This window comes from Lacerta agilis, chromosome 14, assembly GCF_009819535.1.
Source record: "Lacerta agilis isolate rLacAgi1 chromosome 14, rLacAgi1.pri, whole genome shotgun sequence".
Taxonomy (NCBI): domain Eukaryota; kingdom Metazoa; phylum Chordata; class Lepidosauria; order Squamata; family Lacertidae; genus Lacerta; species Lacerta agilis.
The window spans coordinates 21,075,542-21,216,792 of record NC_046325.1 but is presented as its reverse complement, the minus strand read 5'-3'; the positions used below and the strand labels follow the sequence as shown (position 1 = coordinate 21,216,792).

General features: G+C 47.2%; 5 protein-coding genes across 11 annotated transcripts in view; 4 read left to right on the top strand and 1 right to left on the bottom strand.

Moving 5' to 3' along the window:
* The window catches only part of ARHGEF40 (Rho guanine nucleotide exchange factor 40), a 38,908-nt gene extending 5,322 nt beyond the window's left edge, over positions 1-33,586 (top strand). The window contains exons 2-20 of one of the 3 annotated variants that reach the window (XM_033169960.1): positions 5,947-6,144; positions 6,891-8,676; positions 13,692-13,812; positions 14,811-14,916; positions 16,261-16,359; positions 17,550-17,666; positions 18,131-18,229; positions 19,600-19,727; positions 20,695-20,812; positions 21,659-22,260; positions 23,598-23,844; positions 24,382-24,468; positions 25,498-25,722; positions 26,034-26,195; positions 27,081-27,243; positions 28,370-28,522; positions 28,615-28,721; positions 29,246-29,299; positions 30,045-33,586. In XM_033169960.1, the coding sequence (XP_033025851.1) occupies positions 5,947-6,144; positions 6,891-8,676; positions 13,692-13,812; positions 14,811-14,916; positions 16,261-16,359; positions 17,550-17,666; positions 18,131-18,229; positions 19,600-19,727; positions 20,695-20,812; positions 21,659-22,260; positions 23,598-23,844; positions 24,382-24,468; positions 25,498-25,722; positions 26,034-26,195; positions 27,081-27,243; positions 28,370-28,522; positions 28,615-28,721; positions 29,246-29,284 (4,557 nt within the window). In that variant the 3' untranslated portion in view covers positions 29,285-29,299; positions 30,045-33,586. Of the gene's footprint in view, positions 1-5,946; positions 6,145-6,890; positions 8,677-13,691; positions 13,813-14,810; positions 14,917-16,260; positions 16,360-17,549; positions 17,667-18,130; positions 18,230-19,599; positions 19,728-20,694; positions 20,813-21,658; positions 22,261-23,597; positions 23,845-24,381; positions 24,469-25,497; positions 25,723-26,033; positions 26,196-27,080; positions 27,244-28,369; positions 28,523-28,614; positions 28,722-29,245; positions 29,300-30,044 lie in introns of those variants that run through there. The other 2 variants (XM_033169959.1, XR_004427870.1) reach the window with 2 other exon arrangements.
* Positions 33,587-35,597: 2,011 nt separating this feature from the next.
* Positions 35,598-54,452, top strand: ZNF219 (zinc finger protein 219). The gene is made up of 5 exons (XM_033168114.1): positions 35,598-35,756; positions 44,815-44,923; positions 46,439-47,828; positions 50,760-50,879; positions 52,266-54,452. Exons 2-5 carry the CDS (start codon positions 44,918-44,920, stop codon positions 53,087-53,089), a joined length of 2,340 nt encoding a protein of 779 aa, XP_033024005.1. The 5' UTR covers positions 35,598-35,756; positions 44,815-44,917; the 3' UTR covers positions 53,090-54,452.
* A 16,611-nt stretch (positions 54,453-71,063) lies between these two features.
* Positions 71,064-73,967, top strand: LOC117058578 (tubulin polymerization-promoting protein family member 2-like). The gene is made up of 3 exons (XM_033169819.1): positions 71,064-71,333; positions 73,045-73,195; positions 73,703-73,967. The coding sequence occupies exons 1-3, from the start codon at positions 71,164-71,166 to the stop codon at positions 73,886-73,888; spliced, it is 507 nt and encodes a 168-aa protein (XP_033025710.1). The 5' UTR covers positions 71,064-71,163; the 3' UTR covers positions 73,889-73,967.
* A 1,779-nt stretch (positions 73,968-75,746) lies between these two features.
* LOC117059382 (tubulin polymerization-promoting protein family member 2-like) lies at positions 75,747-81,462 on the top strand. Its single transcript, XM_033171071.1, has 4 exons — positions 75,747-75,854; positions 78,576-78,753; positions 79,589-79,742; positions 81,198-81,462. Exons 2-4 carry the CDS (start codon positions 78,581-78,583, stop codon positions 81,378-81,380), a joined length of 510 nt encoding a protein of 169 aa, XP_033026962.1. The 5' UTR covers positions 75,747-75,854; positions 78,576-78,580; the 3' UTR covers positions 81,381-81,462.
* A 5,067-nt stretch (positions 81,463-86,529) lies between these two features.
* Positions 86,530-130,107, bottom strand: NDRG2 (NDRG family member 2). 5 transcript variants are annotated; one of them, XM_033170864.1, is made up of 17 exons: positions 129,959-130,107; positions 120,048-120,130; positions 117,866-117,910; positions 111,239-111,344; positions 108,488-108,608; positions 108,320-108,382; positions 106,412-106,472; positions 105,407-105,493; positions 103,957-104,013; positions 100,849-100,952; positions 97,104-97,148; positions 92,958-93,009; positions 92,372-92,419; positions 91,375-91,410; positions 90,317-90,368; positions 89,724-89,757; positions 86,530-88,536 (listed from the first exon to the last, which is right to left on the bottom strand). In XM_033170864.1, the coding sequence occupies exons 2-17, from the start codon at positions 120,123-120,125 to the stop codon at positions 88,338-88,340; spliced, it is 1,188 nt and encodes a 395-aa protein (XP_033026755.1). In that variant the 5' UTR covers positions 120,126-120,130; positions 129,959-130,107; the 3' UTR covers positions 86,530-88,337. The 5 variants fall into 5 exon arrangements, with proteins under 5 accessions (XP_033026755.1, XP_033026750.1, XP_033026751.1 ...); XM_033170859.1 differs by lacking the exon at positions 89,724-89,757; XM_033170860.1 differs by lacking the exon at positions 89,724-89,757 and having other exon boundaries at positions 129,955-130,093.
* Between the last annotated feature and the right edge of the window lie 11,144 nt (positions 130,108-141,251).

The window sequence follows — 141,251 nt, the reverse complement described above, 5'->3', positions numbered from 1 at the left end:
TTGCCTCTTCCTGTCGGGGATGTAGAACTTCTCCCTCAAGCTTGGCTGGCTCCGAGTCTCTACTTTCCTGCCTCTCTTCCAGAAAGTGGCAAAAAGCTCCTGGGGGGGGGGGGCGAAGGAGGAATGCAAAACAGACATACTTTCCACTATTCTACAAAGTACTGTGTGGCTAAAAATTTGAACTAAGGCCTGGTGAGGGCTAGTCCCTGAAAAGTAGCCAGGTTGCCAATTTGAGCCTGCCTTGTGGGAAGAGGGCTGGGGCCGGCCCTATTATGAGACGCGCTGAGTCACTTGTCTCAGGTGTCAGATTGAAGGGTGGCAGTGGAATGAATGCCACCCCCACTGCCTTGCTAAGCCACCCCCCCCCCCAACCCTGGCTGCTAGAATGAGTTTGCCCCCTTGCCAGCCGCTGCTTGAGCTCTCGTTTCCAGCAGCTGCCCTGGCTAGACGTTTTGACACCATGCTGTGAGACTTGGGACACCTTCGCTGCTGTGCTTGCAGTAAGTAGCAGTTACCCGTGTTGTTGGGTGCAGTTACCCGTGTTGTTGAGGGGTGGCCCTGCCTTGCTTCAGGTGGCAAAATGGCTTGGGCTGGTCCTGGTTGTGGGGCACCTGCTTTGCATGTAAAACAAGGATGTAGTACCTTGGCCTTGGGGATATGAATGCCACCGCCTGGTTCTCTTTACCATGCCCTTGGGACTCTGTCACTAGCCCTCTTGAGTGCTTTGGCCTGCTTGGAATGTGTCCTTGAGTGTCCTTCTGCTGCTTGCCAGAATGGAGGCTTGTATGTGCATTGGGTGTGTTTAGAAGGAAACCGCTTGACTTCGGTGTGGCTGGAATGCAACCTGCTGTGCAAAGGTAAGAGTCACATGCATCTCTCTGCTTAAGTTTGCTTCTACCTCTCACATGTGCCTGGAAGGTTTGTTTGTTTGTTTGTTTGATATCCCACCTGCCTTCCAAAGAGCTCAAGGTAGCATTCTTGGCTCTTCCTCTCCCCTCACAACAACCATGCAAGATAGGTTAGGCTGAGAGAGTGACAGGCCCAAGGCCACCAAGTGAGCTTCATGGCTGAGTGGGGATTTGAACCCAGGTCTCCCAGGCTGTGGTCCAGTACTCTAACCACTACACAATTCTGCCTGTGAGCTTCCTCGCACCAGTGAAAGGTTCCAGGTTCAATCTTTGCTGTCTTCTGTTAAATGATGTTGAATAGTAGGCAGGAAAAGTTCTCCATTGGGAATCCACCACCACACAAGGGCAACAAGTTTACTGGGTGATTTGGGATGCTGGTTTCAGAGGCGGATTTAAGGGAGCGTGACTGGTTTGGTCACACTGGGTGCAGAGCCTCAGGGGTGGCACAGCTATGATGTAGAACGGAAGGCAAGAGGCACTCAATTTTGGCAGTGCACAGGGCACCACTGGAGAGCCAGAGGTTCCTCACTGTTGTCCCAAAGGGTGAAGGCAGCAATAGTACGCAGGATCTGGAGTGGATGGAAATTGAATGGAAAGGAGTAGAGATGTTAATGGATCTGCAGCGGGATGTGTTTCACAAAAGAACAGAAGACAAATTCCTCACTACTTAGGCCAAAGAGGAAAAACACATGGAGAATATCCTTTAAGCTCAATGATTTCATAGATTGGCTAATTATACTCACTAGAGCAGAAGCAAGGGCAGTTACATGATAAGAGAAGGATCTGATTCAAAGTTAAGAGATCAAAATTATTATCACCAGGAAATTAATTCTTTATAGCTTTCTTCGTTTTGACTCTTTGGGAACAGATGCCTTGGCAAGTTACTTATGCAACAGAGGTGAAACTGGGATCCCAATCAATCCAGGAAAGGAAAAGGCAGGTTACAGTGGGACTGAAGATGCTATGGAAGTAGAAGCTTGAAGGGTATAGTTGGCCAGGTAGACTGTTCCCCCAGCAGCCAGGTAGCTGGCCCCAATGCCCTGATGGTCATTATTGTGTGGTTGCAAAGAGAGAGGACAAAATTCCCCCCTGGAGATGCCTTTTGTCTATCTCCAACAAAATGAGCATACCCCACCTGAAGACATTCATGTTTTGCTTAAACTATTCCACCTGCTGATAACCACAAAGATGGGATTGCATCATCATCATCATCATCATCATTATTATTATTATTATTATTAGTTTATACAGTATACTCCTTTCTGAAGTGGTATGTGGCTTTTTCCAGGGAGCCTCTGTTGGCCACCACATCTTTCTGGTTCTCGGGCATCATCCTGACACAATCCCCTCTCCTGACATGCACACCAGTTCATGTTACCTCCTGGCACTTCCCTTACAGGCCCCAGAGGTGACCAGTGGTGCCTTCCTTGATGTGTCATGGAAGGAGAACTCCTGAAGTATCTCTTGGTGGAAGTGGTGATGAAACGTGTGAGGATAAGGGTAGCCAGATGACACTTCTCTGACATCCGGTTTTGCAGGTGGAAGTTTGCTGTATTGATGACAAGTACTGGCACATGGGTGGAAGGATCTAGACTTGGTGCTTAAAGCAGGATCTAGTTTGGCTTAAAGCAGGAGTGGGGAACCTTTTAAAGCCCACAGGCCATGTACTTTTCCAGGCAACCTTCTGGGGGAACCCAGTGGTGGGTGTAGCTAGAGGCAAAACATGAGTGAAACAACAGATGTTACTCTTGTCTTTGTACCATAGGCCACATTCAAGTCATGCAAAGCTCGGAGGTTTCTAAGGCAAGCAAGAGGCCTTGTCACAGTTCAAGGACACAGTCCAGTCGGCCTAAAGCTCTCCAGGAGAGGGTGGAGAGAGAGTCCTAAGGAGTGGACAGAGATGCTTAATGGCTCCCCAAGCCTGAGGTTCCTCACCACTAAGCTAAAGCATAGAGGGTCACACATTGACCCATCTTGTTTCCAAAGCATCCTGTCCATATACCACTTCATACGGTGTATATGAGGTGGAAGAATTGCTGGTGGTGTTGAGGAAAGCAGAGTATTCCATCAGTGGGACATTAGGTGTGCTTTCAAAAGTTCGCCCTCTGGTGCCATTAAAGTTATCCTGCCTAGCAGGTAAGCAGGTGCAAGAATGTGGGGAGAGGCAGGAGAACAAAGAAGCACAAGAAAAATATTAGGGAGTGCTGGCAGAAGACGTGTGTTTCTAGGAGAGTCGTAGCTCCACAAGGGGGGCTCTTAAAGAAAGAGCAGGGTAGAGTGAAAAGGCAGGTAAATCTAACACTCTCGGCACACAGCCAGGGAGATGTATATAGTGCCCAGCTGGACTATATACTTCAACCTGGTCTTCCTCCCCACCCCCACCCCTTAAATAAGATTCAGTGTTTCTTCCTTTGCTTGGTGGAAGAGTCAGCAAGAGGGGAGAACAGTGAGCTGAGACGAGATGCAGCAGCTGTGATGGGGGGGACAAGGGAGAAAGGTGTGCGAGGGGGTAAAAAGCGGGAAAGCTGAGGGTGGAGAGATGCAGATGCTGTCGCAGTGCTTCTTCTTCTCTGGGCCCCTCTCTGGCAGGTGACATCACCGTTCTGGCACCGAAAGAAGGAGGAAAAAGCACCAAATCCTGTTTTCCCTACCATTGTGTAATCTGAGGCAGCCTCTTCTATATCTGGGATTAGGAGAACTGATTTTTTAGACACAGTAGCACACCCTCTCCTTTTTAGAATGTAAAATAAAGCCCTGTTTACGCAAAACACATGAATATGTGCTCTTGCATTTGGTCCGTCCCCCCGCCCCACTGTAGGCAGCTACACCCAACAGATGGTTGCTTGCACAAAGGAAACCTTAAAGTGCAGCCCTGATTCACTGTCGTTGCAGATGTGCTGCTCTATATCCACGTAACACTGTAATAGGTTTCAAGGCACTCCAACTTCTTCATCAGTTGTATGTGAGCACTGAGCTTTTCACTGTGAGGTTTTTATAAGCCACCCTGCAGATCTGGCCCTACCATTAGGGAGAATAAGGTTACTGCAGCAGATGCTGAGGGCAATTCTCTCTGTGTGTCATGCACAGCTCCCCATATTTCCTAAGGGAGCCTGGTGTCCTCGGGCACGTTGTCCCTTTGCTATTGCAGAAAACCAGATTCATATGCCAGTCCAGTCAGTTTCTGTACAAGGAATTTTAGGAGGCGGGGGTCTGTATCTTGTCCACCTCAGGCAGCAAAATGTTTTGGGCAGAAAACTGCGTGGTCTGTAAACCATCTGAAGAAACGCGGAAATAAAAAGAACAAAATGTCTCAAAATATTGTGGCGTTTTAAAGACGAAGGGCTGCATCCAAACCTACGTACTATTTAGAGTAGGCTCATTGAAATGAATGAATGTGACTCAGGTCATTAATTTCAATGGGTCTGTTTGAGTATGACTAACACATTGGATACAACCCTAACAAATGTCTCATGACATAAGCTTTTGGGTGTGCTACAAGACTCTTAATTGTTTTTGCTGTGACAGAGTAACACGGTTACCCCTTTGGAAATAAATACAAGAGCTAGTGGTACAAATAAGTCAATTCTAAAGGGTTGTAATGGTCACCGTCTGCTTCATTCCACTTCTGAATAGACATGGAAGGGATTAAAAACCAAAAAGGAAATTTTTAGCACTTTAACAACTAACAAGTTTGTCCATGGCATAAGCTTTCGTAGACTTCGGTGCACTTCAAGAAAACTTGCTTCATAATAAATTAAGCTGCCTAGGTGCCAAAAGACTCTGTTGTTTTCTAATGCAGAAGACTAACACGACTACCCGTCTGTAAATGTACAGGACTGCACAAAGGGGAAGGCTCGCAGTTCAGTGATAAGAGCATCTGCTTTGCACACCAAAGGTCTCCGCTTCAGTCCCCGGCCTCTCTAGGCAAAGCTGGGATTCAGTCACCTTCTCAAAAACCCCGGAGGGGCGCTACCAGTCAGTGCAGGTAATACTCAGCTAGATAGGCCAGTGCCTTGCTTGGTATAGGGTAGCTTCTAGCATGTGCCCCGTAAATCAAGCCCACAACCACCTGATTATGCAGTTTTGGGGATTTTTGAAAACAAAGCAAAATTAATAAATAAATTGCAATAGGTTTGCAAAGTCGTTTGATCTGGATTCTGAAACCAATGCACGAAAGCACTGCACCCGTAGCAATTTAAAAGAAACACACACACACACACACACACACACGGTTATCAGGTTTGTATCTGATTCAATGTGCTTGCAAGTGGTACGAAAAGGGCTCTTGCGACTCGTGATTAGGTGCATTTGGAAGGTCTGGCACAATGGCTGCCTCTTGCTGTTGGCCCCTTTCCCTCGCAGCCTCTTTCTCTCTCCCCCCCCCACCCCCATTTCCTTTGCTGGGTGGAGCTGCGGAAGGAATGAGCTCACAACTGCTAATGTATTCCAGATGGAACCTCGGCTGCTCTGTTCTCAGACTTTGGCACCTTCCCAGACTCTCTCTTCCCCGCTGCCCCCTCATGCCCCCTGTTCTTTTTACACGCTGCCAATCTCTGTGTGCTGCGCAGGCGGCGGCGGCAGCTCCACTTGCTGCCCTGTCCCATTTGGCTTGCCGCTAGGGGGCAGTGGTCTGGTGTGAGGCTTCAGCCAATGCTTGTTGCAGGTAGCCACGACTGCTGCATCTCTTCTGTGAGTTTGCTAAGAAAGGCAAATAAAAATGTGGTGTTGTTTTTTAATGGACAAGATCAAGTACAAGGGGCCCTTGGCAGCGGTGCAGCAAGTCCCGTGTCATGCAAAACAGCAAAGGGCTTGGCGTTTGTGCTGAAAAGGCACCGGCACAACTGGTTGGATCAATCAGTGGTGGAGTTCGTCCTGGAGTATTTAATGGTCTGGGAATTGGCATAGATTCCCTGGTGATTGCATGGGCATTAAAGAGCCAGGGAGCTGGCGAGGGGGCAGAAAGGGAAGGTGCAGGGGGAGGCTACTGTTGGGTGCTGTTCTCCCCTCTATGCTCTCTCTCTCTTTGATGTGTTTGCAGGAACCTGAGCCGGTTGAAGAATGCGTCCAGAGTACGCTGGCTGCCTTGTACCCCCCCTTCGAAGCCACTGCCCCCACCCTGCTGAGCCAGGTCTTCGAGGTGCTGGAGCGGACGTACCAGCACGACGCCCTGCGCTACACCCTCGACTTCCTTGTTCCTGCCAAGCACATCCTGGCTCGCATCCAGAGTGAAGCCTGTGTGAGCTCCTGCATCGGTTTGGCTCTGTTCCTCCGGAGTATACCTCTGAGTGGGAAATCTAGCTCAGCACAGGGGCAGTATAAAAGCAATCTGTTCTGACGCTGGAATCCCATTACAGACCTGTAGAACCACACCTGGTGGACTTCCCCTTCTGCGCTTGAGCTCGCTCCAAGAGTCAGGCTGAGTCATATTAACTCCAGCATCCCCCTTGCTCCAGACAATAAGTTCCAAACACATCAACCTTGTACCCCCATTTGAGTGTTGGCAGATATGGGTGGGTGGCAGTTTAGAGAAGGAGTATACATTTTCTTCAGCTTTAGGGCCCTTTGAAATGTTAAGCTGTGCACTGGGCTTCTTCTCTCTCCCCTCCCCTCCCCATCAGCTGTGTGGATTCAATGATGGTGCCATGCAAATGCAGGAACTGTGTGCATCATGAAAATCTCAGCTTTGGTGCAGAAACCAAGTTTTTAGCCTGTAAAATGCTGGAGGGATTCTTATAAATCCTTCGACTGGTGAAATGCCAGCTGCCAGAGGAGTGTGGGACAGGATTTCTCATGATCAGGGAGTGCCTCTTTGCCCCTCTGCGAGGTCGGCAGAAGCAAAATAGATGGTGCAAGATAAACAAATTTGCAGTGTATTCATTGTCACGGCACTTAGCATTTCTTGATGCACAATTTTCTTTTCTCCCAAGGCAGTGCTGCATATATAATTCTGTGTCTCTCTTTCTTGCTTTCCCACTGTTGCAGGCTCAGTATAGTGGCTTTGTGTTCTGCCACGAGGGTTGGCCACTGTGCCTCCGTGAGAAGGTCCTAGTGCAGCTGGGCTCTCTGCCCTGGCAGCACCTCTGCCCTGGCGATTTCTACCTGCAAGTGGTGCCTCACCGGGAGTGCTCTCCGCGTCTGGTGCTGAAATGTCTGTCCCCAGAGGGACGTGGCGTCCAGGAGCTGCCCGTGTCCTCTGACTCCTACCCATTCCTTTTCACCGTCGAGTGGCTCAATGGCATCAACAAGGAACGCCGAGCGGGGCGCCTGGAGCGTTGCCTCCTGGCTGCTGGAGAGAAGGTGCTGAGCCTGCCCTGGCCGGAACTGGTCTATCCCCAGTTTGTGCACAAGGACGGGTTCATTGTGGGCCAGCGGTGCCCTGCGGATTTGCCTCCTGAGGTCCTGGGGGCCCGGAGCCCTGGAGACGGGCGCCATTCCGGCGGCGAGAACCGGGAGTCCGAGGGGGAATACGTTCACCTCCTGGAGGTCAGCCCCACCCTGCACCAAGCCCCCAGGATCCCACAGCCTTGTGGTACCCAAATCCAGACAATGCCTACTCGCAAGGGGCACAATAAGAGCAGGAGCCGGCGCCATCGGGCCTGGCTCCACCACAAGTCTGGGTGTGGGGAGAACTTTGCCTTGCGCCAGGCCTGCAAAACCCAGGAGGCGGAGAGGTGCAGCCGAGAAAGCAGCGCTCGGGGGGATAGGGTTGAGCAGCAGAGAGGAAATCCTAGCCTAGTCCTGGGTCTAGCATCAGAAGCCTCTCAGGAAGTGGTGAGCTTGAGTCCTGGGCAACTAGAGCAAAACCAGAGCCCCTCTGGAACTGAGGCACGGGCGGCCATTTTTGGTGTTGGTGCTACTGCTGCTGCCGCCACTGAGGACACAGGACCAGGGAAATCGGAAGTGCCAGGAACTGTCCACCACGATCCTTCTCGTTCCAAGGAGGACAGCAATGAGAACCACTCTCCGGCTGCAGCCACACCAAAACGCACCGCCAAGGGAAACCGCAGGAAGAAAAAGGGGGCCGGGAGAGGAGGCGGCGGACGAATTAGACAGGGGGGCGATTTGGCTAGCAAAGAAGCAGCAGCTTCTACTGATATAAAAGAGCCCAGGAAAGAGGAAATTTCTGTTGGTACAAGGGAACAGGATTCGAGGAATGCAGAAGCCGTAATTAGCACCCAAGAGCAAGCAGCTAGCATCGAGGACTGCTGTGTCAGCATCGCAGTTTGCAACAGCACCCAGGAGAGAAGTAGCGTCCCAGGGGATCGAAGCCTTGTCGCTGGAGAGGAGGTTGTCAGTGCCAGTGAGTTGGCTGCTGGCACTGGAGAATGTACTGTTGACACCAGGGAGCCAGAGGGTGATGCAGAAAAGTGCTCTCTTTCTGTCGGTGATGGTGGCATTGGCACCAGTGGAAGGGGCATTGGCAGAGAAGGCCCGAGCCTTATTGCCGAAGATCCAGCTGCTTCTGCTGAGGCTGACGGACCTGCAGTTGGCAGAGAGGAGCAGAGCATCAGCCTCCCAGGGCAAGGGTTCGATGGTACTGAAGGGCCTTGTGTGGGAGAACAGGGCCTCCCCATGAGGACCGAAGAAGCGGCGTTGATCCCCTTGCCAAAGAAGAAGGAGCCAAGTGCTGATGGCAGAGAGGGAGCCCTAAGTACTGCAGCTGAGCAGAGTGCAGAGGAAGCACAGAATTCCCCTCACCTTGCTGCAGTTCATCTCGGGCAGGCTGTAGACTGGGCGCTTGTGCTATCGGGTGTCTTTGCTCTAACAGGTAAGCGACAAAGCAAGGCTATCTTGGGTTCTGATAGTTATCTTTTCAGGATTTGAAACTGCCTTGTTCTGTCCTTTTTGTGACCCTTAGGATGTGCAGAAAACCTTGTCTCCCCCCCCCCTATGCTTCTGTATTCACAACAGCGTGGGAATACTGTGTCGGGATTATATTCATTTAAAAAATGGGGAAACTGAGGCTTGGGTTAGCTTATCCACTCGCACTACAATTGAAAGCTGGTTTTAAGTCGGTTGAGGCATCTCCCCAGGCAATGCTGCTTTTGCATGAGGAAGTCATAGCTGTTGCAAAGAATCCCACAAACTCACTGGGTAAGGGTAGGAAAGCCATCAACTATCAGCTTTTGCCTACTCCCATTTGTCCTACAGGTAAAATAAAACTGCTTTGTCTTACAGGGCTGTTGCAAATATTATTGTGTATAAATCACCATCTACGTGTTAAATGTAATTATGGATTGTGAGGATCCACCTGTTGGATTGTGAGGATCCACCTGTTGGATTATGGATTGTGAGGATCCACCTGTTGCTTGTGACATCTCTGTGGCGAGTCACATGGATCCCCCCCTGCTTCTACCTTTTCTATTTTAAGAAATGGCTTGCCACTATGGATAGGCTTTTCCCTTTTTGTTATCATTTTTCTCCTTTGGAGGCTGTGCACTCCCAAGTTGTTGGAGCGCATTTCTGTCCCTGGAATGTTTGTTTGTTCCTTCTGTCTCTCCTCTGCCCTTCTCCACTTCGCAGGGATGGGGAAGTAGTGCCAGAGATGCTGGATGAGGCTAGTGCTAAGAGAAAACCATAAACAGGTACAAAATTGGTTCAGAGCTGCCCTTAACCCAGAGGTGCAATCAGGTGAGGAAAGGCCACCTGGGGATGTAGATTTTGGTTGCCATTGAAAATGGTGGAGTGGGAGGCAGGCAGGTCAGGCCCACAGGGCACAATCTACCAACTGGTCCTCCTAGCTGAAATTAGTAGGAGCTGTGCGAGAGCCCATTATGCAGCTTCTTTTAATTTCAGTGGGGTGTGTGCAGAAGAATTCTCCAGTGGATCTGCCCCATATTAATCAGAGTGCAGAACAGTGGAAGTGCCCTTTGGATTTTCTACCTTAGGAACTTGGGATGGGATTCCAACAGCAAGTCTGGAATTCTGTGTGCACTGCATGAGAGCAAATCCCATTAAATGCAGTACTGCTTAACTTCCCAGTAAATATGCATAGGCTTGGGAAGCATGGGTTGGAATGGAGGTACTCTGAGGAGTGGAAATCCCAAGGAGCCATTGCATGCTGCAGCCTTTGTCTGACTCTGCGAAAGATCTCTGCAAAACGAGTTTCCTTGGGCTTCCCAAACAGACTGTCCTTTCGCCCACATTTTGCCATCTTCCTCAACATCACAAGGTCTGAGCAAAACAAACCTCCTCACATGCCACATCACAGCAGTTTGCAAAAACCACTCCCTAACCCAAAGCCACAAGACACGACCCAAAATAACACCAGAGCCTGATCACGTTACCAGAGGCCTGTGGCTTGCAAAATGGGAGGCAGACCTCCCTGAGGGCAGTCACTAAAGGGAAGCGTAAACAAAGGCAGGACAGAATGGAAGGGAAAAACTGGAATGTTACAGGGGAGGACAAAGGGAGGAGCTGCTTCAAAAAGGCATAATATTAGTGGTACTCTTTAGGATCCCTCTATGTTTAACAAACTGGTCATCAGAAGTAACAATGTGGTTAAGTGCCATTATTTTCTTTGAATTTGCCTCATCCTTTCCCCTCTCCCAGTTTAGCTTTTTGGTGTGCCAGTGAGGTGATAAGAGGGGGATCAGAGGACCCTCCACACACATAAAGAACATGGGGCGGAGGCTATGTGGGTTAGCTTCACACTCTGTTTACCATGCCATCCATATATGTTTATAGCATGTTGAAAGGAACTCTCTATGTGCACTGCTATACTTGCATAGAACTTTTCCAAGCAAGGGAGAACTCTATTTGAGGTATTCCTAGGCTTCCTTCTGAACACACTCTGAATGAGTTGGGGGTGGGGGGCATGGCCACTTGGTACATCAGCGGAAGTGGGCCGAGACCCCCCCCATCTTTTTCCAGGGTGTGGGTGTGGGGGTTATTTCAACTATCCGAAGAACAGCTCTATCAGAACAGTCCAGAGCAGCAATTAGTCATTCATCCCATGTTCAGCAGCAGCCAACCAGATGGCTTTGGGAGCTCACAAGCAGGGTGTGCTAGGAAATCTCTCTCTCTCTCTCTCTCTCTCTCTCTCTCTCTCTCTCTCTCCCTAAATCTGTTCCCAGCATCTGGTATTCAGAGCTAAACTACTCCACTAGCATGGTAGTTCCATTTCACTTTCGTGGCTAATAACCTTTGATTGACCTGTTTCCCCCTGCATTTATCGTTCTAATCCATTTTAAGAGCCATCTAAACTGAAGTTTGGGGAAATGCTGTTTCCTTTCAACTGATGTGGTAGAGACCTTTGGGGCTGGATCCAAAGGTTCTTGCTTCCTCTGTTGGAAAGCTTCTTCCTTCGATAGAAGAACATCCATTGGCAGAAGTCTCGGAGGAAGCAAAGGACGAGAACTTTGGGATCTGATTCCTGCCCTTTCCCACAGCACATCAACTTAGTGATGACAATGTGTTCTTCCGTGCAACACAACAGTGCTTTGAAAAAGACCTGTGGGGCAAACTTACATTTGTATAGGGCAGGGATGGAGAACCCTTGGCACTCTAGGTTGCTGAACTGCAACTCCCATCAGTCCCAGCGAGCATGGCCAAAGATCAGGGATGATGGGAGTTGTAATCCAGCAACATCTGGAGGGTGGCATGTGTTCCCCATTTGTGGTGTAGGGCAACATATCCCTGCACACAATACAGAAGCAGGGGAAGTGGAAGAATTTCCATTACAATGACAGTGTATCACCATCTGGGTGTGTGTTTATAAGAACAGGTAATTTTTTTAAAAAAAGTAACTTGCTTGGCAAGATTTTCCTAAAAGAAAACAATGAAAGGTGGGTGGGGAGTGTCTTTTAAACAGCCTTAATTTTGTCAGTTATGAATGATACAACTCCCATATCTGTAAAGCAATTGCAAGTCATACAAGTGGAGCACTTAACACTATTTCTGAGCAAACACCAGACCTTCCAAGTGTCCCTATTTTCCAGGGACAGTCCCTGATTTACAGAAGCTGTCCCAGTTTCTGAATTGATCCCAGAATGTCCCACTTTTCCTTAGGATAACCTATTTTCATCAGAGAAATGTTGGAGGGTATGGAGTTATCTGACCCCTGAGCCGTCTGAAGGCAGTCCTGTATAGAGGTTTTTTTAAAAAAAATGTTTAATGTTTTATTTTGTTTTTATATATGTTGGAAGTTGCCCATAGTGGCTGGAGCAACCCAGTCAGATGGGTGGGGTATAAATAGTAAAATTATTATTATGGAATAGGGCATCCCTATTTTCATTGGAGAAATGTTGCAGGGTATGGAACATTCAGGGTCTAGGTATATGCAGATATCCCTTCTTCCCCTCTACCCAAAAAGAACAATGCATACTATGGCTTTGATGGATCTTTAGTTGACTTATGGAAGCTCATAGAAATAGTTTTCTGTCCCCTCCTCTTACCTGCAGCCACCTGCATTCCTCACAAAGGCTTCAGTGTGTGTGTGTGTGTGTGTGTGTGCTCCCTCTTGAGAAGGGAGGGAGGAATGGGGAAACTTTCTCTATGTGAACTTCTTTAAGTCAAATTATCTTAGGATTCAAGCTCTATTCTTACAATGTTTGGGAGGGGGGCTGAGCCTCCATTTAGGCTTTTTGGAGGGTTTTATGTGGCTCTACTGTGAAGGCAGGAATTAGAAACTTTCCTTCTGTGAACTTGCTAACTTATCTTAGGATCCAGCCCTTTGTGCTGCGTGTTTGCTCCTATGGAGCAAATAAATTATAGGAACTGGTAGGAAATGGATTCCCCCCCCCCCCAAAAAAAAATCATTCGGAAATTATGGCTTTTTTTCCAACCCCAAAAGGCAACATAACCCTGGGAAGATGACACAGTAACTATTTTATGGAGCATGAGCTCAGGGGTTCTTCCTGTAATAGTCTATTTTTAAAAAACGTTTTGTGTTGGTTTGGTAAATAGGCATGGTTTGCATATGGCAATGGCAAAAATCTGCCCTCTTTAATCTTGTATTATCTCTACTTTAGCATGCAAGCATAGCAAACTTCTTCATTGATATAGTTGCATCTGGGCTTTTCCACACACTTAACATGTAGCAAAAACAAGGTTTGCAACCATCTGTATACTTGGCAAAGTGCTGCAGCCAATTTTGCTTCTCTGAGGGAAGCATGTGTTTTGTCTCATTCACAGGCTGCGTTTTGAGATGTACACTTAAACCTTAAGGTGTACACTTTAGAACTGCAATGTGTGAGCAATTTAATTATATGGTGGGGATTTGAGTGGCATCTAAGCTCAGTGTGATTTCAGAGGAGGGAACAAGGATTAACTGTGAGTCAGGACTAAACTGGATCAGACACCCTTGGCTGTTCCACAGCCTTATGGCAAGTAAGGGAAACCAGTGGCCTGTGAGCCAGATCTGGCCCACAGATCCTTTCTAACCAGCCCTTAGAAAGAACATTTCACAAGCCTCATCCCCCTCAGCTCTTCTTCACTGTGATGCCTGCCATCATTTTGTTCAATTGGCATCAAAAGGGTTCAGGAACCATCAGAACTTATGCTTCCCCATATCCTCAAATGCTTGCTAAGGTCTTCATTTAAAATTGTGCACCTTTCTTGACAGGTTCTTGAAGCTGCAACCCTCTTTTTTACTGCTATTTGCTGTTTTCCAGTAGCTAAGCAGCTGGGGATGGGTTGCATCGCAAGAAAAGGAAGTTTGGAGTCAATGAAATTTGGATTTTAAGTGGCTAACCTGCTCGTTTGTTTGAATCAGGACCGGGAGCTTTCCCAGGTTCCAGGACAAATATACCTCATGTTTTTCTTCTGATTCTCTCTCCACAGGAGGAATGGACAGGTCAGGACGGCCCTTGCTAATTGTGGTGCCTCAGCCTCTTCGGGATGAGCTGCCACCAGGACAAACTGATCTAGTCAATACCATGAGATACCTGTACTCCCTTCTCAGGTAAACTTCTACCTCAAGACACAGCTCCTCCCAAGGTGACCCGGCAGGAGATAAAGTGTGTCGGCTTGAGTAGGCTAAACAGCTGTGCTAATAAAGGTGTAAATAGTCTTTGAGTGAGGCTGTTTGTCAGGATGTCTTTCCAAAGAAAAATAAAATAAATTCATCAAGAAAGGTGGAAAATTCAGTAAATTCTCCTCAGCATAAAATAGCAAGCCGATGGAAACCGCTTTGGAAAGCCATTAGCAGTCAAATTGGCTTAAATTTGTAACTTAAAGTTGCTTTGACACATGATGCTAAAAAGTGCCTTTGAGGCACTGTTTGCACCAAGTGTGAGTGTTTTCATGAGCTAGTGTGGCATCATGGTTAAGGGCATGAGCAGTGAGGTGGAAAAAAACCCCTCAGTTCATATCTTGCCATGAATTCCTTTCACGGCTTCAAGCTAGGGATGGGGAACCTGTGGCCTTCCTGTTGCTCTTTGACTCCTGGCTCCCGTCAGCCCCAGCTTGCATTCAGAGGACCTCGGGTTCCCCATTGCTGCTTTAAATAAGCCACTAGATCCCACCGCCCTCTCCTCATCTGTAATGTGGAGATAATAATGCTGGCCTACCTTATAAGGCCCAGTAAACTGTGCTGATATAATGTATGTGGAGCGCTTCGAACACCATGATGTTAATTATTACCATTCAGTGCACAGTTGCTGTCAGTTCTCTACTTCTTAATTTGGAATTGTTAACAACAAAGAATTTCCTCCTGTGGCTTGTGTGTACTAATGATAGTACACAGAAATATATATATATACACACAGAAATTTCTTCAGTTTTCTCATCTGTACAACTGTGGCCTAGAGTGGGGTTATTTGTGAGGATAATGTAAGCCTTATGCTTCCATGAAGCCCTTCACAAGTGAAATATGCTGACCAGCTTTCGTACACTGACTTTGCTGCCGCTTTGATTACTTTGCAGCTCCATTTCTCCCTTTTCTCTCCACAATTGTCCCAGGCAAGAGCTGAAGGCCCGTGGGTTGACAGTATTGTTGGACCTGAGCCAGGTGGATGACTGGGCCCTCCAGGCCCCTGTGCTGCTGCCGGCCATTAGGACATTCCAGGTATCTTCCTGACTCGACTGTAGGAGCTCTGGATCTGTGTCCTCGTGTTTTCCGCTCCTGTTCCTCAGTAGGCGGCCTGTGGGTTTTACTGATGCAGCAATTATTTATTATGGCAATATCTTCAGAATGTATAGAGGGCGGGGAAGGGCAGGAGAAGGTGCTCACTGTCACAGCCTTCCATATTTAGGATAGGTATGTATAATGGCATAATAACAGTAATGATCATAGCTATGATTACGATTATGTAATGAAAAGTGATCACTAGCTCTTCTGCCCTGGACATCGAAATGGTACTGGATTAAAACAACAACAAAGCTTTCCACCCTTTCCCGAATATAATAATTAATTAAATTTCTATCCAACCCAGAGGAGGGCAGCAATATGGTAGGCAGCAATATGGTAAAGCTTTGGCTTTTCTCCAGTTCACAGGTTTTCCATTTTGGTGTCTGAGAGCCACTACTAAGAAGAGCCCCCCCCCCCCAGTGTGTGTGTGTGTGTGTGTGTATTTCTGTTTTACAATTTAAAATACTCATTTTTATATCCTTAAAATGTCAGTGACTTGCCTTCTTCTCTTTCCATGGTTCAATTTACATATCATAAATCCCTGCATATTTTACAGAAGCTATACCATTCACTATTCCATTATTACATCCATTATGACTTATTTACACTGTTGTATTTATCTTAATGCTGTCAGCGTTTTCAGCTGTACACAGTTATTTCTCATATATTCATTAAAACGTTTTCCAATCTTCTCTAAATGTATGTTCTTGTACTCAAGTCTGCAAGCTGCACATATTCTGTCAACTTAAGCTGCCAATCTTCTTTGGTTTCCATCTTGGAGCTAACAAAACATGGGCTGCAGCAGTGGCATACATAAATAACCTATTTTCGACACTTAAGAAGCCCTTTCTATGACCCCTTGTTGCCTCTTGCATACCACAGAACATTGCAGTCCTTGTGGCTATGCCCTATGCCCAGATAAAGGCCCTCTCCTCTTCCCTAATCCACAACTTTGTCTCCCCCTGCCTGTTTGATAAATAATAATAATATTTTTTTATTTATACCCCACCCTTCCCGATTTAAAAACTGGGCTCAGGGTGGCTAACAGCAAATATAAAACATTGATTAAAAACGACTTAAAATACAGCTTAAAAACAGCATAAAATACAACATAAATGTAGCATCCATGTCAATAAAATTCAAAAAATTCAGGGTCTTTTTTGGGGGAACCCCCCCCCCCATGGTGTACCTCATAACTACCTCTTATCTTTTCTTCCCACCTACTCTATGGAAACCTTATGCAAATACGCCTCCATAAAGCAAAATCCTTTATCTTTTTAGGAGAGTTCTCCAGCCCCCATCCGTCAGCTGCTGGTGATATTGCCACCCGATGACCGTTTTGTACCCCATGAAGAGGAGCTGGTTTTGGAACCTGCTGCGGTAAGTTCTCCCGAGGGGCAGTATTTATTATTATTTATATACCAGTTTTCCTCCAAGGAGCTCAAGGTAGTGTACATAGTTCTCTCTCGTCCCATTTTACCATCACAACGACCCTGTAAGGTAGCTTATGCTGAAAGTCTGTGACTGGCCCAAGGTCACCCAGAGAACTTCATGGCTAAGAGGGGGGTTCACTTATTGATTGCATTTCTGAGTCATCTTTCTTCTCAAGGGATCCCAGTGCAATGTACGATAAAAAGTACTTCCAATAAATAAAATGTAACAGATAGCCAAATATGATTAAAAAATACCAGAACCATTAAAACCCCAAAACCCCTACCTGTGGTTGTTAGGTATTGAAGCAACTTTACTCGTTTTGTAAAAGCCTAGGTAAGCAGAAGCATCTTTGGCTACTGCCTCAATGTATAAAGCAAGGAGAAAAAAATGTACCGCATTCTAGTGTTGGGGTGTCACCACAGAGAAGGCCCTGTTGCATGCCCCTGTACCAGGAATGCTCATGGGAACCATGAGCAGAGCCTCTCCTGCCCCATCCAAAACCTGTGAACTTGAGGAACAAGTTGGATGTTATTGGATTTGAATCCAGGCCTCCCAGGCCCCAGCCAGCACTCTGTATGCAGAATAAAAATAGTGGAATATAAACATGACAAAATACTGCAGAAAGAACACTGAAAGAGACAAAATGATTTGTACTTTGTCGTACATAACTGTACTTCAAGGTGTGTGTGGTAATTAGAAGAAGAAGAAGAAGAAGAAGAAGAAGAAGAAGAAGAAGAAGAAGAAGAGTTTGGATTTGATATCCTGCTTTATCACTACCCTAAGGAGTCTCAAAGCGGCTAACATTCTCCTTTCCCTTCCTCCCCCACAACAAACACTCTGTGAGGTGAGTGGGGCTGAGAGACTTCAAAGAAGTGTGACTAGCCCAAGGTCACCCAGCAGCTGCATGTGGAGGAGTGGAGACACGAACCCGGTTCCCCAGATTATGAGTCTACCGCTCTTAACCACTACACCACATTGGCTAAGGACTGCCCCTCTACTCTCTAATGTCAGTTCGGGCCTAACTTGGACCTAGGGTTTGCGACTGGAGCAGAAGATTGGTTGTGAAGGGACTGGGGTTAGGCACTGATGCAAGGATGTGGGGTTGCCTTTGACCTAATAGACTTCTTTGCCCACAGGAGGTCAGAGTTCTCTCTCTTCCTGAACTGCCACATTATGTGGCTTTGGACCAGCTGACCCCGATGCTAGGAGGGACCCTGAACTACTCACCATGCAAATGGGTTGAGGAACACCAGGTAAGAGAGATTAACAAGGAAATGGACTTTGTGCACTTCTGCACATGGTTCACCCATGGAACCAAGGCAGCCTCCCTGCAGCCCTGCACAGAATCCCCCTGCCTTTCCTTCCTAGCGGTATATGGTTAATGTCACAGGCGCTGGCTCCCTGGGTGCCATAGCACCCACAAAATTTCCCATGAAGGAGCTGGGCACCCACAAATTTCGGTGCTGTGTCCATAGGTAGCCTTTTCCTTACTGGTTTTCAGCATATCCTTGAACCTTCTCACCCCACTTTAGCTGCATCCAGATTTGTGTTAACTTGGGCCTCGTGTGGGCCCACAGGCCACGAACCACAAATGATAATGGGCTACTGTGACTCCTCCTCTCACAAGGCATTTTCTCTGGGTGACCTTCATGTATATTCCAGCTCGGCACTTCTGTGGTACTTATCTTCCTCTGCCCCACCTCTTCTTTCTGCACAGGCTCTTGAGCAACTGCAGTCTCTCTGTCGTAGTGTCCTACAGGCTGTGTGCGAGGCCAGTGCCCACCTTGAAGCAGTGGGAACAGCGTCAAGTCAAGAGGTAAACTCATGTGGTGATTCTCCAGAGACTATGAGGGTGCAGAAGCATAGCAAGTAATTGGTTTGTTTTTATGATGTGTGATACTTGTATTTAAGGACTTGTACGTTTCTCTGGTTCGCTTGTGGTTTTATAGTTGTTACGACTTATGGTCTTAAATAAGATACAGACATGTCTACTCAGAAGTAAGCCCAATTGAGTACAACGGGACTTACTCCCAGGTAAGTGTGCATAGGAATGCAACCTTACTTATTGTGAAAGCATCAGCATAACCATTCCGTTGGGTACACTAAGCTGGGACTGAACTTTGGTTCAGTTGGCCTCAGGCCTGCATGTACAGGTAATTCACGTATTCTGCATTAGTCCTAGAAAGAATCATATAGTGTGAAGAAACTCCAGCTTGCCATGCTAAAAAAGACCAGAATCTTTTTGCAGATACTCCCTTGTGTACTGCTGCAGTAATAAGGGTAAAAAAATTAAGACAGTGACTTGATAAACCTACATCTCGGTTGTACCACTTCAGAGTGCAGGCCGCTTAGTTTTCTGTGGAGGGTTGGGGTAACTGACCAAGTTTTCTAGTGGTCAGGAAGTGAGGTTTCACCACTTTGTGTATCTCTTTGCTCTTCCCTTTGATGAGCAGAGGCTGTAAAAATTATTGAAAGTAAGGTGAATATATGCAAATTTGCTTGATAATTTGCCCATTGTAGAATCCAGTTCTTTTGCTGCAGAATTTGGGTTACTGAGGATCTGAATGGTTTTGTTTTGTTTTCGTTTTTAAAGCACAGAATGTGCATGGCTTTAGTTATTTTTTTCCAGTACAGTCAAACCTCGGTTGTAGAACGTAATCTGTTCTGGAAGCCCGTTTGGCTTCCGAAATGTTCGACAACTGAGGCACAGCTTCCGATTGGTTGCAGGAGCTTCGTGCACTCAGCAGAAGCCGCATCGGACATTTGGCTTCTAAAAAACGTTCGAAAACCGGAGCATTTACTTCCGGGTTTTTGGCGTTTGGGAGCCGAAATGTTCCGAAATGGAGGTGTTCGGGATTTGACTGTTATCTCTAACTTCTCCGTTAACAAATCAGCATGAATGCTCAATAAAGACTGGATTCAATCTAATGTATTAGCTTGGTGCAAACGTATCAGGATGAAGTCTGAATAAACATGTTGCGTGGAGGAGGCCTAAGTCAGGGCTGGTTGTGTTGCTGTGCTGTTTTGTTGTATGCTAGTTATTATGATAGTCATGTCAGTGCTGGTATGCAGCGTTACCACGTTGCCATAGTTTCTTTTCTGTCGTCGAAGTCAGGATTCCCATTCCACTATCCCCCAACCCATTCCTTTTGCCTTGTCCTAACTGCTAGGTTCTCACCTCTGTAGGAACTGTCGGCCCAGATCACCTTGCACCAAGAGACCATGCAGAAGCTCCTCTCAGAGCCGCGCCTGCTGGAGCTCCAGCGCCGTGGGGGGGCCTTGCTGGCACGGCTGCCCCCCCTGGGGCCCTGCAGGTGAGGATCAGGGCTGCGGGGCATCTTAGCAGAAAGTTCCCTTTGTCCCCTGTTCCCATTTGTTCTGTAGAAGAGTTATGTAAAAGAACAACAGCACTTGTGGATGGCTTTTAAAACTATTGTATAATACACTTCACTGCTGTTCGATTAACCTTCCTGCGTGTTGGAGTAATCCTGCAGTTATGTGCTTGCGTATCTGGAGGGGATGCTTAATTGGTGTGTGCGTGGGTGGCAGGGAAGGTAGCTTAGCAGCTTGATTTCCATTGCCTGTGTGTGTGTGTAATCAATATTGTGTGATCTGCATCATTAGAAACAGCAAGACATAGCTGATTCCCATTTTAAGCATGAAGTTGTTGTACTTGGCTGTCTCTCTCACTGTATGTTATGCTGCGCAATGGCATCTGTTTTGCACTATGACACCCCACCTTCCATGGCAGCCATTTTGTGACTGGTGCAACCCCCCCAGCACTCCCTCAACATTTGAAATGTGCCCACTGGGTCAAAAACAGCCCCTGATATATGTAACGTGTAGCTTGTTCCTAAGATCCCTGAGACACAAGGTGGGGGTGGGAAGGCAGCAACATTTTAGCTGATCTGGAGCAGTAAAAAGACTTGCAGCAGCAAATGCAGGAGCCATTGGCCTGTGAAAGCTAATTCCTGTCCCTCTCCACCCAGGGAGAATGTCCCATGTAAAGAATTTTCAACAGATTTTTATCCAAACTTTCCTCGAACCCTCTTTTTGTACTCGTTGGCATCTCCCATTGAAGTAGAGAGAACCTTCTGTTACATAAAGCAAAAGAGCCGAGCGGGAGGGGATTGTTCCCTAGAATGGCCATAAGTGGGTCACAATCAGTTTGGCCTTCACTGGCGTCAACCTGGCCCACACCAGTTTCTTCCTTCCTCGCTTCATGCAGCAGCTTCATACCGCAAGGCTCAGAGTGACTGTGTGTGTCCTTTGCCCCTATAGCACAGAGGCTGTGGCTGCCACCAGGCTCTACCAAGAAGTGGATGAGGCCCTTCATAGGCTGGTCCAGCTCAGCAACCAGCGCCTGGAGGTGCTGCAACAGGAACGGGAAAATGCACAGGTAATTCCTAAAGTCCCTCATTATGTGTTCGGGGCTTTGGCAGACTACCCTGATATCAGGGTCACTGGGACTACCCTGATATCCCTAACCATTGGCCAAGTTGGGCCTTACCTCTGAAGCTCATTATTACTGTTCCTAGAACTGAACTATAAAAATCAAGCTGGAGGGATTCTGCAGAGGACGGATGGGAGAGATGCTAGGCCTAAAAACATAAAAATAAAATTTGACAATGCACCTACAAACACTCAAGTCTGAAGCATGAGTCTTGATCCTGCTGGGAATTGTTGAAAGGGATGAGAGGAGCTTCACAGATCATTGCTTTAAAGGGCTCAGTTTTCCTGAGGCAGGTGATGGAAGAAGGGAATAAATGTAGGAAGCATATCTGAAAGGGCTCTGAGGAGGCATTATGGCGAAAGAAATGCTGGGGTTGCAGAAACAGGATAGGTATATTAATTGTGGTAGTGGTAGAGGTGTGGAGAGACTGTAGAGATGCTGTGATAATAAAATCTCATGTTCAGAATTTCACCTCTCCTTGTGCAGAAGCTAAAGACTTTGGGCCTTTAAAGTGGCAACCCACTGCCCTACCAATGATAATATTTCCACTTTGCACAGAGTATCCAAGAAGATCAGGTGCAGCTGGAGAGATTTCTGAGTTTGTTTGCCCTGTCACCTCCACATTTTGCGGGCGCGGAATGGGAGTGCCATGCTCAGGAGCTCCCAAAGATCCTAAATTACAGTGGAATTTGTACACTGGCTATATAAGAAACAGTGAGGTCAACAGAGAGCAGCCTCCTGGGTTTGGCCAAGCTTTTGCTACTTCTCTCTTTCTCTCCCGCTTCTACACAGGTTCAGGAACAAGCTCTGGAAAAGAAGGCCCATCTTGAATCTACTGGCAATTGTGTGGAAGAGAAAAGGGAAGCAAAGAGGCCTGTTGAAGGGTTGGCTGAGGGGGCATCACTGGAGAGGACACTGCTGCAGAGCCCCAAGTCCCCAGGGAGGATGCAGCCCGTGCCAGAAGCTGGCGGTGCCCCACGGCCCCGTGCCTGCAGCATCAGTGCCTCCTCCTCACCCAAGCATGGCTGGGGCCTGGGGTCCAGATTTGGCTCCTCTTGCAGCCTGACCTCCCTCTTCCAGCCGCACCCCAGCCCCAAGGCCTCCCCTTGCTGTTCTCCCACTCGAAGCAGCGTCCTGGAGAGCGGCAAGAAGAGGCAGGGCCTTCCCAGCAGCCCCAAATCATCTCTGTCCCCTGTCTCCCAGCTGGCTTTGCGGGCCTTGAGTGACCCTGGCCGCCCCAGTGTGCATATCCGCGGCCTGGAGGTGAGCAGCCGCGAGCTGGCAGATAGGAGCTGTTCTCCCCGTGAACATGTGCTGCTGAGCCGTAGCGGGACCCACGTTGCAGAAGCACCTTGGGGGGCCACACCTCGCACGGAAAGAAGGCGCTGCCTTGGGTGAGTAGGGGAAGGGTACATGTGGGCGGTTTTCCATCCATGGTCTTTACTCTTGTGCTACCCCAGGGGTATGGTTGGGGCTGAGAAGATAGTAGTCTGAACCTGTCAAACTTAGATTTGCAAGCAGGCCCAGCTCAAGAAAATCTAAATGGCACCCCGCCCCCCTTTTCCCGTGAGTTAATGTGTGGTATGGTCAAGCTTTTCTTCGTAAGTGTATTAAAATGCACAGAGAAGCTGCTTGTGCGCTAGGCCTCATGTGTCTGCCATTTGATCTGCCATCTCCCTCTGTGACACCCAAATCTTCTCCCCAGGAAGATCATATTTTTTAGAGTTTCCAATACAACAGAATCACATGAAACATTCCAAATGACATTCCAAATTATTTATCCAATTATCATTAAAAAATGAAAAGTTTCAAATCTACCGAATTGTTGTTTTAATTTTATTTAGAGGCTTCCCATGCTTCAAATTCCGGAGGTATCTTATCTTAGCTATTGTCCTTTGTTTTCGCGTTCCAATATTTTCACAGCCTCTGATATATTCCGACAAGCAAGATAAATCAAAGCAAACAGTATCTCTGTTTGGATTTAAGTCCATGTTTCACCACCATACAGTCCCTTGCCCCTTGACGATCTGACTCCAAAAGCCAAATCACGGACATTCGCCATCTTCTTTTTTATATTCCAAACATCTTTTTCCACATTTATTATACACCCGTCTGCATCCACTTACATCTTTTAGGAGAATTAGCCAGTCATTATTGAAGATTCATATATTAAAGAGTTTTTAATGCATTTTAATGCATTATTTTAATGGGCTTTTAAAAAATGTATCTATGTGGATGTTTGTTTGTTTATTTTGTTTGTAAGTTGCTTTGAGTTGCCTTTGGCAAAGAAAAAGCGACTAATAAATTTAATAAAATAACAACAACAACACTACTTAATCTGTTAGCACTATATCATCAGCTGTATTGCACCACCAGCACCCCACAAACATTGTTCACTTCACAGGACCCACCTACCCCATATTGTTTAGGGAGGGCTGAGTGGCTTGGTACTGGTATTGTGTTTTATTTATTTTCTGTCTGTATGTGTGTATATGTAGAAATATATGTTGTGCTTTTATCATTTCTATGCAGAGAGTTTGATAAATAACTGGTGTGTGTGTGTGTGTACAGTGTATCACACACTGCTTATTTACCAAAAACTCTAAGCGGTGTACGTAAAAAGCATACAATGGATAAGATCCATTTAACTCAATCCTAGTAGACATGGGCCTTGTATCAGAGCCAGGGGTGTGTGATTGTTTTCTTTTCCAACCTCCCCCTTTCTCCTCAGGGTCCAACAGCAACTTCTGGCTGAGCTGCTGGAGTGTGAGCGGGAGTATTTGACCGCCCTTGCCCAGCCCCTCTCTCTCTCCCAAGAACCTGGGGGACAGGCCTGGCCGGCTGAACTGAGGTGCTTGGGCAGTGCTCTCCGTGCCCTGCGGGACCAATTGCTGGCTTTCCACACCAACTACTTCCTTGGCGAGTTAGAGGGGTGCATGAACCACCCGTCACGTGCTGGGGGCTGCTTCCTGCGACATGTGAGTGCCCCCCCCCAACTAATATCATTTTGTTCTTGCACACTGGTGTTGTTCCCTTACAGAAAAACCCTTCTTCCCTTTGTGCCTGCTGCAGAAGGTCTGTCTCTTTTGATGAATGAAAACAACCTTAAAAACCAAACTAGCTGCTGCTCCTGTTTTTTTTTTTGTTTTTTTTTTTACCATTCTGGCACATAGGAATGTAGCAGCTGAAGCCTTTCCTGGCACAGAGATAAAATGACGGGGAATTTAATTGCCCAATTAATGACTATTGGACCTCTGTTGAAAGAAGCAACAACAGGGCCAGTGGAAAAGAAGGAGAGATAATAACCCTGTCCTTTGAGCTCGCCTCTGGGGCATATTTTCCCATTAAAGGAAATGGGGGTGGGTTGGGGAAGAGAAGGAATAATCCCCCTCACATGAGCTAGATTTCACATTGTTTCATTGCAGCAGCCTGATGTCTGCCCTCCTGCTCAGTTGGATGAATGAGGGATTTCTCTCTCTCTCTCTCTCTCTCTCTCTCTCTCTCTTCTTCTGCAGGGAGAGAAGCTTCAACTTTATGCCACGTATGCCAAAGAGCACCATAAATTCCAGGCTGCCCTGGCTTTGCTTCGAACCACCAGCAAGGTAAGATCCGTGGCCGCAGGGGACCGAGTTTTAACTTTGACCTTTGTGTGGTTGGGTTGCTTATAGAATAGCTTTCTCTTATAATAGATTCTTTTGACCCACTTATTGGAAATCCTTCCATGGCACTAATCTTTAGCAGGAGTTTGATGTTCAACTAGGCAGCCATCTGATTTGTGAGGAGCTTGGCCTTTGTATGTGGGTGTTTTGAAAACTTTGTGCACCTTTCAGTCTCTCTCTCGGTGAGACAGTTATCAAGGCTGGAGTCAGATGCAGGTCAGAGCAAAGAGACAGAGTCAGTCTTCAGTGAAGTTAACTCTTTATTCAAGGAAATGCCATACAACTCAGCAACACTTCCCCGCAAGTCTTGCACCTATAGAGCAGTTTCCAGGACTAAAGGTCCCAGTGTTCCACCCCCTCCTAGGGCTCCTCCTCATAGCTGTCAACTTTCCCCCTTTTTAAAGGGAAACCCCCTTATTCCGAATAGGATTCCTCGCAAGAAAAGGGAAAAGTTGACAGCTATGCTCCTCCTCTACCAGATGTTTCCCAAGCAGTCTCAAAATGTGTCTGTGCACCTCTGGTCTCTGTTATGCCCGTACCATTATCCTGCGAGTTCTTGGAGACCAGGGGGGAGGGAAGTTTGTCACAGCTGGAGAGGGAGACTCCTGGGATGCTTCAGCCTTGGAGTCTGAACTGCTCCCTGTCACAGGTTCCTCCTGTTCACTAAACCCTGTTGCCCTTTCAGCATCCAGCCTCTCTTCCCAAGCTTCCCCCTTTGACCTCTCCTCAGCGTCCCACCACCAGTCCCCAGGCTTTGAGCCTTCCTCCTCTGGGATCTCCCCTGGGGGCACCCTGCTTGGTGCCTCCCACCACCCCTCATCGTCCAGCCCGACAACAGGAGTCTAGGGTATTGTGGCAGGTGGGTGAAGGAAGGGCAAGAGATTGAGTGCCTTGAGTTCCATCACTTCTGCAGAAGATCTAGTTGCCCTGCTCCCAGCTCAGCTGCCTTTTCTCTCCCCTTCCTCCGTGCAGAAGAGCCCGGCAGAGCTGCGCGAGGACGGGCAAACGGCGCACACGTTGCGTGTGCCCCTGGAGCAGCTGGAGCGGTATCGGCGCTTCCTGGGTGAGCTGCTGCGCGAATGTGAGCTGGAGCGGGGGCCTGACCGCCAAGCCCTGCAGGAGGCCCAGCAGCTGCTGGAGGCCCAGGAGCAGCGAGGCAGGGACCTGCTGGCCGCAGAGCAGATCCGGGGCTGCGAGGTGAGCGCATGGGCGCTCCCCTGGCATGCAGCGCTGCATCCTCCCTGCTGCTTCCCTGTGCATGCGCTGCTCCCTCCCCTACTGCCTGTCCCTCACTCAAACCAGGTATCCCCGTCTTCTGGTGCTTGCCCATGGCCAAGTTTTGCCCTTGCTGCACTGTGGTGTCTCTGTGCAGGACACTGAGTGGGAACACACACGAGGAAACTGGACAAGTGACACTTTTGACCACTTCTGCGATTGGGGCGGTTGGGCGGGGGGGGGGGAGGGACCTCAGCCAGATGACCCTGACCAGCCTTCCTGTTTCCTTGCAGATGAAACTATCGGAACAAGGGCCGCTGCTGCAGCGTGGCGAGCTCACCGTGGTGTGTGGGCGCCGTAAGTGCCAGCGGCATGTCTTCCTCTTTGAGCGGCTGCTGCTCTTCACCAAGTGCAAGGGACCGGAGGGCGGCTACGTCTGCAAACAGGCCTTGCAGGTGCGCAAGTGTGTCTACGATGAAGAGCTCCTTTCCTTGAGTCGTGAGCTGCATGGTTTGGGAAGGAGGGCGCTGGCACACAAGGCAGGCTCCTGCAGCATAAACTGATGGAATAATGGTTACTTGGAAAGGAACTGCTGGACCTGTTTGGTGGAATATACATCCCCACCCCTGATTTGCATCGGGCACAAAGCGGGAAGGAACTGCCAATGCAACAGTGAATGGGATTAAAATTCAAGAAAGCTAAATTTAGCAAAGACAGGTGTTCGGCATTACATAATACACCAAGACCAAGCCTGGATTATTAACCATGGTTTGTCTGAAGCAAGATAAGCCAGAAGTTTGGGTTCAGACAACATGCCAAGCCTAACCATTGTTTAGCTCACAGCAGTGCAGCGGGACTAGAGGAGCACAGCAGTAGCTGTTTGCCTTCTGGAAACCCATATGCTGCTGCTATTATTATTATTATTATTATTATTATTATTATTATTATTACACTGCTGCTGCTATTATTATTATTATTATTATTATTATTATTATTATTATTATTATTATTACTACTTCTACTTTATTTATATGCCACCCATCTGACTGGGTTGCCCCAGTCACTGTAAATTATAAAACCACAGTAAAACACCATTAAAAGCTTCCCTATACTGGGCTGCTGGTGGATGTCTTCTAAAAGTGGGATAGTTGATTATTTCCTTGACGTCTGACAGGAGGGCATTCCACAGGGCGGGCACAACTGCCCTCTGTACTCAAAAAGTCACGGTTTGGCTTAATGTTATGTCTGAACCAGATCAGTCTTGAACATAGACTTCCTACTTCTTGTTGCAGGTGGCCCTATCCTAACTTTTCATCACCCTCTCTCTTTTTCTTCCACAGACAGCATCCATGGGGTTGACAGAGAGTGTGGGGCCTAGTGGGCTACGCTTTGAGCTATGGTTTGGACGTGGACCAGGCCGACAGGCCTACACACTGCAGGCAGCCTCTGCTGAAGTTAAGCATCAATGGACAAATGTTATAGCCCAACTGCTATGGAGACAGGGTATGTGGATACCTGAGACACTGCCCCAGCAGGATGAGAATTGCATCAGGGCAATGTTTGTGCAGACAGTTACTTCACTTTAACAAGCTCTTAATCTTCTTCCTCACTTTCTTCCTCTCTCAGTGAAAATAGTTAAAGAGCCAAGAGCACAGACTGCCCTCCAAAGAGGAATGGTTATTTATTTTATTATGAAATGTTGCCTGCCTTCCTGTAGTTAGAATGATCAGAGTAGCTTACAATAAAAAAGGGTTAAAGCACACAGAGAATAATACATTCTCAACATCTAAATTAGCTAAAGGCAAGAAATGTAGCAATATAGCACAGAATAAAACAGTCCAGCAAGAATTAACAGCACTAGACATCTGGGGAAATTAAAAGGTCTCTACGTGCTGCCAGAATGACATTGGCATGAGCAGCAGAAAAGCTTCTCTAGGGTGGGAATTTCAAAACCAAGGATGCCACCACTGGAAAAAGCCCTTTCCCTGACAGCCACTTGCTGTGCCTCAGATGGCAGGGGAGCCCTCAGAAGAGTCTCTGGTGGAGATCTTGGTGTACAGATGGACACATGTAGACAGGTGGTCTCGTGGGCACTTCAGTTAATATTCCTGAGCAAACTAGGGAGAAGTGGAGAAGGGTCCTGCCCAGGTATCGGAGTAGGGCCTGCCCCACTCCTCTGAGGTGCTTCTCTCATTTACTTTATGAAAAGGAACAAAAGGATCATTGATGACTGGTGGATTGTGCCACTAATTCCCTGGGCTGGTTATCAGGCGGCAGACAGGTGGGTGTGGGGAGGCTGAGATTCATGGGGCAGTGCCCTACTTGCGATAATGAGCCAGCCTCTGCTGGAAGAAAACTTAGGTATCAACACATAACCTCACTGAACACTATCCTCTCTTTGTGGAGAAAAAAAAAAGGAAAATAAACTCCTGTGCATAATATGTGTGTGAATAGTATGAAAGTAGGGCATAGCCCTTTGAATATTCCATGCTATACCTAATGCTTAGCATAGAGAAAGGCCAGAAAGATGTTTCTTTTTGGTGAGATGGGAGAATGCTGAGGGTACTGATAGCACTTGGAGCAGTTTTTAAGAAGAATGCCTTGGATGTTTTTCTTTCCCCTTCTTCAGCTGCTCATCCGTCTGTCTCGATGAGCATATCCTCCTGCCCTGCCCAGCGCCTGGCCCCTCTCGGCCTTGGGCCTGGGGCGCCTCCTGGGCTGTCGTTACCCGGCCACTTTGAGGAAGAGGAATGGGACCTGGATGTCAAGCCCATCCCAAGGGGTGAGTTCACACTGCTGTTCTCCCTGCCTTCTCATAGAGCGTTGCTGCTCAAATCTGCACTCACCCCTACCTTTCTCTGCTGCTCCCCTTAGCCGAGACGTCTGAGTCCGATGGACCCTCCCCAAGCCACCAAGAGCTACCTAGGCAAGGAAGAGGATCATTGCCCGGCAGCAGCACTGCTCTGGGGCACCCCCAGTCGGTGAGTGTACACAACACCCAAAAGCTCTTTGGCGAGGGTGTCTGTTATCATGGGTCCATGTATACAATCGAGAGAATCATGTGGTAAAGCCCTTCCTGGAGTGCACCGGTTCAGGCTGCCAGCAGGGAAACAGCAGCATGTTCAAATGGTTCCCCTTATCCAAACAAAATGAGCGCACCCAGGAAAAGAGTTCAGCCCCATTTATGCTAACTTCCTATAGAAATAAGGTATCCACTTGATCCTGCCAATTGTATAAATAGGCACTAAGTTTGGGAAGCATCTTATGTGAAAGAGCGCCAGTGGGGCTCTGCCAAATCTCTCCTTGCTGTGAAAAGGGTCAGGGCCATGCTGTTCTGGGTTAGGTGCTGGTAACCCAGTGGCTGTGTGCGCCTGGACAGAAGTCTTGTGTGCTTTTGTGTGTGTGTTAGTGCAATCCACCTGTCCCCCCCCTTGCCCCCTCCCTTCCCCACCAGGATTCACCACGCCATCCCTGATGGCTTTCATATGTTTTCTTTATTTGCCAGAGCTCTGGCGTTGCCGACGAACCAGTGACCCCACTCTGAGGCCATGGCGGCCAGGTACAGAGCCCCTGCCAAACTTCTCTGCCTTTGTGCAACCCCCTCCCACCTCTTTACCTAACTACTGTCACCTTTTTCCCAAAGTGCAGCACATGGCACTCCCCCATGTCTTTCTCTGAGCCTGCATTTCCAGGGACACCTACTTGCTCAAGTTCACTCCATCCCTGTTACATGTATGACCGCACTGTCCAGGTTTATCTGTGTTTCACCATCCTGCAGCTTCTCTTTCTCTTGTGTGCTGTTCTCACTGGCTATCCAGTTGTCTTAATGCTACTACAATTGTTTTAAATTAATCTAATCTCTACAGAGCTGGCATAATGTAATGGCTAACAGTGTGAACTGGCAAGTCACTGATTTAAACTTTGCCTCAAGCATGGACTTACTGGGTGACTGCCGTTTATTAGCCTCATCCTCCCACCTGTGAGAATTGGGGGAAATAATATTGACCTACCTTGCAGGGTTGTAACAAACCTGGAGATAATCTAGGTGAAGTGCTTTAAATACTTAAAAAAGCAAGCTACAAAATACTAAGTTTTATTTTTACAGGGAAGTAGGGCTTTTATACTGTCCCTATCAGAGCATATAATGCATTATATTTAACTAGACCAGGATGGGTTGCAGAGAATCATGTATAAATTTGGCTCATGAGGACTAGAAACTTGACAAGTATTGGGTAGCCAGAAAAACTAAGAGGCTTGGTGTCTTTCTTTGTATCTAGACACTCACCCATCTGTTTCTTTTGCAGCATTGGGTGTGGAGTCTACACCGGAAGCTGTTCTCCCCAGGCAGCCGTGGAAGGCAGGACTCAAACCCCAGGAACTCTGGGAACAGAACTGTCTGAGCTCCACCAAACCTTGGAGAAGGGGCATGAATGGGCACTAATGTCAAGCAGTCCTATGACCTGCTCCTAACAAGACTCCTGATGGCTGTCCCATTCACTCCCCTCTACTATCATCCCACAGGAACAGCCAGCCATGGGCTGCAGTCTACCTTGAGATGGCTCTGCCCTATCCCTGGCAGTACCCATCCAGTGCCTTTTCCACCATTTTTTTGGGCTGCAAAATACTGGAGATTCTTGACCAAGCTGATGTGGTTGGTAGTGAAATAGTTGTGTATTAGGCAAGGAAGGCCAAACAAATGAGCTCTGGGCTGACCCAAACTAAAGTGCAGACTAGGAGGAAACTCAGTGGAGTCACTGATCGAGTGGGGTGGTTTCCAGACAGTGTTGAACTACTCATTTGCCTGGTGCCCTACCTCTGATCACAGCTTCAGTCTCTTGCCCAATTGGTATTCTGATCATTTTGATGGGAGATGGAAGGAAGAATCTGGGCTGCACTTGCTAGGCAACTACAGTATGCACTCCCCAAACCATGTCCAGGTTAGCCCAAGAGGAAAAGGAGAAGAAAGATGGGTCTGGATTGCATGGTGAATTACTGTAGGACACAAAACCACCTTCATCCAGAGAGGGAGTTCAGAGGCAGGCCCAGCCAAGAGGAAAGGCATGATACAGCAATATACATAATGTTATGGAGGTTCACATAATACAGCTCTTCTAGTACCACTTTAGATTGCAGATGGGTAGCGTGTTTGCATACCCCCACATAAAGAAAACTAGTATGCCAAGAAGGGTTCTAACTTAATTCATCTCCCTGGTGTGCTGTTTTATTAAAATATGTAAAGAGTTTTGACAAGTAAGAATACTTGGTCAAGTTTACTTCCCCACACTCATGTTTGCAGTCTGAGGACAGAATCCAAAGAGGGCTGTATCATGATTCTGCTACACCTGGGGAAGTTTCCCCCCTCCCTTGGTTGTTTTTGTTTGTTTTTGAGATAAGTCTCTGCACACAGTAATGCTACCACGTTGTTATGAATACAGTAAGCCTACAACTTATGTGGGGGTTACATTCCAGGGATCGCATTTAAAGCCAAAGTCATGTATAGTCAAAACACACTTGAGTGCAATGGTGGGTGGAATTGCCAAAGTCATTTTTCCTAGATGCCTACCCTCTTTCCGCCTCCCTTAAAAACAACAACAAAATATTATTACCAAGTGTGTGAAGCTGAATGCGCACAAGTTAAATGTGGTTAAGTTGCAGGCTTACTGTATGAGGAAAAAGTAAAGTGCAAAAAAACACAGGAGCTGTGAGTGTTTTGCCTCTCTTTTGGATTACAGTACTTGTTGGAGGTCTGCAAACACCCTTCTGCAATGTCTGTGACATTTTAGAATCTGAACTGTAGGAACTGATCTCTAACAAATGGTGCTATATTTTGTTAGGTAGCTGAATATGTGATTTTGCTCATTCAGACTCTTCTGTTGGATACAAATAGCCTACCTTTGGTCTGATTTTGGTAACTTGAGTTGCTCAGCAAACTTACTCTCTTTGGCAGGTCTTGTGCTGGATTTAAACCTGTGGCCTCTCATAGAAATCACACACACTCCTCCTGCCCACATGAAAAAGGGTTAGTAAACTCACTTGGGTGTATAGAGACTAAGTTAGTGGCACTTAGTTCCCGTTGAAATCAGCAGGAGTCGTAACCAACTTTTCACGTTGATTTCAACAGTGACTTGAGTGCAAAACCACCCTGTGAGCTTCAGATGAAGGGCAGTATAGAAATTTAATAAATAATAATTATGATACTAAGGTAGCCTCAATCCAACTAACTGTGTGTGGACTATACTGCTTCAAAAACAAACATTAATAGGGAAGCAGAAAAAAAAATGCAAAAGATAAGCAGTAATAATGGAAGACATGTTTGTAATGTCAAAATGGTGCACAGGCCAGGCAAAGTTCTTGAGATTTGTAAGGAAACATAGGAATTCTTTCACACAGAACACTGAAAGCGGCTGCTAACTACCACCTCTTCTCTCAACCTTTTCAAATACTGGCCCACCAATCCTCATCAGCCCCATGTATGTCAAGAGCACTGATATATATGCCTTTGTCCAACTTGCCACTATAGAGCTGTGGCTCTAAAACCCCCTCCCTCCAGTTGGATTGGAATAAATGTCTCCATTTACAACCACTTTTTGATGAGGCTGGTGCTAGCTTGTGCTTTGACCTAACCACTAAAGTAAAATATAATGCAGAAAAGCAGCTTCAAATGTGCAAAACAGGCAGAAATGAGACTAGTTCTTGAAAAAGAGTATGTACGGTAGTAAATCTGTGTCTGGGTGTACCACTTGACCAACTAGACATGATGGTCCATGTGTTTAAACACGGAACTGCTCCTGTTATGTATGAAAAAGGTGTACATGTTAAGTTTAACCGCAAATTGGTCAATGGGTACAAATTGCAGAACCCTCCCCTGACTGTGGTTTATCTCCCTGAATGCTTGGCAATCCTAACCCATTCAATCCTTTTGCTGTTGAAAACATGCGCTTCTCACGTTACTGGGCAGCTTCATGTTTGTACACGGCACTGTCATCATCATATGTAGCATCTCGATTCACATGCCTGCTATTCCACGCTAACATTCCCTGGACACAGAAAACTTGACATGACAGGAAGAAGGGTAGGCATTCTCAGAAACTAGTTCTCAAAGCACAGGGAATTGTATTTGGATGAACATTTAGTCACATGAGCACCTGCCTGCACCAGAGTGAAGCAGTACAATCCATACATAAGTTTAGCATACTTGCTATATGTGAAGTCTAGCTACTGTAAACTGATGTGGGTTCAAAATTCAGGGTATCATGGTAGGGGACTGTTTTCACAATTAGAAGCATTTTGTGTGTGTGTTCAAAATCAGAGCTCCAGCCCTGAGTTTTGCGGCATCTGCAACTCTTTACCTGTGCTAGCCTCAAATTACCAACATTGTTTTTAGTGTTATGAAATGGAAAAGGTGAGGAAGGGCCAACAGTAAGTTGGAGTTGAGGTTGGTCCTGGGGAAGGTAGAAGCCCAAGTAAAGTAGAAAGTACGGGTACTGCAAGTGTTCCCATTAAAAGGGTTCTCCAAATGGCTGCTCTGCTGGCTGGGAAGATATGGTGTTCTAGCTATGCTGGTTCAAAGAAGTAAAAATTGTGCAAGCTGCACAGATTGGTTCTTCAGGCACAGGTGTTCACGGGAAAATTAAAATATGATGGGAACAAACTAATTTTTAACCCATTTGAAGAGTAATTTTTAGCTACTGCTGCCCATGAACCTAAGCCATGTAAGGTACTAAGCAAACCCCTTGGGTGTCTGTAAATTAATGGTTACCTTTGCCAAACATGTAATCTTGTCAAAATAATCAGTCGGGTTTGTCTAACAAGACCTTATTTTATATAAAAAGCATGCTGAACTGTATTAGTCATTTCTGTTCTTCCGTTGCAGTGGCTATCCTATTAATTCCTTTCCCACTACTTTTAACTTGGGTTTTCTGCCAGCTTAAGGCGGAACATATTTATCTCTAGGCATATTTCACTTGCCCTTGAGGGGCTTAATATTGGTTCAACATCTTACTCCCACCATTCTCTATTTTTTCCTTGATTTGGAGGTTATTCCGGAGAAAATGCTTTCTTCAACCAACTCCTTTAAAAGCAATGACTTCTTGCTTAAGGTTGCAGATATATGCGCACGGGCGCGTATATCTCACTGAATGAAGTCAATAGAACTGAGGAAGGAGGGTTAGATTGTTTGTGCATTTACACCCCTGTGTGCTTAGTGAGGTTCTTCTCCCCATGCCCCCTCCCCACGGGTCCATTTCACCATACTGCCATTTACCCTTTAGCCTGCCCTAGCTGGAGCCTCCCCCCACCCATACCCTGATAAGGGGAGGGAAACAATGCCAGGCTGAAACAGCCCCCTCCCCCATCTGCTTTCCTGTCCTTTAAGTATTTGGCATGTGTGCTCCCGTTCCCACTCTCTCTGAGGCCTACACAGGAGGTGGATAAAAACCTGACCTGTAGTTGCTAGGCAACCAGAATGTTCCTGTTCCTACCCGCTTTCCCTGAACTGACCTGAGCGGCTAAACAGTGAGAGGCCCATCTAGCAGGCCTCATGCCTGAGACCAATATTCCAGGCGTGTGCCTATCTGCAAATGCAGCCTGACAGAGCCCGGCTCTTCCTCTCCTTGTCAGTGCCCATAGACCTTGCTTTTTCCCTCTATGCTTTAGTGGTGGAGAGAGGCTAGCATTTTGCCCTTCCCTCTCTCCTCGCATCACCACAATCCAACAAAGCAGGCGATGCCACTGGACACATGCCCTCACCACAAAATGGCTAACAGTGCCAGGATCTTGACTCTTAACAGCTAGCTGTACATCCGTAAAAGCTTCTAATCTAGACAGCACCTTCCTCTGCCATGGCACTACTGTATAGATAGGGACAGGCTCTGCCAAGCTGGCCATGCCAACCCAGCATCCCCTTTCTTATCATGGCATCACAGAACAAAGCTAGGCTGTGTCTAGCTAGTGCCAGGCCAGTGTGCTACTCCCCACCCACCCCTGCAAATGACACTCCATCAACCAAAAAGAGCAGACTGCGTCAGGCTTCCCGCCCACCCACCAGTGTACAGCAGAGCAGACAATACTTGTCTGTGCCAAGATGGTGCCCTGCTCTCCCCCCTCCCTGCCTCAGCAGAGCAGCATCCTGCCACCACAACACAGTGGCTCTTAATCTACTTCCATTAAGGCCCCTGTGTGCTTGGCTCTGCCACAGGCAGCAAATTCTTGACTATCACTGACCCCCCCCCCCCGCCCGTCAAACATCGCCCACAGAGCAGGCTGTGCCCCTCCGCAGGCCACTGTGATGCACAGGCAACTTGGGTTGTGCCAGGGCAGTGCCACCCATCCTCGTGGATTAATCTTTCTAGGGGCTTAATGGGGTAGGTTTCATCCCACACTGTTCCCTTCCCGCAGCCACCCCTCCCCCCCCGCGTTGAGACAGTGCCCCTTCTTCCTACTTATTCCCTGCCACCATGGCAAGGGAGATCCAGATTGCCCTTCCCTTCGCAGTGCCGGGGCAACGCTTGCTTCCACTCCTGTGGCGATTTTCGTTCCGTTTTGCAATTCACGGCCTAGCAGAGCGCAGAGAGGCAGCAGTGGCAACCCTAGCCCCAGCGTGCCTCTTTCCCCCGTATCTCTCTCTCTCCAAAAGAGTGCCCCCCTCCCTCGGGGAAGGGCTGCCCCCCTCCCTCGGGGAAGGGCTGCCCCCTCCGCGCCCGGCCGAGCGAGAGCGCACAATGGAGCCGGGCAATCCCTCGCCGCGCAAGGCTCAGAAATGCAAATCGCCGCCGCTGCCTGCGGCTCCGTACAATGGAAGGGAGGGAGGAAGGGAGCGAGAGAGAGAGAGGGAGGGAGGAAGGAAGGAAGGGAGAGAGAGTGAGAGAGTGAGAGAGAGAGGGAAGGCGAAGAGGAGAGAAGAGGAGAGGGGGGAGCCCCACTGGCGGGGAGGCTGCTCGCCCCGGCCCAGCCCCGACGACGCGGCGGGTCCCCGGAGCGCCCCCCTCCTCCTCCGCGCCGCCTCGCCGTGCGCCTTGGTGAGTAGCTGCGCCGCGCCGCGCCGTCCGCCCGCCCACCGTGCGCCCCCCTCCCCAGAAAACCCGCCCGACCACTCGGCTCTCCTCTCTCCCCCCCCCCACCCCCGGGGCTCCCAGAGCAGGTGCATGGCAGCAGGGGAAGGGAGGCCCGGGCTCCGATCTTCGTCGCGGGGTGGGGGGCAAGTCACCCGGCCGCGGGGCTGCAACCGGGCCAAGCTGCGGAGTTGCGCACCGCCTCGGCGGCGCACGGAAACCGCCCGGCCTCGGCCTCAGGCTTCGTTATCCCCGAATGACCCGGTCGATTTCCTCCATGTCTTTCTAATAGATCCTTCTCTCCCCACCCCCAACCCCAGCCCCACTATTCCTCGTCGTCTCTCCCACCCCCACCCCCGCAACTCCCCAGCCACGTGACTGTGATTGCAAATTAGAAGGGGGGATTCTGCTTCAGAAATCGGAGTAGGGGGAAATGTGGCGCGGGGGGGGGGTCGGGGGGTGGGCCCGTTGGGGCCATTTGGGATGAAGTCGCTTCTGCGGGAGGAAGGGAAGGGGGGGTTCCTATAGCAGGTGGCTCGGAGCCATGAGGGGTGACGGGGTGCGGTGCGGTGGGGCGGGAGTGTATCGCGCCTGGTGCTGCAGCGACTAGGGCCAGAGGGCCATGCTCTCATTCCATCTCTAGGGCATCCCCCTCTCCCCCTCCCCGCCCCACATACTTTGTAAGGGTTGTTCCGAGCTGTCCCACAATCCCACATTTCTGTACCCTTTCAGTGGCACTAAATGGAATGCGCACGCGGGGGGGGGGGCTGTCCTCCGATGTAATGACCCAAGATTATTAAGTTATGACTCTCAGAAGCTTGAAACTTAAGTGGGGAGAGGGGTGTCTAAAGGGGAATGACTCGGTAGCCCATAATCACTGGAACAGCCCCCTTTACTCATCCTAACCCCCACCCCCACCCCATTGGAATGTGCACTGGAGCATTTGCTCAGGCAGCTGCTCCCTTTGTTCAGGGTGTGTGGGGCGGGAAGGGGGGGGTCAGCACTGTGTCTTGCTGGGACAGTCACTCTCTTGTCTCTTCTCACACGCCAAAGCGGGGCTGTGGTGTGACTGAGTGAGGGGACTGGCCTGCTCCCATGGATATATTTCCCCCTCTCCTCCCCCCCCCATACTCCATCGTGGCCTCGAAGTTGGCGGGAGTTGGCTTGAGGCCTGGCAGCCGCCATCCCTATTCCTGGGACACGGGGGAACCTTGAAAAGCTGCCCCATTTTTCCTTAGGGTGCCTTCCCCTAAGAAGCAGCCATCTTGTTTGTTTCTGAATAAGACTAAATGGGCACCCAACACACACACACCACCCGTTAGGTACAGTTGCACTGCATTATCATGTACCTCTCCCTCTCCATATTATGCACAAACAAGCAAGACAGGACTGTCTGCCTCCCTAACACTGAGTAGGCCCAAAAGACTTCATGGTGTGTGTGTGTTTAAAAAAAAAAAAAAAGATTAGTCATTTGGGTACTGCTATAGGCCCAGCATGGCAAGGTGCCAAAATGAATCAGCTATCTTTTATGCAGGCTTATGAATACCACCAGCCTTGGATTGCTGCAAGAGAACAAGGCCTCCTGCTTGATTTTGGCAATACCTAGGGGAAGAACAGGCCCGTAATATTCTCTCTGCAAGCTAGACCCACTATTATAAGCAACAGAATGTTCTATAATAAAGGTGTCAGGATAGTACCTGGTGTGCTGTTCCAAAATCACGGTTTAGTGTTAGAACCTGTTTTTATATGCCTCCGGGCACAATCATGTGTAAGAGACACTCTGCACATCGTCCAAGGCACTCTGTTATTAGTTCTTAATAACAAAGAAAAGAGTGCCTCAGACAATGTGCAGAGTGTCTCTTACACTAGCCACAGCAAGCTACCCTCAGCTCTCCCTCCCTGCCACCACATGAGAATACAGGGCAGACCTGCCTTATCAGAGGCTGACTTACAAACAAGATTAAGGCCTGCCGGTTGGGCAACTGTCCCCTCTTTTGAAGAGTGTTTGCAAGGTAATAATTAGTCAGTATGGTAAACTATAAGACTGCATGCCTTTCAAGATGGCAAGCTTTCAGGTTGCACAGAACTCTTGCAGACAATAATAAAAAGTTGGGCAAGTTTGAGAAATGTTTCTATGCTTCTCATATGATTGCTGCCTTACTCAGCCTATGTCAACCATTTTAGGGCTTGTTCATACAAGGCTATGTTATCCCGAGTTTGTTACTCTGAAATAATATTGCCTACACAAGCAAAGAATTCCAGGGAGTCTCTGCTCACTCTTGCTTACTGTCTCAGTTCATTCAAAGGTTGCTAAATTTGCTCTGAGGCACACTGAACTCCACCTAGCAGCAATCACAACCCTATTTTAGTTTACATGACCTGTTAGCCCAGGACGACATGGGAGTCAAAGAGTCTCTGATTTTGCCGCAGGTTGTCAAATCTCATTTCAGTTCCTTCAACTCCTGATTCACCCCTTGAACCCGTAACAGGCCAGTGTTTATGGAGAGTTGAAGGGTTGCTATCCTTGAGTAATGAGGACCTTTCTCCAGCACAGCCTTAAACTGTTAAAAATAGTCATGCTATTCCCCACCCGTCCCAGAAACCCTGGGAACTGTAGTTCTGTTAGGAATGCTAGGGCTCTCTAACAGAAGTCTGTAAGACTACAATTCCCACAATTCCTGGAGGTTGAGAGCTTTGACAGCTAAACTGGTATAAAACAAATAGGAATTTGCAGCCGCGTAGAGGTCCCCTAAGAAGCTTTAAGGATACCATGGTTCCTTTGGGATAAGAATTGCCATCTGTGTTACAGAGAGTGTAAAAGCTGTGAAAGATACATACATACACAGTCGCCATCAGAAGTGAAGAGCATTCCCAGAGAACCTGAGGGCAGAGCCTATGGCTTATTTTTATGTAAAATGTGTAGCCTTTATAAGGATTCTAGAAATATTACTATGGTTATTAGTACTACCTCTGCTACTAATGATGGTGATGGTTGCAGGATTAAGGAAGAAGTGCTGTTCACATGCATAATCTTTATGATGCTGTATGAATGCTGTGGTTAAATTTTATTTGTTAAAGGTAATCTCCTTTTTTTTCTACCAGGTGCCATGGCACATGTCTTTAGCTGTGAATTATTTCTATAAACAGCAGGTGTGTTGACAAAACTGTTCCTGGGCTCTATCACTCCAGATTGTAGGTGGCAAGACTGAATGTCCATCCATAGGAAAATATTTCTTTCAGCAAGGGAACTAGATATGAAGAGCTCAAGCCAAACCTCCCTGATCTGCTGGCTTTTGTAGGCGCAGGAAGCATTCAACCACGTGCACAGGAAGCCAGTTCTGTGAAAGGTATTGCCTTTCCAGTGTGACTATCAACTCCAGACAGACGTTTCTCATAGTTGCTCTCTTTTCTTCTGTGAGGTCTGTTGCCCTTCCGGAGGGGAGGAGGGGTGTCATATGATAACTATGAATTCACAGCTCTGATTCACACATGCCGAACCTACAGCGAATGTCATCTAAGGTTTCTGCCCCCCTCCCCTTCACCAAAGCCGACTGTTTTGAATCTGCACGCCTTGGACCACCTTGCTTCTTGTCATAGTCCTTTTTTGCTGGCTTCTGCACAAATCAAAGCTGCTTCCTTTTCTAAGAAGGTGCTTGCAAGCTGTAAAATTGCATTTGGACATTTTCCTTAGAACACTGGGTTTTTAAGGCACACACACTTAAAAATGATGTACTTGGGACTTGCTACCTCTTCACACGATTTAACCAACCTATTTCCATAAATCAGTGTGATTAACGAGGTGGTTTTTCATTTTTATGGTTGAAGTGAAGATTCCAGTTCCTGCTTGTAATTGTGAATACAGAAGCAAGAGGTGGTTGTTCATTTCAGATTAATTAACGCAGGATCCTATCTTATGATTCTGCTGGTGTTTTGTTACCTAGAACTGGGAGGATAAGAGCCAGCTGGGATGCATCAATTGTGCTTAGTTCATCAGAGGTCCTTACAGCCTTGAGTGTTTGTACAGTGTTCTAGGAGTGATGTAACCTAAAGCAGAGGTGAGGAACCCCTTTTTAAGAGTGTGGGTCACAATATCAATTTGGTGGGCCCTGACCAAAGAACACAGCACAAAGGCACTTTGGCTCACAGGCAAAGGATTGTTATTTATTACACACAGAAAATCGGCCTCTTCAAACACTCCCCCCCCACCATCAAATGAGGGGAAGAGCAAGAGAGTGCTGCACCTTCTGTTGTGTCACCATGTCTATGGCCCTTCAGGTGTTGGGAGCTGAACCCTCCAATGGGGAGAGCCTGTTGAACCTGTGTAGGCTCCTTGTGTGATTGGGAGTCCCTGGAAGATCAGAAAACTGGATTCTGCGGGGAAGCAACACAAATAGAGCAGGCTCCCTGCTGCGGAGGTTCCGCCCCTCAACATGAGGAGGGCGGCAAGAACAATGACATCATGGAGGGGGCTTGGCCAGGGAGCACCCTCTCTGTCCCATCCCTGCTCTTCTAAGGGACAGTGGAGTCAGGTGAGCTGCTAACCCAGTTTGCGCAGGGATTGTTTCACCACACCAGCCCCGCATCCCATTGAAGGCTACTGCTTTGGGGAAAGAGAAAGGTCATATCCCAAGCCGCTCACTGTGTAATGAAGATCCCAGATCAAACCTACTACCAGCTCCAACCCCTTTATAATAAAATTAGCCCTGAAGCCCAGCTCTAATTCCAAATCAGACTGGATGGGTCAGATCCTAAATACACTGTAAGATTTATGTCACTATAATAGCTAGGGTTTCTCCTAAAACTCGGAGTTGTGAGTTGGGTGAGGGTCCCAAAGATGCTTTTTTTTTAAAGAGATCCCTCACTCCCCTCACTAAACTACAGGCTTTGGGGATGAGGGAATGGGAGAATTGATGTGGTGTAGTGGTTAAAGGGTTAGGCTTGTGGAGACCTGGGTTCAAATCTTCATTCAGTTGTGAAACTTACTGCTTAACTCTGGGCTATGTACCATTTCTCAGCCAATAGGGCTCGTTGTATTCGTAAAAAGGCAGGTACTCTCTGCCTGTGAACTTCTTTGATGTTGGGGAGGAGAGCAACAAAAGTGCAATAAAAATAAAATAAAATGACTTGTTAAGCCAACTGTTGCATGAATGCACTTGTAAGTCCCCCCCTCTCCCTCCCTCCCCCCCCCCTCTCTCTCTGCTCCTGAATTAGGGTTGTGGGATCTGTAGGAGCAGGGCATGCCTGAAAACTGTGTAGAGGGCCCATTGCAGAGCAAGGGAATAAGTCCGGTAGTAGGAAGAGCCAGCCACTCATCCTGTTTCCTGGATTCCTAACATGATATGTACAGTCATCACATTGATGACTTGGCTGCCTGAATGCATCCATACATACTGAGCTTGGTAAAATATTTTAAATAGCTGGGCCCTGGCAGAGCCAATTTTTCAAGGATTTTGTCAGTCTTCTCTTTTCCTTTTCCAAGGAGGAAACTATTACAGGGATACAAATACAGAACCTCCATCACCAGCTAACCTTACTCCACTATCACTGCCATCACTTGCTGCAATCTACAGGAAGGGGTGGGGGGCCGTAGGCCTCAGGGCCAAATGTGGCCCTCCAAATGTCAGTCTGGCCCTTTGGGACTCTTCCCCCCCGAACCACTTCCCCTCTCCCCAGGCCATGCCTGACACAGCCCTGCTTCACACCCTCCTTGAGTGACTGTGACTGGAATGTGTCCTTGAACTCTGAGGTTGCAAAGAGGAGAATGAGAGCCCGAGGAAGGTCCCCTACTCCTGAGACGAGGTCACAACCAGACCTGAAGGCCCACACGTAGGCCCGGTGTCAGGAGGCGGCATTGCCGGGCACTCACAAAGCCCACACCCCAGCAGGGAACCCACTGGCAGCCCCCAGAGCGCCCTGGTTTAGCACTGATGCTGCTGCTAACCATTGCTGCCTGTTCAGCTTTTCAGTTGCTGTGTGGATTGAAGGAAGAAGGCAAGCAAAGGGGAGATGAACCCACACAGGAAACAGTCCCAGTAAGGACATCTTGCCCAGTGACCCTTCAAAGTCTGATGTAGGCCAGAGTGAGAAAAACTGAAGGAAGGCTGAATTTCAACGCAACTCCTTCCAGTGGTTCCCGATACTTTTGGGAGGCAACCCTCTGAAAGTAACCATATTTTTTCTCCCCTTTTCTCCAGATATCGTATTCTGGGGGAGGGGGGAGAGAAATGGGATAGGAGGGCTGTGCTTGTTTGCATCTGCTTCAGGACAAAGGAGGTTTGAAAGAATCCATATATTGTGGGGTGTTTTTTGCCATAAATTATAGCTTGAGTTCCACATGCATAGAATTGTAGAAGATGACAGCCTTGCCTCAGGCAGAGTGGGAGCGAAGTTTGGGTAAACATGTTGATCAGACCACACCTGCTTATGGTATTGGGGCATATCACATGTCTGTATCTTGGTGTGCAGTTCCCTGGCATTTGTCTTCTGCCTCATCAGGATTTCAGACTTGAGGTAAAATAAAGCTATTAAACTATGGAGCTTCTTGTCATTAAAAAAAGGTGGCAACCAGCACTGTGTCAGTTCCTCTAGCCCCACCCAGTTTTGCTTGATCTTTCTCCTCAACTTCTGGCATTGTCTTCTCACATCTCTCTCTCTGCTCCTCTCTCCCTTAGAGCTGTGCTTCCTAGCCCCCAGTTTCCCTTCCTTCAGCCACTCTGTCTTGTATTCCCCCACCCTGCAAGAGCTTTTCACCCCTACTGGCCTTTGTGCAAAATGTTTCTCACAGCCAAAGTTTAATTGCCCTCACAGAAGCGGACACCCTTGGACACTTGAATGTTTGTGAACATTCCCTGACATCACAGTAGGTGAACTAATGGTTGTCGGGAAAGGAGTAGGGTGCAGAGCAGAGCACAGCCGTTTTGGTTTTTTCCTGACTCTTATGTACATGATCCCAATTCATTCCTTTTGAGCTGGAATATCTTGAAATGGTGCTCGCAGAAGCCTGAAGAACGCCCTATAGAGTTATGCATTTATGTTTCTATTTCAATGACTGCAGAGCCAAGTGTTTCTGTTTTTATTAGCTTCTGTGGAAGCGTAGGTTTTCTGTTATTCAGAGCCGTGGGTGCATGTTCTGCTGAACTCTGCAAAAACAATGGGATGTTTTACGTGCAAGCACTTGTACTGTGAAGCATTGAGAGACATTTCATGGTATGGGAGTTGTTAACACACACTTTGCCTGTTTGTATCCCACCCCTTCCTCCAATGAGCTCTCCACAGTCAGCATAGAAGTTGAGGGTGTGGGGCCCAGAAGGAGAGGCTGTACGGGAGGTCTCAGAGGGATGCACCCAGCCTGTGAGCTGGAGACTCCACTGAGGTCATCATTGAGCCAAACCAAGCGCCCCTACCTTTACCCCACAAATTTTCCTTTGGATGATTCATTGGGGTAAGTTTTGACGGATTCGGCAGGCACTCAGATCAGGAAATAAATTTCCCCCAGGGATGTTTTGCCCTTCCCTGCATTCTTGTCAGACTTTGTACAAACTCTGCAGTGAAAGAAGATGCAGTTGAGGCATTTCCCACACTTCTCCTGCCACTCACTCTTTTGGCTTGCAGGGTGGTGAAATAATTTCCTGCTGCAGAAGGTGGGAAAAGAGAGGTTGGGCAGGGCCAAGGGCGGGGCAGCAGTGAAGAGAAGCCATGGCTACGCCCTTTTTTCTGCTTCAGAGGCACCAAGCTGCGTAGCAGGCAAAAATCTCCATTGCAACCTGGCAGTGTATTATCTGGCTTGGCTTTCTTCCTTTCTTCATCTTACTGCTGGACCAGTCCTGCTTTAGCATCCCCAGGAATGCTGGTCTGAGACACAACATGGGCAAAATTCTTGCAAGGTTCCAAAGGCTCTGTTCCATAGAGATAGAATAAGGACCACTGTGCTGTTAGGTCAAGGTTTACAACTTTCTCACCTTACTCTCTGGTTCCTAAAACAGGTTAAATCATCCAACTTAAATCATGCCCATTGCGTATGGAAATTAGGGGGGAATACATATTCAAGCTCATGTCCAGCTGGGAACAAATCTCTCTGCACTTGAACCCCTTCCCCTGATGTTTGGGGTCTCTTATGTGGGTTAAACCACAGAGCCTAGGGGTTGCTGATCAGAAGGTCGGCGGTTCGAATCCCTGCGACAGGGTGAGCTCCCGTTGCTCGGTCCCAGCTCCTGCCCACATAGCAGTTCGAAAGCACCCCAAAAAGTGCAAGTAGATAAATAGGTACCGCTCTGGTGGGAAGGTAAACGGCGTTTCCGTGCGCTGTTCTGGTTCGCCAGAAGCAGCTTTGTCATGCTGGCCACATGACCCGGAAGCTGTACGCCAGCTCCCTCTGCCAGTAAAGCGAGATGAACACCGCAACCCCAGAGTCGTCCACGACTGAACCTAACAGTCAGGGGTCCCTTTACCTTCACCTATGTCAGGATTGGGGAGCATGATGGGGTCTTCCCAACTTTGTGGGCTAAAACTCCCATCTGCCCATTGGTCATGCTGGCTGCGGTCAATGGGAGTTGGGAGTCCCAACTTGCAGGGTTCCCTTCCCTGCTCTACGTATTCAGTGGTGAGCAAAATGCACCCTGGGCAAATCCAGGGGTACTTTAGTCCTAAACTGTATAAGTTCCAGGGTTAAGCCTTGGCAGCAAAAATGTGCCAAGATTGCTCTCTGGATGTGGCACAGATTAAGTCCTTGTCAATGAAAAAATAATGGTATTCGTCAAATAGTGAGCACTTCAAAATGGCAACTGCGCAGAAGGCCTGAGCTTTTCTTGTTGAAATTCTTTTTTTAGTAGGAACATGAGAAGCTGCCTGATATACCATGTCCCACCCAGCTCAGAATTGGCTGGCAGCTGCTTTCCAGGGTTTCATACAAGGGAGTGTTTCCTATGCCTATCTGGATATGTTGAGGATTAAACCTGGGACCGCCTGCATGCAAATCAGATGTTTGACCTCTGAGCTAAAGCCCTTCCGTTTCTCCCCTTTCCTGCAGCTCATGCTCCTGCCTACCTGCCTACCAGGTGTGAGATGTCAGGTCACATCCTACGTGCTGCCCTTTCACCAATCAACGACTGAAGCATGTGATCAGGACCATCATGGAGGTAAGCCAGAAGACCAGGGTTAGGTGTGGCTGCCTAGGAGAGGGACTTAAATGCCCTTGCATATCAGCCACACCTCTCGGCTAGAGATGGGTAAGCTCTCCCAGGCTTAGTTTGGAAAGTAGGATCTTCTTTCTCCAATCTCCCCCACCCCCTGCCCCTTCAAATGGGAAGATCTTGCATAATTCTTTTCCCAAGCTGAAAGTCAAAGCCTGGAAAAATTACTTCCATTCACCCTCTAATGGATGTAATGGAATGACATGACTTAATTACTTTTAATGGGGGAGGTACTACACACACACACACACACACACACACACACACATTGTTGCATTGTCCCCCCCCCCCACCTTTGATACAAATCCTTCCCAGGCAGGCTACATTCAAATCAAAATATAGCAATGAAATTACAGCCAAATAGTATCCTAGCATAGCAGTTCACCAGGATCCATCCCAAAGGGCAGCTGGTGTCATTTGGTACTATGTTTTCTTTTTGTTTGGGGTGGGGAAGCACAGACCATCTGGGACAGGAGAAGCCTCCAATGCCTCCTTCATCTGCTTTCTTACGGGTTTCCCATGGACAACTATGAGAGGAGGACACAGCAGGACACTTTATGTTCTTACACCTGCCTCGTAAGCTCTTGTTCCTTCCCACAGGGCAGTTGGTGTCAATTGGCATGGGGGTGGGACATATTCCAGTTGGAGCAGGAACAGGAGAATGGGCAAAAACTGAAAGGAGGAGGAAGCTCATCTCCTGTCAAAGTCTTTTGGAATGTAATGAAGCCACATTTTTTCCATCGCATTCAAGAGGGAAAACCTGTTCCCTGCTGGAGCAGAGGAAGCCAGCAATTGGGGTAAAATCTGGAGAAAGATTCTGGAGTTGTAAAAGTCATTTCTCCTTTGGTGTCTATGGACCATTCAAGGTTCTTTTACTAGCCTAGCTCTGGAGAAGGTTGCCTTTATCTCTAGTCCCAGCAATGGGTCTTACTGCTCTTTCCCCTTGTTGGGTTCCCAGCGAAGCTCCCTCAGCATGACATCCCTTTGCAGCAAACCTATAGATTGGCTTTCAGCCTATTGTTTTGCAACCTCCACTGTGGCAAAGGATTAGGTTTGGGCACCTAATCCCTGCTGGAAGAGATGCTTGATTCACCCCTTGCCTGCTTAAGTACAAGCAGAGCTTGGCCTTCATATGAGGGAATACCACGTGGCTGTGTTATCAGCTGCTAGTTTGCAGGCTGCTTTTGTAGCAACATAGATGGCCTTGTCTGCTTCCCCTAGGAGCTTGCATGGAGAAGCAGTAGCAGGGAAGGGTGTGTGCAGGCTGCCTGGCTGGCCAGGGCTGCTCTGCATAAAGATTTAGCTTTATTCGCTCCTTCCTCCAGCAGTGAGCTGTTTAGTTACACTGGAACAGCAGTGGTGTGAAAGAGGATTTTTTTTTTTTTTTGCAGGGTGTGTGTGTTTGTGTGTAATTCCATGCTGACGCTCCCACTGCCTTTCTCCTCCTTCTCGTTCCTGCAGGGTGCAGATTACCAGTTGCCTTCTGCCCACTCAGCCAGTGTGACCCTCTCTTCCCCATCCTCCTCCTCCTCTTCGTGTGATGGAGCAGATACCCTGGCTTTCAATGGGGAGCTGGACCTGCAACGCTACTCCAATGGGCCGGGAGGACCCGGGGGCGAGGCCCGCCCTTACCCGTGCCCCATCTGCGGCAAGCGGTTCCGCTTCAACAGCATCCTGGCCCTGCACACGCGCATCCACACCAGCTCCTCCCCTCTCACCTGCCCCTACTGCGGCCACCGGGCAGGGCAGCGTGCCAGCCTGCGCCTCCACTTGCGCTCCCACTGCCCCGAGGCCCGTGCCCGCCTCAGCCACCAGAGCCGCCTGCTGCTTGAGCTGGAGGAGCGGGCGCTTTTGCGGGGGCAAGAGGAGAAGGAGGAGGAGGAAGAGGAGGAGGATGAGGAGGAGGAAGAAGAAGAAGAACAAGCTGCCCCTGCTCCACCTCCACCCCTGCCCACCTTCCGCTGCCCCTTCTGCAAGGGCAAGTTCCGCACTGCCGGCGAGCGGGACCGCCACCTCCGCATCCTCCACCAGCCCTACAAGTGTGGACAGTGCTCCTTTGCCGCCGCCCAGGAGGTGGAACTCCAGTGGCACAACCAGCAAGCCCATGGGCTCCCGGCTGCTCGGCCGCCCACCCCTCCTGCCCCTGTCCCCGCCGCAGCTGCCCCACCTGCCCCTCCGGCCCCTGCCCCTGCCGCTCCCTCAGCTGCCGCACCCACTGAGTTCCGCTGCCAGGTTTGCGGCCAGGCCTTCACCCAGTCCTGGTTCCTCAAGGGTCACATGCGGAAGCACAAAGACTCCTTCGACCACAAGTGCCAGGTGTGTGGGCGTGGCTTCAAGGAGCCGTGGTTCCTCAAGAACCACATGAAGGTTCATCTCAGCAAGCTAGGCCTCCAGAGCGAACAGAGAGGGCCCGGCCCAGGCCGGTCCGCCCAGAGCTTGCTCGTCGGCTGCGAGGCCCTCTACCCTTCCCTCCTCTCCCCTCGGCCCACGGATAAGGCCAGCACGGGCAATTTCTTGGGCTATGGCGATGCCAGCTGCGCCGAGCGGCTGCAGGCCACGGCTCGGGCGGTGGAGAGTGGCCAGCAGTGGAGGGAGCGCTCTTACGCAGGAGGTTCCAAGCTGGCGAGAGAGGACCCAGGAGGGAGCCACCGCTGCCCAGATTGCACCCGTACCTTCGGCACATTCCAACAGATGGCCTTGCACCGACAGAGCCACCTGTCCCGAGAGAGGGAGTGGAGCAAGGGGCAGTCGCTGGGCTCTCACCTTCTCGCAGGACACTGGCTCCCCACAAATGTCAGAGCCTCCACAGCAGCCAACACCAGTCCGTCTCTGCTGACCCAGGAGGAAAAGGGCAAGTATGGACAAGCAGAGCATAGCTGCTTTGGGATTTGGCGGTTGTTGTTTTTTTGTGGGGGTTACCAAAGTGGGTCTCACATGTCACAAAGCAACCTCAGATTCTAGAGCAGCCCGTGTTTTTGAGCTTCTTCCTCTAAGCAAAATAAAAAAATGAGGATGTGGGTGGGTTACATTCCATAGCTAGGCTGGTTTTAGCTGAAAACTGCATTCCCCCCTTTGTTTTATAAAAGGATATGTGTGAGGGGTGGAGGAAGAGATTAAGGGATATGTCCAGTTGACGGATATGAATAAAGGTCAGGAATAAACTAATAGAATTGTATCGGTAGGCCAGACCCAGCACAGGAAGCAACATACTGGATGGAAAATGCTTAACAAAGCCATATGTTTAAAATAATGGTGTTTAGCAGCGGCCTGTGTGGTGGGACATGGTTGCCACTATTGGGTAGCATCCAAGGCAGAAGCGGGGCAAGACCCATGTACTTAGGATGTCCACCTCTCCTCCAGGCCCTCTAACAAAACTGCACAGGAGGCTGATGATGCCATTGGATATCAGAGCGCATCCCACCAAATAGGCTGCTACTAAATTATTTAAAACATTTAAGTAGCTAGCCTAAAGGGATAACCAACATGGAGTCGACCAGTTGCTTTTGGACACCAGTTCCCAGTGGTCAGGGGTGATAGGAACTGTATTCCTTAAATATCTACAGGAGACCATTTTGGCCTAAACAACGGAGTGCTTATAATATAAAATACAAAATAAATCAACTAACAAAAGCCTTGTAAAGATACCATGCCTGGAATTCTGGGAAGGGCAAGAAGCCTGGCATGCAGTTATCTACAAATTTTACCTCAGAATGAGCAAGAGTTCCGTGAGACCCAAACAGTAGCTCTCAGTATTCAAAATATTACTTGGTGTGACTGAAACATTTCCCCACTGCTCTACACAGTTTTGCATGATTGTACGGTGTCTCGCCTCTGCCTCCCAGTTAAAACAAGTTTGGGCAAGGGGATGTTGGTGTCATGAGACCTTGTAGCTTTCTGCATAAGCACCTACATGCACCCACACCCAGATTGTGCACGAGGAAAATTCAAACTGTGTCTTGAAGGAAATAAACTGCATTGATGCAAATAAATGCTTCCTCAAGTGGTTTCACAACATTCCTTCAAAGCACATATCTGCACAACAAACGCATATCTGTTTTATATTGTTCCACTGTTCTGGAAGCCATACTGTTTTGCTGTTTGCCCAGTAAACCTGGGGAACTGTGGTAATTGTTCTGAGAACTTTTCTGGAACCTTTAACTCCTCCCTCCACAGAACAGCAGTTCCTAGCAATTCCTGATTAGAGAAAAGGGCTTTTAAGCCATTTTAAGCCTATGATGTAGAAATGTCCTAATTCTCAAGTCTGCCACATTGTTTAGCTCTTAAAAAAAAATGTAAGGCTTGAATCACATGCTGTGTCACTGCCATGAGGTGATTTTACCATGTCATTTTTGTATGGTGGATGTGTTGCTTAAATATGCCCTCAGGTGGCGAAAGCTGGGATTTACCACACTGGTTAGAATACCGGTAATTGGAAACTAGGCTTTCAGGTTATTATGTTTAGTGTAGTAAATTCTATCTTATTCCACCCAAGGGTGCATTAAAACATGTTCACCATTCCAAAACAAATCATGGCCTCATTTTGTGCTTTGTATGTATTTGTGTGTGCATTTCTTCTTCCCCACAAGACCAACATGAACCAACAGCCAGACAGCTAACTTGGGCCCCAATACTGACAAGTACCCAATATTTCCATCATTCTTACTTTCAGCTACCCACAAATATTATTTCTCCTGTCCTTTGGCAGAGACTTTTACAGGAAAGAGAAGGGAAGGAAGCATGGTGAGGTTGCCTAGCAACTTGGAATGAAACAACTAGCAAATTTGCTTTCCACCCCTCGCTTCTTCTGCATAGGAATAGATATAAAGGTCATGTTCACATTTCATGCAAAAGTTTGAGCTAAACCATAGTTTGGAGTGATGTGAATGAGCTGAAGTGAGCCTCAGGGTCTTGTGGCCGCACTCTCCCTCTCCTGCTCTTCCGTTAGGATGAGTTTGAAAGCTTTTGCTTAGCCACAGCTTGTTATGTCATCTAAACTGACAAACGATAGTTTGTTTGAAGCAAGCCAATGTGAAACCATGTTGCTGACCAAATGGTTTTTATTTTAGACTTGGTGTGTGAGGGTGCAGTATCAATTTTTCCAGTCAATTTTAATTTAATTTTAATTAATGTTTGTGTGTGTGCGCGCACACACACCATATGACTAAGAAAAAAGAAGCAGAAAAGCTGACAGCAGTCAGATGTTAATATAACAAACAGAATATCTCTTTAAAAAACCAAACCAACCTATCAAAGTCAACCTCTGTTGTCACAAATGATTCTTCCTCTCTTTCCATTTCTAAAAACATAAAAAAACACCACATATCACTGCACGGTGTGTGTGTTATGTTTGTGAACAGTTGCAATAATATTTTTTATTCTAAAGCATTCCGTGTAATCTTTACCCAAGGCAGACAATCTTCTGTCATAGGTGTTTATTTTCAATTCACAACCCACCCACCCCCGTTTAGAGCAGTCATCATTTTTTTGCAGCTACTATGTTGGGCTACATTTTGAAAAAAAAAGGTGACAAATTAGGTACAGATCCAGTCCTAGCAATGTAGTTGTCATGGTTTTCTTCGAAGGGGTCGTCTGTGTTGGGGTGAAAAAGTGAGACACCTGTGGCACTTGTGGATGTGAGGGGGGACGGACTATGTTTCTATAGCTCTAAAGAAGAGTAAAGCAGGCAGAGAATCCATATGTAAACCATACAGAGAAGGGTCAAGAAACCTTGCAGTCCCCTCGTACTAAAAATCTCTTTCCCTCTTTGCTGTGTTTTCCCCAGACATGCAGGGGCAGTCGCGCCTGGACGGCTCCCGGCGGGGCACCGGGAAAGATTGTCCGTTCTGTGGGAAGTCCTTCAGATCCTCCCACCATCTAAAGGTGCACCTCCGCGTCCATACAGGTAAGATCAAGATGCGGCAACTGTGGGGTAGGGTTTGCCTAAACTGGTGGAAATGAGCAATAAGGCTGGTACTTGTTAGGTTCCCCCCCCCCTTCAGTTCTGTATCTTGCAGAGGCATACCACACGGGTGGAACCTAATACCATCTGAGGCAGCTCAGACCTCTGTACAGTCATACCTTGGTTGACGAATGCCTTGCAAGTCAAACCTTTTGGCTCCCGAACACCGCAAACCTGGAAGTGAGTGTTCTGGTTTGCAAACGTTCTTTGGAACCCGAATGTCCGACAGGGCTTCCGCGGCTTCCAGTTGACTGCAGGAGCTTCCTGCAGCCAATTGGAAGCTGCGCCTTCCTGCAGCCAATTGGAAGCCGCACCTTGACGGATTCCGTTCGACTTCCGAGGTGCAACTGTACTGCCTGTTCCTTTGCTTTCACCAGACATGCAAAGCAGTGGCACAAGTGGAGACATGGAGCAGCATTCTCTGCTGATCTCAGTTTTGTGCATTGGACCCAGAGGGAGGAAACAAGTGAACAGGCAGAGGTGACAGTGGCAAAGAGGTGGGCCCAGTCAGGGCTTCTTGGGCACTTCAAAACTGGAACCATAAGCTTCACTGAGTTCTGTTTATTTATCTATAAGACATATAGGCTGCCTTTCCTTTCCGTATGGAAACTCAAAACTGGTTACAAAAAAGCCAGCGCAAACAAATATATATTATGTATAAAACCACCAATTAAAATGCTGAACTAGATTAGTAGGCTGATAAAATGTTTTTTGGGGCTAACAACTTGGGGGGAGGCATTTTAATTATTTATTACCGGTTGCTCACATAGTTGTTGTCTCCATTTTATTTCTCCAACAATCTTGCGGGGCAGGTTAGGCTAAGAGACAGTGGCTGGTCCGTGAGAGATTCCTTGCATGGGATTGAAAACACTCACCACATCAGACCGACTTACTTGCAAGGATGTTTCATATTTTGTCTGTTGGTTCCTTGTGAGGCTCTCCACCTTAGAGAGGAAATGCAAAGTTGTGGTGCCACAACCAAAAGGCCCTGCTCTGCCTATTCATTGATTTAACCTCCACAACAGGTAGAACTTGAAGTGGGGCCTTCCCCCTGTGTCTTAAACACTGGTTGAATAGTAAGATTCCGATCTGAAGATCACACTGTAGATGGTTGATGCTTTTCGTAAAACCCTGCAAGGTTGCCTTTATTTCCGTTTTATAGTTTGGGGGAACTGAGAGAGAATGATTCACCCAAAGTCCCTCGGTTAGTTTGCCTCAGAGGTGGAGCTTGAACCAAGGGCTGCCAGGTCCAAAGTCAACTGCCTAGGAAACAAGAAGCAACACTTGTTCACTGCCTTTCCAACTTGCCTCTACCATTTCTCCTTGCAGGCGAGCGCCCGTACAAATGCCCTCACTGTGACTATGCCGGCACGCAGTCTGGCTCTCTCAAGTACCACTTGCAGCGCCATCATCGGGAGCAGAAGAGCGCTGCGGCTGCAGCAGCTGCTGCGGCAGGAACGCTGGAACGATGCCACATCCCCCTCGCTCCCACCGCAGTCCCTGCCTTTCCCGCCACGCAGCTTGCAAAGAGCCATGGGCCCTTCCTGTCTCTCGGGAGCTTGGGCGGAGCTCGGTCCCGCCCATCCCGCCGCAAGCCGCTGCTCAACGGGAAGACCGACTTCCAGCCCCTGGACCTGTCGCTGCGCCCGGCTTTGGCAGGAGGAGCCCTCCACCGCTGCCAGTTCTGCCCCTTCGCCACCTCGGCTCCTGAGCTCATGGAATTACATCTCCAAGTCCACCACAGCCGGAAAGCCCGAACCCGCCGCTGCTCTCACACTGCCCCTAAACCCCGGGGGGTGGCAGAGGAGGAGCTGCCCGAACCCCAGAGCCCCCAGCTGAAAGCACCCGAGTCTCTAAGTCCAAAGGGGGAGATGACCAAACCTCAGAACCTCTGGCATTCGGAAAACCAGGGAGAACTTCCCAGGCCTGAGTTGCCCCTCGGGAAGAGGACGCCCGATCGAGCAATAGTTGCCAGCCTCTCTCCTGGAGCTGCACCAGCTAACCAAGATTGGGAGAGCCTGTCGCAAGACTCTGAAGAGCCAAGAGCTGAGGAGGAATTGCCTGGGCCCAAAGTCCAAAAGGGCCCACACCAGGAGACATCTAAGACAGGCCAAGGCCTCATGGAATTGCAGCTGGAGCCAGTGCAGGCCTGAGTACGTCTACTCTGCATATATAAACCAGTTTTGAGCCTGTTTAACTGTCATGGTGGCTCTCAAGCAAGGGACTCTGGGAACTGTAGCTCCTTTCTATGAAGCTGCAATCTCTAATAAAGAATTCTCAAGCACCCTACAAATCTACGCTTCCCAGAGTTCACGGGGAGGGTCTTGGATAGCCCCTAGCTTAGTGGTAGAGCCCATGCTTTGCATGCATTAAGGTTCCAGGTTCAGTCCCTCGTATCTAGCCAAAAGAGGCAGGGCTCGGAAAGGCCGCTGCCAGAGACCTTGAACGGACATGGCCAATTAAAGCAGAAAACATGGGGCTCGATGGATCAATAAATAGTTCTCCGCAATAAAAGGCAGCTTCACAAGACAGTTGAACCAGTTTCAGACCTGTTTACATTTGTAGTATAGACATGCAGAGACCAGAAGAGGCAGCTAGTAAGATGCCACTCCACAAATGACAGGGTCGTGCACCCATCTGTTGAGAGGTGTCGAAATAGAAGGTAGTAGAGTTGTCTTTTTGGAAACAGGTTTCTGTGTCTTTAACAGCAGCGAGGCAGGCAGAAATTCAAGAGGCACAGATCTTCTCTGTCACGGCGCTGTTAACGATACAGAAGACCTGTCAGGAAAAGTGCCAACCTTGGGATGCAGAAGGGAGAAGCTGTGATAATGGCTGGGGTGTGGAATTGGTTAAGGGGCAGCGATGCTGTTAAAAGTCTTTCTTAGTCAAACAGGGTTTTGGGGTGAGGTGGCTGGAGTCTATTGGATTCCAATGCCTTGTTCTCGCCTCAGTTCTGGGCTTGATGCTGCTTCCTATTGGTGCCACTGTCTGAGAAATTGGGCCCATTCAGGACCTCATTGTTGGCACAAATATGGGGTTGATAGGCCCAGTAGGGAACAAGACACCTGTGGTGTATACCATTTTTGTAATAAGGGGAGCATTTCTGCGGGCGCAGCTTTCCCGCTCCGTGGTGCTGCTGCTACGGCGGGAGAAGCTGGCCCTTTCAAAATCCCCCCTTTAATGACACAGGAGCCCTGTCTCCATTAGCCTGTTTACCCTGTTGAGTGCCACAGAGGCAGGGCAGGCCGCACCAGCCACTCTTGGCCTAAGGGGACTTCAAGCACCTGTGTTGGGGCCTTGTCTCCATAGCAACCAGGTGCTACAGTCTCTTGTGTGCGTAGCAAGCAAGCAACCCAGTGCCAGTATGTTATCTCCGTAGTGACCCAGGAACAGAGCCCTGTTTCTGTAGTGAACTGGCATGTCGGGGAGCTTGACAACTTCTAGAGTTTTCTATTTTTTTATTGTTTTTCTTGTAGAAAATTTGAAACTGGAAATAAAAATTAAAATGAGAAACAACTAACGCTTCATTCAGTGCTTGTGTGAGTGTGATCAGTGTTCTCAATGCAATCCCTGTCAACAGATTTAAAAGCTGCTGCTTCACGTACCTTTTTTAAGCCCCTAGAACAACTGCAGCACTGCCGTAAGCTGACTGTCCTTATTTTCTGTTTCTGAACATCTGAGATCTGGAAACTAATTCCTAAAATTGTATGTTCCTGGGTTTGAGCTGAACTAAATCATATTAAAGGATCTCATGGCGCCTTGAAGACTTAACAATTTTACTATAGCATAAACTTTCTTGGGTGGCTTGATTCCTGTAAGTTTAGAGGAGGAACAGAGCCACCAAATAATACGGTAGTAGTTTCTACATCTTCAATATATTTCCAAGCTATGCAGAAGTATATTTGTATGCATTTTTAAAAAATAGCCTGGCAAAAGATCTGTGGTCGGTGCTCTCCAGGACCTACAGAATGAAGGTGTCAGCTTAAAAACAGCAACAACCAAATGCTAGAGGTGTCAGGGTTTTTTATATAAAAGAAGAAAGAAGGTGGGAAGAGGATTAATCTGCTTGAATAAATAAAAATATACAATAGTCTGGAGCAAGGAGTGAGGGTGGGGGATGCATGCAATGAATTTTTTTTAAAAAAAATAATACACTGGGCTCCTTATGACCTGTTTATTGAGCATAAATTCTGATTTGCTTGAACAAAGCATATGAGGAGGTTATGGTGATGTCCGATCTTTATTTATTGTGCATTTGTTCTTATTTGTTTGCAGGGAAGTGCAAGAATAAGCATCCTCATTTGTTTGTGCTCATTTACATGCCTTCCTGTCACTCATTTGTCCCCATTCTCACACTTTTTAGTGCACGTCACTGACAGTCTCCTAACCACATTTTGTGTGTCTCATGTATTATTATTATTGTTATTATTATTATTATTATTATTATTACTACTACTACAGTATTATATCAGAGCTACAGAGCACTGTAATCCACTAACTCCGCAAACCTAAATTTCCAGTATGCAATTGAATCCCTTGTCCTCGGAAGCACATGAAAATGGTCAGCGGCCTTTCCTCCCCTCAAGGCCTGCCAAGTATGATGAAGCGTGAGAGAAGATTCCTTTGAGATTTATGGAGTAAATGCCTCATAAAATACATTATTTAAGCATCATACAATTCAAACAAACGATTACGTTTAAAATCCAGCACACACAAAAGCCAAATTCAAAACTTCCTCAAATGCCCAATGGCGATACAAGATATATCTTGCGGGATTGTTGTATTTTTTTTCTTTTTTAGAATAATGGTATGTCAGTACTGCTGGGGCGCTGGTGGCGCTGTGGTCTAAACCACAGAGCCTAGGGCTTGCTGATCAGAAGGTTGGCGGTTTGATGGGGTGAGCTACTGTTGCTCGGTCCCTGCTCCTGCCAACCTAGCAGTTCGAAAGCACATCAAGTGCAAGTAGATAAATAGGTACCGCTCCGGCGGGAAGGTAAACAGCATTTTTGTGTGCTGCTCTGGTTCGCCACATGACCTGGAAGCTGTACGCCGGTCCCTCGGCCAGTAAAGCAAGATGAGCGCCACAACCCCAGAGTCGTCCACGACTGGACCTAACGGTCAGGGGTCCCTTTACCTTTATGTCAGTACATGTATTATTTACAGCCTTGAGTAATTCCCAGGACAATGGGGATTTTCTCCTGGAAATAATAATTGAAAGGTGTGCGCCTAAGTCCTAACAGCTTAACCTTGACCATACACATGCCTACAGGGTGTGGCAGAAACTGCTGACTCAAATCAGCTATGTGGGCCTCAATGAAGAAGAAAAATAGAGCACACGAAAACAAACCTTTTATTGGGAATAACATGTTCAAAATGCAGAAACTGACTGTGGACTCCATGTTTTGAGAAAAAGACTATGAAATAATTTTTATTGGTTTTACAAAATAAACCACACATTTATCACATTTAAATTTTAAAATCAAACAAGATTCTTCCAAATCTTAGGATTTCCCTCCTCCCCTCTGTGGGTCCTTTATACTGTATATCTAAAAAACTGCATATTAGAGTTCATCAGCACTATAGTCCTCCAAAATACCCAAAGTCTTTGTAACATTGCAGAAGTTACTGAAAGCCTGCCAAAGAGCTCAAGTGATTACAGTACAGTGTTCTTTTAAATACAGTTCCCAGTTCAAAATATCCACTCAGCCTTGGACTCACTCAGTAGTCTTAGGAAAGTCATCACAATCCCTCTGTGCCTTAACTTCTCACGTGCAAATGGGGATAATAATTTTTGCCTACCTTACAGGGTTGCTGTAAGGAGCACTGCAACGGCGAGTGCAAAGTACACCCCTCCCCCAAAAGTGCAAAGGAAATGCGAAAAAATAGTGTTATAATAAAGGAAGAAATAAACTGCGGGCACGCACTGCTTGAATGCAAAAACGACAGCTCTGCATAGGTACGCCCTATATTGCATGCAAACAATGGAAACCTGGTGTTCAATTAATCCGCTCCCTTTCCCTGGGGGGCGGTGTTGCGGACCAGCATCCGGGGACCCCCAGCGACCCGGCTTGGGGGGCGGAGGGATGCCGCCTACGTCACGGAGATTCCTGGTCGCGTCACGCCGGGGGCGTGGCCTCAGGCCGTTTAAACTGCAGCGCGGCCATGAAGCGGCCTCTTTTCGGCTAAAGAAGCGAGAAAAGAGAAGGGGGCCTCGGGCTTGATTCAAGCAGAGCGTGCGAGAGAGGAGGAGGTTGGGAAGCAGGAACTTGGTCCGCCCGTCACCCATTTCGACAGAACATGTGAGGAGTTACAGGTGGGTAGCCGTGTTGGTCTGCCATAGTGAGGAGTGTTTATTATATTCTGCTGGGAGCCGCCCAGAGTGGCTGGGGAAACCCAACCGGATGGGCGGGCTATTTTTTATTTTATTTTATTTTATTTTATTTTATTTTACATCATCTTCAAGGTAGAGACGGGGACATGATCATCCCCCCGGGGGGGGGGAGGCTCTTTTTGGTTGGGATCTGATGATTTGCGTCAACTGGTAGCGTAGTTTTTGTTCTGGGGAAGGGGGAGGCGACGCTTAGGGTTTTTCTCTCTTTTAAGCTCTTACTTCCGTGGTGCACAAATTTATAGGGCTGCTCATATTTATTCATTGGCACATATTTTTTTTTTAAAAAAAGATCTGATAGGCGTGAGGGATAGCTGCGCCTCCCTGGCAGCCATGAGGTTGGGTTAGGAGACCACAGGGTCACACACATGATTCTTGGGACTGTCCACTATACACGTGTGCTTTATTCTAGAGCCATGCATGCAAGATCAATCCGCCTGAAATACTTTGTGTACTCCCATCGCCTTGATTAAAAATATACCGGTAACAGAGTAGCTGAAGTTGTTTCAGACACAACCTTCCTTTCGTGCAGTGCATCTTTCTTAATGCCACGTTCGCTTTTCTCTGCTTTTGTTACTCTGAATTTTGGATTTGTTTAGTCGCGTCCGACTCCTCGTGACCCCATGGACCAGAGCACGCCAGGCACCCCTGTCCTCCACTGCCTCCCGCAGCCTGGCCAGACCCATGTTGGTAACTTCGAGAACACTGTCCAACCATCTTGTCCTCTGTCCTCCCCTTCTTGTGCCCTCCATCTTTCCCAGCATCAGGGTATTTTCCAGAGTCTTCTCTTCTCATGAGGTGACCAAAGTATTGGAGCCTCAGCATCAGGATCTGCCCTTTCCGTGAGCACTCAGGCCTGATTGGACTAAGGGGCCATAAATCAGGAGATTACCAGGCCTTTATATCCTTCAATTGCCTTTCTGTGCTTTTGTTTGGGCGGCATAAAGAAGGTTTTCCCTTCACAGTCTAGGGCAAACTGGAGATTATAATCTAAGGCAGATGGTGTTTAATTACAAACGGGGATAATAAACATGAAGCAGGGATGTGTGATTGCATGGAAGGCCCACCTTTCTCACCTTGGTGGCAATGTCTAAATTTCCCTTCGTTTCTTGGAAAAGGTGTAATTAGGCTCATTGGCTTTTTGTGATGGGTGAAATATTCGTTGTGGCGATCACACAAAGAATCATTGTTGAAGGAAAAGGTGGCTTTTTTTGTCCTGCCTGCTCATGTTCTTCCACAGGAAGATTTTCAGTTGTAGAGAACAAAAAGTTTTCGCTGTGGGGACAGCCAGCAGCCAAAGAAAGGCCTTATTTCAGCCAAGATGTAACTTGCAAAAATGCTGGGCTTTTTAAAGAGGGTTTGTTGTAGTTGTTATATTTTTACACCTTCTGAACAACAGTATCAACAGACCACTCACCTCTTTCTCACCCTTTTATTGAAACAGGAAGTTGTAGCTTTGATCTAATAAGCGATCTTTACCTGTTCATATTGATTATATTTATGCATCTGCTTATTTTTATGCAAAAGAAAAGGAACTTCTGTTGAAGTTTTGAGAGTACATTCAAATTCAGGTGGCAATCCTACACATACATGGGAGTAAGACTGAATTTAATAATTCCAGGTAGACATATGTAGGATTAGCAGTCAAAGCCTTGCCATATTGCACTGGCCAAGGCAGATGGTGGGGGAACATTTTCCATCTTCTTTTGCTATGCCAGTTCCAGGCTGGCCTTGCCTAGCTTCCTTGCGGAGGAATCTTGGGGCTTAATTAAGATGCATCATCAAGCAGGGGTGCCATTTTGCGCGTCTGCACATGCGCGAACCGCCGAACCCAGAAGTAACCCGTTCTGGTACTTCTGAGTTCAGCGCGTTCGTAACCTGCAGCAAGTGCAACACAAGGTATGACTGTATAAGGGCTTACACGCATGGCTCTGGGTCCTCCTCCAAACTCCTGTGTTTGTGGGGAGCACCCTGTTGCAACAGCTTTTAATAAAGATCAGGCTTAACTAGCTGCCTTGCTTTCTGGTCTGGTCTCTGTCATTTTACTAGCCAGTAAGGCCTTCCAATTGTGCTCTACCTGAGGTCCGGGCTCCCTCCCGGAGAAGGACCCCTTTTAACTCTTATAACAGTCAACAACAAAATATTTTTTTTATATGTAATTTTATTGTGAGGCAAGGAAATTAACTTTTAAGAACTTTTAAAAAGTATTATATTTGTTAACAATCTTTGGTAAGGTTTATGTAAGTGCAAATGATTCACTAAACAGCTCTTTTTATTTTTCTCATGGAATGCCATGCTAATCCCGAACAGCTGCAATTTCTTTTGAAAATGGAAGAGCTTCACCTAACCGATGAATAAAAAAACAAGCATAGTAGCTGAAGTATTTTAAAGAATTTAAAAAAAATAAATTTAAAAAGGAAGAATTTTTTTAAAAAGTAATTTCATGGTTCCTACAGTGACCTACAGGGGTCACCAGTGATGTTTGCCATTGATGACTGCTTTCCCTCTTGTTTAGAAATGCCTGTAGTTATGGCAGTTTACCAGTAGGATAATAATAATACAGTACAGTGGTACCTCAGGCTGCGCACTCAATTCATTCTGGGTGCCGTTTGCACCCCAAACAGTGCGCAACCCGGGTAGCGCTTTTGTGCATGCGGCAGTGGAATTTGCTACCAAGGAGTGTGGTGGAGTCTCCTTCTTTGGAGGTCTTTAAGCAGAGGCTTGACAGCCATCTGTCAGGAATGCTTTGATGGTGTTTCCTGCTTGGCAGGGGGTTGGACTGGATGGCCCTTGTGGTCTCTTCCAACTCTATGATTCTATGATCTCTTAACCCAAACATCTCTCTCCCATTTAACTGTATGTATAGCCTCCATATAATCTGGAGTATTAGATTGTTCTGCCCTCCAGACAGCTGTACTGGTTTAGCTGCAGTTGATGTAATTTGCGCCTTGGCCAGTAGGGGGCATTTGGACCTAATGTGTTCCTCTTTGTTGCAGTTGTAGCAAATGATTTTTTTTGTCACTGCCTTGTCACAGCCTGTTTCCCTGACAGGAAAACTTTCTGGTTTATCTTTCTTCTCACCAGATTTCCAAGGTTTGTACTTCTGAGGAGATTTTGTATATGGTATTTCACTAAAATCAACCTCCAGTTCATCTAAAACTTCAGCAGCTTGAGAGACAGAGCGTAACTTTTTGTCTCTCAAAAACCAACGTAAATTGGCGGGAACTTGCTTAAAGAATTGTTCTAAGCAAATTAACTCCCTGAGTTCATCAAAATTCTGTACTCCACTTCCCTGGATCTATCTATCCAGTAATCTATCTAACCTGCTGGCTAATTGTGAGAAGGTTTCCTTAGGATTGCGTTTTACCTCACGGAACGCTCTTCGGCTCTGTTCTCCCGTTAACCCACATCTCACTTTTACCCTTTGTTTAAATTTTTCATAGCTAGATAGTTCATCTTCTCTCAAATTGGGAGTAGATTTCACTTAGTATCCCACATATTTGTGGTCTCAGATACATCATCCAGTTGTCTTTTTTATTTTAAACTCAGTACACACTCTTTCAAAACTAAAAAAGAAATGCTTCTACATCGTCTCCTTTCACAAATTTTGGAAAACGTTTGAGATTAACTGAGGTAATATCACTAGTGGTTTGACTCTGAGGTAATTCTGATCTCCCATGAATTTCCTCAAGCCTCAGTCTACCTAGCTGAATTTTTTTCCATGGCCAATCTTTCAAATTCTAATTTTAATTTCTCAGACTGAATTCTCTCTTCAGTAGCAGCCCTCTCAGCTTCTACTTTATATTTCTCAGACTGCATTCTCTCTTCAGTAGCAGCCCTCTCTTTTTCTTTCTCAGCTTCTACTTTAGCTAATAGCATTCTTTCCTCTGAAGCTATTTGCTCCTTCTCTGCCTCAACTCTGGCCATCTCCAATTTAATTTTCAGCATCTCTAACTCTGCATTAGGGTTCTCTCTTGGTTCCACCTCTTCAGCTCTCTCATCACCTTTAGCTTCCCTAGCTTTCCTTAGATGAGCCATTTTTCTGTCAGAAAAATAAAGTCGTCTGATTCCCAACTAAACAGGCGTGTGGGTGATGAATTCGAATCACGACGCTGCCACCAATTAATTGCAACGAACCTCCCTGTCACACTCCCCTCCCCTGTTACTAAGTTTATTTCTTTTTATTCTTTAATTGCTCAGGTGTTCTGGGTCAGACTAATTAGCCCCCCCCCACTGTCCCTCAGAGGTCCGTCAATGAAGTTAACTCCCTGGTAGATACAAAACGGGAGTATCTTGGTAACCGGAGTGTATTTGTCCAGCTGCCGCGGCCTTTTATAATCCTTGCTCTGGGCTTCAGGGGTTAAACACCTTTTTGCCTACAGCCTCAGGGTCTCTCTCTCTAGATCCCTCACTGTATCAGTCTGCTAAACCCTTTTAGCAACTCAGTGGCATTACTGGATTTCAAGCACATATAAAAACATAATGATATGACAAAGGGAATAGACTTCCCTTCTGATCTTGCTAACTTATGACACCAAAATAATTTTTTTAAAGGTAGGCTGCCAAGTACAAAGATATTCTTGTCTTCATAATAGTCAAATAGTAGACTTTCATTTGGCAATGTCTGGTGGCTGATCAGTAGACCAGCATGCTAACTTTAAATTACCCCCTTCTAATGCCCCCTGAAATCTCGTCAACAGACATAATCTGCCCCCAGTGGCCTGCCTACAGTGAGAAAGAGAGGTTGAACCAACAAAAGGTGAGTTTGTCCAGGGTGGTTGTCTACCAGCTCCATTTGGTATGCTGGCTGAGACCCTTCCTGCCTGCACACTGTCTCACTGTAGTGGTACAGTACATGCACTTGTTATCTCCCGCTTGGACTACTGCAGTGTGGTCTGCACAGGGCTACCTTTGAAGGTGACTTTGAAACTACAACTAATCCAAAGAATGGGAAAGATTTATAATGTATTTAAGAGACCACCGTAAGCAAATGAAAACGCTAGCAGGACTTTAATAACGTAACAAATACTTTGGACAATAGGGATGGTGAAATAATATGCAGTTGAAAATGTTGACAATAGGATCCGTGGAAGGGATGGAGGGAAGTAATGAGATTCAGAGGAATCTCTAAATTTGAGTATGTATTTGATGTTGTTATAATTTTACATTTGTAAAATCAAATAAAAATTATTTATGAAACTACACTTAATCCAGAATGTGGCTGTCAGACTGGTGACTGGCAGCAGCCACTGGGACCATAAAACACTGGTCCTGAAAGACCTATATTAGCTTCTAATACATTTCTAAGCAGAATTCAAAGTGTTGGCACTGACCTGAAGGAGCATCTCCACCCCCATTGTTCAGCCTGGACACTGATGTCCAGCTCCGAGGGCCTTCTGGCTGTTCCCTCACTGTGAGAAGTGAGGTTACAGAGAACCAGGCAGAGAGCCTTCTTGGTAGTGGTGCCCGCCCTGTGGAACGGCATCCCATCAGATGTCAAGGAGATAAAGAACTACACAACTTTTAGAAGACATTTGAAGGCAGCCCTGTATAAGGAGGTTTATACATGGTTTAATGTTTTGTGTTTTATGCTTTTATATTTGTTGGAAGCCACCCAGAGTGGCTGGGGCACAAATATTTATTTATTTATTTATTTATTTATTTATTTCAGGGGTAAAGAGACTACGCAAGGCCAAAGCCAATTAGAAGCAAGCAGTCCAAATCTATTAGTCCTCATTCCTTGGTAGGCAGATTCAAATTTTTGTGAAACTCAAAGCCAATCACTAATCAGAAGAACTATTCCAAGGCCTTGTGGGAAGGAGTTCTGATGGCCCTCTGACCTTGCCCGACACCTGCATATACATTTTAGGAGTACAACAGCTAACAGTTCCCAGTTGGCGATGAATCAACACACCCAATCCAAGAAGTCCTTCAACTGTGAGAATTGCGGGAAGAGCTTCCGGTGGCCTTCCGACCGTGCTAGACATGAACCCGCTTGCCATAGGAGATTAAGGACAGGCAAGAGCACCCAGTCCCAGAAGTCCTACGCCTGTGAGAATTGCGGGAAGAGCTTCCAGTGGCCTTCCGACCGTGCTACACATGAACCCGCTTGCCGTAGGAGATTAAGGACAGACAAGGGCACCCAGTCCCAGAAGTCCTACGTCTGTGAGACGTGTGGGGAAAACATCCAGTCATCTATTAACCTTGCTCATCATAAATGCTCTTGCAGTGGAGGAAAGATAAAGACTGACCAGAACACTCCCCCCAAGGCATCCCACATCTGTGGTCTATGTGGGAAGAAGTTCCGGTGGCCTTCAGACCTTGCTAGGCATGAACCCGCTTGCCGCAGAAGAACATTAAGGGCAGGCAAGAGGCCCTACCTCTGTGGTCTATGTGGGAAGAAGTTCCGGTGGCCTTCAGACCTTGGTAGACATGAACTTGCTTGCTGCAAGAGAACATTAAGGACAGGCAAGAGCACCCAGTCCCAGAAGTCCTACACCTGTGAGAAGTGTGGGAAAAACATTCAGTCAATTACTAAACTTGCTTATCTTAAATGCTCTCGCTGTGGAGAAAAGGTTAAGACTGACCAGAACAGCCCCTCCAAGGCATCCTACATCTGTGGTCTGTGTGGAAGGAACTTTCGGTGGCCTTCAGACCTTGCTAGACATGAACCCGGTTGCCGCAGAAGAACATTAAGGACAGGCAAGAGGTCCTACCTCTGTGGTCTATGTGGAAAGAACTTCCAGCGGCGTTCAGACCTTGCTAGACATAAACCCCCTTGCCGTAGGAGAAAGTTAAGGACAAGCAAGAAGTCCTACGCCTGTGAGAAGTGTGAGAAAAACGTCCAGGCAATTACTAAACTTGTTCATTATATACGCTCTTGCTGTGGAGAAAAGGTTAAGACTGACCAGAACAGCCCCTCCAAGGCATCCTACATCTGTGGTCTTTGTGGAAGGAACTTCCGACGGCCTTCAGACCTTGCTAGACATGAACTCGCTTGCCGCAGAAGAACATTAAGGACAGGCAAGAGGTCCTACCTCTGTGGTCTATATGGGAAAAACTTCCAGTGGCATTCAGACCATGCTGACCAGAACAGCCCCTCCAAGGCATCCCACATCTGTAGTGTATGTGGGAAGAATTTCCAGTGGCCTTCGGACCTTACTCGACATGTGAACACACACTCTGGAAAGACGTTAACAGAGCAGAGCACAGCCTCTGAGGACCTTGACATTTGTGATCACACTGGGGAAGACTTTAACAGTCTTGCCCAACATAAACTCAGTCAGATTGAAGCACCGAGGCACAACAGCATCAGTATCCATAAACACTTTCTTTGTGACTGGTGTGGGCAAAGCTTTCCATGGCTTTCTGACCTCACTCAACATTTGTTTGCTCACTCTGGACAGCAACTTTATGGCTGTGACATTTCCCACATGCAACTGATAAAGAACAATGAATCACATCAGGAGAACAATGAGGAGGAGGAGGAAGGCCAGGGTAATTGTGAGGAAGATGTCCCTGTGGAGAGCATCCCTGGAGAGTATCTGCAACGCCTTTCCCCACTAGGTTCTGGGGAACCTTGCAAACCTTTTGCCTGTCAGAAAGCTTGTGAGTGTGGTGAATGCCATTTTAGAGCACACAGTGACCCTGAAGTGCTTCCACCAAACATTGTGTTGGAAATTGGGGTCAATGGCTTGGCCCATCCCCTATTCCAAATGCAGCCTTTTGAGAGTGGGTACTGTGGGACTGATGACGACAACGTCAACCCACAACCCACCGAGCTGTCTCCCTTCCGTGTTGACATCAAACCCACCGCTGAGTTGACCCCCATTTTGAGTTCCCGTGAGGCAGTCTCTGTGGAGTGCATAGTCCCAAGCACTTCAAGCGGACTACAGAGGAAGGCTTCGACTGAAAGCATCACCAGTTCTACTGGGCAACCACAAGCCGTGGCCAATCAACACCCTAAGGTGCCCCGATTCCTGAGCACACCAAGCTAGATAGAGTGAGCTTCCTCACCAGTGGAAGGGGACAAGCTTGTCCTGAGTCCCCAAAGCGGTTCAGCACGACTTCATACCTGTCAAAGCACCTGCCCACCCACCAGGCGAGGAAGCCATACAAATGTTCCACCTGCGGTAAGGTCTTTGCCCAGCGTTCGTATCTGGCCAGGCACCAGAAGGTGCACACAGTGAGCTTTGAGCATGAATGCCTCATTTGCGGCAGCTTCTTCACGCAGTCTTCGTACCCCAAGAAGCACATGCGCAGGCACAGATGGTCGGGCCAGCCCAAATCTTAGGTGGCAGGCGATCGTTAAAGGGCAGCAAATTGACAGTTAATTAGTACAGCTTTACAGCTGTGGCAGGCCCCCTTTTGGATGCACCAGAACGTTTCAGGCCTTCTCCTTCTAAGTATGTGCATTATCTTTTTTGTGTGTGCAGTGTGCTAACACTCCCCCTTCGCTGTTGGCGCATTGTGATTGGCTGAGTGGGTCACAAAAACACATGTACTGAGCTTGATTGGGTCGTAATAAATCAGATCTAAGTTAGGGGATGTTCAGAAACCCACGGTGTTTTAGGAGTTAATGGGCACCCCAGTTTGAGTGGCAGATACCCCTTGGGAGGCAGGACCTTCCGCTCTTTAAAAGGAGGGAGCAGCCATTAGAGAGAGGGGAGAGGTGACTGGAAGAAGGAGGGTGTGGGGCCAGGTTAGTTTGGTTAGGATCGTTGAAGATGTGTATATGTTGCTGAAAGTTTACACTGTTTTGAAACTAAGCTTATGAACCATTACTGAAACCGTTATGTTCTGTAAGTAATAAAGACCTCTTATTGTTGAGCTAAGAAAATATCGTCGTTCATTTGGTCCAGCGAGTTATATAGGCTCTTGAGGAGGTGAACTCAGGGAAAGGACAAAACTAACCTGAAGGGTGATAGTTTGTGTCTTGGAGTTCCCTCAGGAGGGGCTAGTGGGCGGAAACCCTGGTATTGCCACAGAGTTGCTAAGAGGGCTTAGCTAACTGATATAGTGAGGGGATCTAATAAAGAGAGACCCCAAACTGTAGGCAAAGGAGAGGTTAACCCCTGAAGCCCTGAGCAGAGGATATAACCGGCCACGGCTGCTGGACAGGAAAACTCCCATTACTAAGGGATCCCCAGATTATAGATAAAAGGGGATTGAAATAACAGACGGACCTCAGAGGGACAGGTGGGGTGCATGGTAATTTGACCCAGAACACCTGATTAAAAATTCACTTAGTAACGAGGGGAGAGTCTGAAGTGGAGGTTCGTCGCAGCTGAGGGCCAATAGATAGCTCCTTGTTTTCATGGCACTGAAGCTCCCCTGGGGGACATTAGAGAAACCTCAGACTCATGCCCAGTATGTTGGATTCCTTTACTCTGCCTCCATCAAACTAGGGATGAGATGGAACAGAGGCAAGCAAGCAGCCACTTTCAGGAAGTCTACTTTGAGGACTGCTTAAGTTAATTGACTTCAGATTAATTGCATACCACAAAAAACTGAGGATGCCTTTGTGAGGATTCTGAAGGCAGGAGACATGTTATTTACTTTAGGTGTGAGATAACTTGACAGTATAAAGATTTATTATGGACTATCAGAAGGAAAGATCAAGTTGATTAGTGCCCACTGCATTCCATCTTGGTATGGGGAATGTTCTATGTCATACGGACATGTCACCACCTGAGAGAGAGCCAGAGAGCCAGAGCCTGAGAGCCAGTGTGGTGTAGTGGTTAAGAGCGGTAGACTCGTAATCTGAGGAACCGGGTTCGCGTCCCCGCTCCTCCACATGCAGCTGCTGGGTGACCTTGGGCTAGTCACACTTCTTTGAAGTCTCTCAGCCCCACTCACCTCACAGAGTGTTTGTTGTGGGGGAGGAAGGGAAAGGAGAATGTTAGCCGCTTTGAGACTCCTTCGGGTAGTGAAAAGCGGGATATCAAATCCAAACTCCTTCTTCTTCTTCTTCTTCTTCTTCTTCTTCTTCTTCTTCTTCTTCTTCTTCTTCTTCTTAAATTCCTTTTATTTCTTTATTTTTAAGGGCTAAAACGGGGGTGGCGCTGTGGTCTAAACCACTGATCCTAGGGCTTGCCAATTGGAAGGTCGGCGGTTTGAATCCCCGCGACGGGGTGAGCTCCCTGTTGTTCGGTTCCAGCTCCTGCCCACCTAGCAGTTCGAAAGCACCTCAAAGTGCAAGTAGATAAATAGGTACCGCTACGGCGGGAAGGTAAATGGCGTTTCCGTGTGCTGCTCTGGTTTCGCCAGAAGCGGCTTAGTCATGCTGGCCACATGACCCGGAAGCTGTCTGTGGACAAACGCCGGCTCCCTTGGCCTATAGAGTGAGATGAGCGCTGCAACTCCAGAGTTGTCCACAACTGAACCTAACGGTCAGGGGTCCCTTTACCTTTAAAACAATAAAGCTCATCAATACAAAACAAGTGTCATAATTTTAAAAAGTGCCATCTCTGGTGCTCCAGTTTCAGCAAGTTGTCTCCTTCCTCTGTTCATAACCTGGTACCCAAAACTACAGGGTGAAGAAGATGATGTCACCACTGGCATCATAGACAAGTCATAATCGTCAGCTTAAAATATATGCTTCAACCTTCTGGTTTGTTGAAACAGAGCAGCCCTTCCCCTCCCAGGCAATACATAAACTGAACAGACAGGGCCTTGACCATCTGCAAGCCCAGGTAAACCCAGCTTCTGGCTATGGTTGGAGGGAAAGTGCTCAACTTTCTGGTTTCTATGTTCTATGGATGCAGGAATTTTTTTTTCTTTTTTTAAAATGAAAGTGAAAATTCAGGGGAAAGACCTGAAAAATCCTCGTGGGGATTGGGCTCCAGTGCAATGGCTCTGAGGCAAGTGATGATCCAAAGTTTAAAGGGACACTTTGGGATCAAGAGCTTTCTGGGTTTACCCTGCAGAAAGCGACGGACATACAAATGGATCTTGGAGAAGAGAACCTACGCAAGTGATGCTGACACAAAACCCCACACATATTAAGTACCGGTAAAATAGAAACACTGCCACCCGGGCCCCACCCCCACTCACCTCTCCCCCCCCCTTTTCTTGCAATGTCTCAACAAATGAAACTGATCTGTAAAAAATGTTACTTGAAAAAGAGAGAGAGAGAGAGAGAGAGACATTGCACATACTTTTGTAAACCAAGAAAATCTTTAATAAAAATATATTTTAAAAAAGATAGGTATGCCCTTCCCCTTCCCTTTCTAACTTTACTTTTGACTCACTTCCTCTAAATTTTTGGGAACAGGGATTATTTTACACTTTAGATCAAGGTGTGCTTGTGTTGTGAGATTTGCTGCCTGCTTATATTGTAACTTTGCTGTCCAAAGCAGCACCCATTTATTGTGTCGGTTTCATTTTGTGTAATAAACCAATTCTCCTTCCTCTGGCGTGAGAACTTCTTGTGGGTATAAGGTTAAGGGTAAACACCTTAATAACAAGCACATGTAGTAAATAGCAAAAGATCCCCAAAGTCTCTTGGCTTAATATTAAGTGTGCCCATAAGACAACATGGGTTCTGGACACAGATGCAGGTGTTAAATGCACCTCTTGTAGCACATGGACTTCAGTCCATTGAATATGTGTATTATGCTGAGCTAGAGTTAGATGCAAACATAGTATTTTTTGGAGGGCTGGGGGTATTGCAAGCAGTGAGGTCAAAGTGAAATGGAATGCAGAAAAATACAGACGGTGACTTACATAATTAAATGTGGTCAATAAAACATAGCAGTTGTGAATGTTTTGTGAATGACCACAATTAATTGTGCAGTTATTACTGGACTTTTCTGCATTTCATTTCCTTTTATTTTGCTTACAGTTCCTCCCCACTATCATGTGCATATATAATCCTGGTGCATCTGGTGAAGTAGACTTCAGTCATGAGACCAGAAGAAGCCCCTTGCTGGATCAGGCCAAAGGCCCAGTTAGTCCAGCACTTTCTCATAGTGACCAGCCAGATTCCTGTGGGAAGCCTGCGAGCAGGACCAGAGCATGACAGTGTTACACCTCCCCCCCCCCACCAATTTGAGCTAGTGTTTAAAGGCCTAATGCCACATGAAAGCTTATTCCATAATTGTTGGCATCTGACTATCTTGGGAGGCAATGGAGGAGTCCACTTTTGGGGATTATGTCAAACCATTGGAGCACCTGCTGTGGTTGTAGAGACCAATACTGGAAAGACATGTTCAGTCCCTCCAAGTGTCCCTATTTTCCAGGGACGTCCTTGATTTAGAGAAGCTCTGTCCCTATTTCTGATTTGATCCTGGAATGTCCCACTTTAATGATGATGATGATTAGCTCCACTCTTGGCGGCTTTCAACAGAACATTAAAAACAGAATAAAACTTCCTACATTAAAAACTTCCCTGAACAGGGCTGTCTTCAGATGTCTTCGGAAAGTTGTTTATTTCCTTGACATCTGACGGGAGGGCATTCCACAGGGCGGGCACCACCACCGATAAGGCCCTCTGCCTGGTCTTCTCTATTTTCATTGGAGAAATGTTGGAGGGTATGGAGTTATCCAACCCCTGAGGCAATCCTGTATAGGGAAGTTTTTGAATGTTTTACTTTTGCTTTTATATATGTTGGAAGCTGCTCAGAGTGGCTGGGGCAAGCCAGTAAAATATGCGGGGTATAAATAGTAAAATTATAATTATGAAATGGGATGTCCCAATTTTCATTGGAGAAATGTTGGGGGGGGGATGCATGTTTTATTGCAGCTGGGGGAGATTGAGGCATCCAGTTCTGCTGCAGGTGCCCCATAGCATTCTTCTCTCTGCGCTCCTCCATGTGGTTATTCCTCCTCTGGTCACTGCTATGAATACATGACCTGACTGTCTACATGGCGTGAAAACTGATGCCGTAATACATCTTGGTTGTAATATATGCAGGTGTGCTTAACTAAAACAGCCCTGCCAATAACTGCTGATACTCAACAGAGAGAGGCCAAATTTAAGCCTTATCTAGCATTGTGGGATCTTCCTGCTCAAGCATCTTTCACAGATATATTCAACTATCTGGAGGAAAGGGGCTGTCTCAGAAGATGGGAGCAGACTTGCTCTCTGTTGCTGCAGAAGGCAGAGGGTGGGCATCTTTTCAAGGTAGCCGATTCTAGCTGAGCATTAGAAGAAACTTCCTAATAGCATGAGCTACTGTATAGTGCTGCAGACAACGTGGAAGGTGGCAAGCTGTCCTTCAAGTAGAGACTGCGCGGCCATCTGTCAGGGAAGCTGTAGTTGCAAGATGTCTAACTGAACGTGGGACTGGAGTAGATGATCTCCAAGATGCCTTCTGACTTTAAAATTCTGTGAACTCGGGTTTGGGAACACAGTTTTAGTTGGTTTGGGCTGGCTGCGTCATGAGATGCATTTTACCACATGCTCACAAGAAATGTGAGGGAGTCGGACTGTGGTAACCTGCACTAGGTAGCTAGGTGCAACAATTTACCAGATAGCATAAAATATTTCCACACCAAGTAACCATTTGTGGAATGGTTGTCTTTATTTACCTATAAAGCTGTGCAGGTGTAACAAAGTGTGTCCCCTAATTGTGAGACCATCTGCTAATATGTTGAATCAGTTTGGGATTCCTAAACAGTCAAATAATTGTTTGTTTTTTAAACAGGAAGTGAGAATTCTGGGTCACTTCCATTATTTATTACCTGTGGCTCCCATTACCTTTGTATAATACAAGGACCTTCAGTCCGATATTGAGAAGGTATAGTTCTTCCACCAGCAATATAGAGCCAGCAATAAGTGTGGACCTCTAAACACCCCACTGTCTTCAACCCCCTTCCTCTGCAGTTGTTGGGAACATGTCGGAGCTGGAAAAAACTTTCCGCAGATTTGCCGTGTACGGGGAAACGAACAGTAGCGGCAATGAAATAACGGGCAAGAACTTCTCCAAGATGTTGAAGGAGTGTGGTGTGATGGACGGGAAGCTTGTTACCAGCACTGACGTGGACATTGTCTTCAACAAAGTCAAGTGAGCCGTGGGGTGGGAGAGGCAGTGTCTGGTGAGGAATGCTGAGACCACATGGCAAGGCCACTATATTAAGTGGTCACTGCAAGGCTCTGGCCCAGAAATTGCACTTTCTTGGGCACCTAGCCTTTAAACTCTGCAAGTAAAAAGTCAGTGTATTAAACCTTAGGACAGGAGTCCCCAAACTTTTTAAACGGGGGGCCGGTTCACTGTCCCTCAAACACTGTTGGGGGCTGGACTATAATTTGAAACAAATATGAACGAATTCCTATGCACACTGCACATATTTTATTTATAGTGCATAAAACCAATGAGACCAATCCTTCCCTTTTATGTTGCCTAAAAAGCAGGGGCGTACCCAGGGGTTGGCCCCAGTAAAAGGCGCAGACCCATGGGAGTGCAAAAATTGCACCTCTATTCTGGCTCATCTCCTCTGGCAAGGATGCAAGGGACCGATAACATCTCCTTGCCAAGGGCGCAAGGGAGCCTAGGTATGCCTCTGCTGCTGATAAGTCAACTCTACCGGGTAGCATAGCAGCTGGACTCATTGCTCCTCTCTCACATCAGCCTTTTCTTCTGCCTTGTCCCATACTTAACTGACTTGTACATGGTGAACCCAAAAGTTCTCATGTGTTCTGGAGGAAAATCCTTTCCCCTTAGATTCCTCTTTGCCAGGAGACCGAGCATGTGGCGAGGCTTCTGCGGCTTCTGATTGGCTGCAGGACCTTCCTGCAGCCAATCGGAAGCCGCGGAAGCCTTGCCATGCGCTGAGGTAAATCTGGCATGGCAAGTTGTTTCTGTTGAAAAGAATGCGCATGTGTGTGTGAATGTTCTTTTCAAGGAAACTCGCTGCGCCGGGTTTACCTCAGTGCTGAGGTGGGCCGGATTTACAAGTCTGGCAGGCTGGATCTGGCTTGTGGGCCGTAGTCTGGGGACCCCTGCCTTAGGAGGTAACCCCCCCCCAAAAAAAGAACCCCAGCCCATTGAAGATTGAGCACACTCAGAGGCCACAAAACACTGTGTCTCTTTGGAAAAGGGTGGAATTCCTTGTGTAGAGGAAATAATGGAATGGAGTATCCTAGAAAAAGGCATGGCTAGCTTGCTGGAACCCTGAACAGGAGCACTCTTAATCCAATCCAAATCTTTATTACGCATATAGACCAGCATATAGGAGCACTCTATGCTGCAACATTTTGTCGCTGGGCCCACTTGTTCCTCCACAGTCTGATATGGCAAAGAATGTGCAGTGTGGTTTGAGTAGTTCTAGGTTAAAATCTCACCTCAGGCATAATCAAATCACTCTGCTTTCAGCCTCATCCCTACTACTGCAATATGGGGGATGAGAATAATGAGCCGGTGAGAGGATTACTGAAGTAATCTCCTGTGCAAAACACCTTGCACACTTGAAATGTACTATATGAAATTATTAGGCCATTTCACACAGAACCCAGTAATGGCAATATTTTCACCCTCCATTCTGATTTGTGGTACGAAGAAACTGTTTTGAGCAGAGCTGAGGCAGCCTTCTCAGCCACAAAGCACCTAAGGGTCTTCGACTCTTTAACTCGCCTCGCCAGGGTTATTGTGAAGATGAAATGAGATAAGGCACTGCTCCAAGGGCCTTAGATAAAGGGTGGGGGCACAAATGTAGTTGAACAAATCAAATAGCCGCAGAGGCTAGGAGCTAACAGCGTTCTCCCTCTGCAACCTTAAGGACCAAAGGGGCCCGCAACATGAACTACATTGAGTTCCAGCAAGCCATTAAGGAGCTGAGTGGAAAGCGCTTCCAGGGAAAGTCCCCAGAAGAGGCTTTATTGGCCGCATACTATCTGATGGAGGGCAAAGAACCAGGCAGCACGGGAACAGTGAGTGTGGCTCTCCTATGAAATGGGAGGCAACCACTTTTTAAAAAATAAATAAATAAATAAATAAATAAATAAAGCATTTAAATTAATTAAATCATTCAGGGAATATATATACTCTGCATTTCTGTGGGAGGGCAGGGGAAATGTACAGAATGTAGTACTGAGAATCCCAGCTTTATTTTTTATTTTTTTTTAAGAAAAGTTTCCAGTCCTTATGGCTGGGAATATATGGTCAAAAACTGAAATGATTTGGGCCTTGCAAATTTGACATTTTTCTTTGCTGCAGATTTTGAATAGCTTGTACCTGTTTTTATTTTTGCGCAGCGCATGCCATCCCGCTTTTGGTGCCCTACACAAATGCAAATTATCTCTGAGGGACAAGGCAACGAACACATCCACGCATTCCCCCACCTCATTATTTTGCATTTTTAAGCATCAGCTCAGCGCTAACCCCTCCTTCCAAGCACCACCACAGCACCACTGACTTTCCACTTGCTTGTGTTGCAGAAATCGACCGCGGCTAGTGTTGTGGAGAGGCTGACAGACACCAGCAAATACACAGGCTCCCACAAGGAACGGTTCGATGAAACTGGCAAGGGCAAAGGGCTGGCTGGACGTACGGACCCGGTTGAAAGCCCCACCGGCTATGTCGCTAACTACAAGGGGGCTGGAACCTACGACAAGTACCACTAGATGTGGGGCACAGCCTTCTGAAAACCCTGCCTGTTCCCACTGCCTTGGAAGGGGAGGGCAATAAACATCTGCTCTGATACGTTGCTCATCCCTGGGTGTGTTTTTGGCTGTGTCCAGGTCTAATTTCATGCAGGTGGCAAGAAGTGAAAAAACTGGAATGGAGGAAGGGGTGTCAGAAAGAGAGGGGGGGGAAGGGGGAAGGCCTGCAAGGTAACACCCCCAAGTTAGGAGTAGAGAACTTCTAGGGCGCTGGCCAATGTTGGCCACAATCAACGGGCCCGGATTAAACCCACTTGGAGGCCCAGGGCTATGAGACCCCGGGAGTCCCAAAACTTAGTAACATCTGCTCATGAGAAACAAAAGCTTGTTCTCTTCTTTATCTACTCAGTGAAATTAGAATGCTGCCAAAATGTTAGCATTGATAAGAAGATTGTTTCCTTAGATGCTTCCCACTTTTTTCTTGTTGGAATTGTCTGCGTTAGGGCCTTCAAAATTTCATCTTTAAGAAACTCCCATCTATCTTGGACTCCTCTCTCTCACCCAGTAGCTCCTTCAGCTTTTTGAAAGTGGCCTTCTTAAAGTCCAGAGTGCATGTCCGACTTCACTCGGCTTTCCCTTGCCTCTGTAACCTGAAACCCAGGATGACATGATCACTTCCTCCCAAGTTTCTGAATACTTCCACTTCTCCGATCAGCTCCTCCCTGTTGGTGAGTACCAGGTCCAAGATAGATGATCTGCTTGTTGCTTTTTCCCCCATCTTCTGGGAATTGTTAGCAAGGCAATGCAAATCCAGCACTCCCTGTCAGGGGGGGCCAATTTGGCCAATGATGCCATTTCCCCCAAAACATTCCCACTAGCAAAGCAAGACCACCCACCTATCGATCTCCTGGTGTCATCATGATCACAGATGATTAATATGTGGGTGGCTGTACCCAGTTATCAAATTTGGCCCACAGGGTGGGAGGATATTAAGACCTGTCCCCCTAGGCCAAAACGTTTACCATCCCATCATTTTCTCGTCTTTAAACCCAACATGGTATATTGTTTGATTTCTTTTATATTGACCTACACTTCACATATTGCTTTGAGATTCCTTTATACTGTATTCAATTTTTATGTCATATGCAGAGCAATCTCCATTTATGTGGGGGTTCTGTTTCCGGAAGACACACTCAAGGGATTCCCTTCTTCTGCTCCCACCTCACCCCCTTTCAGCGCCAAAAAGGCACATGTGTTGGCAGGAGAGCGTGTGCTGATGGCATGCAAGTGGGGAAGATACCTGTGTTGATTTTGAGATCTTGTTTGTTTGAGATTTGGTCCGCATTTTTCACATTGTTTTGACATGCTTTTGTAAAGTACTGGACCTCCACATTGTATAATGTTCTGAAACTGCTGTGCAGAAAATATAAATCATATGTAACAATCTGAAATTATTTAGAATATAAAATGATTAAGGAATTTTCTAAAGGAAATAAAATAATAACAAACAAAGAAAGAAAGAAACAGACAGACAGAAAAACAAACAAACAAACAAACAAACAAACAAACAAACCAATAGCCGTTGCTCTAAAATGTACCCGAATTTCAAGAGTCTGTAAACCAGGTTGTGAATCTCTGTGCAACCTGCAACTCTCTGGGTGCCATTTCGATTTCAAGTATGTACAAGAACAGATATGTGAAATACCTTCCTTTCTGGTCACGCCTCACTGTATTTCTCGTTCCAAAATACTGTGGTGTTGGGCCAGAGCTGATAAGATGATCCGGAAGCTAGACGGCTTTCCTTTTACATGGAAAAACAACCAACACCCTGCCAATCTGCAATACAGAGCAAACTATGATGTCATAGAGAATTTGACACAGTCACAATGACCACGACAACTTATACCATCAAGCCAGTGGTGCTTCTGGCTCAGAGCAGGCTACCCTTCCTAGGAGGAACAGGGCAGGGGCAGAACATCTAACTCAGGTAAGCCCAACCTCAAATTAGAGGAGGAGTGGAGAAAATGTGGACTTCTAGAAGCTGTTGGTATACAACTCCCACCACCCTTCATTCATCATTAGCTATTCTGACTGGAACTGATGGGCATTGGTGGCCAACAATATCCACAGAGCCACAGGTTCTCTATCCTTGATCTGTATAGATGATTTCATTTGTTTTGTTTCGATCCTGCCCTTCTTCCTAGAGATCCACCGTTCCATGTTGTCATCTTATATGTAGAAGTGCTGAGCTGTTGGTTCCAGGGTCATCATAACTAGACATAACTTCTGGGTCCTGGCCCTACCCCACTATCAATTTTTGAAGAAGACTGACTATTCAAAAAACATTGCTTTCTGGAATATTAAGGCATTTTGGGAAATGGAGGTGGGAAATTAGGCAGGGCATAAAAGAAAACATTGTCTCTCAACCTCTGCTATTTCCCCAGCCCAGTTCAGCAGAATGTTGTGCTCAGTATAGATGCTCCTTACCCTATCCAAACCTGGCTATATTACTCAGTGTCTGCTTAAATATATGTAATAATCGATAACCCTTACAGTGATTGATTGATTGATTGATTGATTGATGTGTGTGTGTGTGAGAGAGAGAGAGAGAGAGAGTTTGGGAGGCTTAATATGGGAAAGGGCTGAATGCTTATTTGCACTGATAAGAAAGTGAAAACATTGTGATGTTACATACCTTAAGTCAATGTGATGTAGTATCAGACCAGAACTGGGGGCACCCAGGTTCAAATCCAGTGGCGAACGGAGCCACTTGGGTGCCCGGGGCGGCAAACACACAGGCACCCCCCCCCCGGGGGCAGGGCATCGCTCTACAGCACGCATGTGTCCTTACGCATGCATCGTGTATCATGACGCCATGCTGCACGCGTCGGGATGAACAGCGCATGTGCGGGATGCCACATATGCACAGTCCGTCCGTGCTGGTGGGCCGACACGCTCTTTTCTTCTCCTCCTTTCCTGCTGGTCCCTGGTTGGGCAGAGCCGTGGGGGCGAGGGGCGGGCCAGCAAGGCGTCACGCTTGTAGCTGGCATGACGCCCCTCCCTGGCCCACCCCCGCGGCTCTGCCCAACCAGGGCCCAGCAGGAAGGGAGGAGAAGAAGCGAGTGAGCAAGCCAGCCACAGTGCCACCGCACCGAGTGAGTTTTTTTGCTGTACGGCGGGGCTTGGCCGGTCGGGGCTTGGCAGGACCCCGAGTGTCTCCACCTCCAGGGTGGAACCCGGGGCGGACCGCCCCCAACACCCCGCCTTTGCTCCGCCCCTGTTCAAATCCTTTCTCACCTGTGAAACTCACTAGGTGACTTAGAACAGCCACTCTCCCTCAGCCTGACCTACCTTAATGAGGATTGAACGGAGAAGGGAGAACAGTGTATACTTCTTTTTGGAGGACAGTGAGGATATACATGCAATAAATACATAATACACATAAATAATATATATTTCTTGCGATGGCTAAAGGCTGGTGGCTAAAAGTGTTGGGTGACCTATGTCCTTAAAACTGTACCAGCTTAATGTGGGATAAGTCAGCCTCAGATAGTCAATATGCTTAACTCAAATTAATGGAGGAAGGGGTTAAGACCATAGAGTAAGCTGTCCTGCCAGGCTTAGTTAGTGCCGCCTTGGGAGGAAGGGTTACCAAAACCTTTGTTCTCTTTCTTTCCACCATTGATGCTTCATGCTTAGACCCTGTGGCTTTACCAAGCCATCTCTGTGTTTCTATACAAATAATTTTGAAACATTTACCCTTTTGTAACCTAAGTCAGTGTTTTTCAACCTTTTTTGGGCAAAGGCACACTTGTTTCATGAAAAAAATCACGAGGCACACCACCATTAGAAAATGTTAAAAAATTTAACTCTGTGTCTATATTGACTATATATAAAGTAATTTTTCAATTTTTCCCACGGCACACCAGGCAACATCTTGCGGCACACTAGTGTGCCGCGGAACAGTGGTTGAAAAACACTGACCTAAGTTAAACAGCCTGTCTTTTTTTTGCTGCTGTATGGGAAAGCACATTAATCTGACTTTTGAAAGGTTTGTAAGTAAACCACTTTTAGCTTACCAGATGCGTGGTCTCTTTCTACGTTGAGGGAAGTAGGGAGCTTTGGAAGCAACTTACAAGGGGATATTTTAAATGTCTAATGGCCTGTATTTCCACATTTTACCTTGCTGCATGTTTTGTGGTTTTAAGTCTCTGCTTGGGTTCTCTCACCAAAGAGTACTTGTCCCAAACCTGGATCTAGGCATACAGAGAATTCTTTTTATTTTACCTTGTATTTCTCCCTTTAAAAATGTACACTAAAGTCATGTGTAGGGACTGAGTTGGGGGGGGGGGGCAAAAGGCTTTACAAATGTGTTTTATCATATCAAGGCAAGTGCCGGAGGGTGCTACTTCGAGTTTCAGTTGTTGGGAGGGCAAGGGTGAAAGGCCAACCCTTGTATACAAGCAGTACATTTCAACAGCATTTGTACCTCATAATATATCTCAGAAAAAGGAATTGATAGACCTGTGTGTGCATGAGAGGGGGAGATTTCGCTCCAAAATGTTTACCATAAAACAATGATGCCATCACTACAACACTGCTCACCCTCTGCCTCTTTTAATAGCTCAAAGAGGGCTTTCGAGATAGTTTTGCTGGAGGGAACCAGAAAGCCCACGCCCCTTTTCATTCCCATTTCCCAATATTGCAGGAGGCATGGCAACTGAGCTGGAAAAGGCCTTCCACAGATATGCTGTGTATGGAGACACAGCTGCCACTGGAAACGACATGACGGGCAAGAACTTCTCCAAGATGTTGAAGGAGTGTGGCGTGATGGATGGGAAGCTCGTTACCAGCACTGATGTGGACATCCTCTTCAACAAAGTCAAGTGAGCTGAGGGTGTGAGGGCTGGGTGGATTTGCATTTGGGCAGGCCTTTTGGGCCAACCCCATAGCTAAGGGTTGTCCTGGTCCAAGCCCTGTGTCCTCTCTTCTGTGCAGCAGCTCAACAATCCTGCAAGCAAAATCAGTTCTGTATGCCCTGAGGGAGATAACAGCACTTGCATTTCCCTTCAGTAAGATCATAAGAACCTGCTGAATCAGGCCAGTGACCCACCTAGTCCACCATTCTGTTCTCACAGTGGCTGACCAGATGCTTATGGGAACCCAAAATCAGGCTCTGAATTTGGCAGGAAACCCGTAGGGTTAACCCTACTCAGAGCTGACACGCTGAAATTAATGAATCTAAGTTAGCCAGGCCCAATAACTCCAATGAGTCTATTCTGAGTAGGACTGACATTGGATACATCCCATAAGCAATCCTGCACAGCTGAGGCTAGATCTACACAGGAAGCAAAATGAGATGGCAGAGTCCTGAGCTGGACAGATCTTTGAATGCTTCTTTGTTTTGTTTTGTTTTGTTTTGTTTTGAAATTCCTATGAAAGTAGAAAATGAGCACATAAGGAAAACTGCAAGCCTGTAACTTTCCTCATGGATTTACTGGTTTCTACATTCAGGGAACTGGGTGGTTTTTTTGTCCCCCCCCCAAAAAAAAACTTGGGATGCCATTAAAAATGGTTTCTCCCACCTGTGATGTAAAGTGGTGCAAATCCACACCAGGATTCATGTCAGCTGTGGATATGACACTGTGTGTGGATCTGTGAGCAATCGGGAGGGTCTGCTGTAGGTGGGGCCCAAAGATGATGCCGTTCTCTTGTCTCCAGGAGCAAGGGTGCTCGCAACATCACATTTCCAGAGTTCCAGGAAGCCCTGAAGGAGCTGAGCACGAAGCGCTTCAAAGGAAAGTCACCCGAAGAGGCTTTGGCAGCCACACACCAGATGCTGGAAGGCAAAGAGCCGGGCAGCGCGGGGGTAACGGTGAGTGACAAAGAGCTCCCCTGCGAAGGAAGAGCACATCCAAACAGTCCTGCTTCCATCCCCCAAAAAACTATTGGGTTCTTTTGGCCAAAACCACCACACCAACTGCCAAGGGTGGACCCTAAGAACCTGACTACAAAACCAAGTTGCCATGAGGCAGGGCTGGGAACCTCAGCTGCAGGGGTCAAATGTGACTGGAATGGGCCCTTGAACTTTGATAATGCCTCTTGCTTATAGGAATGGGGGACAGGCAGCAGTGGGTGTAGAAAGTAGTCAACTGCACTATCATGGAGGTTTCCCAATGGGGCATTTTTGGTGGTCCCACAGGACCCTTAGGTTCAGCTGACCTATACCTGCAGCCAAACTGTTATTGTGGCAGGCCCCACCCCGCAGAACACCTTGCCAACGAAAGTCTGGCAGGAGCCATCCCTGCTCATTTTGGGACTTCTTCTAAAAACTGTGTATCATACAGACGGACCTTTCAGATTTGCTTTTGTTTTGGTTGTAATGCTGTTTTTCGTCCATATATTTTAGATGAAAGTGTGGTTCACGAATAATTACATTTGTTGTGGTGCCCACATTTACCTCTGGTTTGGCCAACCATTGGCATGTGGCCCTCAGAAAGTTTCCCAGATGGTAATATGGCCCTCAGGCTGAATCCACCCTACTTTTAATATCTCCACATTGGCAGGTGTCAGCACACATGTTACCATCGGGCAGCTGCCAGGGCCCCTACTGATGTGTGTCCTAATTCACCTCTATTCCCCCCCCTCGGCCGTTCTTTAAATTTTCCACAATGCTCCTCAGCAAGCATTATATGTGGCACAAAAGGAAATTGAACAGGTGGCTACTTCCAGCCCCTTGGTGCTGCTAGGGTCACTGCCACAATAGCCAGGCCAATTGGGCCTCACCAGACCTCTTCCCATTATTAGACCTCTTCCCAATATAGAGCAGGAATGGACTCAATGCAATCCTTAGAGCCCAACCACTTTAGGGATATAGTTCCATCCTACCCATGAGCCTTTGCTGTACAGTCAAGGGTTGTGTGGACCAGCTGCAGTTTGTGCACATGGTTACCTGCCCCATCCCTGCCCCATCCCTGTGGGAGCGAGTGCCGTGGTTAAACTATGCACTGGATGAAAAGGTACTTTCTCTCCTAATTCTTCCAACCCTTCCCAATTTGGTGTCACCTGTGAATTTGATCAGCATCCCCTCAATTCCTTCTTCCAAGTCGTTTATAAAGACGTTGAACAACAAAGGGCCCAGGACAGAACCCTGCGGCACCACACTTGTCACTTTTTCCATAGGCTGGAATAATCCCACGACTCGGGCCCTCCGGCTTGGTCCAGTGTTGTGGGGGCCTGTAGCACGCAGCCCACCCAGCACCTATGCCATGCCTAATCAGCACCCATCACAACCACCACCACTTAAGTGTTCTGCTTGCTTGTCTTTCAGAAAACCGTCGCGGCTGGTGCAGTTGACCGGCTGACAGACACCAGCAAATACACAGGCTCCCACAAGGAACGTTTTGACGAAAGCGGCAAGGGCAAGGGCATCGCAGGACGTGCTGACCTGGTCAGTAACAGCGGCTATGTGGGTAACTACAAGGGGGCTGGAACCTATGACAAGTCCCACTAGATGTCGGGCACATCCTCCTGAGAACTCTGCCTGTTCCCACTGCCTTGGAAGGGTAGACAATAAACATCTGGCCTGATCTGTTGCTCTCCTGCGTCTTGTGTGTGCCTCTGGTGCCTGAAAGAGGAGAGAGTTAAAACTCACTTCTCCCGATCTTAAGAGCACAAAAACTTAAGGAGAGCCTGCCGGATGAGGCCAGTGGCCCATTTGAGCCTGCACCCTGTTCTTACAATGGACAGCAAGATGCTGGAGGGAAACCCAGCAAGCAGGAGTCAACCACAAGAGCGCTCTCGTCTTCCGCAATTTCCAGTTGCTGGTATTCTGAAGCATTGCTGCCTCCAAGCTGTGGTGACAGAGCATGAATTTACCAAATCCATCCCTGTGGGAGTGAGTGCCGTAGTTTAACTATGCGCTGGATGAAAAAGTACTTTCTGTCCTGATTCTTCCAACCCTTCCCAAATTGGTGTCACCTGTGAATTTGATCAGCATCCCCTCAATTCCTTCTTCCAAGTCGTTTATAAAGACGTTGAACAACAAAGGGCCCGGGACAGAACCCTGCGGCACCACACTTGTCACTTTTTCCAAAGCTGTGTGCGGCAGACACCAGCAAATGAAACTTTCTAGTTGCATGTTATGCTGCAATTGTGGTGGTCCCTGTGCCCTTTTTTTTGCTGTGCAGTTTCCATCATGGCCAGCAGAGAGCAGCAGCCTACCACCAATAACCCTAGGCAATAGGCGCTCAAGTCAAAAACATGCCAGTACTGGTCTCTCATCTCCATAGGGTGTGTCTGCACCAGCTGTTTTCCATGGAACAGCTGGTCCAGTCTTTAGCTCCTCTTTGTTAGTGTCCCTAATTAGGGCTCGATTTCTTCTGCGGCACATCATCCCCCGCCCCAATAATGTGATTAGCATTTTTAATAAGGAAATTGCTTTTTCCTGCATCGACAGAACATTTACCGTTCAAACAGATGTATAAGCGAGTGCCAGCATTGCTTAAAGAAAAGCTGGAAAAGGTCAAGAAAAGATGGAAACTAGAGAATGAAGAGCAGAGGACTTTCTACAGGGGCTAGCACCGTTACGGTTAAATGCTATGAGTTGTATCTAGTGTTAGACTCATTGGGGTTAAGGGGCCTAAATTAGTAAAGTCCGTTAATTTAAATGGGTATACTCAGTAGAATTGACGTTGGATACAGTCAATGGTTGTCCATGAATACTCAGAAGTAACCACTCGAAGTGCCAAAAGGCTTAGTCTCATGGTGTAAGTGTGGCTAGACGTTTAGCCATAATTGGCTTCCTCATAGTTTAATTAACAAATAAATGGACTTGTTCATATTTTGAAGATAAAGCTATGCTGGTGTGTTTGCTAGATTCAATGAGAATGGGAGATACAGCTGTTTCTTCTAACCACGGAAGAAGATTATTTATTAAATTGTAGATTACATTTCCTTTCGTATATGTATCTCAGATGTATTGATACTGAAGTTTTGAGATGCCTATTTTGGGATAGGAATAACTGAGGTTTAGAAAATGGATGATGAATCAATTAAAAATTGTTTAATTAGTTAATAGCATAGCTTCCACATGACATGCAAAGCATGTTGGAGCCCATCTCATGGTATTTACACACATGTAGGCTGCCTATTTGGAGACAGAGCATGGAGGAGTGTGATATTTCTTTTCACTTTGTCGAGCTGATACTTTAGCTTGATTTGAGCACAGCTGCAGATGCTGTAACATCAAGGCCACCATCCTATACAGTTAAGCATGTTTAAGCTCACGGAATTCAATGGCTTTCAGCGGAAACTTCTTTGAATTGCAGTGGCTTTATCTCTGACAGAACATTGCACACCCACCTTCCCCTTCCTTCTGAAGTGTCAAGCCTGCACCCCAGTCTGCTTTTTGGGAAGCTGAGGGACCCTTGCAGGAAGATGCAGAGAAGGAGGAAATTGGCAGAAATAATCTTCTCCCACTTACATTAATGGGGTGAGCAGCTAGGATCTGGAGCAAGCCAGTGCATCTAAAAGAGAATGTAACTCTATGGCTGAGAGCCAGTGTGGTGTAGTGGTTAAGAGCGGTAGACTCGTAATCTGGGGAACCGGGTTCGTGTCTCCACTCCTCCACATGCAGCTGCTGGGTGACCTTGGGCTAGTCACACTTCTTTGAAGTCTCTCAGCCCCACTCACCTCACAGAGTGTTTGTTGTGGGGGAGGAAGGGAAAGGAGAATGTTAGCCGCTTTGAGACTCCTTCGGGTAGTGAAAAGCGGGATATCAAATCCAAACTCTTCTTCTTCTGATTTCCCCTCAAATATACAGAAGCGCCACTTTTTGACTCAGATGGGAGTCGGGGAAGTGTGGTGCCCAAGCCAACTCTAGTTGCACATAGTTAAATGGGAATAGTTGTGTGATAATACAATGCAGATAAGAGGACACCTGCATTCCTCTGTGCTTCCGCAGACCTGAATCAAGTGCACAGCAGCCCGATGCAGATCAATGCGGCTTGTTTCCCCACCCCTCATTCCTTCCACTTGCAGACATCCAAATTATGGGTTTGCTAGTCACATGGAAATTGTGCCTGACTTGAAATGGATTGAACCTAAGAGTCAGGGAATAAGCTGAAAGAGGCTTGTTTTTCACCCATGGCCTAATTCAAAGATCTCCAACAGGACTGCCTGCCCACCCCCACCCCCCCAGGATACCATGGCTTCAGCCTTAGAGGACGTTGTTTGGCATTCCAATCTCAACTTTTTTTGCGCCGCTGCCTTTTTAAACAAAAGGCCTTCCAGCCTCCTTGCTGGAAGCGGAGATGGGGCCCAAATTCAGTTTTCAGTGAAAACATTGGATACAGTCACATGGCGTCGAGCTGGGATGAAGGCCCAGGCCTTTGCGGAGACAGGTTCAAAACTTCCCCATTCCACAATGATGGATACTCCTTTTGTTCCTTGAAACTAACAACTAACAAAGGCTTTGACCCTCTCTGCCCCCCTCTTTTTGGAAGCAGTGGGGGAGAGGGAGCACTTGGCAGCATGAGTGGTGTTTTGGTCTTGGAGCCGCTTGCTGGAGCACAATGGCAGAGGGGAAAGATTTACACTTTTGGCTCTTGGTGAAAGGTTAGCCCTGCAAAGAGGAATGTCAGCTCCACTGGGAGGAAGGCTTGGATGGAAAACAGATCTGCAGAGGGGAATTCTGCTGCAAGGGAGTCTCTAAAATCCCGTCCATGGGTGCGGGTTCTTTGAATGCTCACCTACATAATAAGAACTCCCCATGCGTAGTAAATTATTAGCTCATCTGCAGGGAGCGTTTTAGTAGAGGGGAGCATTAAACACCCCACCCACCTGCATGGTACAGTCCAAGCAGGACAGTATCATATTGCTCTACAGGCTCATCCATGCTTCCGTTTCCCTGTGATTTCTAGTCACAGGTCCAAGAAGTTCTTCTTTTGTCTTGCTGCTTTTCCTGGGAAAACTTGCTGTTTACTACTGAATCAGAACAGATGTCAATCAAGTTTTCGGGGGATTGTCATTTGTTCTGATTTACAAGTAAATAGCGGGTTTTCCTGGGGAAAACCAAAAACCCCTAGAACCCGTGACTGGAAATCATGACACAAACAGGAGTGTGGATGAGCCTTACCTCTTCCAAGCCCAGATACAATGAAAGAGAGCTTTGGGATCTCCCACAGGAAGTTTTTGTTTGCTCATTATTAGACCCGTAAGAAATGATTTGAAGATCAAGCCAGTTAAGTTCAATAACTTAACACTCTCCTCAACTGAACTGGCTATTCAGATGATTCCCACACCTGAAATTTGCATCTGTACATGTCTCTCCCCGCAATTCCGTTGCTTAAGTAGCAGCTGTGGGGGTGAGGTGGTGGGGAAAAGATTTGGAGAAGGGCATGGGGTTAAAGGTTACATACTGCCTTCCAGAGCACCAGATGCCAGTGCTGAAAGGAAAAGAAAACAAATTAGCTAAGCATGACATGCAGATCCTAATCATTGGCTTGTGGTCTTCCTTGATGCATCACATCTGGCTTGGCCACCAATTCCGTGTAGCATGTACACCAGGCACAGGAAGCCTTTTGCCCTCCAGATGTTGCTGAACTACAAATCCCATCAGCCCCAGCCAGCAATACCAATGGTAAGAGATGATGGGAACTGTAGTCCAACAGCATCTGAAGGGCCACTGGTTTCTCACCCATGATGCAGACTGTGAAGATGAGCTTCAGATCTGATGGGGAAACATAGGGGAGTGGATTTCCCCAGCCTTTCAAGGCAAAGTGGAGGTTCTAATCACCACTGAGCATTGTGAGCAATGATCAGTTTTAGATTATTTGGTCTGGGACCAAAGTATTTCCTGCCCCCCCTCCCGGCATATGGTCTCGAAGCCATAAGGAGGGCAGCAGAAACTTTTTGAGTTCTGTGGAAAGAAAAAAAAAAGGATCTGGGGTTTCTATAGAGTCATGGCTAAGTGTGTCCAGCACAACTCTTACCCTGCACATTAGTTTCCTACATGGCCTTACCTCTCTGCCTCCCTCCTGCAACACGGAGGTAATAATATAGATAGAAAGAACTACCTTAGAGACTGTTGTGAAGATGACTGAATGTATACAAGCTAAGTCTCATAGGTGGCACCTGCCATGAAATGTTAGAGAGTGCATTCTTACCTCCCAGCCCAAGAGCTCCTGATCAAGCTTCAGGCCAACTAAGTATTCCTTCAGGATATGGTAAACTGTAAGGGGTTCCATGCTTCCACCCGATTTCCCTTTTCCATTTGACATTCAACATTTCCAGGCTACCGACCATCCTCAATCTTCAGTGGGCTGGGTTGCCTGCTTATGGGTTTTTGTGGTTTTAGTTTATAGTGTACTTCTGCAAATCTCAGGAAGAATGCTAGTTTGGGGCTACAAAGCCAGTGGCACTTACCACCAGCTTCACTGCTAGGAGATGCGAATTGCTTGTGCATTTCCCCGAGGCATCCGATTGGCCAATGCAAGAAGATGGCATGGTGAGGCTGAGCCTCGGTCTCGGTCCCACCCTACCTGGCAACTTTGGTGTTTCATTTTTATCACAGTGTGCTGGGAACATCCCTGTCCTGCAGAAAGTGGCCTTGGCTTGCTGCATGAATGGGCCAACTTGGCCATAAGAAAAGAAGCAAAAACTCATTCCTCTAGAGACTTTATTGTTAAGAGTCAGAATTCACCATCAATGGCTCTGGGGGAGGAAAAAAAAAACACAGAGCCCACACATTCTCAAATACAACAGGATCCCATTACATGGTGGAGTTTAAATTCCAGCTGGAATCCATTTCAAACAATGCCCATATATATATAGGCACCTGAGCCATTAACCCCCAGTGCCTATTCAGGTTTGCAGAATAGGTAAGGTGACTTTCTAACTGGACCATTGTCTTTTGGGTTCACAAACAACTCTTTATTCTGGGTTTCGACGAAGCGTTCTGTGCCACTCAGAAGTTAACATACTTGATACCTTCACCTACAGCTGCTTCCAAGAAAATATTTTACCTTATTTGTTTTGGATTCCTTATTCTATGAGATCAACATGGCAAATACTATTGATACATTTAGGTTGTTGTTGTTGTTTTTTTTTTTAATACAGCTGATAACATTCAGAGAACTGATACAGTTGGAATCCCGTTACAGAGTTAAGCTGATGCAAAGTTTGCCCTCCACGGCACCACAAGAGCCCTGCTCAAAGCCAGCACCCAGAACCCACTACAGTCAGCCCTTGTTGCAAAAATAATAATAATTATAATAATAATCACAGCCAATAACAGTCGGGAGTCTCCTCCACTTATCTCATTACACAAAGCCAGTATAAATTGTAGCCTGTTGACATCTGTGCCTGGCACAGTCACAACAAAGCAATCCGGCTCAAGCCTCCAGCAAGTCTCCCCTCCCAGCATCCCCCCTGAAAAAGGAACAACCCCACCCTCCCCAACCCCTAATTTCAGCTTCGCCCAGCCTCCCAAAATGCCCCTAACTGCCCAAATCACTCGCTGTCTTAGCAGGAACCATACATGCACATCACAACGCAGCTACCATCTACAAGGGGTTTTAGGTGGGAAAGAGAATGGCTAAGGTGAGGTGTCTGCATGGGACGGGCAAGGGGAAGATGAGAAACGAAAGCGAGAGAGATGACGGCCGAGGAGGAGCGGCTGAGGGCTCCGTTTCTACTAAAGTGAGAATGGGGAAGAACAGAAGTTGTCTAGGCCCTGGAGAAGGAACTGTAACCTCCCAAGACATACGGAATGGACAGAAATCTCAGGAGATGAAGCGGGTAATGAGGGCTGAGGGATGATTGGGGTGGGGCACTACGTCAGCATGACAGGAGCATAACAAGTCCTTCTAAGGGGGGGCTTGTGCGTCTCTCTTGTGAGGTCCTGCTTTTTTTTGCCTACGTACACTCCGGAGGGGACAAAGAGAGAGAGAGAGCTAGCAAGGCAATCTGTTGCCCATCCAGGCTACTCCAAGAACGAATCACTCAGAAATCAGGGGGAGGAGGAACCATGGTTAGTTATGATCTAGACAGGAGAGAGAGAAAGAGAGAAACTCAATGCTAATCCAGACTTCCCTTATTAAGGAACCTAAGTGTGCAAAAGGAGGGAGGATCGAGGAGAAATTCAGAACAGGTGCAGGATGATCTAACAGTTTAGAAAATGTATAGTATTCCGTCCATACCTCCCTAGTTGCCGAGGGGGGTCACTAAGGGAACCAGGGTGGGGGGCTGACACTAGTCTTGAGGTTACGGGAGAGAAGAGGGCAGGGTTGGCGAGGGAGGGTGTGTATGTGTTGGGTGAGAAGGAAGGGTCAAGGGGAGTTAATGCTTGTTTTAAAAAGAGTACAATTGCATCCCATCTGGGCCTCCCTGGACGTTTAGTACCGTTAGGGGAGATCGTCACATGGCCCAGTGGCCGGAGTGCATTGTGGGATAGCAGAAGAAGTCCTGTTTAGAGGTGGGAGGCGGCCTCGTCCCCTGGCCCGGCGCTCAGCAGGACACCTCCATGGTGGGGGCTGGCGGCTGAGGTGCCCCCGCCTCGCTGCTCTGGGACAGCGTGCGCGAGCGGGAGCGGTTCCCGTCCCCTGAGGCGGCACTGGACAGAGAGGCGGTGCGCGAGCGGGAGAGGCGCGTCATGCAGGACGAAGCCACTGTGGGGAGGAGAAAAGAGAAACGGGCAAGAGTCAGACAAAGCTCCCGCACGTAACCAGACATAGGTCGCTCCTCTCAGGCCTTGCTCCTCCAAGGCAGGGTGAGCAATCAGTGCAAGGTCAGCATAGTCTTCACATGGCCACTGCAGCTTCTAAGACACATTTGGGACTGAGCACCTTTGGGTATGAAATGCGGATCTGGAACTACTAGGGAATTGTGCAGCACTTGCTGGTTTTATATATGTGTACAAGCTCACCTTTCTTCAAATTCTCAGCACCTGTGTGCACTGAGACCCGCAGAGCAAGTTAAGGGCTGACCAGGGCAGTGGGAAGGGAGAAGCAGAGGCACCATCTCTGGGGGACCCTGGGTTCTGGAGCACCCACAAAGTTTTCACTGTGGTTGCCCGTTGGGCCTTTTGGGGCCCATCACAGCCACAGGAGGGTATGATGGGGCCCGTTGAGTCATGTACGCCCCACACTGTGTGACATCACACATGTGACATGTGACGTACACACACCAGGCACCCCCAATGTGGGGCAGAACCCAGTGCAACTGGGTGGGGGAAGGGAGAAAGACCTTAATGCATACTCCTCTGGGGAAGGGTCATGCAGCAGATTTCAGATCGTGTGAATAACTTGCATAGTCATCAACAAGGCCTGCGGTCCTGCTCCCTCCATCACTTATTGCCATTTTGCACTGTATCCCTTCTCCAAAACAAAGCCATGCGTCACCACCACTTTCTTTCTCCCAACCCCCAAATATTTTGCACAGTCAAAGCCTAGATTGGGGTGCAAAATGATCGAATTTGTACATAATTAGGTCATTTGCATAACAAGTTGATAATGTGAGCAATTTTGTTTTGGAATGCAAACTTAGGGTTTGCATGGTGCGGAACTGCGGCAGTCCTTGTTGTCCGATAGTGCCATACAGCGTACAACATTATACAAAGGCACACCACCAGCCTTATCGGCTTAGGTGCACGACAGAAATCCAAATAAACCGAATTTTGCTTTCTCATCGTCACAGCAAACAGCTCGGTGTGTCCTAACTGGAGGTGGTGTAAGTGTGAGTTTTAGAGAACACGGGAGTGAGGAAGTCACAAGGGAGGGTGTGCAGTCAAGTTGGGGAGAGAGTGTGTCAAAGGGTTATAGGTGGCTGGGTGGAAATACCACAGAAGGTACCTGACCCCTGACTCAGTTTCTTGTCCAGTACATAAGGGACTGAGGAGAAACAGGAAAATATACCTCAGTCTACAAAGAAAAGGCCCCCTCCCCCCCGGGACAAGAATTCACCGCTGGCCACTTTTCAAGGGTTTTGGTCAGAACTGGCTTCAGTTTACGGACGCCCCTAGTTCCCAGGCAACTTAATTTAAGAGGCCCCCAGGAATGTCACAAGAAGGAGAATGTCAGCTGAGAGAAGGATCGAGGGAACTTGGTGCTTGGAAAGAGACAGATCCCTTCTTTACTGCAAGGGGCTATGGGGAGCACTGTAACTGGGTGCAGGGCCCAGTCAAGGTGGACACAGTGAACAGGGTCTTCAGATGCTCACAAAGGAAGGAAGAAGATGGATCTTTTAGTGAGTCTCAGCCCTTGCAACCATACAACTGGACCAGCCTCTGACGTTGGCCCTAGTAGTAGTCAGAGGAAACCACACAGTTGAGGTATTGAGGGGACGGGTATTCTGAGAAATCTCTGCTCTGGCTCAAACATTCCCAGTAATGCCTGCCCCTCTGAGGGATGTCTGGGGGAGGGGGCAGAAGGTCTAGGATCCAATACTTACTGTATCCCATGCCTTGTACGAAGTACTTGAAAGCCTCAGTCAGTTTACCAGGCTGAAGGACAGAAGAGAGTGAAGAGAGAGAGAGAAAAAGCCAAGGAGAACATTAGAGGTGTGCTAATGTCAAGGTGGAAACATAACCAGCCAATCCTTTTTTGCATCATATTTGTAATCTTGCCTGCCTCTTTACAAGGTGAGTACTTAAAAACAAACAAAAACCCCACACCAATGCTTGGGGTTGGAGGTAGAAGAACCCCACAATAAGTTGGAAAATGTCTGGCATGTTAACCTTTCCAAGTCAATTAAACAAAAAACACTTAAAAAGCAACAATTGGACATAAGTTCAGTCACATTTTGGGAAGGGGTCTATGCCCAGTTTCAGGACAAATGCAATTTTACTATGAATGTTGAGTTTCATTTTTTCTTATCCCTAAAAGTCTGATATTCTGGGGAAGCAGGTTTCTTGTACAAGACCTGCCAATCAATTGTACAGTGGTACCTTGCAAGACGAATGCCTTGCACAATGAAAAACTCACTAGACGAAAGGGTTTTGCGATTTTTTTAGGTGACTTGCAAGACAAATTTTTCTATGGTCATGCTTCGCAAGACGAAAATTTCAATGCATTCCTATGGGAAACCGTGCTTCGCAAGACGAATTTTTCGCAATACGAAACGACTCGCGGAACGAATTGATTTCGTCTTGCGAGGCACCACTGTAATTGATTGATCCTACTAGAAAACAGCAACAGTCTAGAAGCGCCCACAGGCACATATTTGCAAGTTATTGGGACCTTGAAAACTTTTGTGAGATGCATTTGGAGCTGGAGAAACAGCAGCAGGGAAGGGGAAATTAAGTGCTTGCTCTCCTAACTCTAAACCTCCCCTTCCCAAAGTGACTTTTCTATTTAAATCGAAGAAGTGTGCACAAACTTTTGAAGCATGCCCTAGCAGAAGGTACAATCCATCGAGGAACACTAGGGAGGGTTTAACTAAGTGCAGCAGAATGGACAGAATCCAATCCTGCCCCCGACCCTCCCACCAGTCGTGCCAACCTGTCTCACCTGGGTCAGCTGCGGTTGTCCTCCAGAATCTGCCATCTGAAAGATACAAAGAGAAACCTAAATGGGGAGCAACTGTCTACAGGCTGGAGAATATGCAAGACTAAGGAGGAAGACCTGCCATCTCTCTTAAGTGGGATCTTCCTGCTCCCAACGATTGTTGTTCAGCGACAGCAGAGGATGAGGGAAAGTTGAAACTGGTTTGTATGTGTGCGTGAGAACCTGAGCTGATTTCTGTATTAAGAATCTACCCAGGGGCGGAGCAAGGGGGGCGGGGGGCGGTCCGCCCCGGGTACTGCCCTGGGGAGGATGACACTCTGGGGGCAGGCCCCACCCCCGCGATCGAGCGCGGCAACTTTTAAAAGGCTGCAGCCTTAAAGTAGTGCTGTTCACGCGCTGCAGCCTTAAAGGTTGCTGCACTGCACAGAAGGGGTGCCAGCTGATCGCGCCCGCCATCTTGGGTGGACATGCGCAGTCCACCCAAGATGGCGGGCGCAATCGGCTGGCACACCTTTCGACCGGCGCCGTGCCACGCCGCGTTTTAAGGCTGCAGTGGGCAAACAGCGGCGCGGCGCGGTGCCAGTCTGAAGCGGTGCCAGCGATCACCATCTTGGGTGGACATGTTACAGTTTTTAATCTGGTTATGTTATTTATTTATTTTCGACTCACATTTAAGGTCCACATTTTAAGATATCATGTTGTAGACCTCATTTTAGACGTGTTTTAGATGTTCCTGCTGTTTTATATCATTTATGCATAACAACCCACTGTAACGCATTTTGAATGTCATGCTACATATGACGCATTTTGAATGTCATGCTACATATGACGCATTTTGAATGTCATGCTACATATGACGCATTTTGAATGTCATGCTACATATCGTTGTTGGCTCAATTTTGTTCAGGTCTACAAAATAACAAAGGTACAGCAGCAAAGTTAATGGGAGCGGAAAGCTAGACTGACACCCCCTGCAGTGGCCTCGAGAGGAATTGCTTACCTTGAGGAAAGAGGTCTGGGTGGGGTCCAGTTTGGAATTGCACTCCACCTGGCAGGAGAGATAATGGCAGCGTGAGGATAAAGAGCAGAGCCAAAGTGAGACAATAGGTATCTTAAAGGTAAAGGTACCCCTGACCATTAGGTCCAGTCGCAGACGACTCTGGGGTTGCAGCGCTCATCTTACTCTATAGGCCGAGAGAACCAGCGTTTGTCCGCAGACAACTTCCGGGTCATGTGGCCAGCATGACTAAGCCGCTTCTGGCGAACCAGAGCAGCGCACAGAAACACCGTTTACCTTCCCGCCGGAGCGATACCTATTTATCTACTTGCACTTGACATGCTTTCGAAGTGCTAGGTGGACAGGAGCTGGGACTGAACAATGGGAGCTCACCCCGTCGCGGGGATTCAAACCACCGACCTTCTGATCAGCAAGCCCTAGGCTCAGTGGTTTAGACTTAATAGATACTTAATAGGTATCTTAGTTCCTGTCAAAAACCAGAGAGTAGAGGATGGGCTGAATGTCCAATGGCTCCAAAGTCTTTTGGTGTTGTGGAATTTTTGAGAAGATATCTGGCACCATCACTCACCACTGCATCTTCATGAGGGGCCTGGTCTCCCACCACCAGCATCACAGGACACCTGGCAACGTGGAGGAGAAGAAAAATGTGTCAGAAAGTTAAAGCTGCTGTAAAGGATGCAGCTCAGCTTACTTGGGACTTGCAAACAGGTGAACAGCTTTTGAGTTGGGGCATCAATTGCCCAACTCTACGTTACATGAAAAGCTAGACAGCCACGGTGATTCTTGGGGGGGGGGGAACGACCCCAAACCACAGTACGGTAGTACTTTTATTAGCACCAACAAAATGTCAAAAAAAATAGCAAGCAAGCTTTTGAGTTCTCCACCAGTCTCGAGCAGGCTAAGCAGGATGGGGGAGTGGAGAAGAGAAGAAATGTTTGCAGGTTGAAACAGTCTGAAGACAGGATTCCGGGAGTCTGGACCCTTGCAGACTCCTGCTATTTTCAGGTGGGATGCAGTCACAGAGAAGCAAATTCAGATTGTGCAATCGAAGCCGATTGGGCACTTTTTTTTTTTTTGCACGACGAACTCGGGGATGGGAAAACAGACTTGAAGTATCGGATCACATTTGCTCCCCACAACACCCCATAATGTCCCCACAAACAAATAAAAACAGATGGTCGGTAATCAGGCTGCCCGGAAGCGGCCTACAGGCTACAACAGCCTCCTGCTCTCCAGATGTCTTGGATGGCTGCGCTGGCTGGGGCTGATGGGAATTGTAGTCCAAAACATCTGAAGGGCTCCTGAGGTCTCCCAAGTTGGGAAGGGCTGTGTTATACTGTCCACAAGAGAGCAGCTGCACTGCAGGAGAACTCTAAAGACTCCTTTCTCCCACACAGGCAGAAAAAGGCAGAGAGGACAGAAACTGCAGAGTGAAGGAGTAGCTGTTGGCTGCCTCCCCCCCGCCCTTGCCCCAAGTGACTAATTTTTCCCAGGCACTCAGAGGAAGAGAAGTCGGGGAAGTTAGCTGTTAAGAAAGAAAAATATTAAAAGGAGATAAACAACAGAGGGGGGAAAGCTGCCAATGATTCCTCCTCCACTCCAATTGATCTCCATCACCTCCCACTCTCTCTGACTCTTGGTGCAGGAGCCATTAGAAATCACAACAAACAGATCTCTCATGTGGTCAATGTAACATGTAGTCATGCTCTCAGGTGGCCACATCTTCACATGGTACCGCTGGTGATGAGTCAGGCCTCTCTGGGTGGTGGGGACAGCAGGAATCCTCCCCTCAAGAGTCAATCCAGGGCATGTCTATCCTGGAAGTTTGTGGAAAAGGGGACCTGGCAATCAGCTACACACTCTTGCCCGCTGCATCAGCTCAGACCCAGCCATTTTGTTTGGGGTGCAGAGGTGCTTCCTAAGGTTGCTTAGCAACCACAGCACACTACTGATACCCTCCTGTCTCAGGGTCAGCTCAGCTCTAGAGGCCATACAGACCATTTTGGGCAGGTGAAGAGTGGTGTCAAACTTCGAGAGCCAAACCCTCAAGGGAGGGGCACAATACCCACCACCCTGCAAACATTTTAGGAAGCAGGGCAGTTGCCATTTTCCCAGTAGCAGCTCCATCTCCTCACTCCATCCAATTGTGAACCAGGGGTACAAGACTGCAATTGGGAAGACCTTTAAGGAAGGACCGTAATCTCCCTGCATATAAGGTGTCGATATTGGGAACAGCAAAATTATGATTACTGATTATTTTTTATTATTGTTGTACTGTGTATTTTGGGTCTACAGACCGCAATACGGCTGTGTGTGTATTTTTCTTTTGCCTGGAGAAGCAATGAAAACCTGGCACAAGAACCAAGGCCTATATCCAAATCCTACAGAGATGGAAGTCCTCCTTCCCATTAACTTCCCATTCCAGCACAGTTTTGCTGTTATAAAAGGGTGTGCAGCTGAATTTTGTGTCAATTCAGGGCGTTGGTTTCTTTTTGAAAATAAAATAGCTCAGCCGAAAGAATAGCTCGTGGTTCCTCAAAGGAGCAAAGTGTACAAGAATGGGAAATTCATGAAGATGAGCACACAAAAAAAATCAGGGTTATAAACAACCTTTTCTGGGTCCCTCAGAAGAACATAGTCAGGGCCCCTCCTTTTTATTGTGAATTCATGATGGTGTTGGGGAAGTTATTTGTGATTCCATTTTCAATACTGTTTGTGCCTACAAGGTGCACATACTGCTTCATTTCTAATTGGTGCATGCCCTGTGACGTCCTGCTGAAATCCTTTAACTTTTTATACACATTTTCCACTTTATTCCCCCTCCCTTCATTGCCCTATAGCACAAGAGTGCCCCTCCAAACGGGGCAATGCAATAACATTGGGGAAGCATTGCAGAACAACTTATTAATGTGTGGACCTCTGGTATATATTCACCACTATTGCACTATTAGTGTGCCAATGGCATACAGAAATTTAGGAAGCTTCCTTGTACTGAGTCAGACCACTGACCCATCTAGCTCAATCCTGCCTACACTGACTGGCAGTGCCTGTCCAGCCCTACCAGGAGATGCCAAGGATTGAATTTAGGATTTTACGCATGCAAGACCAATGGCTTTACCACTGAACCATAGCTCTTCCCAATGGCAAAATGCACCTGGGGGAATCTGGAGGAGCCCCCCAGTGGCCCTTCCATGTAGCCCCTGCTTGATGCCTGCAGCGTTGGCTCCTTCCATGTAGCCCCTGCTTGATGCCTGCAGCGTTGGCAGTGAGCATGTGACAGTAGTGAGGATTTTGGGGGTGGCAGTTACTGGGGTCTTGACAGATGCCCATGGACGCTGACCCACTAAGTTGGGATCAGCGGGGGGAAAACAAGAAAGAACAAAAACTGCAGTGCAAGATTGCCTTCGTTCAGACACAACGTAAGATATTGCTATTTTTAGCATCTCTCTTTCCACACCCCTCTTGCCACCCCTGGGAGTTATTCACAAGGTCACACCTTTTATTTTCGATTAATTAATCATGCAAGCCAGTCCCTGAAGTTTCAGAGTGAAGAAAAAAAAAGAATTGCTGGGAAAACAGAGCAAGCTTGCCACTAATTAATCTAAAATAAGATTAATGAGGATGAGAAGCAATGCAGGAATAGGGAAGGCAATGACGCATCTTTAAAACTGCTCTTCCAGCTTTTCCTCCTAGAGATTCTAAAGTACTTATATATGTTTGAATGCAGAAGTGTTTTAAAAGTACAGTCGTACCTTGTTTTGTGACTGGGATCTGTTCTGGAGCCCCGGCTGCTAGCCGAAAAGGACACAGGGCAAAGCGCCGCGTCTGCGCATGTGTGTGGAGTAGAGCAGTTGTGCTTCTGCGCATGCGCAAAGCACGACTTAGTGCTTCTGCACATGCGTGAGTGGCAAATCCGGAAGTAACCTGTTCCGGTACTACCGGGTTTGCTGTGGATGTTCGCCGGAATGGACGCTAGACGCGGCGGATGTTCATGGAGGTATTACTGTATATAAATGAAGATCAAACCTATCCATTCTTAAGGAAATCAGCCCTGAGTGATCACTGGAAGGACAGATCCTGAAGCTGAGGCTCCAATACTTTGGCCACCTCATGAGAAGAGAAGACTCCCTGGAAAAGACCCTGATGTTGGGAAAGATGGAGGGCACAAGGAGAAGGGGACGACAGAGGATGAGATGGCTGGACAGTGCTCTTGAAGCTACCAACATGAGTCCGACCAAACTGCGGGAGGCAGTGGAAGACAGGAGTGCCTGGCGTGCTCTGGTCCATGTGGTCATGAAGAGTCGGACACGACTAAATGACTAAATAACTAAACAACAACAACAACAATTTTTCAACTTGCAACCATTCCTATGCCTTTAAGCAATGCTTAATCTGCAGGCTCTAGAAGGTAATAAATTTCATATCCATTTTTATGAATAGCTGCACTGCTAGCATCCCAAGCTGCTGTTCAAAGGCACAAGAGCAGGCCAGACCAGTTTCCCTGTTCAGCTGGCGACCCTCTTAATGTGCATCTTTTTCAGTGCTGTGTTAGGATGAACTGTGTGTCAAGTATCAACCCGAACCTCTAATCAGTATTTTTTAAAAAAAACAATTCCCTTTGCTACTGACAGCATGTGAGCCCTACCAGAAGCAAAGGTGGCAACTTTAGAACACAAATGTGTGAAAGAAAATTCAGGGGCTGGCTGGCACTCACTTGAAAGTGATGTCTCCTCCGCGCTCCAAGCTCAGGTCTCTGCGGCTGTAAGGGGGGAAAAGAAGGGAATTGTAAGCTTATTTTTCCCCCAGCCTCCTAAACAAAGACCTTCTTATGCAACCCGTTCCCTGCCCCTGCATACCAATACCATCACTAGGCTCTCCATATGCTGGTCTCGCTTGTTATATAACTCTAGGTCTAAGAGTTGCCAACCCCTACACTTCAAAAAAGTGCTCCTCTGTCTTGATCACTGTGGCCCTTCCAAACATCATCTCTCCATACAATTATTGAAGGCACATAAATATCCTTCTAACCCAGAGGTTGGCAACCTTGCCTTCTTTCAGGACCAAGCGTACTGGTCAAATACAAAGAAAACAGAACAACAACAACAACAACAACAACAACAACAACAAAATCCAAGCACAATCAGTCCGAATTCTGCAGCCAATCTATATCCTGCACCAAGCAGAGCATAATTCTCTAACCTGGTGACAATTTGCACCATCCTCTTATTTTGCATTGTTCAGTTGCAACTCTTTTTTAAAAGTTTGCATCACTGAGGATACGATCCTGATGTTTACTCCTGGGGAGGGAGGGGCAAGGGGAATCACAACTACTTGCCTTTTCCATCTCCTTCTGCCAGTGGAGAGGAACACTGCTCTCAGTAGAAGCCCTGAGCAGTGCTCAGCGGGTGGGAAGTTGCCACTGGGGCATTTTGGGGTGGCATGCTGAAGCCTTGACTCTTGTCACATCCGCATCACGCATTCAAAATACATTTAAAGCGAATGACTTCCCTCAAAGAATCCTGGGAACTGTAGTTCACATCTCACAAAGATAGAATTTCTAGCACCCTTAACCATCTACAGTTCCCATGGTTCTTTTGTGGAAGCCATGTGCTTTAAAATAGGGTTGCCAAGTGTCCTCTTTTCCCAGGACACACCTTCTTTTTCAGGGGTAAAATTTGGGACAAACTGCATTTATTTGCTTTGAATGGCTGTCATAGCATCCTCTTTCGTTGCTCTTCAAAATATGGCATCCCTAATGTATGCTTATATTGGACCCTTCGGCTGCATTCACCTGGAGCTAGCCCAGGAAAAAAAGAAAACATCATTCCCACCTTATATCCTGGCTTGCAGGACTTTAGATGTGGGATTGCTTTGCCTTTCTGTTTTTACTAGTCATATGGCAAAGCAAAGAAGTATGCAAACCATACCCTAATGTCTGGAAATCTTATTCAGCCACTCATCCAGCACCGGAGATTTCTCTTTGGCATTGCCAACAGACCTTCAAACATATTGTCGCAGCCATGAGGCCTGGAAACTTGCTTCTTCCTTTTTCTTTTTATACATAAAATTAAGATTCTCTGAAGATTGAATTCTACCACCAATATAACATCCTGCACCCCACCCCCCTTGGAGCTGCTGCAGAATCCCAGCACACACACACACACACACACACACACTGCCCTGTGTCTCATCCTTTTCTCTGGGCCAACCAAATGGTGCAGTGACTAAACAACTGCAGTTATTATTTATCATTATCCTGTCTTTTCACAACCACGCACAAGGCAGCTTACGTATGACTGAAATAATACAAAGGCTTCAGTCATCTGCCTTTTAACTTGAACAGTCCATCAGTTCATTGATTTACGTTTAAGTAATACACACCAGCGTATTGTCAAAACCTTTAAACAGAGCAGCCTTTTTGAGAAGCATGAGGTTAAATTTATGACTGAGCAAAAACAACAAGCAGCAAGTTCATTAGAATGGCAACTCCTTAAACTGTGTTCCATGAGAGGAAATGAGGATTGAAGGAAATTATTAAGGGCTTCCGTGAACCTAACCCAGGCCCAGTTTCAGCAAGTGGCTCCTTTAAGCCAGGGGGAGGCAACCTAAGGCCCGTGGGCCAGATATGGCCCAATTGCCTTCTCAATCCGGTCCATGGATGGTCTGGGAATCAGCGTATTTTCACATTAGTAGAACGTGTCCTTTTATTTAAAATGCATCTCTGGGTTATTTGTGGGGCATAGGAATTTGTTCATTTTTTTTTCTTCTTCAAAATATAGTCCGGCCCACCACATGGTCTGAGGGACGGTGGACCGGCCCCCTGCTGAAAAAGGCTGCTGACCGCTGCTTTAAGCTCTGGTACACCAGCAGAACACAACTTACATTTAAATTAAAACGTGTGAATTCCCTCAAAGAATCCTGAGAACTATAGTTTTTTGAGGGTGCTGGGAACTGTAGTCCTGTGCAGGGTAAATTACAGTTTCCAGGATTCTTTGGGCAAAACCACATGCTTGACATATGCTGGTCAGTGTATGGTGTGTACACAGCATTACTGTGGGTGCCTGTTTTACAACAGTGCCCTGGAAGTTGAGTTGATCTCTGGAGCATTATGGTGAAATAAAAGACAGGGTCATCATCCAGAACTACAAAATTAGCCATACAGAGCTCCTATCTCCAAGACCTTGTAGGAGTGGAACGGCACCAGATGACACTTCTCCAAGGGCTCCCTCAACTTTCGAAACAGCCACCCCTTTCCAATCCATTTCAGCTGGAGACGGGCGATTCTACTGTGACTCTGCACCGAGTCTGAACGGATGTTCGGCTATTCCCCGAAGAAGAGATGCAGCAGAACCACCCATTTCATCCTTGCATGAGTCACACTGCCCTGGGCTTGCTGCCTTCCAGTCAGGAGACATGCTCAGAGCAGTGAGCCATGCGGTAACACACAGGGTGTGCTGCTTCTTTAAAGGCAAATAGTTCTTTCAATAGAAAAAGCAAGCAGTTAATACAGAACAGAAAACCCGTAGCTGTCAGAAGTTCAAGGAAAGGCTGCTTGGGAATTAAAGAGCGTTTCAGTCACAGGGGGCCTTGCCATTAGGCAGAATGAGGCAATTGCCTCAGGAGGTAAATGCTGGTGGGGGGGGGGAATTATCATTCTGAGCACCCCCTGGTTGTACCCTTCTGTCACTTGCTATGCAGCCAGTGCTATGCAGCCAACAATGAGCCTGCTGTCCTCAGTCCTTAGCACTGTTAGAAGTGCTAAGCAAAATTGAACTGCCAGCCTAGTTAACCTCCGTATGCGGAATTGTGTGTGCATGCATGCATGCAAATGTCTTGCGCCAGTCCTGGTTCCAGTTATTTATTTAGATACCTTAATATTTATATGCCTGCCAACTACCTAACATTGCTAAACTCTAGTCTGCTGGAGAACTGGAGGCCACCAGGGCTTGAGCAGGGAAACTGCACCTATGTTATTGTAATTATTACCATCTGCAACTTTGCTGTTGTTGTTTTTCATTTCATTTCATTTCTATGCCACTTTAATTTTTTAAGAAAAACACTACAAAGCCCTTTACAACCCAAATCAAAACATCGCTTGAAACATTCCAAAATCAAGCCTTGCAGAATAAGATAAAACATAAAATAGATGTTCAAAGCAACATAACTGACAAGAAAATAAAATGTCTCTTAAAATGCAAAAGAAGACATTACAGAGGGAACATATTCCTGAGCAGTAAAATCTTATTGGTGTCTGGACCAGCCCTGCCTACCCAGGCTGGCCACTAGATGTACCTAGGCAGGAAGAGGTCTAATGAAAGACTTCCTGCTTCGTCTGGATCTGTTTCTTGCACAACAACTATCCCTTTTGCTCTGGCTTGCTGCTGCCAACACAACCTTGACATGCCCTCACACTAGTCTTTGATGCTGTGTCCCCACCCAGGTAAGTCCTGCCCCCTCACCTGTTGTAGCTGCTCCAGTACAGCTGGATATTGGGCAAATTGGTTGCATTACTCAGGACGTGCCGCTGATGTTGCACCAGCTCGGTGTTCTTGGACAGTTCCTCCTGTGGAAGAACATAAAGGGGGCATTAATACAATATCCTGATCCCACTCAATTAAGCCATGCCGTAATTAGTACATGGAAATGCTTATTTCTGTGCTACGAAAAGCTCTGCTGTCTGATCTCCACAGATCAGAACAGGCGCAAGAACAGGCCAAGATATTTTCTTTGGGGAATTTGGCAACCCCAATCACTTCTCTCAAATGTAAATAATGTTATTATTAATTTTTTTTTGCAAAAATGCGAAGGATGCAAAACATCCCCTCCCCCTAAAAAAACACTGGCCTGTCATCAAATCCACACTAATTTTTTTTTTTAAGATGCATAATTGGACACCAACTCCAGCCATCCCTTGTTTAGAGAAAGCAAAACCATCTTCATTCATTTTCATCAAATTTGCAAAACAGGCCATGCTCTGGCCCTCGAGTTTAGATGGTGATTGTTGAGGTAACCGAAGCTGACATTGTGATGTGCCTCTCTTCTTTCCCTTGTTCTCCAGTCATGATTCTGAACATCCAAGGTTGCTAATCCCGGCAAAACTGAGAAATGTGTGTGTCTCACTCATAGGGCTAGGCATTGCTGAACCCCAGTTCAGCTCGCACTACTGTGACATGGATAACACAGGAGCCCCTCACGTTCTTCACTCAGACAAGGGAACTATGCCCGCATTTCCACACATAGAGCCATTTCCCCATATAATGGCTCAATGTTATTATTCTCTATTATATTTATATCCTGCCCTCTTTCCCGAAGGAGCCCAGGGTGGCAAACAACAAGTGACAAAACAAGAAAAATGTCTCTAAAAGCATCTTAAGAAATCATGAGGTAAAGTGAAGTGGTAGCCAGATGGCGGCTTTTGGAGAAAAAGACAGCTTCTCCACTGAAGCTAGAGGTCAAGTGGGAAGTTCTCCTGAGCAAGCCGTATTGAGAAGAGTGGGGGCTACCCGAGAGTGCCCACCCTTCATTTGAATGGTTCTTTTTCAGAAGAACAGAGGACATTCCATATTTTCTATCCCCTCTGCCCACTTATGTGCAGGCAGAAGCTATTCCACCCATTATTCTCTTTCTACAGTTTTGTGTACCCTTTCCATCTTTCTTCCCTCGGTTGTTTTCTCCACTTTTTAGAAATTTAGATTTTAGTTCCAGGTTTTTGGTCATAATGCTTTAAAAAAAAAAACCCGTTTGATAGCATTGATTCCCCAACCCCAACTGTAGTACTTATTACCAATATACCAGTCAACCTGAATACAAATGGAGTGGGGGTGGTACCTAACATTTAAATGTTGGAACGAAATAAATATATGTTGGCCTTTGGTTCACTGAACAGGTCTGGCGAGGCTGTTTTTTTTAAAAATAAGATGGAGATTTCTTCTTTTGTTTTATTACTCTGTAAAGTGACGTGCACAACAGTTATACGTGCAATTACTTTTGTTATTAAAATAAACACACCTGCATAAAACTCACAAATATTACAATCGGCGAGGTAATCGGGGAAATGCAAGCACTATAGAAAAATTACATAGTTTGGAATAAGGTGCAGGGTAAAGCACAACCATATAATTTCCTGGTAATTTTGCAAAACAAGAGAGAAAATACAGGTGAAACTCGAAAAATTAGAGTATCATGGAAAAGTCCATTTCTGTAAGCAATTGTTTTCATTAGCTACTGAAGTTTAATATATGAGATAGACTCATGACATGCAAAGTGAGATATGTCAAGCCTTTCTTTGTTATAATTGTGATGATTATGGCGTGCAGCCGATGAAAACCCCAAAGATGAAATTGTTAATTTGGGGTTCTCATCAGCTATACGCCATAATCATCACAATTATAACAAATAAAGGCTTGACATATCTCGCTTTGCATGTCATGAGTCTATCTCATATATTAGTTCCACCTTTTAAGTTGAATTACTGAAAGACATGAACCTTTCCACAATATTCTATTTTTTCGAGTTTCACCTGTAGTTGGAAAGATAATGTTGGGACACTGACGATGGAATACCTTCTGTACTGATGTGTGACTTGTTGCTGACATCATTTGCAGTGCCAGGTTGAAATTTTATTTACCCAGCCATTTTAGCAGTTCACATCGATTAGCCTGCCTTATTGTGTTAGCTGCTTCTATACTGACTCCATGAAACTGTCTTGTTGTTTTATTTAGGTTATAAAGGTGGCCAATTTTAACCGTGCTTATTATATACTGATGAAGAGCTGTCTATACAAATACGTGGTAATGTAAAGGTAAAGGTAAAGGGACCCCTGACCATCAGGTCCAGTCGTGTCCGACTCTGGGGCTGCGGCGCTCGTCTCGCTCTATAGGCCGAGGGAGCCACCGTTTGTCCGCAGACAGCTTCCGGGTCATGTGGCCAGCATGACAAAGCCGCTTCTGGCGAACCAGAGCAGCGCACGGAAACGCCGTTTACCTTCCCGCTGGAGCGGTCCCTATTTATCTACCTGCACTTTGACGTGCTTTCGAACTGCTAGGTGGGCAGGAGCTGGGACCGAGCAATGGGAGCTCACCCCGTGGCAGGGATTCGAACCGCCGACCTTCTGATCAACAAACCCTAGGCTCTGTGTTTTAACCCACAGCGCCACCTGGTACCCATATAATGTACATATAAGCAAAATGTGGATTTAAAGTAGGAAGTATATATACAAAAACAAGACACTATTTTTAAATCAATAATAATAATAAATCCATCAAGTTCTAAATCCATGAATTTTAAAGAATGGTTTCAGCTTGATCCCACACCAACCTTTGCCAGTCTGCTGTGCTGCAAAGGTTTTGGGCTACTGTTCCAATCCACTCCATGCAGCATGGCTGTGCTGAATGAGGCTGATAGGACTTGCAGTTCAAATAATCTGGAGGGTACCAGGTTGGCGAAGGCTCTCACATCACTAGAGAGCACCTTCCCAGACAGGGGGGCATCCCTGGTCCATTCTATCTCTGACACACTGCTCCCTGCACCAACTACTGTCGCCCTTCTCCCCTCCTGCACATGCTTACCTGGCTGAAGAGATGTTGCAGAATCATCTCAGAGTTGGAGGATGTGAGGCCAGTCAGCTGAAGAGAGAAACAGAATGAGATCAGAGGAGATGCAAAAGGAGACACTGGTTTGAATGGGCCAGATTGGCACCTGCATGAGAATTATGGGGATTGGCTTAATCCCCAGAGGGAAAGCAGAGATCTCTGGGAACCTATTGTCTTCTAGAGCTCAGACAGTACTCAAAGCTAAAATCTCTTTTCAGTTTCATCGTGGAACACGCAAAGCTTCTGAGTGAATTAAGTGCTTCTGAGCATATACAGAATGCATTTTCTCCCACTGCTGAACTACTGTATCCCACCTCTAAAAGTAATCGAGATCATGTGAGAGGCATAGCTTTTGAGCAAGCCACAGCCCCTGCATTTTTTCCCTTTAGAAATGAGCCTTTACCCTTCCTCTCTCCCAAGTTCCCAGAGCCAAAAATTGGGAAAGAGGAGGCTCGGCAGCAAGCTTAGCCAGGTGGTGCTACCTGGCCAGTTGTCTAAGCATCCTGCCCTTTAGGTAGTTTGGGGGAGGAGTAGGTTGCACATCTGGGTCTTCAATAAACTTGGGCCAAATGTGGAGCCATATAAACCCTTTTAAATTCTAGGAAATGTGCCAATTTATGTTTGCTTATATCCAAGTAGAAATGGAGGTTGCTTTCAGACAACCTGTTTATGGAGCACTCATTTTGGTTTGCTTGAACAAAGTTTGCGGGGAAGTGATTAGATGTCAAGCAACTGTTGAGCATTCATTTGTTTGTGGGGAGATTATACATCCCATCTAGTAACTGTTATTTTCCACTTTTCTTCTCATCACTTCCCTTTTTAAAAAAATTCAAATTAGTTTTCCAATATACCCAAATAATAGCCAAATTGTAACAATAACAATTCATTAAGCCACTCATCACTTTCTTTAGCACAAAATTTCTTTTCCTCCCCCCTGGAAATGGGCTTGTTGTGAAGGAGTGCCACTTTAATTTTATGACCTCAATTTGCTGGTATGTGGTTGAATCCCATCCGCAAAAGTGCAACAGTCTAGAAGTGCCTGCAGCTGAGAGGTTGATAGGCGGAAAAGAATTTCTGCTATCCAGATAGTGATGGGTAACTGGCACCAACACCAATGTTTATGGGCTTTTTTTGTTTTGTTTATTTGTCATTATAAACAGTCAAAGAATAGGTTGTGTTAGCTGTTTAAATTTGTAGAAATAAGAACGACGGCTCAAGCGCCCATTGGACCAGCTTGCCACAACTGTGGGCCTTTAGACTACAACTCCCATCATCCCAGCCAGCATAGCAATGGTCATGAATGATGGGAGCTTTAATCCAAAATATCTGGAGGACACCAGGTGAGCAAAGGCTGCATCAGACCCCTTCACTTCATCTACAATTGATTACTAGGCAGTAATAAGTCCCTTCACTTTCCCAGTCTCACCTTGTGAGCAGCCCAGTCCATCCAGCCCTTGGCATTGGGGTCAATGTTGACCAGAACCAAACCCTCCACGGTGTCTGCATGAGAGAGCTGTGGAAAATCATAATAACACTTATGACTAGTGGATAAAATGTTCACATGGCGCTCACCATACTGCTTATGTATAAGTTCAGGGACATAAAACAGAGGCTTCTCAGTGCCTGCAGAGGCAGCTGGCTGGCCTGGGAAGGAAATAAGATGTGGCATTTGCAGAACCTTTGGCCTGATCCAACAGGCTCTGCTTATGCTAAACTCCGCCCTCCCCTTTGGTTCTGGCTGAAGTGAGATCCGAACCAGAGCATTGCTTGTCCTCTCCTCCTCTTTGTCACACTAGCTCTCTTAAATAGCTTTTGACACATATTCGAGTTGCTGTGTGTACATTACTGCAGCAATCCCTACTGAAACCAGAGGGATAGGGTGGTGTGTTTGGAGCATCAGGCTAAGCCTGAGGTTCAAATCCCTGCTCAACCATGAAGTTCACTGGGTGACTTTGGGACATGTAGTCCCTCTCAGTCTAATCTACCTCACAGGTTGGTGTGAAGATAAAAATATTTTTTTTAAAAAAGGGAGCGGGGAGCACACATGCAGATCTGGCCTCTCTGAAACAAATCAGTCGATAACATCAGAACAAAGTTTCCCCATTCATCCTGTGGCAAAGTCTTGGCCTCTGAGAGAGAGCAGCTTATGTAATTTCACCACACGAGTTCATGCCTCCCTGGGATTTGAAACAGGAATTTCCTGTCTCCCAACTAATTTTCTTAATTACTGCAGCACATCACACTCACTGCAATCAAATGTTGGGCCCATCCTTCCTCTGTACTTCAGCTCAGGAAACAACCGAAACGTTGTTAATAGGGACACAGAAGTCAACTACTCTGCAGCCCTGCTACTTTCAGAGAGGTTCAAACTGGGCAAGGAGAACATTTACTTAATCCGACCACCACTCACGGCCCCCCCCCCCCCACTTACGCTGTAGCGTGCCAGGATGTAGGCACCAGCTCCGACTCCAATTCCGATGATGCTGGTGAAGCTAAAGGAGGGAGAAAGAGGCCAGTTTCAAAATCCGCAAAGGAGCAGGAACTGCCTGGCACTTTTATGGCGCTTGGGAGCACAAGTGGGCCCCAGCCATTTGCTTATCCTGTGCCTTTAGAAGTTTCTCTAAAGTGAACACTTCGAAATGGCACAGACTGTGTGCCTCATGTTTTCACGGCCCCCCAGGCTCCAATTCCCTTCCCCCTCTCTTTCTCTTTCTCCCACGTGTTAAGTGTGTGTTCAGCTAGCTATCTATATTTATCTATCACATATAAAGTGTATGTGTGTATATGTGTGTGTGTGTGTGTGTATGTATACACACACACACACACACACACACACATATATATATATATACACATATACACACACACACACACACACACACACACACACACATATACACACATACACACACACACCGAATACAGTCGTACCTCAGGTTACATCTGCTTCAGCTTACGTATTTTCAGCTTACGTAGTCTGGTAACCCAGAAGTGTTTTTTGCCGTGTGGATGCTTCTGCGCATGTCAGGGCGGTCTGCACATAAGCACGATATCACTCTTTGCGCATGCGCAAAAGGGACGCTTGGGTTACGTACTTTTCGGGGTGCGAACGGCACCCCGGAACGGATCGGGTACGTAACCTGAGGTACCACTGTATAACACATCATGATGAAAAGGTGGGAAGCCTAGGCCACAATCACTCTGTTAGTGTTTAAGATGCCAAAAGACTCTTGCGTTTCCTGTAACAGACACACGTGGCTGGCTATCCCTCTGGAAGAATGATAATAATAGGAAATATCCAAGAAGGAGTCTTACTTTGGTAGGCTTAGAAGAAGGGGCGGAGTTTCCCATGTTTACCTCCAGGGTGTTAGGAATAGGCAGGAAACAGCTGGGGGGGGCCAGGAGATTTGTTCCCCCCCCCCGGATTGAGAGTACAAAGGAGAACTGAGAGGAGGGGGTTTCCAATGCTTATCCTTAGCTCCTCAGGGTTTCATGGAACTAGGAACTAGTGAAGAGTCTAGGTTTTAAGCATTAAAATGAGGAATACTTGGAGCCAGGGCTCCTGGACTGTGTTCCCAGGTTTTGGAGAGCTATGGGGTCTGGGGAATGGAGGGGGAAAAGGGATATGGAGCAAGTTTGGAGTTTAAACCCCTGGCTGGTGGTGACTGGAAGGGAGAGAGAAAAGTCTCTAAATTAATAAGCCGGATGGGAAAATAAACCTGTGGTTGCTAAATCTATGTTCTCAGGCTGTTGGTTGCATGAAACATATTTTACTATAATGCGGGGTATATAAGCAAGCCAGAAACCAACAAATTAAGCCCTTATTGGTAAATTTTCCTGGAAACTCTGATATCCTTTATCTCAAGTATCTCCTTGAAGATAAGAAAACTGATATAACCCTGGCTGTGGCAAAATTTTCTTTCGTGGGTAGTAAGAATTAGAAATCAACATGTATTGGATAAAACACAGTGACTGCCTAGTAATGCCTTTTCTGTATTTCTGCTGTACTTTGCTTTTGAAACTGTTTTTGCGGGTCTTTGGGCCGTGATAAAGAATGTGTGTGAGCTAAATTCCTGCCTGCCTAACATCTGTGAGACGCACTGAACCCCTTTCAGGGAATGAAGTAGAAACCGAACCAACAGGTTAGGAGGTAGTAGAACCTTCCAGGTTTTAACCCTGCCCCCAAGCCGTTTCTGTGCTTTGTTTTGTTTGATTGATGTGAATGCAAGGCTGTGCCTATTCTGATTTTACACTCCAGGGCAAAGAGAAGGCTGGCGGGTGACCCCGTCGCAGGTTGTTGTCGCAACCCACCCACTCGTGTGGCCTCGCCCCGACTCACTTCACATATTGCAAGATGCATGGGATCATGTCAGCCAGCTGGTCCAGCGAGGGATACTGATACCTAGGAAGACAGCAGAGAGCAGGGGCTGTGTTAGACTGCTAGACTGTTGTCCCCATCACACCCAACGATGCGGGTGGGGGCAGGAATGGAGGCTGCAAGGCTCACCCCAGAGGGAAGGCCGGGGCCCCCTCCTCCATGCCAGGCGCGTCCACATGTATCACCACGAAGTTCTTTATGATCTCTTGCATGTCCTCAAAGTGGAAGAGGGTGTCGAAGCACGAAAGATCTGGGGTGGGGGTGGGGAGACAGAAGAAGTGGGTGTCAGGCTGCAGAAGGCCAAGCGGTAGTGCCGTCAAGACTGGCGAGCTGCAAATCAAGACAGCAGCTGCCATCTTGCTCCAGGAGTCAGTAAACAGGGCAGCAAACTGACGGTTGTTGTTTTTTTTTTTTACACTGGAAGGTGCTATTTGGGTACCTCACCTTACCATGCAAGCCTATGCAAGTTTACAGTTGTACCTTGGTTGTCGAACGCCTTGGTACTCGGACGTTTTGGCTCCTGAATGTTGCAAACCCAGAGGTGAGTGTTCCGGTTTGCAAATGTTTTTTGGAAGCCGAATATCCGACACAGCTTCCGATTGAGTGCGGGAAGCTCCTGCAGCCAAGCGAAAGCAGTGCCTTGGTTTTCGAACTGTTCCGGGAGTTGAACAGACTCCAGGAACGGATTAAGTTCGACAGTCAAGGTACCACTGTACTCACAAGTGAATCCCACTGTGTTCAGTGAGGCTTTTTCCCCAGTCTAAGGGCTGCAGTCTAAGGGATCAAAATGTCTTCAGCTGGCCTGGCAAAAGAGCAAGAGATGGGGGCATTCAGACAAGCAAGCAACCTTGAATAGGAGAGAGCTCCTATGTTCTCATTCACAAGGGTGAAAGCTTTTGCAGAGAAGGAGAGCTAGACTTCTCCCACCTGGTGCCCTCCAGATGTTTTGGAGTACAACTCCCATCAGCCCCAGCCAGCACAGCCATGCTGGCTGGGGCTGATGGGACTTGCAGGAAGGCACCATGATGGGAAAGGCTGGTCTAGATGCTTTCAAAACCAGGAGATGATTGGCCTTAAAGGATGGCGGGAAATTCTGGAACAGAGCGCAGATCACTTGGGAAACATTCAAGATAAACAGGACAATGTTTAAAATTTCAAATTAAAGTTTTAGAATGGAATCTGGCAATTCTAATGTCAAGGTATAAATCCACTTAAAAAAAAGAGAGTTAGGGAATAAAAAGCAGGCCTTTGGGGAGGTATGAGAAAGTAGACAAGAGTGCACCAAAATGCCAAGCTGCATGACTGAAAGCTTTTCTCCAGTTTTTTTCTTCTTAGCAGTGATAGTTTAAATGGGCCCTTGGCTGTGGAAAGAATGCAAGACAACCCATGTTTCTTTCACACTCACAACCCAGTGAGGAAGACCGCTATCACTCCTGTTTTCTAGGATGGGAACCAAGGACTTGGCTAGACGTTAAACTCACCCTGAGGGAGCAGGCTCCACCATTCCATGGGGAATTTTGGAGACTCCCTCGCAGACCAGCATAAATGGTTAGTGGGAATAAAAATGTCACACGTGCTGGAGGAGGCTCTGCTGGCTGCATTTCTCTGCCCCTTGTTTATCTCCCCTACTTGGTGGCTATTTTTCTCTAGGAGTTGGAAGGGAGAGTAGTTGGGGAAATTAGCTGCTGAAGATAAGGTTGAGATAAACAACCAAGCAAGAACGAAAGCCAGCAGTTCCTCCTCCCCTGGATGAGTGTTTTCTATCTCCTCCAGCTTTCAATGCCTGTTGCAGAAAGCAGAAGGAAGGCAGGCAGGCGGGTGGGTGGGTGGGAAACTTCAGAGACAGCAGCAGTCAGATGCCTGCAGCCAGACTCTGAGGCAGAGCGACCAACTTGCTTGAGAGTCGACCACCGAGCAAGCCCACAACGCAAACTCGAGCATCGTATTCTGGTATTCTAGAACAGGAGAGCGGAAACATACCCACAGATGTCTCTCCTCACACCCCCACCCTCAAGCAACCCAAAGGCATGAACAGAGTTCAGGGACATATTCCAGCCAGGCAACAACTTTCAAGGACAGTGGTGAGGGGAGTGGCCGAAGAGAGGTGTGGTCTGGGGAGAGAATCCTGAGGGGCTGTATTCGCCCCCCCCCTTTGGGCCTGAGGGTCCCCCTCCCTCCTCTACATTGTTAGGAAGTGTTCGTTCTTCGTCCTCAAGCAGCTGTGGTAGGATTGATTGTGATGGGTGGGGTAGAAATCAGTGAGCAAAGGCTTTTGATTCCCCATTGTTCAAGAATGGTGTCCACAAATGGCTCTTCCTCCCTACATTTACCTGTTAGAATTTCTGATCCACACTAACGTAGATGTAGGTTTTTGCTTGTACATGAAGGTCTTCCCAATGTTTTGTTCACAGGGGGCAGCAGGTACCTGGCTCCAGCCTCCAAATAGGCATTGACATCTGTTTATAGTATTTTCCAAATAGGCCTTTGTATTTTGTACTTGATTGGTGGATCTTGGGGTTGTAGCCTGATGTTAGCCCACACCAACGGTACAGGGTGAGTCTTTTAAAAGAGGCCCCGTGGAACATGTGTACTCTATATCCACAGGGCTTCTTTTATAGGACTCACCCTGTACCAAGGAACCTCCACAAAATAGGAGACCCAGTGTGTGTGTTGCATAGGTGTGAATATGTGTTGGGAATTCCTGACCCCCCAAACCAAAAAGTTCATGGGATTTTTCAGAATTACAAGATCCTTGAAGCAAACGTTCTATGAACTGGACTGTAGGGCAAATTGCCAAGTTCTCTCTTGGAGTTGCACCGGTCGGAAAACCCCCAACCTCCCCTCCCTCCTGCCCCAACCAAGTGGGTGCTCCAGTCTTACGGTTTTGTCCCACATCATGGTAGGTGAGGATGGCTGGACGTTTGGGCTTGGGTGTCCCATGGATGGTGATTGTCACAACCCCATAAGGAGTCTCCACTGTGTGTTTCTGTGGAAGGGGGAAAAGAGAGAGAGATAGAAAGAAAGAAAGAGGGGTGAGCAAACGTGACATCACAGGGCTAGACCATAAACCAGTACGGACAACCATAACCAGACTTATGCTGAGTGCATGGAGGGAGAAGTCAGGTCATAAGTGCTGGTGGCCCCATCTCTGACTTCTGTGCTTAGATGGTTCCTTGTAACACGTAAACTGATTGTGTATGTGTGAGCTTCCTCTGTGAAATCTGGCATCCAGCTAAATGCATGTGTTGCACCTCACATGTTCATAAAGATTTTGCACGCACAGATTCTATGTACAAGGCACAATCAACATGGGGGTGGGGAGGGAGCTGGTTGCTGTGATCCTAGTCCCTCCCCCCCTTTCCAGGCTTCCAGTGTATCTTGATCATAGCAGCTGTCTGCACAGAAAACATACAGTGCATGAGTAAAGACGTAGGTTCAACCCTACTTTGTTTGCACTTTTTAAATTAGGATGCCTCAAGGGACAGGGTTGAGACTGGGTTCAGAGACAGCAGAGAAATGGGCCAAGTCAAAACACCACTCAGGGCCCAGTCAGTTGTTGCTTTCCCATACACCTGAGGTTGTGTGTGGTGTGTGGTTAATAAATAAGGAGTGGGAAATGAAAATTACATGCGCACACACAAAACTGGATATTTTCACTTATTTTGCACAGTTTATTCTACTTATGCTAGTTATGGGGTGGTGAAAATTTACTATGCCCATCCCGGCTGCTGGAACTTGTGCTCAGAACTTGAGTCCCCAGCATTGCCAACAATGCACAGCAATATATAATCACCAGGTGGACCTTATCACAGTATGGAGATAAAACATTATCCCCCTTCTATTTTCTGCACATCATGGTACTGTTAAAGACCCAGCTACCAGTGTGATTAAAAAAAAAGATAATATTCTTCTCTTCTATTCCACCACCCTCAGCTTCTGATTTTCTGACGTTTCTATTTTCATGCCTATCTTCACAACCTTGAGGACTAGAACCTTGGTGTTTCTTTTAAAGAAGACTCTGATTCATGGGATACTCACTTTTGTTGCCCTGCCCAAGTACCCTACAAGACCATCAAGATCACTAGTTGCTTACTTTGTCCCTACAACTACTTAAAGACAACTCTCTGTTTTTTGAACTGTAGATTAAAATCAGCAGCCCTTCCAAGGCTCTCGAGATAAAATTGAGAATAGTAGCCAAACCATGGTTTAAATATGAGTTAGGAATCAAACGCAGAACATGTTGTTTATATGGTAAAGCCCAGTCCAGGAATATGCCAAATAAGATAATTTGTAGCTTTGAGTATACAGGATTCATTTTCTTCTCATCCCAATTTGCAATTTTATGAAATGACCTATATTATAATCTGCTTTCTTCTGTGCTTTTTTTCTTAATGTACAAGTCATCTCCAAGCCATGTTGTAATCTTGAAATACATCTGAAGCGTGTGCAAGGTCAGGCGGTATGACTCATAAGTGAAGACTATGCTGGCACTCGCTGCCTTAAAAACGAAACACTGCCCACAACATTCCAGAACAAGTGCAGAATTCAGTGTCAGAGAACTGATCGTCTCCACCTTATCTTTCCCATGATGCACTGGGAGAAACCTGGGCCAATATTCAAAACAATGACATTTCTTCTCTCTCTCTCTCTCTCTCTCTCTCTCTCTCTCTCTCTCTCTCAAAGTTCCTTGTTTATTCTACAAGCCCTTCCAGCTAAGGCTTTCTCTTATAGCACACAAGGGAACTCAATGTATTCAAAAGCAATTGGACACTCAGAGAAAGGTTGAGTGATTTGGCACCCGCAGATATTCCTTTCCAGAAAGGCAATAACACAGGCGTGAAAAGGGTAAAAGGTGGAGATGAAAGAAACAGTTCAGAAGAAAGGCAAGCGACCGCGAGCCTAGATTTAAGACTTGCTGGCAAGGCTGCCTGCCACAAGCCCAAAGCGGGAAGTGGTGACTAATGGTTACAGATGATAGTCCAGGACAGCACCCACCGAGCCAAACAGAGGCCACCAGCCATGCATTGTGGCTTGCCAGGAAGGTTGTTTGCTGAACTCGGAGTACTGTATTCAGGTCCTACACAAGCCCTATTCAGGCGTTCTCCTTGTCCCGAGACCACATGCGCAGGGGAAGAAGAGTGCTAGCTCCCTCAACCCATCCCATGGGGGTCAAGTGAGACAGAAGCAAAGATTTAGTTGGAGGGCTAACTTTTGAAGCAGGAAGTCTTCTCTGCTCATGCACTGTTCCTGGCATACAGCACAGCCCCGTGACATCAGGTTCTGCATCCCGAAGAGAAGCTATCCCTCCAACTCATGGAGAATGACAGGGATGCGAATGGGGGGGGGGAGCTGTCCTTGCCTTCCCCCTCTCACAATGATTAAACACAACAGGAGAATGCCTGAATGAAGCCCCTGTTGGTGTACAAACTGTGGGAGGCAACTAACAGGCACGTCTAATGGGGTTATATACAGCTCCCTGGTAGGACTCTTAATACAGTCCTGCAGCAGGGTTTCTACTAAGCCAGGGGTGAGGAACTTATTTTAGCCTGAGGGTCACATCCATTTCTAGGCAACATCAGGTGGTAGTGGCAGTGCAGGCAAAAGCGGGCAGGATGACAAATGTTAACTTACTCACACACCCCTCTCCATCCTCCATCCAGGCACGGGAAATAAGGATTAGAAGAGTTTGGGGGCACGTTCTAGCCAGGCAAAAACACTCAAGCAAAGGAGCCGGTGAAACATTGCCTGTGAGGAACAAGAGTCCCAAAAGTCAGACAGAAAGGCCTGGAGGCGGTTCCTGGACCTTAGGCTTCCCATTCCTGTCCTATGCCAAGGGAACATGGCAGAATGGAGGTCTGGCTTATACTTAAGGGTAAAACATGTAGAGAACGGACTGTGCCTAAACACAACATACTTGGCAGCTTCTGTAGTTTTGCAAACCCAGGCAGGAAGTCAAAAGAGGAAATCCCTTGTGGGCTGCTGCTGCTGCTGCAGAAAAGTGTTGGGCTGTGTTTGGCTTGGTGGGTTTTCGGTCATGGTACAAAGGCAGACATTGCTCCTGTGTCTTTAACAGCTGTGTGGGGCTGAGGAATAACGCCAGTGCAGGATTGCGCAAAATGGTACCAGCTGACAATACACAGAGGCCTCTTCCCTTTTTGCATCTGGTCACTCAACTAGCCATAAACCCCTTGGGAAGTTTTTGCTTCATCTATGTCAGCACACCAGCTACTGTTGTTTATTGCAGCCTAATCTAATCTTACATTTTCTTATCTACTCTCCTGCATTCTGATTTGTTTTATGGGTTGTAGTTTTATTGCTTTTGTGTTGACTTTGGATGATTTGGCACCTGTGTGCATGCTTGTGTTCCCAAAAACATTTCAATAGAAATATTGCGATTAATACAGCAGTGTGGTGGAACAGGGAGGGGCAGGGATGTTGGCGTCATCTCTGGGGGCGGGGCGGGCGTTACTTGCCAATTATTTATGTGCCAAAAATTAAGCTTAACTCAAAGAGAAACCCACCCAAATAAACTAAACAGACGAAGAGGGAGGTAGCCACAGCAAGCATAGCTAAGAGGCTAAAAGCGGCACTTTTATTTCTGAAAAAAATTCCCAGATCCCTATATCACGACCAACCAAAATGCCACAAAATACTGACCAAGACTTTGGGCCCACCCAAACTGTTCAAAGTGGGGGATGTGTTGAGGGGGGGGGGATGTTGTCAAAAGTTTTTCTTCTTTTGTATAGGCTTAGGAGGGGCTTGGCTATCAGGGCTGTCATGAAGAGTGCACGGACACCAGCATTTACCCACTACACCACTGAATGAATGATCAAATCAATAAACAAGGTGGAACTGCAACAAAATTTTGCAGTACATCCTCCTCCTGACTCCCTGACGGCTTGGGCTGCTTTATTATTATTATTATTTTGGTCCATCTAGGTTGTCTTTTTCTCTTTATTTTTTTGGTCCAACTGGGTTTTGTTTCGTTCCTCTAAAATATATTTTTGGAGTTGGGAAAACACCAGGGCTACCAATACTGCCCCTCCTGCTACTCAGCAACCTCATTTTGGCTCCATTTTTCTTGGCACACCCCACCTCCGTTCAGAGGGAGCAATAAATAAAGCTATACTTGTCACCCACCAAGTGCAGCTTAGAATCCTAACAGCTGGTAAGGTCTGGAAGCCAAGCCTCCAGGAGTCTGGCTCTAGCTCTGGGATGAAATGCGAATAAAGTTTAAGAATTTGACCTGTCCAGGGCTGCTGGGTGGTCTTGGACATACCTAAGTTTCCTGAGCTTTAGTTCCTCGTTTGGAAAATGGGCACAAGGATGACTTACCTTGCGTGTGGGCGGACTGGTGCAATAAGATTTTTTGCAATCGGGAAGAGCAGCTATTATTTGGCATTTCCATTATGTTAAAGGCTTGCCTCTTTCCGTTTACACCTGCTGTGTCACCAAACCTCGTAATAACCCTATAATTATATTTTCCTATTTTACCAAATGGGACTTTGCCTTGCCTAATACTGATCAATGAGGTCATGACTAAACAGGTAAGAGTTGCCACCTTTTTTAGCCGGATGACGGGCAGGGATTTCAACAGGTGCAGCTTTCCTCAACATGGTGGTGCTGACAGAACTTGTCCCAGCTGCTCCTGCAGTTTTGAAAGCAGCTTGATTTACAGAAGTCAGCAGGTAAAGCTTTTAATAACATAAGGGATGTTATAATTTTATAATGGACTTTTAATAATTTTTGTAATTTATTATTTGTACCCTGCCCATTTGGCTGGGTTCCCCCAGCCACTCTGGGCAGCTTCCAACAAAGGTTAAAAATACATTAAAATGTCACACATTAAGAACTTCCCTAAACAGGGCTGCCCATTAAAGGCATAGGAGCAGGGATATTTCTAAGAGCTGGCAACCCAAGTGATGGAATAAGCTGCAGATGTTGAAGTTCTGCACATCCCACAGCCATTTAAGGCCAGAGAGTGGAAGCAAGGATGGTAGAAGCTTTAATTCAAGCCCACCATGGTCCTGGCACTGACCGAGGAACTGACTGGTAGATGGCATGTAAGAATAGTGTTAGCCTGCTGGAGTTGGCAAAGGTGCCTCCTATATATCCCGAAGACAAGGAACAAGAAACAGGCTGGGCCAGAGCCAAGATTCCATGGGAGAGCTGTTGTGCATTTAATGATTATATAATGGAGAAATTAAAGGTGGCCCATTGCGAGATCTTGTGCACGGCACGCAAGAGGTCTTTTGAATCTCCAAGTAAGGCTAGGAAAGACCCCTGCCTGGGGCCCTGCAGAGCATAGTCAGCAAGCATAGGCAATAAGAAAGCTAGATAGACCAGTGGACTGACACACTCTAAGGCAGTCCTCTGTTTCAGTTTGACAGAGGCATCTTTTCTCAGCGTACAGAGAAAGGTGGCAACCTCAGAAGTGCCCTCAGCTCCTGCTCACAAGGTCTTAAGTTGGTTACGCAGAGGTCATGACTCCATTATCTGTTTACGTTAGATGTGGGGAACCTTTGACCCTCCAGATGTTGCAGAACTACAACTCCTGTCTTCCCTGGCCATTGGCTACGCTTGCCGGGGCTGATGGGAGTTGTAGTGCTGCAACATCTGGAGGGCCAAAGGTTCCCAACACCTGGCTTACACTGACTTGCTAAATAAACTCTGGGGATGTGGACCCTCCAGAAGGACTCCAACTCCCACCAGCCCTGACCAGCATGGCCAGTGGTCAGAGGTGATGGGAGTTGGGGGCCCAACAAGAACTTGAAGGCCACAGCCTCTCCATCCTTGTGCTGAAAGCTCACCCTTCCTTCACAGACTGGGGCTGCTGCTTCTCCCTCAAGAAGGACTCAGTGTCTTATCCCAGAGTAGCAAATCAACAGGAGTTGTTGGAAGGAATTCAACAGGAGTAGAACCAGGGGCGCCAATTATAGGGGGCTCTGGGTGCCTGAGAACCCACAAAAAAATTGTTGTGGGTGCTCAGCACCCAACCGCAGAACCTCCAACGCAACCTCTGGTGCCTTGAAAGCACCGGAAGTCATGTCCAAGGTCTTGTGAGACCTCGGTGATGCTGTCTAAAGCCTTGCGAGACCTTGGTACCCGACTTCTGGTGGCACCGGAAGTTGGGTTCCGAGACTTCGCAAGACCTCGGACAGCATCTTTGAGGCCTTGCCACCAGAAGTCAGGTTCTGAGGCAGGAGCATATGTGACATCACGGGCACCCATAACTTTGGGCCCAAGTTGGCTCCCCTGGGTAGAATTCTGAAACTCCAGGCTAAGGGAAAGGTGCACTTGCAAGATTTCTGCTCAGTCAACCAGGCAGCAACTGCAATGCTTGGATGTACAGTATACCCAGCGTGGATGGAACAAGGAGAGAAGGAACGATCACTGAGGGGTTAACATAGCTTCTTTCTGTTTGGCATTTTTGGCATCGGGGCATTCTGCAGGGTTCGGGGCACCAGTTCTGTCCCCGTGAACAAGAGGGGAAGGGGTGGTGATTACCTGGCCTTGTTCCTGCAGGAGTTTGGCTGCTATCAGTTCAGCATCCTAGAACACAGAGAGAGAGAGAAAGAGAAAGGAGGGGGGAAGACAGACAGAAGGAGAACGCAGGGTGGGAAGTAAGTGAGGAAAAAGAATCAGAGTTATGGGAATAGGGGAGGGGAGGGGGCAGAGACTCCCTGCAATTGATACGGGCCCTTTTTACCGGCACGGGCAATGAGCAGACATTGAGCAAAACTGGACTAACCAGAAATCTAACTGCACTCTAGAGCTGTAATGCTAAGGGTTCAACCTGCTTCCTTACATCCTTCCTGATAAATGATGCATTGCTTAGCTGAAGTCATACTGTGTCTTTGGGGAAAGGCAAAGGCCTGCTCCCTACCCAAGCTTCCCCAAAGAAACTAGCCATTTAGACTGTACAGTCCACCAGAGCAGTCCTGCCACATATCCCAGGACTTCTATGATTAAGCATATGACTTCCTGGGAACATTTGCACACCCACCCACACCTTACTTAACCCAGATGATTTCACAGTTTTGAGATCAGTTGCTGGGAAGTGATTAGCACCTGAGTAAAAAGGAATTAACTTGACTGCACAGGCCCTTGCAAAGGCTGAGTTGCTTTTGCATGGAACACAAGCTTGGGGGCGGGGGAGATCCTTTGTTGACAGCACCCCTAAGTATTGAGTACGACAAAGTAGATAGCGCCAAGGCATTTAGATATAAAGCAACCCGTTGATTGTATAAATCAATGGTTTGATTTCTATCCAAATACACTCTGTGGCTTATTAAAACAGATACAGCATCATCTCTTCGGTCAGGTCAAACTCTGTTGTCTCCGAGAATTAAAATAAGTGGTCTAGGGGTTCCATTCACCTAACTTTTTACTCAAAAGAAGACCCACTGAAATTAATGTACCTGTGTTAGCCATTTTAATGGGTCTACTCTAAGTATGACAACACTGGGTAGTTCATAATGTCTGTGGATTTGCAGTGCAGCTACAGAAACACAACAGGCTGGACAAGTCTGGACCCCAGCAGCATGACCGCAAAGGATTGCAAGTGTAACATTTCTGCAAGTGTTTTTGCAGTTTTATTTACTGCATTGATTCATATTCCAGCGTTTACATCTGGAAGCTCAAGGCTCTGCTGGGTATCCAAGAACAGGCCAGCTTTGGCAATCCTGATAATGCCCTGGGCCTGGTATGTGGTTCTCCGGTCAACCAGTTTATATAAATGTCTCACTTTATCATCAATGGAAGGCAAAACAACTCCTCTGCATAGACCAAGGGAGGATTAGGGTTTATACCACTATTCATAGAGTTAAAGCTCTCAAGTAGCAACTGCCAGGGAAGGGCTGCAGTGCAGTGGTAGAGCATGAGTTTCTGAATTTTGCCCCTTCCTCAGTAGAGGAGGAGATGGTCCAGCTGTTGCATCTCTGTCCTGCAGTGCTTTGAAAGAGACATGCTTCGTCTCTCAGTAGAGCTCTGTCACCTCTATGGATGTGGCCAGCAGAATTGGTGGATTGACAGAGGCTGCAATTTTTAGGTATCTGGAGGGGCCATGGATTGGTGGTAGAGTCAGTGGCGGTGGCTGCCCATTGGGATTGGTAGGGTGGAAGGCAGGGAGGCCACCAGTAGGTGGAGCCAAAGCTAGGCACAGCCAACTAATTCTGGTTTTGTCCCCCTCCTGCTCCCTGCTGCATTCTGCAAGGGCAACACTTGAGACTGAGGGGTAAGAAACTGACACCCAGAGTTGCCCCCTGGACTGGATGTAAGGAAGGAGGCAGGCAGGTAAGGTTGGTGGGGCATTTGCGATAACGGATCAGCCTCCAATGGGTAGAGCACATATTTTGCACAGACTTTGCACATAAAAGAGCCCAAGTTCATTTGCCAGCCTCTCCAGCTACAAGGATGTAGCAACAGCGTGATGGGGAAAAAACAAAACAAAACAAAACTTCTGCCTGAAGCACCGGGAAGACCCTTCCGCCATTGGGCCAGATGGACTGACTATTGAGCTCAGCATAAGGGAGACTTTGTACGCATCTGCTTTGCCAATCTGCTTCAGATGGAAAAGAACAAGGAGAGAAACAGGCAAGACTGGACAGCTTTGGGTACAACTGGTGAGAAGGAGAAAGAGGGGTGGCAGGGAAGGGGAGAGTCAGGGGAATCCTGTCCTTTTGCTGACCTTGCCCGGATCAGGTGCTCCTGGGGCTCGCAGAAGCGGCTTCTCCTCAGTTATCTGCACTTCCTGAAGCTCCGTCATGGCTCCTGAAGCAAAATATAAGAGACACAGACATCAAGCAGTGTATTAGCTGGGTCACTGCCACATGCATCTGATAAGTCACTGGTTGAGGATGGGGCTCCTGTCGGGGCTCTACTTCATGGCAGAGCCAGATTTAGGGCGGTACAAGCAGTTCCCCTGCACAGAATGCAGAGCCAAGGGGGCACAAAATGATGATGATGATGATAACCACCTATATTTATACAGGCACTGTCAGGAAACCCCCCTCGCCGGAGCAGGTAGCGTTCCCGGGTCATTCGCAGTACAGGGAACCGCCATCCCCACTGCGCAGTTCATCGTCTTCCTCGAGCGGAGGAAGCGACCGCTCCTCCAGTGGGGAGGGGGAGATGGAAGCAGGAAGTCGGGGCAGGGGCTGTGACAGCGTTGGAGAGCCTCAACACCAAGCAGGAAGTGGGGGACAGGGGCCTTTTCCCGTGCCCCGTTTTCGCAGGGAGGAAGGACGTGGAAGGGGGAGGCGGGGGTTCAGGATCCCGTGCCTCTTATGTTGGATCAAGAACCAGAAACGGACATTCCCAGATTCTGCAGAGGGATGAGCTGGATGTTTTTACTGTAGCTCCACTGTAAATATCTGCACAATAAAGAACTTAGTTTGTAGAAGTTCTGCGTCAGCCTGATTCCTCATGAGCAACCACTGAGAAACCTTACAGGTACCTACTGAGAAGATTGATTAAAAAAAGCAATTGTACCAAAAGGAATTATTGTGAAAATAATAAATATTTAGGGTCTGTGTGTGTGCCAGATTTTGTCCTTGCTGAGGGTGCTGTATTACCAAAGTACACCCCTGCTCATGGCTTTCCTCAAAGCTGGCTTTCTGCTGTATTTTAGTGATGGCTCACAATGGAATAGTCCTCACCTGATTGCTATTCCATCAAGCAGGGATGGCAGATGTGAATCAGTCATCCTGGACCAAATGCCAGCCAATGGAACTTGCATATTACCCAGTGTGAGCTCATCTGAGATGCTTTCCAATGTGGCATCACTTCACAGTGACACATTTATCTGCTGGCCATTACGTGACAAGAGGTCAAGAAATGCATCTGCGAACCAACCCAGAGTCTTGGCCTTACTTTTAACAAAGAGATGAGCCTCATTGTCTATCAAAGGGTGATTTTGCACACAACACATAAAACTGTCCATGGATCTCTGGCAGGTTTTATCGATTTTATTGTGTATCAATACACAATAAAGTTGATTGCATGTCTATTATTTCTGCTAGATGCTTTTGAGACCCTTCCTCAGAAAGGCAAGATACAAATTTAACTAATAAATAATTGAAAACAAATGTGTGTCAAGTTGTGAGTGTGGGGTTGAAAGTGGAACAGAGCCCCTATGAGAACAGCTGTAGGTGTCGCTTTAAAATTACCGATGCAAAATAAATTTTAAAATCTCAAACACTCCGCATCTTGATTACTTGTGAAAATAACTGAAGAATATAAGGATGCTATTATTTTGGTTTAACTATCACGGAGGCAGCTGCAAAGACAAAGTGTAAGGACATAACACAAGTTGTAAAAATATCATACCTAAAATGGTGTTCTGCGTTTTGCTGTTGTGGTTGACATAATATCTTTTAAAAGTCTGTGGGTATGTGTGATATTTCGCGGCACCGTGCTGTTACTTGACCTGTGGCATTTATGTGACTGTGTTTTGACCAATGGCCCTATGCCTAATGCAGTAAACCTCCCATTTTACAGGTTGGGGGGCTGAAGGAGAGAGACTCGCCTAAAGGTGCACAGTGAGTCCTGGGCAGAGCTGAAGAAGTGAACCTGGCTGCCCTGGATCCAAACCCTCTGGTTATGTAACGGAGTGTAACATTATATAAAGGACCATTCCTTGGCAGGGGCCCTGGGTCAGCCTGACCATCAAAAAGGACCCAAGTGGTATCGCTTAGCTTAAGGGTTCCAATTAAATAAAACAGTGCTCTGAGAGGTGTTCCCCAGAATCTTTTGCAATATCCCAGGGGGTGCCAGGATGCAATTCTGACGGACGCCATTGCACCCCATCATTCTCGGCAAAGGAGCAAGAGGTTGTGGGGAGGCACTTCTTGAACTGTGCCATGCCGCCGTTGCTTCCTGTGGCAGCGGAACCCCTTGGCTAAGCCCTGCAGCTGGCACAGCACCAGCCCTGCTCATTCCTGCTGGGAGTGCAATACATGATCAAGCGCCACAGTAGTTAACGAGAGCCGCTGTGGCATGTGGAGCAGAGTGGTACACCAGCAGGGACAAGGAGGCTGCCTTATACCGACCACATCAAACCATTGGTCCATCCAGCTCAGTATTACCTGCACTGACTGGCAGAGGCTCCCCAGGGTGCCACGAGATGCCAGGGACTGAACCTGTGACCTTCTGCAAAGCAGATGTTACAAGTGTGCATCAATGAAGGTGTCTATGCTCTGTGGTGCTATCCTCCCCAACCCAAATTCTGCACCAAGGGAACCTAATCTCTCTGTACTAAGCACAACTGTGATCTTTCCAGTCATACAAAAAAGAAGTCTATGCTTATATTGCACAATTTATTTTCTTTTTCGGTTACTACCTGGAGGGTCCAGAAGTAAAAAACTTAAAAGCCTAGCTGAAAGATTAGCTCTCCAGCCCCATGCATACCCGCACCCTAAATTCTAAGGTTTCCCCAAACCCACATCGTCCTTATCCCAATTGCTCCCTTCCCCCTTCTCTGCATGTTCAGTGGCTAGACTATTCCCTGTTCAGTTGATGCAGAAAGCTACTCCCCTTCAGGATGCATAAAAATCAGAGTGATTGTTTTTAAAATTGATTTTTTAACAATACATTTCAAAATACATCATAGGTCTCCCCCCCCCCCCGCCCCAAGCAACCCATCTAAAATAACACCTGAATGGAACAGGTTCCATTTCATACTATCAACCTCTTAAAACTGAATCACGGTCATCTATCAAATAGATTATAAGTTAAAGTCTGGTCCTCTGTTTAAAAAAAGCTCTGGTGGGCAGAGGGCGCTTGACTGCTGACGTTAAGCATTATAACAATGCAGTAAGTTTTGTGTGTCCTGTTTATTGCCAAGGGCTTCCTAATGCACCTGGTGACTGTAGACACCAGGATACAGGTGTGCTCTCCTATATACCACCAGGATCATCCACGGGAGACCATACTGGTGATCTTGTGCTCTTTTATAGTGTGCGCCTTCCAACTGTCGAAGCTCTGTTCTCAAATTATGAATATTTGTGCATCGGCCTCCACAAATCCACTCACCAGCTCACCCGGGATAAGCGCCCTCCGCCCTCTAGCAAACAGGACATTCAGCACCTGACAGAGGTTCAATTGCTGGTGCGGTTTTTAGGCAGGTAAGAAACAGCAGGAGTGCCTTCCAATCAGCATGAGACTTCAACAGTTTCTTGTCCTCTACAGGCACAGACAACAGATGATCCTGCACTGCAGGGGGTTGGACTAGATGAGCCTTGGGATCCCTCCCAACTCTAAAATTCTATGATTCTATGACCCTGCCTCTCCCAAAGCCCTCTGTGCATGCCAGAGGACTCAAGGGAGGGAATAGGTGGCGACTGCATATAATAGTTGAATAGTAAGACACTTGTTCTTGAACCTGCTAAACAAACTATGTGGGTATTTATTTTCCATCTTATGGGCAAACAGTGTTTTGCCCAGCAATGACTAAGCTATGTTTACAGAAAGCTCTGGACATTTACAGCTCAGTCCTATGCTTGTTTACTGGAAGTATATCCCACTTTGTTCAACAGGACTTCGCTCCAAATAAATATGCACATGACTGCAACCTTAACTTCCAAGTAAGTGATCTTCCAAGTAAGTGATCTTCCAAGTAAGGGCCCAAAAGAAATTAATCTTCTAACAGATGTAGTTGTGCTGGCATGTGAATACCATGACCACGCATTTTGGATCATGTTCCTAGCTTATATTAAGACTTTATTTGGTTTCAAACCAGCAGCTTAGATCCAGACTAAGTCGACTGAAGTTAGGCTGCAGCCCTATGCACATTTACTTGGGAGAAAGTCTCACTGAATTCAGCAGGGCTTACTTCTGGGAATATGCATATACGACTGCAGAGTTAGTTGCCGCTGAAATCAATGGGACAAGTTAGTCGTGACTTAAATTAAGCCTCACTGATTTCAGTGGGAATTAAGGGTGCCAAAGGCAACCTGTTTGAGCATTCCTCCTGATTTGTTTGCAGGAAAATTAGACAACGTGGGCCATTTAATAAGCATTCGTACGTACTAATTTGTTTGCAGAGAAAGCTTTATCCCACCCTTCCCAGTGCATGTTTTTTTTTTTTTTAATTGCAGAAAGTCCAGCCAATGTGGAAGGAAGTGTGTTTGTTGCGCAAGCTCTCCCAATCAGCTCTAATTGCACTACCCGAATTTGCCAGTACGGGATTGAATTCCACTTGAGAATAGCAACAGCCTGGAAGTGCCCAGAGTGCAACTGACTTGAGCCTGGATGCAAGCCAATGTTTGAATTGTGCTACAGCAATCCGCCAGCTTGCTCATGCCTGTTCAGGAAATATGTGAATTTCAAAATGTAAAAGTTGATTTATTTAAGTCAATGATCTAAGCCTGTCTTCTTCTTCTTCTTTTCTTTATAATTTAAATCATCCATGCCGTGCCTAGGAAAAAAATGCTGTACTGTATGTGAAATAGCCCAAAGCTACTACAAAGTTCATTGGGTGGTCTTGGGCCATAGCTGCCAATCCTCCCTGCTGTTCCCCACTGATATAATAAGGGAATTTCCCGCAAAAAAGGGAAAAGGTTGACAGCTATGTCTTGGGCAAATCTCTCTCCCGGGGCTGATTCACACATGCAGGTGTATCAGAATTTCCCTCTGTGCCTGCAACACACCATAATGCATTTTAGTCCCACTATGGGGCTAGTTCACTAATACAGGGACAGCCAAGGCAGACTACAACTCCCATCATTCCTGATCTTTTGGCCATGCTGGATGGGACTGAAAGGAGCTGAGAGTCCAACAACATTGGCCATCACTGTACACGTGTTGAGGACTGCAGCCTTTATTACTGCTCATGTGGTGACTGTCAATGGATTATGTGAACATACACACTACAGTGGTACCTTGGGTTACAAAAGCTTCGAGTTACAAACACTTTGGGTTACAAACTCTGCTAACCCGGAAGTAGTACCTCGGGTTGCGAACTTTGCCCCAGGATGAGAATGGAAATTGTGCGCTGGCGGCGCAGCGGCAACAGGAGGCCCCATTAGCGAAAGCGCGCCTCAGGTTAAGAATGGTTTCAGGTTAAGAATGGACCTCCGGAACGAATTAAGTTCGTAACCCGAGGTACCACCGTATTGAGGAGTACATTCCCGAAAGGAAGTTCTATCTGAGGGGAGTTAGAACCATGGCAGCTCATTCAAACATGCAAGTTCTCCCTTGATGGTGCAGGCATCCCTTTGAGGAGTAGCCCTTGGGGCTGTTGGGAAGATTATGAAGAAGAAGAAGAAGAAGAAGAAGAAGAAGAAGAAGAAGAAGAAGAAGAAGAAGAAGAAGAAGAAAAGACAGGAACTGTTAAGCTCTTTGGACTATTCGGGAACATGTAGTAATGAACTGTGCTCGTAAGGGGTGTGTCTGCATATAGTCTGCCAACACTCACATATTTCGATGCATTTGAAAAATGGAACTGTCCTCCCTCCTGCCCCAGGGCACTCTGGAGAAGGGAAAAGTATGTGTGCAGGTGTCTGTGTGTGCATGCAGACGTGTGTGCGCGTGTACACACACACACACACACACACACACACACACACAGAGAGAGAGAGAGAGTCCAAGAGCACATTAAACAACCACCACAAACACATAGACCCCCTAGAACCATGGAAGGGCTGGTCCCCATTATCTGGCAGCTAACCAAAGACACAGGAACCTGTGACCCAAACTAGGGGTTTTTTATCCAAACTGGGGCAACATCTATTTCCTCTCTTCTCCCTGGTAGATACCTTCAAGGAAGCCTTCCCATGCTACTGAGGGTTTGTTTGTTTTGTTTATTTTGCGTTGGAGTTAAATTTTATGAACAGAAAAAAAGAGAGGAGCAATGAGGGAGCAGGATGGGTAGGCATCTTCTTCCCCGGCCCTCTTTTGCCCTTTCAAACTAGGCTACTTTGCTGAGCTGCGAACCTTCCTTACTTCCTTCCCTCTCTCCCACCACCAGGTGCCACTCCATTGCTGGCACAAGCAGAGGGGGTCAGGAGCCCCATAAAAGCAGGAGGTCCCCCCTTTTCCCAGGCTCCCTCCTCTCCTCTCTCTCTTCTTCTCCCTCCCAGGTGCTGTGGCTGGTTTCCACTCTGGCCTCCATCCAAGGATCCCCCTCCTGGGCCATAAATAGCTGTTTTGATCACCCTGGCACGGGCAGCGATCCAGTTCCCCCGGGGTGCTCCTTGCCACTCTGGGGCCCTTCACGGGGCCTGGAAGGAACAGGCATCCAGAAGAGAATTCTTCCAGCCAATCACTGAAGCAGCAGCTGCACACAGAAACCTTCCCAGGGCAACGGACAAAGAGGGCCAGGCCAAAGTGGAGGAAGCCAGGATCTCCCCGGTCCCTGGCTAGGAAGGTATAAAAGGAAGAGTGAGGTTTGCAGAGACAAGGGTGGCCGATCTGCTGGCACAGAATGCAATAAAGTACTTTTGGAGCTAGGTATTCTACTTTTGACAAGCCACACATTTAAAGCACATATCCCCCTTCCCCCAGGAATCCTGGGAACTGTAGTTTGTTAAGGGTGCTGGGAACCGTAGCCCTGCAAGGAGTGAACTATCATTCCCAGGATTCTTGGGTATGCTGCATGCAGATTTTGTCTCACTTGCTGTTTTGTCCTTTCTACATTCCCTGTTTTTTGTTGTTGTTGCTATTCTTCTTCGCCTTGGTAGGGCTCCAGTGTTTTCAGGTGCTGAATGGTAAGCCAAAAATAAAAATCGGACAAGTGCAGTTTCCCTGGCACAGAGCTGCTATGCTGGAAGGAAAGCCCCACCTGTTGAATGTACGCCTGCTGCACAGCTGTTAAAGATACAGGGAGCCCTGCCAGGAAGGAGGTTTCCATTCACCAAGCCAATGCTGCACAGAACCTCAGAAGCTAAAAGGTTGCTTAGCTGGGTGGGGGTATCCCCTCCTCCGCTTTTCTCTCTCTCTCTCTCTCTCTCTCTCTCTCTCTCTCACTCACTTACTCACACAGCCAGGTTTGATCCAGGACTGAATAAGCCTGAGAATCTCCCTCCCTCCCTGCCCCTGCTTTCACAACCAAGCCTTTCTGAAACGTATAGAGTGCCTCTGAGCACGTGCAGTGATTTTTCTACCCCGCTCCCCCAACTATACCAAAGGCAGATCTGAGCCCTGGCAACACCTATTTTAGAAAGGAAGTGCTACAAAGGGGTGGAGGTATATCCAGCCTTCTCATGTGTTTGTCAACCCCCTCCTCGTTTTGGAAGTCCCAAGCCAGCAGCAAAACTAGGTTTACTGAGCCCATCGTGGGCTGTACAGTGGTACCTCGGGTTAAGAACTTAATTCATTCTGGAGGTCCATTCTTAACCTGAAACTGTTCTTAACCTGGGGGATCACTTTAGCTAATGGGGCCTCCCGCTGCCGCCACGCAATTTCTGTTCTTATCCTGAAGTAAAGTTCTTAACCCGAGGTACTACTTCTGGGTTAGCGGAGTCTGTAACCTGAAGCATTTGTAACCCAAGGTACCACTGTACTTCGTTTTGCAGCCCAGAGGCCTAGGCTACGCACATATCATCCCCAGACCACAGCAAACAGGTGCTCCAATTTTAAAACAATAATAATGATAGCTACTTGTGTGTTTGTGTGTGGAGAGTATCAATGTCCATGCACGTGAGACGTTTCGACTAAAACTGGTTTGTTTTCCCTTCACTGCTCGCTCCGAATAAGCCCAATTATTCCCAGACCTTCTGTTTGGAAAGTGGGCAATGGGGGTTCCTAGATGTGGTCACATCTAGTACAGTCAAGAGGTTATCTGTGAGGAGGTGCTAAGGAAAGGCTAAAGAAAGGCTCTTTCTACATGTGGGAAAGATCCCTGGTGTCTTCAGTAGTAAAACCCAAGCACATGGCAACGGGGCGGGAGACTGTGCTGCTGCTGCTGCTCTGCCGAAGACTGTGGAAAGCTGAAAATTAGCTTCAGGTAATGTAGGCTGCCACAGAGCTTCCAGCCAGGTGCCCACAGGGAGGGCCTACGTGCCAGGCGGCCTTGGCACCCACACCAGAGGAGCTGGAAACACAGGCACACACCTGCAGCTGAGGCCACGTGAAGCCCCACCAGGCTTGGGGGCTGGGAACACGCAGCAAAAAAAGAAAAAAAGGCCAACCCCAGCCACCCTCCTTGCTCTGAAGGGGATGAGCGGCTTCCTAACTCTTTGGGCCCTGGCCCCATGAGACCCAGCTCCCTTCCCAGAGCCAGGAATAAAAAAATCCAGGCATCCCAGCCTTGGACTTCAAACCCTCTGGCTCTTCTCTCCAACAAGCCAGGAGCTTCGGTTGAACTCCCAGCACATGGCTTTGACAGCACGGTACGCCTCTGGAAGTCTTCTTCTGCACAGCCAGGGCAGAATCTGGATGCTCGCCCTACTGCCTCCTCTCCCAGACAACCCTGGGTTTTATGGTCCTTAACATTAGATCCCAGAGAGCCCAAGGTGGCAACATCCACCTGCTCTCACCTGATCACACACCTCCCAGAGAATGCAGGAGTGCTGACTCCACCACCGACTGCTCTCCAACCTGCCAAGCCTTGCAGAGAGAGCCCCCCCCAGCTCCTTGCACTCTGCCTCCTGCCCCTTCAGAGGACCTAGGAGTGCTACCCACTTGCAACCCACTAGCATCCTCACCCCCTCACCTGGAAGCTTGACCTCCTAGCCCCACCCCCTTGCTTCTACCCACTGGGGATTACTGCTCTCTCCCAGAAATAGGACCAACCTGCCAGCGATTTGGGACGCGCACATACAGACGCCAGTTTCACCTCTCCTCGCTTCCAGCAGAGCTCAGGGACCCTGCAGCTTGCAAATCCTCCTCTGGTTGCAACCCACTTAATCCTCCGAGCGACCCCCCCCCCTTCCTTCTCCCTCCAGCAGAAGGCAAAAATCCCTCAGCCACCCCCCCTTCTTTCCCGGCTACATCCTGACAGACCCCCCTCTCACATGGAGACCAGGGGGGCAACCCGCCTCTCCTTGTTCTCTCTCTACCCCCCCTCCCCAATACGCATAAGCAACCTGGCCCTTCGAGGGATGGGGGGGGGAGGGGTGCCTCCCATCCGGAGTGTTTTTCCATTTGACATTTGAGTCTGTTGATCGTGTCAATCGCAAAGCGAATCGAGGAAGCACGCAGGAAATCAAATCAAAGCAGCTCATGGCGCGGGCGAAGAGGAGGATGAGAGGGGAGGGGGCTCCTACACACACACACACAAGACATTTCCCCGAAAATACTCACAGAAATAGCAACGAAAAGCAACAGAGGATTCTTCTGGTTTTGGGTTTGTTTTTTAAGAGGCGGGGGGCGGCTTTTGTATAGTTAGCTCTAGTGAGGTTAGGCACCCGATTTAGGGGTGTGCGCGGGGGGAGGGAAGCGGGAGATTCTGCCTGCAGGGGCATTTAATCTCCTATAAAACTAAGCAACATCTGGCAACAGATTTCTCCTCCCTCCCTTTCGGGGTGCTCGCAAGGCATCGGGGGAGGTCAGAGGCGAAGAAGAAGAAGGAGCCGGGGACAGAAAAAAAGGACAGCCGCGCTTTGCAGACTAGCAGCCCCTCCCACCCACAAAATGTCACCCCCTTTTTCTGGTACCCACTGTCCACGCGTCTGTCTGTCTGTCTGTCTGCCTGCCTCTCTCTCGTCCGCAGCAGCTGCGCTCGGTCGCTCCGTCTGTCTTTCCACCTTCACTTGCCTTTGACTCTCTGACTGCAAACACCACCTCCCCCCACCCCCAGGGAGAGACCCCTCCCCCCAGATCCCCTCCCCCCCAGCTCCGCCTCTGCCAATCCAGATTGCCAACAAGGAAGGGAAAGGGGGTGGGGGGAGGAAATCAGGGGAGGGGAAGAAGGAGGGGGAGGAGAGACCGGCAACCATCTTTCCCCAGATCCTTGGTAACAAAGGGGGATCCCTACAAAGGCAGAGAAAGACCCCCCTCTCCTCTCGAGGTGACCCGAGCACCTTGCTCCCCGCAGACAGCCAGATTCGGTTCGAGCGCAGTATACTTTTTTTTAAAAAAAAATGTACGTGCAAATGCAAAATGGGGGCGAAACAATGTGTGGGGAGCGTAGACCCTGCGCCCCCTACAGGGCAAAGGCCCCCGAATTTCCTCTCTCTCTCCCCCCCACCCCCGCAACCTATGGCCAGCCCTAGGGGGCGTTCCCGAAAGCAGCGAACAGCCAAAACAAAACATGTAGTAGTTAATCCGGAACTAATAATGAAATAAAATAACAATCGCTCAGTCGCACAACCGATCCCGTCTCCCCTTGCAGTAATCTCAGCGAGGATTACAGAGCTCCAGTTAAGCGCCATGCTCAGCTCAGCAACAGAAGAAGCAGCTATTTTGGAGTGGGAACACCGGAAAACGTGGAAGAGGCTGCACCACCGAGCATGTGCAAAATGCATTTCCGCACAGCTGTTGGCAAGCGGAGCCCACCTTCACAAATCTTGAGATTAGGTAGCAGGCAGCGCTAGATCTTTAAAACAGGCGATTCTTCAAAATCTATATTGAAGTAACACCCCCTGCATTTGTCAGATATATGTTGTTTGCGCGGGGGAGGACTGCCCAGGATTCCTCCATAGGTTTCAGGAAACACTTTACACATGCTCTTACCTGCTCTCAAAGAAAAAGGGTTCCAGGAGAGAAGGTCTGATTTCCTAGCAGGCTTGGCGTCTTGTTATAACTCTTCTTTCTCCTCCTGCTTTTGAAAAGGTAACTACAGGGTACCAATTATCCCCCCTCTATGATGAACCTGGGTCAACATAAAAGATCCAGAGTCAGATTTCACCTTAACTATCAACTCGCTGAATGCTGCCAAGCATGTCTCTCTGGTCTGCAGCCTCAATTTGCCCATCAAAGCTTGCAATCAGATGAGACAAGAAAAAGCCCTCTTTGCAAATGCATGTTTATTCAGAGGTAAGTTCAACTACTTACTCCCAGTGAAGGATTTTGAAGCTTTAAAAATCAACACGTGCCTTCAAACAAACAGTGATTTCATGGCGGTCAGTTCCCAGCTCTAAAACCCTCTTCCTCTTGAAGTTCACCAAATGTTGAGCCTGAGCATTTTAGGATTCCGATGCTGGTGTCAGAGATGGATCTGAAATGAAATGTTGTTCTGTTTCAACATTTGGCCCAAAATGCACATGTCTAATTTTTCTTTTGAAAAGGGGGGGGGGGCAAATGCAACAGAGCTGGTTTCGCACATGTTGAAGTGGGTTGAAGTAATATACATTATGATCTATATAACTCTTCTCCATAAGACCATCAACACCCAGAGTCTAAAGTTACTTAACTGCGTCTTAAAACAACCATCTTGCCAAATTCAGTTGGTCTTCCCCCACCCTGCTGGGTTCACCCCCAAGTCATATATCCAACAGCAACCATAACCATGGGCATAGCTGAGGGGGGGGGGGAATTAATCAAAATCAATGCAAATCTGAGGTTCTGCCCCCCCTAACAAAAGCCTCCCCCCCCAAAAAAAATCCTCACTACGCCCATGTCTATAACTGGGAAGACTGAAAGCCATTCAAAGCAGGAGAGTATACATTTTAATTTTTGAAAGCCAATACAGGAATTTAGGAAGCTGCCTTTATCCGAGTTAAACCACTGGTGTAAGCTGTGCATTGTTTGCACGAAATAATCATATTATTATTAATAATAAACCATGGTTTTGCTTACTGTTAGATGCAAAGGGGTTCTCAGGCAAACTCTCCTGTTTCATGGGGAAGGATATTAGCTCAGATGTAGAGCATCTGCTATGAATGTAGAAGAACTCGGGTTCAAACCCGGCTTTTCCGGGTTTGTCCCTGTCTGAAATCCCCTGCCTGAAATCCTGGCTTTTCTGGGAATGTCCCTGTCTGAAATCCTGGAGATCCCTTGCCAGTCAGTGCAGAAATTGTTCAACTTGATAGACCAATAATTTTACAGAGGGTCCCCCTCTTTTTTTTTTTTTTTTGAAGTGCCAAGGTTTTGTTAATTACATCAGTGTAGTTACATTCACTGGCCAGAATACTGGGAGATAGAAGCAGGTTTGTTTTATTTTATTTTATTTTTTAAAATGAGCAACTGGGTAGCAGAATGCCTGTACTGTATCTTTCCCCTTATCTACCTTTGTTAATTCTGTTGCAATAACTTTGAGGTTAAGCACGTTTCTGAGCCAGATTGACTAACCTAACAGGAAAAAAACAACAGTTCCCAGCATTTGGTTGCAAAAAGGCATGCTCAAAACACAGAACCTGGGATGATGTTGATCAGGAAGAAGCAGCCTTGATTTTTAATGTCTGGACTCAGAGACACCAAAGGCATGGGGCAGGTTCAGTTCACATCTCAAAGGAGTCTCCAAAGGGTCTCCTTTATTTTGCACCTCATAAATCTATGGGCTCCATTCAGCTCTGCGGGGAAAAGACCTGCATTTTAGGGACAATGTTGCAGTGCAGGCAAAAGCTGCATCCCAGCAGTGGATGGATGACCCAGCTATCCGGAAGGATAAACACCCACCACCTATCACCCAGTGGTTTGAAGATCTCACCGCCCTTTCTTACAATCACCCCAGTTTCATTTAGGCACCTATTTGGACTGCTTATATTAATGTATATGTTTAAATTGATGGGATATACTTATTTTCCACATCAACTGGCAAAGGACTCCCTCTTTTTAAAATTATTAACATTAGCTTGTATTTTTCCTTCCTCTTTTCTGTTACAATTGCAAATTAGGGAAGGAGGCAGAGATTGAGCGAGACAACTGAAAAATCAAGGCCCAGAATATCCTGGGCAGGGAGGCAGTTCTCTGGGGAGACCCATCCCTTTGGCTTTCCAAAGGAGGTTTGTTTGGACCCTTCTTTTCTTGATGCTTAGAGGGACTCTTTTTGAGGTTGTTTTATTTCAGCTGACATTTTATAAATTAGAGCCTCTGTTTTAGTGCTGTTTTATTACTGCTATGGATTCATTGCTGTTGCTTTTGAACTGTAGTTTTGTATGTGTTATATATACAAAACTAGTCTTGTATGTTACAGGTAGGTAGCCGTGTTGGTCTGCCATAGTCAAAACAAAATAAAATAAAAAATTCCTTCCAGTAGCACCTTAGAGACCAACTAAGTTTGTTCTTGATATGAGCTTTCGTATGCATGCACACCAAGAACAAACTTAGTTGGTCTCTAAGGTGCTACTGGAAGGAATTTTTTATTTTATTTTGTTTAGTCTTGTATGTGTCTGTCTGTCTGTCTGTCTGTCTGTCTCTTATCTGTCTCTGCCTTGAGTATTTCTTGAGAGAGAGAGAGAGAGAGTGTGTGCTGTTTACACACACACACACAACTACCTTGAGTAGCAGGATATAAATACCATAAATAAATATCATGAAGGAAATTCCTTGTTCTTTCGCAAAGCTTACAGGTGGGCCTTGGGCCAGTCACTGTCTTTCAACTTAACCTTGCTCACAGGACTATTGTAAGGACAGAAGATGGGAGCAGGACTGCACATACTGCCTTGAGTGTCTGTTGGAAGGGTGGTATAACAAATAATAGCAAATGAAAACTACTATGTGGCCTTATATGCACATTTTCCACAATTCTGAGCTAGTATAAAACACTCAAGCCCATAACCAGGGTCTCCCCTGTGATCCATGTCACTGCTCTTAATAGAGCCCCACTTTATTGTCGTCTACCAGGTGCTAGATGACACCCACCCCAGTTTTTGCATTCCTGTGAAAGCAGTGAAAACAATAGGATGCTGGAACCTTCTACTACCCTGGTAGGTTGCTGCCACTACAGCATGGCTGTGTGTGGTAATTACGATAAGAGGGGCACTGTGCCTCTCTCGTGCCCACGTAAAGCAGCACACAGAGCGAACTCATTGTGGCTGCGGCTTGAAGCATAACCTCTTCTCCGCAGCCGTGAGTCTCAGAGAGCTGCTTCTCTCCCAGCTTCCTAACTTTTCTCAGTTCACAGCTAGTGGCTGCGTCCTGTTCCTAACCCACCCACTTAAATGTTGCTTTTTCTGGCAGGGCTGGGTGGGACTGTTTTGCCTGGCACATTCTTTGGGCAAGTCTAGCTGGTCAAACCAGTTGGGCCCTGTACTGCTTGCATCCTGGACTAATCCTAGTGCAGGATCACAAGACACACACACACACACACACACAGAGAGAGAGAGAGAGAGAGAGAGAGAGAGAGAGAGAGAGAGAGCGCTGTTATACATAGCTGCCTCTACTAACTCTCTAGCGTTGGTGCAACCCGACGTCCAGCACCCCTTACAAACTTTTCTATTTCCCTGCTGAAATACTTTGCTTGGCAACCTAAGAATGCCAACTGTTGACTGTTGGTATTGAGCCCCTAACCCATACCACCCAAACTTGCTATCAATGTGGAGCTGAAATATGAATTGAGGTCCGCACTGTGAGCCACAGCAGACATTTAAAGCCCATGACATTCCCCAAAGAATCTTGTGAACTGTGCTTTGTTAAGGGTGCTGGATATTGTAGCTCTGTGAGGGGTAAACTACAGTTCCCAGGGTTATTTTGGGGAAGCCATTTGCTTTAAATGTGTGCTATGGATGCGACTCCAATGTGAAGTTAAATGCTTCAGGGCATCCAAAATGCAGGGTTCTCTCATATATGTCTGTCTGTCTGTCTGTCTGTCTGTCTATCTATCTATCTATCTATCTATCTATCTATCTGTCTATCTCAAATAACATCAGCCGGAGAGTGACTCAGATTAATGGGATCGGAACAGGCATGGAGGAGGGCCTTTAACCCTTTAACGCCTCCAGAAGACAGAGGGTGCCAACCCCCCAGTTCTCTCTCCTCCTCCTGCCAGTGTCCGAACCCAGTGGCTCCCCTGCTGTGGTCTAAAGCAACACCCCTCTTCCAAAGTTGATACTTGCTTTGGGTCGCTTCCAGACAACCTCTTTAATAAGCATTCTTCCTGATTTGTTTTAGGAGAGACTAGGCAGCCTTGCAACATCATGCAAATGTTGCATCACACTTTCCAGGGCATTTCCCCTTCCGTTCGGGGGGGGGGGGAGAAAGTCAGTTGTTTGGGAGAAATTAGTTGGTTTCGCAAGAGCCCCAAATCAGCTAGAATTGGGCAGCTTGCTGGGTTGTGATGGGATACCATTTGAAAATAGTGACTGGAAGCCCCTTTTGGTGGTATTAGTGGGGCAAATCCTCCAGTTCATTTGATATTTGCTTTGGGGCGCTTCTAGATAGTCGCTATTTTCTGGCGGAATTCCATCCTATACTGGTAGATTCAGGTTGTCATATTACAGTTTATTTGGGATTTCTACACAACATAGTCGCTTCCCCCATAGATCAGGCTTCTTTGCAATAAGGAAAACGACCATAAAATAAAATAAAATAAAGTGCCGTGGAGTGCGATCGCACTTGTTTTGACAGAATGTCACTCACTCTCCCCACATACAGGATGAATAGCCAACACGTCATCTAATCTCCCTGCAAACAAATCAGGGTGAATTCTCAATACACAGGTTGTCTCGGAGCACCTTTGGTGATACAGGTGGACCATCCTTCAAAGGATGGGTTTTCTTCAGGGTTAGGTAATATATGTAAATGAACATATGGCATGCGGAGAGCACATGGCTTTTCAACATTGTGGAAACTTGCAATCTCGGGTTGTGTTAGCAGGGGAGGAAAGGGTCAAATTTGCTTTGTCGTATGCCTGCTCTGATCCAGGTAATTCTCATGCACACGGAGCTGATACAATTTGCTTTTTTAACAAACCTTAAAGGCATACTACTACTACTACTACTAATTTATTATTTACACACCGCCCATCAGACTGAGTTTCCCCAGCCACTTTTGCAGCTTCCAACAAAAGATTAAAAATACATTAAAACATCAATCATTAAAAACTTCCCTAAACAGGGCTGCCTTCAGATGTCTTCTAAACGTCAGATAGTTGTTTATTTCTTTGACACTTGGTGGGAGAGCGTTCCGCAGGGCAGGCGCCACTACCGAGAAGGCCCTCTGTCTGGTTCCCTGTAACTTTGCTTCTCGCTGTGAGGGAACTGGCAGAAGGCCCTCGGCGTTGGATCTCAGTGTCCGGGCTGAACGATGGGGGGTGGAGACGCTCCTTCAGCTATACTGGACCGAGGCCGTTTAGGGCTTTAAAGGTCAGCATGCACCACTCTGGCAAGACAGTCTGCAGGCAGGTAGGGTCTCTGTGCCCTGGGCACAGAATTGACCTGTGCCTCCATGGACAGCTGTGAGTTCAAAATGACTCCCAGGCTGCAACACACATGCTCCTTCAGGGTCACAGTTGCCCCATTCAGAACCAGGGAGTTCCCCCACTCCCATCTGCCCCATCCCCCCAAAACAGTACTTCTGTCTTGTCAGGATTCATCTGCAATCCATTAGCCGCCATCCATCCTCCAACTGCCTCCAGGCACTCAAACAGACCCTTCATCGCCTTCACTGGTTCTGATTTGAAAGAGAGGTAGAGCTGGGTATCATTCACATACTGATGAACACCCAGCCCAAACGCCCTGATGATTTCTTCCAGTGGCTTCATGTAGATGTTAAGTGAGAGCCCAGGGTTTTGAACACTCATCCCCCAACACCACTTTCTGGACACGGCCCCGGAGAAAGGAGCGGAACCACTGTATAACAGTGCCCCCAGCTCCCAGCCCCTCTAGACGGTCCAAAAGGATGTTATGGTCGATGGTATCAAAGGCCGCTGTTGCAAAGACACATTTAAAGTCTGGTGGAGTTTAGCCCCAAGTCATGTCACATCTTGACTATAGCATAGGATCAGGCCTGGCCTACATGAATCCATAGGTATATGTATTATCCCTGAGCATGCAAAAAATGCTTTCCCTTCACTAGTGAGTAACTAGGACCAGCTCTCTCTTCACCCCTGCTGCCACATATCTGAGATTGAAGGTGGTAGGTTTTTGAGGGCAGCTGTGGAGCCTCAGCGTCACTCGCATTGGGAACTTAGCACAAAGAGTATATCATCTGTGGCGAATTCTTTTTAAAGCGAGACAAAACAAACGTCTACCTCATTTTTTTTTGCAAGGTTTATTACCACAAAAAAAGAGATCAAGATGACATGAAAAAAAGTTCGATGAAGCAACCATATTAAAAGCCCATTTGAAGCATTCTGACGATTGGTAGCAGTGGCGTCACGGTGCAAATTACGTATTTAAAAGTTTAGAATTCAAATGATTCAGCCTCATATTCCTTTTAGTCAGCATTCCAGGTTTATGGAACAATGCAGATCTCAGCCTCGGAAGACACCAGACTCCGGGACAAGACAGCCTGACTTTAGCAGCAGAGTTCTGGGTACCATAAAAGGGCAGGGAATTGTTAGTTATCTAGTTTAGATTTTTACCATCTTGGGGGCTTCCTGCCTCTGGCACCAAAGCATCTAGAAACACACAAATATGGATATAGATATATCTGGCAGTGGGCAAGTTCACGTAGAGTTGTTTGACACTTGAGGGATGCATTATCTGGTAAGAAAACCCCTGGGATGTGATCCCAACTTTGTCTCTTGCCTGTATCCCCACCAAACAGAAGGCCCCATCGCTGAAAGAAGTGAGGACTGGAACATCACAGTAGTGGCCTCATGGAATTCACTTCCTCCCGAGGTGAGCAAATTCTCTTCACTGTTCCTCAGAAAACAATGTAAGGCTTTATACCTTTCAGCAGGATTTTAGCAAGCCAGCAATTTCCTGAGAGCTGAGGGGAACACTTTTCTACCTGAATTGAAATAAGCACATTCCACTCTTGTACCTGAGAAAAGTTTGCTTCTTAGGAGGGAGAATGAACTACTCATAGAAGAGAGCAGCCCTGTGATTCTGTGTTAAGTCATTTTTCTGAGCATGTTTTCTTATTGGAAGGCCCAGAGCAGTGTCTTACACAGAGACGCAACAGGCAACTTCCTCTAATTTTGTTGCATCTGTCCACAAGGGAGTAAACCTTCCGATGCAGAGGTGCAGCAAAATTTATTGCTTCAGCCTTGACTCCTTTCCGTGAGAAGCTGATTTAAAGGCAAGGCCGGAGCAGTAAATCATACAGAGAGACAGTGGGCAACCTCCCCTGTGAATGGGTGTTTCAGGCTTATTAAAAAGTCCCTCGTTATTTAATCATTATCACTGTGGCAGTTGTTTCATGGCACAGTTTGCGAATTACTACAATGAGACGGTAAGCCATGGTGGGTTGGAACTTGGTTGTTGAGCCAGGGAGTTTGTGCTTATTATCATTCTTCTTAAGTTTTATTTTGTGCTATAATTTTTAAGTAAGGTTTTCTTCACCATAAGTCAGTATGAGCTAAAGTAGTCAACGTAAAAATTCCTCATTAATAAGCCTTCATCATCTCTCCATTACAGAAAGAGGTTGCCTACACCAGACACTCTTTGAACCAAACACTTTTCAGTGTAGGCGGTTCATACAATCTGCGCTGTGCTGCTGAGTTGGCATGGCTGGTTTCTCAGTGCTTACTCAGTAACAAAGCAGTATAAATGCAGGTGACCCTCATGTCTGTCGGTCCATCATTGAATGATTCTGAGATGTGTGGACGCACACAATATTTGGATTTTTTTTCTGGAGGAAGTGGATGTTTATTTTTATTTATTTGAATATTTGTAAATGACACGTTCATATAAAATATCACAGGACGAGATGGGACCTAAAAAACAATATAAAACATGTCAAGCACTTAATAAAAGCTGGTTTGCAAATGAACACCCCTAGCGATGGGAGCAGGGCTGGAATTATTGGTGTTGGGGAAGTTGGACTTGGTGAAATCCACATGGCCCACCCTTTGATTTCCCTTTAATTTTATCTGAATCAAACACTCCCATAGTTTTATAGAAGTGTAGCTAAGAGGGCTATCACAAAAATACCCCTCCATCCCTTCTGTAATTTGAACGCTGGATTAGAGGCCATCTAGATATCTACCTACCTGCCCGCGGACTGTCTCACCGGAGGGGTGCATGCTCTGGTTATCTCCCGCTTGGACTACTGCAATGCGCTGTACGTGGGGCTACCTTTGAAGGTGACCCAGAAACTGCAATTAATTCAGAATGTGGCATCTAGACTGGTGACTGGGAGTGGCCGCCGGGACCACATAACACCGGTCCTGAGAGATCTACATTGGCTCCCAGTACGTTTCCGAGCACAATTCAAAGTGTTGGTGCTGACCTTTAAAGCCCTAAACGGCCTCGGTCCTGTATACCTGAAGGAGCGTCTCCACCCCCATCATTCAGCCCGGACACTGAGATCCAGCGCCGAGGGCCTTCTGGCGGTTCCCTCACTGTGAGAAGCAAAGCTACAGGGAACCAGGCAGAGGGCCTTCTTGGTAGTGGCGCCCGCCCTGTGGAACTCCCTCCCTTCAGATGTCAAAGAGATAGACAACTACCAGACATTTAGAGGGCATCTGAAGGCAGCCCTGTTTAGGGAAGCTTTTAATGTGTGATATTTTAATGTATTTGATTTTTGTTGGAAGCAGCCCAGAGTGGCTGGGGAAATCCAGCCAGATAGGCGGGGTACAAATAATAATAATAATAATAATAATAATAATAATAATAATAATAATAATCATTATTTTGACACTTGAGTTAGAAAACCCAAATGGCATCACCCAGCCAGCATGGAATAAGTCCTTGGCCATGTGTCCAATAAGCCTAGTAGTAGGGGCGTCCCTGCCTCTCATTGTCAACATCCGATTTCGGAGTTGGGAATCTGGACCTTCATGTCTCTTCTCGGGAACACCAACCTAGACTTTGGAGAGAATTCCTCGCTCTTCTTTCTCTCTTCCTCACACCCTTCCACCCCACTTTTTTTTCCTCTTCTTCTTGGACTCGCTTCTGGGACATTTTGTTCCTGGCCTGCAATGCAACAGAAGCCTGCCTCAGCTGGGCTCTGCTCTTTTCTCCTCCTCCTCCTCCTCCTGCTCTTTAGCTCCAAAGGGGAGCACCCGAAGAAAAGAGAAGGCCTCTGGTTTCTACAGGACACACAACAATACATGGTTTGTGGTGGAATCTCCTCCCTGATGGATTTGAAAGGAAGCGGGGCGTGCAAGCAGCCCTTAGTAAAGAGCGAGTAGCTTGGGCTACATTTGGAAAAGAGGGAGCAGCCAAGGGCTATCTGGAGAACGGGGTGTGTGTGGAATAGACCCAGCCCTCGAGGTGGACCTCCTGGCAGTTGGCCAGTGTTGCAGGGACACGTGGTGGGGGGTGGGGAAGTGGAGGGTGGGATGCAGAGACATGGAGATGGAGGGAGCAGCGTTAAGGTGGGTAAAGCGGTTGGCACTGGCCTCTCCCACCCCCTTGGCTCAGGCTCAGAGAGGCTGGCAGGGGAAGCTGCAAAACAAGTCGAGGGGGGTCGGATCGGAGACAAGGAGCGTCTCTAAAAATAGGACACTTGGCAGAGCATGTGAGGCGAACAAGGATTGATTTAAAGAGACACCAGAGCAGGCACGGGGCGTGGGAGACACCAGCCCTTTAAAACGGGGCGCAAAACACACATAACCCCCCACGCGGGGCAATGGGCAGAGCTAATCCCTCCTCTGGTCTTCATGGGCCCATCTGTTCCCAAGGCATAAAAAGGGGGCATTTTTATTGGAGGAAGAGGGGGAGGCAGCGAGATGCTTGAAACTCCCCTGGGGACTTGGATGAAACAGGAGAAAGTGGGGTCAACAGAAGGAAGGATGGGGAATTCATCCCTTGAGTTCCCTGGGATGGGAGAGAATGACCTAGTGGGTAGTGCAGGGGTGTGTGGACTCCAGGGCTCTATTCCAAGCTTGGATTGGTAAGGTTGGGCTTAGCTATGCATCATGGTGGGTGGTTTGGCAGACAAGGGATACACAATGTAACACCAAGATACTGGACATGGATTAGATTTTGGCTCCTCTTTATCACTTTGCTGTGGGTGTGTT

What these genes read in the sequence shown, in the direction of transcription:
- ZNF219 (XM_033168114.1), top strand. An exon ending in GCTGACCCAGGAGGAAAAGG is followed by an intron (nt 47,829 to 50,759) that starts GCAAGTATGGAC and finishes TGTTTTCCCCAG; the next exon opens with ACATGCAGGGGCAGTCGCGC. An exon ending in GCACCTCCGCGTCCATACAG is followed by an intron (nt 50,880 to 52,265) that starts GTAAGATCAAGA and finishes TTCTCCTTGCAG; the next exon opens with GCGAGCGCCCGTACAAATGC.
- LOC117058578 (XM_033169819.1), top strand. Translation starts at nt 71,164, where the DNA reads ATGTCGGAGCTGGAAAAAACTTTCCGCAGATTTGCCGTGTACGGGGAA. An exon ending in ATTGTCTTCAACAAAGTCAA is followed by an intron (nt 71,334 to 73,044) that starts GTGAGCCGTGGG and finishes TGCAACCTTAAG; the next exon opens with GACCAAAGGGGCCCGCAACA. An exon ending in AACCAGGCAGCACGGGAACA is followed by an intron (nt 73,196 to 73,702) that starts GTGAGTGTGGCT and finishes CTTGTGTTGCAG; the next exon opens with AAATCGACCGCGGCTAGTGT.
- LOC117059382 (XM_033171071.1), top strand. Translation starts at nt 78,581, where the DNA reads ATGGCAACTGAGCTGGAAAAGGCCTTCCACAGATATGCTGTGTATGGA. An exon ending in ATCCTCTTCAACAAAGTCAA is followed by an intron (nt 78,754 to 79,588) that starts GTGAGCTGAGGG and finishes TCTTGTCTCCAG; the next exon opens with GAGCAAGGGTGCTCGCAACA. An exon ending in CGGGCAGCGCGGGGGTAACG is followed by an intron (nt 79,743 to 81,197) that starts GTGAGTGACAAA and finishes CTTGTCTTTCAG; the next exon opens with AAAACCGTCGCGGCTGGTGC.
- NDRG2 (XM_033170864.1), bottom strand. Translation starts at nt 120,125, where the DNA reads ATGACGGAGCTTCAGGAAGTGCAGATAACTGAGGAGAAGCCGCTTCTG. An exon ending in TGGACTGGGCTGCTCACAAG is followed by an intron (nt 104,014 to 105,406) that starts GTGAGACTGGGA and finishes TTCTCTCTTCAG; the next exon opens with CTGACTGGCCTCACATCCTC. An exon ending in CCCAGACCTCTTTCCTCAAG is followed by an intron (nt 91,411 to 92,371) that starts GTAAGCAATTCC and finishes TGTATCTTTCAG; the next exon opens with ATGGCAGATTCTGGAGGACA.